Source organism: Bufo bufo, chromosome 6 (genome assembly GCF_905171765.1).
Source record: "Bufo bufo chromosome 6, aBufBuf1.1, whole genome shotgun sequence".
Classification (NCBI taxonomy): Eukaryota; Metazoa; Chordata; class Amphibia; order Anura; family Bufonidae; genus Bufo; species Bufo bufo.
The window spans coordinates 368,587,862-368,731,934 of NC_053394.1; the positions used below are offsets into that span (position 1 = coordinate 368,587,862).

Here is a 144,073-nt window from a genome sequence, read left to right on the forward strand (position 1 = left end):
TGCTTCTCCTTGTCCGTGTCTCAGTGGTTTTGTCGTTTGTGTTGTGTGCTGGCTGCATTCCTGTGGTATACTGGCTGTGTGCTGATTTGGGAATGCTTGCTCGCAACAACCTTGTGTGAACTGGGTCTGAGGTGGACTCAGTGTTCACTGCGGTCTCTCTGAACTGTATGGTGGCTGGCTGCCTGGTTTCTAGGTGGTTCTGGGGGTTGGCAGCAGTCTTTTAGAGACTTTCTTGCACTGACGCTGATTCTGTTATTTTCCCCACCCCCCTGCTCTGTTGTTTTTTGGGTGTTCTGTTTGGTTCCTTTTTTTTTTTGTGTTGGGGGGCTTTGAGGGGTGGGAGTGTCACGGCCTATGGTGTACACTGTGACACTGTTGCCACACTTGCGGTTGCCCACGGCATCGTGTTGCTGTGAGAGCATGCGGTGGCAGTGTCTTGGCCTTCCTGGTGATTGCCGTGACATGGTTGCCACGCATGCTGTTGCCGGTGGTAATGTGTGGTTTGGCATGCTTGTGTGAGCACTTCCCCTTTAAGTGGCTTCCTTCCTCTGTCTGGTGTTGGAAGGGTTAACTCCCTTCCTAGTGTTTTGCGGACACTGGGTTTGGGTGTGTGTGGGTGTGGCTGCTTGGGCTATTTTGCCTCTGCTGGATGCCTGAAGCTGGGGGTTTCCTTCAGCCTTAGTGTATGCTGGTGGTTCTCTGTTCCTGGCTTTTACCATCTGTCCAGTGAGGGCCACCCTTATGGTCATCAATGTTATCCCGGTGTCTCCTTCCCTTCCTGTCCCTATTTGTATGGAGTAGGTTAAGTTCAGGGTGTTTGAATGATTAGTTTGGTGTTACATGTCTGGTGGTGTTTGGTGTCATGTTTGCTAGACATTCCCCTGTCTTATGTTTATTGCAGCTATGGGTGTCCTGGGTCCCTGTGTGGTTTGTGGTGTGTGTGCTGTGTCCTTTAATGTTGGTGTGGACACCAGCACTTGTGCACGGGTTCCAGTCAGTTTGTATGTGGCAGGTAAGTGTGTTATGGTTTTCGCTTACCTGCCATCTCCATATGCTGTATGTGTTCCCCTCTCCTTGCAGCCTGGCAGCAGATAGAGACTCCTGTTCCTCCATGACTGGGAAGAACAGGTCGTCTCTTCCCTGATCCTTGTTGAGGGATTACCAGGGCGACTAAGGGTCTCTAGGAATGCTGAGTATGAGTCGACCTACCATCGGGGTCCGCTCATACGGTGAGGAGTCAGGGAGAGGATTAGGGATGCTGTAGGAGGTGACCTGCTCCCTTATTACTCCTTTTGGACAGGCTGATCCCCTTTTACCCTTTGACACCACACGGTGTGGGGTTTCCCTTACTCCCCGCCATGACAAATACTCAGTGCACCAATCAGTAGTATCTACTATTGGGAGGGGGGGGCGGGCTGCGGAGGAAAAAATATATAAAAAATAAATAAATAAAAAATTGTATCAATGTAGTTCTTATTCGCATACACGAATATTTAGCAACACTCAATCTACATATAAATAAATTAGACGTACAGTCGTGGCCAAAAGTTTTGAGAATGACACAAATATTAGTTTTCACAAAGTTTGCTGCTAAACCGCTTTTAGATCTTTGTTTCAGTTGTTTCTGTGATGTAGTGAAATATAATTACACGCACTTCATACATTTCAAAGGCTTTTATCGACAATTACATGACATTTAAGCAAAGAGTCAGTATTTGCAGTGTTGGCCCTTCTTTTTCAGGACCTCTGCAATTCGACTGGGCATGCTCTCAATCAACTTCTGGGCCAATTCCTGACTGATAGCAACCCATTCTTTCATAATCACTTCTTGGAGTTTGTCAGAATTAGTGGGTTTTTGTTTGTCCACCCGCCTCTTGAGGATTGACCACAAGTTCTCAATTGGATTAAGATCTGGAGAGTTTCCAGGCCATGGACCCAAAATGTCAACGTTTTGGTCCCCGAGCCACTTAGTTATCACTTTTGCCTTATGGCACGGTGCTCCATCGTGCTGGAAAATGCATTGTTCTTCACCAAACTGTTGTTGGATTGTTGGAAGAAGTTGCTGTTGGAGGGTGTTTTGGTACCATTCTTTATTCATGGCTGTGTTTTTGGGCAAAATTGTGAGTGAGCCCACTCCCTTGAATGAGAAGCAACCCCACACATGAATGGTCTCAGGATGCTTTACTGTTGGCATGACACAGGACTGATGGTAGTGCTCACCTTTTCTTCTCCAGACAAGCCTTTTTCCAGATGCCCCAAACAATCGGAAAGAGGCTTCATTGGAGAATATGACTTTGCCCCAGTCCTCAGCAGTCCATTCACCATACTTTCTGCAGAAGATCAATCTGTTCCTGATGTTTTTTTTGGAGAGAAGTGGCTTCTTTGCTGGCCTTCTTGACACCAGGCCATCTTCCAAAAGTCTTCGCCTCACTGTGCGTGCAGAAGCGCTCACACCTGCCTGCTGCCATTCCTGAGCAAGCTCTGCACTGGTGGCACTCCGATCCCGCAGTTGAATCCTCTTTAGGAGACGATCCTGGTGCTTGCTGGACTTTCTTGGATGCCCTGAAGCCTTCTTAACGAGAATTGAACCTCTTTCCTTGAAGTTCTTGATGATCCTATAAATTGTTGATTGAGGTGCAATCTTAGTAGCCACAATATCCTTGCCTGTGAAGCCATTTTTATGCAACGCAATGATGGCTGCACGCGTTTCTTTGCAGGTCACCATGGTTAACAATGGAAGAACAATGATTTCAAGCATCACCCTCCTTTTAACATGTCAAGTCTGCCATTTAACCCAATCAGCCTGACATAATGATCTCCAGCCTTGTGCTCGTCAACATTCTCACCTGAGTTAACAAGATGATTACTGAAATGATCTCAGCAGGTCCTTTAATGACAGCAATGAAATGCAGTGGAAAGGTTTTTTTGTGATTAAGTTCATTTTCATGGCAAAGAAGGACTATGCAATTCATCTGATCACTCTTCATAACATTCTGGAGTATATGCAAATTGCTATTATAAAAACTTAAGCAGCAACTTTTCCAATTTCCAATATTTATGTAATTCTCAAAACTTTTGGCCACGACTGTAGATCGAGTGTTGCTAAATATTGTTCTGCCATGCATGCAATATGAAATAAAATACAGTGCTGTAATACAATATTACTTACAGTGAGAATAACTTCTTCTTTTTCTTCTTCTTTTTCTTCTTTTTCTTCTTCTTTTTCTTCCTCGATCACCGAAAGAACTCCACTGGTAGCAAAACCGAAACCAGGGCACGTGACACGATTACGTCACTCATAAGCTCGCTTCCTCACGCGATCATTCATAACATTCCCTATTTTCGGCTAAAAATCGGGAATTCGAAAAAAATTATGTAGAATCGATCAATTTAGCTAATATAGTGGTATAATCTTATTTGTCTAATAGTTGTAACTTTTTTTCTCTTCTGAACTTCAGATTTAAAAAAAAATTAAGACTCTTAAAAAAAGATTATAGCACTATATTAGCTAAATTGCTCTGTTTGTATTTTACGAATATTCGCTAAATTGGTATATATTCTTGTTTTAGAATATGTCAAATATTCTAAAAAACAAATATAGCAATATAGCAAATATATTCGTTATTTAGAATATTCGTCAATTTTTTTTTATATATGAAAAAAATATTCCTTGCAGCTTAATTTGCTTGTTGGCTTGTTGGCCAAAGACTCATTGGCCCACAAGCAAGAAACAGTGAGGGATCATGTTTTCAGATGTTCAAAATTCACGAATATTCACGCTCAACTCTAGACTTGAAGAGGCTCAGACATATAGAGCTGAGAGGTCTCTGTGTTGAGAGTCAGAACAGTGTTGTTAGTAGGAGGTACAGGAGATAACTCTGTATCTTTGCAGATGTTATGCCTTAGAACTTATTCACTGGTGCATTCAGCTGGATCTTCCAGTTCTGCTTGGATAAGGCAGTCTGAATTAGTATTTTGTCCCTTTACTTGTTCAAGGACTTTCAGTTTTGCTAGGGAAGCTGCTTCCTCCCCTTCCATTTGCAGAATCTTTATTTTTGAATCTGCCTCTGCTTGGAGAGCTTTGCTTTGAGCTTCCATCTTGGCTTGATGGGCTGCCATCTCTGCTTGTTGAGCTGCCCTTTGAGCTTCCATCTCTGCTTGTTGAGCTGCCCTTTGAGCTTCCATCTCTGCTTGTTGAGCTGCCCTTTGAGCTTCCATCTCTGCTTGATGAGCTGCCCTTTGAGCTTCCATCTTTGCTTGATGAGCTGCCATCTCTGCTTATTGAGCTGCCCTTTAAACTTCCATCTCTGCTTGCTTTCTGGTAAAAGAGCTTTGCGCCTTTTTTGATTCGACTTCAGCGCAGGCCTCTATTAACTTGTTGCTTAATGTTGATCTTCTGGAACGAGAGGATCTGGAAGAAAGTGCAGTGCGCTTGGCTGTTGGTGGATCTGTGAGATCTGGTCTCCTGCAGTTGAGTAATGCGGAGTTCTGCCTTAAACTTAGCATTTTGCACTGCGAGATCCCTTTTTTGCTTCAGTGCATCAGTCCTGGTCAGTTCTGCTGAGGAATCCTCTATATTAGAGTCCTGCAAGAAGGCTGAGTATTTAGCAGAAAGCTGCTGGTAGTGTACATACACAGCAAATAGGTGATTTATAGAGTCTCTTATTTCAGCTGGTTGATCATTAGAGTGTGACAAAACTGACATGCAGTGTGAGGTTCTGTCCCAGAGGTGTGACAGATTACTGAAGAACTCATCTTTAATGGCTTGATAGCTTTCTCTGAGTTTCTGTGTTGGTTTTATTGTACGTTTGGGTCTTACACTCTGTTCGGTAATATCCGCATAATCTGCTCCCTGTACGTCTGCTGGTTCAGAGGCATGATGTATCTGCGTTGGTTCAGCCATAAGAGTGTTCAGAGCCTTGTTCAGACATTTTTTACAGTTTTGAAAAAAATGATACTGTCTCTTTAAGAAGACGAACAGAAGCTTAGACAGGTGAGGTAACACTGCAAAGTAGAGAAACAGTTTTCAACATTCACTTGAAGTGCAGTAAGCTTGTGCGACCATGTGCTTTCACAAGATGGCAGATGGCACTGAGCTTGATTGCAGATTAGGCACACACATATACACAGCAGGCTGTAGGAATTCTATGCATCTTTTGACTATTCTGACTCTGATTGTTGTAAAAGCGATTTGTCCCTAGTGAAACCTCTATGCCTGGCCTGTATAAGCAGATATAATCACTGTGGACAATCCTTATCAGATAGCTTGAACTCACCAACACCGAGTTTATCCATGTAAGTTGCTTTGTTCTGTAAGCCAGATAACAGAGTACAGTCGAACAGATGGATTCCGGTATTGTGTGGTCAAAAGATGATGCTTTAGTAAGCGTACATGAGAATACATGTGTACCTGAACATATGGCTGGAGCAGTTAAAAGATACAGGAAGTGAAGTACACAGAAGAAGGGGTGGAGCAATGAAAGGAAATGAATCACAGATATCAAAGAACAAAAATAAAGTGCATTACCAAAAACGGCCACTAGATGGGAGCCTATAACCAAATATAGAATATCATATGAATGGTTCAACTAATTAATCTATATAAATTTAACTGCGTAGCAGCACAATAGGCATCCATTTGTTTTTGTTAAGCCTCCTGGGTTGTTTGGTTGGTAATTTGTTGGATCAATTTGAGGCGTCTCAGTTGCTCTTTTCCCCAGTCAGTTTGTGATAAGGGGTTGTAATCATTTTCAGTTGGCACATTAAGCAGTATGTTGGCTGGCAACCAACTTTTGTGTCCAGGCATAAATGTATTGGGTGCTTGTTTGGTTGAACAGTGCAGTGTATGGTTATATGGTCAGAATCTTTTCTCGTGGTCTGTGGACCTCAATAAACCTCTTTTAAAACACATCAACAGTGGTTTGTGCTGATAAGTCTTTTACTGTTATCACCATGGCATACTTGCTATAATGGTCAATGATTGTTAGAGCATACACATACCCATCTCAGTTGGCTCTTAATTTAATATGGTCCAATGTAACAAGGTCACATGGCCTATGATTCTCAATTGGGTGCAGTGGTACTTTTTTCTGGACTGGTCATCCCTATTGATGGCACAGATAGGACACTCGCAACACCATTTTTCTATGTTGTCTTGCATTCCAACCCAAAAAAACTCTGTCAGAGTAGTATCTCTGATTTTTTGCACCCAAAACATCCTGACTGATTGTCATATGCATTTGTAACATCCCAGAGTATGTCACTAAACTCTTTTCCCCCTGCTACAACATGTTAGGTGTTTATGTATTGTCATCAGGTGTGATTTAACTGCATTTTCATCATATGTACTTTCCAGGCCTGTATTATGTATTTGCTGTAATTTCCCTGTCCGCCAGCAGGTGGCAGCAATATGTAGCAGATCAGAGCCAGTTTAGTAGATCTAGTTTGGAATAGTTCATTCCTATCTAGCCCCCCCTCTTTGAGGAGGTGTGGAATGTTCCCACATCCTGCCTCATAGGGAGGGAAGAAACCAGTTAGATCCAGTGTGTACCAGCCCCCTCCTAGGGGAAGGCTGTGTTAGCAGGAGCTCTCAGAAACAGGGATCCCAACCTTGGATCCAAGCCTCGGCTGAGGCTCAAGATCACTCTTCCCAGCCTGAGCTATCAGCCTCAGCTGGTTGACAAAGAAAGCAGCCATATACAGCACTAAAGATCTCCAGGACGACAACACCATACCCTGCGAGCAGTCCTGTAAGTACAGATCCAAAGACAAAGAGAAGATAAGTACCTCATCAGCTAGTCAGACCCAAACCAAGCAGACCAAAGACAGAGCAGAAGATAGATACCTGCCAGATTCTACTAGGCGTATGTACAAGAAGCAGAATAGATATAAATTCCTGCCACATATTGCCACTACCTGCTGGGACCCTAGATTATTGCTGTACTTGTATGGATCAAAGCTGCATACCATTAAGTAAAGACAAGTTGGACCCTATTATCTGTGTGGATTTCCATCATTCCTCAATTACTCCTACTAACAACACTCAATTTATTGCATGTGAGCCAGGATACAGGAGTCCAGCCGTACCAAGGTAGGAGACACTGTTGACACTACCATATCTGCTATACGGAGACATTATCCCCCTCTGGCATTCCTCACCTGGTATGTGAGCTTATTACATCTTAAAGGGCCCTTCCACAGTACCTGCGCATGCTGCAATTGGCGTCACAAACTATCACACATATAAACTGACCCACTGCATAGCATCCCCACTGACCCGGTGTCCTGCTCATTGCACATTCAGGATAAGATGGGCATCCTGTTTTGGCAATACAATCTTTTTAACACAGTCATGCAACATTTGAGCTGACCCTTCTCATAAAACAAGTGTTTCCTCTGTCTCAACAGTTTGAGTACCTCAGTTTGTCGCACAGTCCTTAGTTCTTGTAGCACTCTGTTTTCACCTTGTAATTGGGTCCAGTCAATTCTGGTTGCTTGTGGATGGACAAGGTTTTATTGACTGGCCTCTCGGGCAGTGATGATATTCTGCTTGGGCCCCAAGACGAAAAATGCTGGCAATTTAACTTCCTCCCAGTAGTCATCAGGTAGGTTGGCTAGTATACCTATAATAGTTGCAGGTGCTTATATGTTGCTGATTCACCTCAATACGGGCTGGGGTGTTCCTGTACTCACCACTGGCTGTCTTGATCCACTGGGGCTGGATCCACGATTACTTGCTCTGCTGGCACTGAACAGGATCCTGTTTGTGACACCAAATTGCAGTGGCCAGGTTTGGGGTGGCCCCAACATTACACTGGGTCCCCTGGACACCATCCAGTTGTCACCACATGTTGCTGGTCTCCGGAAGGGATGGTAAGGCGTGGTGCACCCCAGTGGGAAATAAGTCCAGAGAGTCAGGGTCTGCCATAAACCAGTGTGTTTCCTTACTGGAGGAATTCAGGTGCAAAACAATATATGAGGTATTGGGTGGCTTCTCCAGTCTCCTCTCTGGCAGAAGAAGGGTTTGATGCTGAGGAAAGGCATGAGCTAGCTCTCCCTCTCTCTCTCAGTTGCAGAGTATCCCCGTCTTAGAGTCTGCTTTTGGTCACTCACGTAGTCTGGTAGAGTCTCCTCTTCTAAATCCTGTTCCCTATCTGCATAACACTAGGGGCTCTGACTGCTCTCCTTATATATACAGTTTTTGGCTAAATTAGAACCTTCTAGTGGGAGCGGTGTAGTGTAGAAACTCAGCACAAACAAATACAATGTTGCAACTCCCGTCTCTCAAAGATTTGCATTAGAGCTTCAATGATACTCAATGGAAATGACACAGCAGTTTTTCCAGACAAAAACAAGTCTTCAGACATAGCAACAGAGCTAAAACCAGACATTCAAAAGGTCAGTCTGTCTGGTTTTGATGATTAAAAAAGTCTGTCTTTTTCCCTCCAAAACATGCTCTTCTATAAACCCTATAGTAGCTATGGAAAATTACCAGCTTCTCATTATTAGCTCTCAATAAAAGTCCCAAAACTCTCTCAGTATTCATCAACCCTTTTCACAAGTAATTAATTTGTACATATGGACCATGCACAGTACCACTTCTCTTGTATGCAGTGTGCCGCAGGGGCATGCATGAGTGCAGATCTGGCCAGATAGGTGTAGTAGTAGTTACACTCATGGTTCTGAAGCTCCTTGGGCTCATGCAGTTGCAGGAAGGGTTCACTGGTTCTTCCCTTCGGGACACACTACAGCATTCTTTGTACAGATTGCTAATCCACTCTTCCACCTTGGGATGATCACACTGTTCAGGTGATCAGACTGTTCAGGTGTGGATCCAGTCACCAGAGGCCTCACCTGGACACAGGAGACATAAAGCCCATCAGTAGGGTTGAGCGAACCCGAACTCTAGGATTTTTGGACCCCGGACCCGAACCCGAACTTTTCAGTAAAAGTTGGGGTTCGGTGTTCGGCGAGTTAATGGTGCTTTTTGAAAGGCTGCAGAGCAGCCAATCAACAAGCGTTTAACTCTGCCGCATTAGTCAGTGTGCAATTTAAGCTAGAAATACAGCTATAATTGTCTGGGTTTAAAAAAAACAACCATTTTGGGCAACATACTTAATGTGCGGCCTTGTCTGCATCTGTACGTGTGAAATTCAAGCAATATATACTGCTGTCATATTCTGTTATTTAAAAAACACCCTTTTTGGGCAAAGTACTTTATATTGCAGCCTTTGCTGCATCTGTTATCGTTAAAACAAGCTTAAAATACTTTAATAATTTTCTGGGTTTTAAAAAACAACCATTTTTTGCAATACCCTTCATCTGGGGCCTCTGCCGCATTAGTCATTGCGCAATGTAAGCTAGAAATACAGCTATAATTGTCTGGGTTTAAAAAAACAACCATTTTGGGCAAAATACTTAATGTGCGGCCTTGTCTGCATCTGTCACTGTGAGATACACGCTTTAGATACTGATGTGCTATTCCGATATGACTCTGCTAGCAGGGTTTCCCAGGGCCATCCACCTAGCCCTGCCCCAGAAGTGGAAGAGACTGAGTGCACCGATGCGCAACCACTTATGTTTCAAGATCAGTACATGGGAGGACCATCGAAGCACGTCTCGGATGATGACTAAACACAGGTGCCAACTGCTGTGGCTTTCGAAAGTGTGCAGACCGACAAGGAGGGCAGGGTGGAAGATGATGTGGAGGACGATGGACCCCACATGGAATCAAGGTCATGTGAGTGACCTGTGAAGTTCGGAGGAAGAGGCGGTGTTCGCACAGAGCCACCAGCACAGCAGAAGAAGGAGCAGGGTGCAGAAGCGGAGCGGCCATCCCCTAGACAGTATGCCTGATACTGCCCACCGCAGCAAGGGACCGAGCACACCAAAGCCAGCTCCAAGGAGTTCCCTGGCATGGCAGTTCTTCAGACAATGTGCTGACGACAAGACACGAGTGGTTTGCACGCTGTGCAATCAGAGCCTGGAACGAGGCATAAACGTTCTCAACCTGAGCACAACCTGCATCACCAAGCATCTAAGTGCAAAGCACGAGTTGCAGTGAAGTAGACACCTCAAAAACAAAGAAAGGTCTCTGGCTCCTCCCGCTTCCTCTTCTGCTGCAGTCTCGGCCTCTTCATCCACCTCTGGAGTGACAGTGGCACCTGCCACCCCGCAAACAGAGGATCTGCCAGCAACACCACCACCTGGGTCACCAAGCATCTCCACAATGTCCCACAAAAGCGTTCAGCTCTCCATCTCCCAAACACTGGAGTGGAAGAGGAAGTACCCCCCTACCCACCCGCGATCCCTGGCCCTGAATGCCAGCATTTCAAAATTACTGGCCTTTAAAATGCTGTCATTCCGTCTGGTGGAGACGAAGAGTTTTAAAAGCCTTATGGCGGTTGCTGTCCCACAGTGCGTCGTGCCCTGCCGCCACTACTTTTCCAGACGTGCCATCCCTTCCCTGCACAACCAAGTGGGGGAAAAAAAATCAGGTGTGCACTGCGAAACGCCATCTGTGGCAAGGTACACCTAACTACGTATACGTGGACCATATTTCCCTAACAGCACACTGGGTAAATGCAGTGGTGGGTGGGCCTGAGGCAGATAGCAGTTTGGCGCATGTCCTTCCACCACCGAGGATTGCAGGGAGCTTTAGTTTGCCTCCTGTTGCTTCCTCCTCCTAATCCGCTTTCTCATCCTCTACCGCCTCTTCATCCGGTCAGCATAACACCTTCACCACATCCAGGGGGTAAACGACAGCAGGCAGTTTTAAAACTTATTTGTTTGGGGGACAAACCCCACACCGTGCAAAAGCTGTGGATGGGCCTTGAACAACAGACCGATGAGTGGTTGGTGCCAGTAAACCTCAAGCCCGGCCTGGTGGTGTGCGATAATTGGAGAAATCTCATAGCAGCTCTGGTACTAGCCAGTTTGACGCACATCCCTTGCCTGGCGCATGTGCTGAATTTGGTGGTACAAAGGTTCCTTAAAAATTACCCCGATATGTCAGAGCTGCTACATAAAGTGCGGGCCGTCTGTGCACGCTTTCGGCGTTCTCACCCTGCTGCTGCTCGCCTGTCAGCGCTGCAGTGTAACTTCGGCCTTCCCGCTCACCGCCTTATATGCGACGTGCCCACAAGGTGGAACTCCACCTTGCACATGCTGGCCAGACTGTGCGAGCAGCAGCAGGCGATAGTGGAGTTTCAGCTGCAGCACGCACGGGTGAGTTGCTCTGCGGAACAGCACCACTTCACCACCAATGTTGCGCTGTTTTTAGTACTCCACCAACATGGCCAGCGCCGATAACGCCGTTCTCAGCTTAACTATCCCACTACTATGCCTCCTTAAAAAAAACGCTGCTGGCGATGATGGAAGAGGATGTGGCACAGGAGGAGGAGGAAGAGGGATAATTTCATAGGGTTTTCGGCCAGTCATTCACAAGTGGCTCCGAGGGTGGGTTCCTGCACCCACAAACGCCAAATACACAATTGTCCAGCCAGGGCACAGTTCTGGAGGATGACTAGGTGGAGGATGAGGAGGAGGAGATGGAGGAGGAACCATGTTCTCAGCAGGGTGGCACCCAGACCAGCTCATGGCCATCCCTGGTGCGTGGCTGGGGGGATTCAGAGTACACAGACAATACACCTTCCACAGAGGACAGCACATGAGCGATTACATGCTGCAGTGTCTCCGCAATGACCGCCAAGTTGCCCACCTTCTAACTTGTTCTGATACCGTCCTTAATTCCCTCACTGGAGCGTGATCGTAAGATGCGCGAGTACAAGCGCACGTTGGTAGACACGCTGCTGGTGGCATTCCCACCTGACAGCATGGGCACAGTGGAAGCACAAGGCGAAGGCAGAGGAGGAGGAAGAGGTCGCCAACGCAGCTGGGGCACCGCCAGCACCTCAGAAGGCAGGGTTAGCATGGCCGAAATGTGGAAAGCTTTGTCAGCACGCCATAACAACCAGCACCACCAGCTGATATGGAACGTCTTAGGAGGAAGCAGAATTTCAGCAACATGGTGGAGCAGTATGTGTGCACACACCTACATGTACTGAATGACGGGTCTGCCCCCTTCAACTTCTGGGTCTCCAAATTGGGCACATGGCCTGAGCTTGCCCTTTACGCCTTGGAGGTTTTGGCCTGCCCTGCAGCCAGTGTATTATCTGAACGTGTGTTTAGTAGAGATGTCGCGAACATAACATTTTCCGTTTGCGGACGGCGAACGCGAGATCCTGCAAATGTTTGCGAACGGGAGAACCGCCATAGACTTCAATAGGCAGGCGAATTTTAAAACCCACAGGGAATCTTTCTGGCCACAATAGTGATGGAAAAGTTGTTTCAAGGGGACTAACACCTGGACTGTGGCATGCCGGAGGGGGATCCATGGCAAAACTCCCATGGAAAATTACATAGTTGACGCAGAGTCTGGTTTTAATCCATAAAGGGCATAAATCACCTAACATTCCTAAATTGTTTGGAATAACGTGCTTTAAAACATCAGGTATGATGTTGTATCGATCTGGTAGTGTAAGGGTTACGCCCGCTTCACAGTGACAGACCAAACTCCACGTTTAACGCACCGCAAACAACCGCAAACAGTCCATTTGCACAACCGCAAACTCCCCATTTGCACAAGGTTGGATACCAAGCTAGCCATGTCCCGTTCCTTGTCCTCACTGATGTCATTGAAGGTCTCTTCCTCCACCCAGCCACGTACAACACCAAGGGTCCCTGAAAGGTGATAACAAGCCCCCTGGGACGCCTGCTGTGGTTGGTCTTCCACCTCATCAAAGCCACCTTCCTCCTCTGACTCCTCTTCTTCAGACTCCTCTCTCTGCGTTGCCTCTCTCTGCGTTATTATAAGGTGTGTTAAGTAGTACTATTCCTATCAGGGGACGTGTATATGGCATCGATTTTAGGAACCGGGAGATGGAAAAAGATGCTTGGTCGGTCCTCCTACTTCAAATTTGGGGCACTGCGCATGTAATCTAATGTGCCACCAGATAGGAGTGGTGTGTTAAGTAGTTCTATTCTTATCAGTTTAATCCCTGTTACGTCCCCTATGGCATCGATTTTAGGAACCAGGAGATGGAAAAAGATGCTTGATCTGTCCTCCTACTTCAAATTTGGGGCACTGCGCGTGCAATCTAATGTGCCACCAGATAGGAGTGGTGTGTTAAGTAGTTCTATTCTTATCAGTTTAATCCCTGTTACGTCCCCTATCAGGGGACGTGTATGGAATAGATTTTAGACAACCGTCAAGAGTTGTCAATAGTTGACACACTCATGACATAAATTTTATACCTCTATGCGTCATTTTTGGTGTAGTTATGACTGTGCTCGTGCGCACGTTTGAGAGATTGCAGGCGATGGGGGTTTTACAAACCTATGGTCGTGCTGAGGTAGTTCAGTGACAGTTAAGTGACCCAGAATGATTCTGCAGTGTGGGCCCATTGTTGGCCTAGTAGGCTTTAATGATCACCTTAGATGATCACAAAGAAAATTAATGTTTTTTCTATGCAAAATTATCCAGCCGATCGCTTTTGGTCTGTTCACAATGAAGCAACGACCTTATCATATGGGGTGTGCCAACATTGCCATTGCCAACACACTCATAGAGGTGGTCGCTTCATTGTGATACGCAAGCCCCTTCACCACAACAAGGTAACGATCACGAAGGGGAATTGACACATGTATGTGCCTTTTTTTTTTTGGGGTTTTTGAAGCCACAGTGCAGCACCAGAGGCCAGAAAAATTAGGATTGTACACATGCCAGAAAAATTTGGTATTGTTGCAGCCGCTGCTGTATCAGCGGCCAGAAAAACTGATGTTTGTTTCCCAGGCAGAAAGTGCCCTAAAACACTGCGGCTTGAACCCTAGTTGGTGGCGGATAAGTCACGCAAGTCATCCGGCATTCAGAGATAAAATACAGCGGCGTGTGGACCATTTTTAGCCCAAGGCAGCTCATCTCATCAGGCCTTTTTTAGTCGGATGTATCGCCCACTGTCAGTCCCTTCGGGATCCATCCCTCATTCATCTTAATAAAGGTGAGGTAATATAGACTTTTTTGACCTAGGCGACTTCTCTTCTCAGTGACAATACCTCCTGCTGCGCTGAAGGTTCTTTCTGACAGGACACTTGAAGCGGGGAAGGCCAGAAGTTCTATCGCAAATTGGGATAGCTCAGGCCACAGGTCAAGTCTGCACACCCAGTAGTCAAGGGGTTCATCTCTCCTCAGTGTCGATATCTGCAGTTAAGGCGAGGTAGTCTGCTACCTGTCGGTCGAGTCGTTCTCTGAGGGTGGACCCCGAAGGGCTGTGGCGATGCGTAGGACTTAAAAAGCTCCGCATGTCCTCCATCAACAACACGTCTGTAAAGCATCCTGTCCTTGCCGGCGTGGTCGTGGGAGGAGGAGGATTACTTTCACCTCTTCCCCTGTTAGATTCCCGTTGTGCTGTGACATCACCCTTATACGCTGTGTAAAGCATACTTTTTAATTTATTTTGGAACTGCTGCATCCTTTCCGACGTGCGGTAATTCGGTAACATTTCAGGCACTTACTGCTTATACCGAGGGTCTAGTAGCGTGGACAGCCAGTACAGGTCGTTCTCCTTCAGCCTTTTTATACGAGGGTCCCTCAACAGGCACGACAGCATGAAAGACCCCATTTGCACAAGGTTGGATGCGAGCTACTCATGTCCCGTTCCTTGTCCTCAGTGATCTCACTAAAGGTATGTTCATCCCCCCAGCCACGTACAACACCACGGGTACCAGATAGGTGACAACGAGCACCCTGGGATGCCTGTTGTGGTTGGTCTTCCTCCTCCTCCAAGCCACATTCCTCCTCTGACTCCTCTTCCTCACAATCCTCTTCCAGCGTTGCCGCAGGTCCAGCAAGCGATGCTGATAAGGCTGTTTCTGGTGGTGATGGTGACCACAACTCTTCCTCTTCACGCTCATCTACGGCCTGATCCAGCACTCTTCGCAGGGCACGCTCCAGGAAGAAAACAAATGGGATGATGTCGCTGATGTTGCCTTCGGTGCGACTAACTAGGTTTGTCACCTCCTCAAAAGGACGCATGAGCCTACAGGCATTGCGCATGAGCGTCCAGTAACGTGGCAAAAAAATTCCCAGCTCCGCAGAGGCTGTCCTAGCACCCCCGTCATACAAATACTCGTTAATGGCTTTTTCTTGTTGGAGCAGGCGGTTGAACATTAGGAGTGTTGCATTTCAACGTGTCGGGCTGTCGCAAATCAAGCGCCTCACTGGCATGTTGTTTCGCTGCTGGATATCTGAAAAGTGCGCCATGGCCATGTAGGAACGCCTGAAATGGCCACACACCTTCCTTGCCTGCTTCAGGACGTCCTGTAAGCCTGAGTACTTATGCACAAAGCGTTGTACGATCAGATTACACACATGTGCCATGCACGGCACATGTGTCAACTTGCCCAAATTCAATGCCGCCAACAAATTGCTTCCATTGTCACACACCACTTTGCCGATCTCCAGTTGGTGCGGAGTCAGCCACTGATCCACCTGTGCGTTCAGGGCGGACAGGAGTGCTGGTCCGGTGTGACTCTCTGCTTTCAGGCAAGTCAACCCCAAGACGGCGTGACACTGCCGTATCCGAGATGTGGAATAGCCCGTGGGGAGCTGGGGGGGTGCCGTTGATGTGGAGCAAGATGCAGCAGCAGAAGAGGACTCACCCGAGGAGGTTATGGAGTAGGAGGAGTAGAGGAGGTTGCCGCAGGCCTGCCTGCAAGTCGTGGCGGTGTAACCAACTCCTCTGCAGAGCCACGCATTCCATGCTTGGCAGCCGTCAGCAGGTTTACCCAATGCGCAGTGTAGGTGATATACCTGCCCTGACCATGCTTTGCAGACCAGGTATCAGTGGTCAGATAGACCCTTGCCCCAACACTGTGTGCCAGACATGCCATTACTTCCTTTTGCACAATCGAGTACAGGTTGGGGATTGCCTTTTGTGCAAAGAAATTTCGGCCGCGTACCTTCCACTGCAGTGTCCCAATAGCTACAAATTTTTGGAACACCTCAGACTCCACCAGCTTGTATGGTAAAAGCTGGCGGGCTAAGAGTTCAGACAAGCCAGCTGTCAGACGCCGGGCAAGGGGGTGACTTTGTGACATTGGCTTCTTACGCTCAAACATGTCCTTGACAGACACCTGACTGTGGGCAGATGAGCAGGAACTGCTCAAGGCGAGAGACGGAGTGGCGGATGGTTGAGAGGGGGCAAGGAGGACAGCAGTGGTTGACGTGGCTGAAGATGCTGGACCAGGAGGAGGATTGCGGCTTTGAGTTTGTGTGTTGCTTGTACTCATGTGTTGATCCTATAGGCGTTTGTGATGTGCGATCATGTGCCTTCGCAAAGTAGTTGTACCTAGGTGGGTGTTGGACTTCACACGACTCAGTTTCTTTTGGCACAGGTTGCAAATGGCATCGCTGTTGTCAGAGGCAGACACACAAAAAAAATGCCACACTGCTGAGCTCTGCAATGACTGCATTCTGGTGGTGGCAACAGCATGCGTTGATTGGCGTGCTGTCTGGCTGACCCCGGGTGCCGATGCATGCTGTCTGACTGTGCCACTAGCTCCTTGCGACGACCTCCCCCTGCTTCCAACTCGTCTCCTCCTCCTCTCTGTCTCCCCATCTGAACTTTCCCCCTGTTCTTCTTCTCTTCTAGCGGGCACCCACGTGACATCCACGGACAAATTGTCATCATCAACCGCTTCACTTGTATCTGACAACTCAGCAAAGGAAGCAGCAGCAGGAACAACATCATCATCATCATCATCATCATCATCACACCGTACGTCCATGTGTGTAATGCTGCCTGCCTGAGACATATCCCTGTTATCTACATCCTTTGGCAATAATGGTTGCGCATCACTCATTTCTTCCAACTGATGTGTAAATAACTCCTCTGACAGATCAAGTGAAGCGGCTGTGGTGCTAGTGTTGGTGGTGGCAGCAGGTGGGCGAGTGGTAACTTGAGAGGTGCCCGAAGCTAAGCTGGAGGAGGATGGTGCGTCAAGGTTCAGAGTGGAAGCTGTATAAGATTGGGTGTCCTGTGTTAGCCAGTCAACTATGTCCTCAGAACTTTTCGAGTTCAGGGTACGTGGCCTCTGAACACTGGGCATTATTCTAGGGCCAAAGGGAATCACAGCACCACGACCACGACGGCCCCTGCGGGGTGGCCTGCCTATGCCTGTCATTTTTTTTTTAGATTAGTTAAGTTGTACTATGCGTGCAAGCTACTGTGACGCCAGATATGAGTGGCACTGTGCACTGGCAGAAGTTGGCAGAGTAGACGCTGTAGGCCTGACACACACGCTTGCAGACAACTAACTGCTATTCAATCTATTACAGTCAAAATGATATATATTTTTTTAAATGTACACTACTGTTACACCAGATATGAGTTGCACTGGTGTGACACTGTGCCCTGGCAGGCCCTGAAACGCACACGTGTGAAGGAAACTGACTGCTATTATTTCACAGTCAAAAAAGTATATATATTTTTTAATGTACACCACTGTTACACCAGATATGAGTTGCATTGGTGTGACACTGTGCCCTGGCAGGCCTTGAAACGCACACGCGTGCAGGCAACTGACTGCTATTATATTACAGTCAAAAAAGTTGATATTTTTTTTAAATGCAAGCTATTGTGACACCAAATATGAGTGGTGGCACTGGGCAAGTGGGCACAGTATACGCTGTGAGCCTGACACACACGCTGGCAGCCGCAGGCAACTGCAATTAGATTACACAGGAAAAAAAAAGCAGACTGATGTTCTAGCCCTAAAAAGGGCTTTTTGGGGTGCTGTCCTTACAGCAGAGATCAGATGAGTCCTTTAGGACTCTAGTGGACACTGAATACACTGGCCTAGCTATCGATTTCCCTATTAAATCAGCAGCAGCTACACTGTCCCTCCTCTCAGTAAGAATGCAGCTTCCGAATGAATCTAAAATGGATGCTGTCCAGGAGGTGGGAGGGTCTGGGAGGGAGGGTTTGCTGCTGATTGGCTGGAATGTGTCTGTGAGGTACAGGGTCAAAGTTTACTCAATGATGACGAATAGGCGGCCGACCGAACATTGCATATATTCGCCCGCCGCGGCGAACAAGCTATGTTCGCCGGGAACTATTCGGGACATCTCTAGTGTTTAGCACGGCAGGGGTCGTTATCACAGACAAGCGCAGCCGCCTGTCCACAGCCAATGTGGACAAGCTCACGTTCATTAAAATGAACCAGACATGGATCCCACAGGAGTTGTCAGTACCTTGTGCAGAATAGACATGTGTACCGGCCTTAACCAGCCATTGTTATACTACAGCGCAATTGCTCATTCTTGTATTTTGGATATTTCACACTCTTTTGGAGTGTACCCTAATTAAAAAATTAAAAAATTAAAAAAATAAAAACAAAAAAACTGTGTTGGCTACCTCGAACCTCCTCCACCGCCGCTTCCACCTACACGCTACATCCACCACCTCCTCAAACTCCTACTCCATATGGACCTCCACCTCATAAATCAATTTTTTTATTTGTACGTATTTTATTTTATGTAATTTCACTAATTTGTCTGTTACATTTTCGGGTGAAATTCACCAATTTTTGGGTGTGATATACCACTGCTATACCTAGTAGACAGGTAAACAAATTTCACTAATTTGTCTGTTACATTTTCGGGTGACATTCACCATTTTTTGGCTGTGATATACCCCTGCTCTACCTAGTTGACAGCTTAACCTCTTAGGGACCCATGACGTATTGGTACGTCATGTGGTGTTCCGATCACCGCAGCCCGGCGGGCGGTGATCGGAACAAGGTGCCTGCTCAAATAATTGAGCAGGCACCTCGGCTAAATGCGCTTGGGAAGTCCCGTGACCCCCTCATGTCGGCGATCGCCGCAAACCGCAGGTCAATTCAGACCTGCGGTTTGCGGCTTTTCAAAGTTGCGGTGGCGGTGGTGCCATCGTGTCCCCATGCGGTTGTAGGGGGGACCCGATGGCATGGAAGGCAGCGCGATGTCTAAGGAAGGCATTGCGCTGCCTTCCGGTGAAGAGCCTGTGAGATCCAGCCCCCTGGATCTCACAGGCCGGAAGCTGTATGAGTAATACACACAGTATTACTCATACAGCCAATGCATTCCAATACAGAAGTATTGGAATGCATTGTAAAGGAATATACCCCCCAAAGTCCAAAGTGGGACAAAAAATGAAGTGAAAAAAAAAGTTGAAAAAATAAAGTTTTCAACCCCAAAAAATGAAAGTTTCAAGTAAAAATAAACAAAAACTTAATTTTCCCCAAATAAAGTAAAAAAAATTGGTAAAAAATAGGGGAAAATAAAAAGTATACATATTAGGTCCAAAAAATAAAAAAACTGGCTCAGAATATGGAGACACTAAAACATCATTGTTTTTGTTTTAAAAAGCTGTTATTGTGTAAAACTTACATAAATAAAAAAAAGTATACATATTTGGTATCGCTGCATTCGTATCGACTGGCTCTATAAAAATATCACATGACCTAACCCCTCAGATGAACACCATAAAAAATAAAAACTGTGCTAAATAAACAATTTTTTGTCACCTTACATCACAAAAAGTGTAATAGCAAGCGATCAAAAAGTCATTTGCACCCCAAAATAGTGCCAATGAAACAGTCATCTCATCCCGCAAAAAATGAGACCCTACCTAAGATAATCGCCCAAAAACTGCAAAAACTATAGCTCTCAGAATATGGAGACACTAAAACATGATGGTGTTTTTTTGTTTCAAAAATGAAATTGTGTAAAACTTACATAAATGAAAAAAAAGTATACATATTAGGTATCGCCGCGTCCATATCGACTAGCTCTATAAAAATATCACATGATCTAACCCCTCAAATGAACACCGCAATTTTTTTTGAATAAAAACTGTGCTAAATAAACCAATTTTTGTCACCTTACATCGCAAAAAGTGTAATAGCAAGCGATCAAAAAGTCACACGCACCCCAAAATAGTGCCAATAAAACCGTCATCTCATCCCGCAAAAATCATACCCTACCCAAGGTAATCGCCCAAAAACTGAAAAAATTATGGCTCTCAGACTATGGAAACACTAAAACATGATTTTTTTTTGCTTCAAAAATGACATTGTGTAAAACTTACATAAATAAAAAAAAAGTATACATTTTAGGTATCGCCGCGTCCGTATCGACCGGCTCTATAAAAATATCACATGACCTAACCCCTCAGGTGAACACCGTAAAAAATTAAAAATAAAAACTGTGCTAAATAAACCAATTTTTGTCACCTTACATCAAAAAAGGTGTAATAGCAAGCGATCAAAAAGTCACACGCACCCCAAAATAGTGCCAATAAAACCGTCATCTCATCCCGCAAAAATCATACCCTACCCAAGGTAATCGCCCAAAAACTTCAAAAATTATGGCTCTCAGACTATGGAAACACTAACACATGATTTTTTTTGTTTCAAAAAAGAAATCATTGTGTGAAGCTTACATAAATTTAAAAAAAGTATACATATTAGGTATCGCTGCATCCGTGACTACCTGGTCTATAAAAATATCACATGATCTAACCTGTCAGATGAATGTTGTAAATAACAAAAAATAAAAACGGTGCCAAAACCGCTATTTCTTGTTACCTTGCCTCACAAAATGTGTAATATAGAGCAACCAAAAATCATATGTATCCTAAACTAGTACCAACAAAACTGCCACCCTATCCCGTAGTTTCTAAAATGGGGTCACTTTTTTGGAGTTTCTACTCTAGGGGTGCATCAGGGGGGCTTCAAATGGGACATGGTGTAAAAAAAAACAGTCCAGCAAAATCTGCCTTCCAAAAACCGTTTGGCATTCCTTTCCTTCTGCGCCCTGCCGTGTGCCTGTACAGCAGTTTACGACCACATATGGGGTGTTTCTGTAAACTACAGAATCAGGGCCATAAATCTAGAGTTTTGTTTGGCTGTTAACCCTTGCTTTGTTACTGGGAAAAATGGATTAAAATGGAAAATTTGCCCAAAATTTTTATTCTGAAATTTCATCCCCATTTGCCAATAACTCTTTTGGAACACCTAAAGAGTTAACGTTGTTTGTAAAATCAGTTTTGAATACCTTGAGGGGTGTAGTTTCTTAGATGGGGTCATTTTTGGGTGGTTTCTATTATGTAAGCCTCGCAAAGTGACTTCAGACCTGAACTGATCCCTAAAAATTGGTTTTTTGAAAATTTCTGAAAAATTTCAAGATTTGCTTCTAAACTTCTAAGCCTTGTAACATCCCCAAAAAATAAAATATCATTCTCAAAATGATGCAAACATGAAGTAGACATATGGGGAATGTAAAGTAATAACTATTTTTTGAGGTATTACTATGTATTATAGAAGTAGAGAAATTGAAACTTGGAAATTTGCAATTTTTTACAAATTTTGGGTAAATTTGGTATTTTTTTATAAATAAAAATGAATTTTTTTAACTTCATTTTACCAGTGTCATGAAATACAATATGTGACGAAAAAACAATCTCAGAATGGCCTGGATAAGTCAAAGCGTTTTAAAGTTATGAGCACTTAAAGTGACACTGGTTAGATTTGCAAAAAATGGCCAAGTCCTTAAGGTGAAATAGGGCTGAGTCCTTAAGGTGTTAATAAATTTCAATAATTTTTCTGTTACATTTTCGGGTGACATTCAACAATTTTTGGCTGTGATAGATCCCTGCTCTACCTAGTAGACAGGTTAATAAATTTCACAAATTTTTCTGTTACATTCTTGGGTGACATTTTACAATTTTTGCACTGAATAAACTCCTGCTCTGCATAGGGGACAGGGACCGAAATTTTTAAAAATAATCTGTTCCATTGGTGGGTGACATTAACTCATTTCTGTGATGAAAAACCCCTGCTCTGTATAGGTGACAGGGACATAAATTTCTAAAATTCGTCTTTAATTGGCTCTTTTATTCGATCCTTCTGCTTTAATAACTTGACCCTCATTTCCGCTCCATCCCATTGCAGCCATTGACCTCCCTTGGATGAGGTCTCCCTTTCTCACACTCCCTCTCTGGCATGGAACCCTGATTCACCGATAACCGTGATCAACATGGTAGGCTCAGAAAAGAACATCGAAAGTTGATAGAGAAAATATCCAAATGGATCGTTGACATCACAGGGACGTGGGATCAGGCAGAAGTTATCTAGAGTCAACAAAGCGTCAGCAGGGCCTCTCCTAGCTAACGTTTCCAAATCCTAAATACCCCAGTGACATTCCCTATAATTTTTTTATTAATCATTCCAATAACAGGGCATCTTAAGAGTCCTGTATTGTTATTTATCGTCATTACCTCCCCGAGTCGGGAGTGGGTAATTTCTGCGCGCCCCCTCCTTAACTTAGTAGCTTTTGCTTCAATACTTTGTCCCACATTTCCGCTAGATCACATTGAATTTCATCCATTGATCTCCCTTGGATGTGCTATCCCTTTCTCACGCTCCCTCTCCGGCGTGGAAGCCTGATTCGCCGATAACCATGATCAACATGGTAGGCGCAGAAAAGAACATCGAAAGTTGATAGAGCAGATATCCAATTGGATTGTGAACATCACAGGGACGTACGACATGGTGGGGCAGTATGTGTGCACACGCCTACACGAACTGACTGATGGGTCTGCCCCCTGCAACTTATGGGTCTCACAATGAGCACATGGCCTGAGCTTGCCCTTTACGCCTTGGAGGTGCTAGCCTGCCCTGCAGCCAGTGAATTGTCTGAACGTGTGTTTAGCACGACTGGAGGGGGTTATTACAGGTTATATTTCCCAATGTTTTGGGGTGTACCCTAATTTAAACAAAAATCTAATCAAATAAATTAAAACCAAAAACCAGTGTTGGCAACCTCCTCTTCCTCCATCGCCGCTTCCACCTACACCGCCACATCCACTGCCTCCTCAACCTCCTACTCCACATGGACTTCGTCCTCCTAGATCAAGATTATTATTTTTAATTTTTACGTATTTTATGTTATTTTAAGTCATTTCCCTATCCACATTTGTTTGCAGAGGACTTGCCAGAGTCTTACCACATTTTGCTGCCATTTGCAGCCCTCTAGCCCTTTCCATTATATTTTTAGACCCATTTTAGTGCTCCAAAGTTCGGGTCCCCATTGACTTCAATGGGGTTCGGGGTCAAGTTCGGGTCTCGAACTCTACCTTTTTTGTGAAGTTCGGCCGAACCCGTCGAACCTGAACACCCAGCTGTCCGCTCAACTCTACCAATCAGTCCTTTTCAGACAGTTATCTCCACTGGACTTTCACTACATCTGGCTGGATTTCTGTAGATGTTGTGACTCTATCCTGGGTGGATCCAAGTCCAGGATGAGCTAAAGTGTTGGTTTCTACATTTTGCATGTGCCCTGATTGCTGGCTAGACACTGACTAGACTGATTCCTAAATAGACTGGGATAGACTGATTCTAGAATATTCTGTCCTCTCTTATATAGCGGGTGCCACCAGCCCCATCTAGTGGTGGGTATAATATGGCCTGTGTTTACCTTGTGCAATTACATATACAGTATATGCAGGTATTATGTATTAAAGCATATACATTTTGTCAACTCTCTGCAGTTTGCAGTATAATGCGACTCTTGGAGCAGGATGCTACATGTATACTGGGTGTGCCATGGATGGGGGCCACTCTGTCATTTAATCCGGGTCATGGATGTCATTGGTTGATCTATTTCACACACTTAATCTTGCATGCTCCTACATGCAAGCCACAGATTGAACATAAATTACACCCCAACACGCTCTTTCATGTACCTCAACATGCTGCCACTATCTATGATATTTAAATCAATATACAAATCAATTAGCAGCTACAGCTCCACAAGCAGGTATACTGTACCACTAGCCACACTTATAGCAGACACATGGTAACACAAACTGCACTTAAAATGGAGCTTAATGGGCTTGTTCAGACAACAAGGCAAACCATTAAAGATGTAGCTTTAATGTAATAAAAATATACAGTACTTAGAGTACATGAAATGAAAACATATAACAGACATACATAGACATGCAGAACCAGTTATAAAAACAAAGGGGCACATTTATTAAGACCAGCGTTTTAGACTCCGGTCTTAATAAGACCTATAGTTGGCGGTGGATCGCCAAAGTTATGTAGAGGCGGGGAAGAAGTCGCAGATTCTGCCGCACCATGGCATGTGACAGAATCTGAGCCAGATGTACGCCACTTTTGTGAGCCCCAAAACACAAAAAAGTCTTTATACTTAGCGAATAGTTTGATAAGAGTCCTTTTGTGGTCGTGGGGATAGGGGAAATATGGAACACAAGGGCATCAAGAGCATTGTATTATATTGTATTGGTGCGATCTGGGGCTGTGGTCTTTAAAAATAGTCACAGTGTATGTTTGTAAAATAATTTGCGCAGTCCAAGATTTTGGTTCTTTAGTCCAGGATTTTTACAATAAATAGTTTTTCAACCCTGGACTGCATATTTTGGGGTCTGAGGTCTGTATTTACTCAGGACTTTGTGTCTGAACACATTTTGGGCTCTGGTCTGGGGTCCATATTCACTTTGGGGTGTGAAAAGTCATATGCGTTACTTGTGCATGAGTTAGTGAGGTTTGGAGGACATATGTAAATGATTGGCATATGGTAAAAATTTCTGTGTTTTATCTAACATACGTTCTGTGCATGGGAATCTCCCTGGTGAAAAATAATTAATGGTGGTGTTTGTGTGTATATGTTATGTAGGTGTGTTTTAAATGCTGTGTGTATGTGCTATAGTGGCATGCAAAAGTTTAGGCACACCTGGTAAAGATTACTGTTACTGTGAACAGTTAAGCAAGTTGAAGATTAAATTATCTCCAAAGGGCATACATTTGCTTAATCTTTGGAAAAGTGTTCTTTTCATGAAATTCTGTACCCTTTTTTCTCCAATCACACCTTTTCTCATTGTGGGCAAAGAGTTGTAATTCAACCTAATTGGTCCTCAGGGCTTGTTTCCAAAATGCATCAGGCTTGTTTAAATGTTGATTTGCAAACTTCTGATGCTGAATTTTTTGGTGAAGACACAGAAGAGGTTTTCTTATGATCACTCTTCCATGCAGGCCATATCTATGCAGGTGTTGCTGAACAGTAGAACAATGTACCACAACTCCAGAGACGGCTAAATCTTCCCAAAGGTCTTTTGCAGTCAAGCAGAGGTTCTGATGTGCCTTTCTAGCAATCCTACAAGCAGCTGTCTCTAAAATTTGTCTGTCTTCCAGACCTTCTCTTGACCTTCACTTTTCTTGTTAACTGCAATTTCTTAACTACATTTCAAACCAAGAAAAATGGAAACCTGAAACTACGTCAAAAAGTGCATGCTGAAGGTTTTACCGTGGCCCTCTCAGTCCTCTGATCGGAACATCATTGAAAATCTGTGGATGGACTTTAAAAGAGCAGTGCATGCAAGATGGCCCAGAAATCTCACAAAACTGGAAGACTTTTGCAAAGAAGAATAGATGAAAATCCCTTGAATAAAAATTGAAGGATTTTGGCTGGCTACAAAAAGCATTTACAATTTGTGACACTTGCCAAAGAGGGTGCTACTAGGTACTAACGATGCAGGGTGACCAAATGTTTGCTTCAAGTGCTTTTCCTTTTTTGTTATTTTGAAAAAGATGAAATTTTTTTTTTGTTTTTGATGAAAATACAAAGCAAAACCTTTAGGCCTTTTGGACATTATCACCAAACTTTTGCATACTACTGTATGTGTTTATGCTATATGTATGTTTGTATATGTATGTTTGTATATATGCTGTGTATGTGCGTGGTGTATATCTGAGTGTATATGCTCTATACAATATTTGTGTAAATATGCTGTGTGTATGTTTGTATATGCTGTATATTTGTGTGTATATATGCTGTGTCTGTGTCTACTTGTTAGAAATGTAATTTTGTCCCTTGCTTCCCCTCTGAGTGTAAATAATGGCCATATACATTAGTCTAAAGTTGATCAAAATGGACCATTTCAACCAATATGAACAATAGTTTTAGAAAACCAATGACATAACATTATCGTTTTAAGACATTGTCAGCCATGTTCTTTGAAAGAATGTTCTCAGAAAGATCTTTAATCCATCACCCAGTTTCATTGAACATGTTTTGCAATTTGAACAACTGAAATAGCCAATATACAGGGTGGGCCATTTATATGGATACACCTTAATAAAATGGGAATGGTTGGTGATATTAACTTCCTGTTTGTGGCACATTAGTATATGTGAGGGGGGAAACTTCTCAAGATGGGTGGTGACCATGGCGGCCATTTTGAAGTCGGCCATTTTGAATCCAACTTTTGTTTTTTCAATAGAAAGAGGGTCATGTGACACATCAAACTTATTGGGAATCTCACAAGAAAAACAATGGTGTGCTTGGTTGTAACGTAACTTTATTCTTTCATGAGTTATTTACAAGTTTCTGACCACTTATAAAATGTGTTCAATGTGCTGCCCATTTTGTTGGATTGTCAATGCAACCCTCTTCTCCCCCTCTTCACACACTGATAGCAACACCGCAGGAAAAATGCTAGCACAGGCTTCCAGTATCCGTAGTTTCAGGTGCTGCACATCTCGTATCTTCACAGCATAGACAATTGCCTTCAGATGACCCCAAAGATAAAAGTCTAAGGGGGTCAGATCGGGAGACCTTGGGGGCCATTCAACTGTCCCACGATGACCAATCCACTTTCCAGGAAACTGTTCATCTAGGAATGCTCGGACCTGACACCCATAATGTGGTGGTGCACCATCTTGCTGGAAAAACTCAGGGAACGTGCCAGCTAGATGAACAGTTTCCTGGAAAGTGGATTGGTCATCGTGGGCCAGTTGAATGGCCCCCAAGGTCTCCCGATCTGACCCCCTTAGACTTTTATCTTTGGGGTCATCTGAAGGCAATTGTCTATGCTGTGAAGATACGAGATGTGCAGCACCTGAAACTACGGATACTGGAAGCCTGTGCTAGCATTTCTCCTGCGGTGTTGCTATCAGTGTGTGAAGAGTGGGAGAAGAGGGTTGCATTGACAATCCAACACAATGGGCAGCACATTGAACACATTTTATAAGTGGTCAGAAACTTGTAAATAACTCATGAAAGAATAAAGTTACGTTAAAACCAAGCATACCATTGTTTTTCTTGTGAAATTCCCAATAAGTATGATGTGTCACATGACCCTCTTCCTATTGAAAAAACAAAAGTTGGATTCAAAATGGCCGACTTCAAAATGGCCACCATGGTCACCACACATCTTGAAAAGTTTCCCCCCTCACATATACTAATGTGCCACAAACAGGAAGTTAATATCACCAACCATTCCCATTTTATTAAGGTGTATCCATATAAATGGCCCACCCTGTAGACTAATATGTGTATGGACGTGTCTGTCAAAGGAACATTCACCAGATATTTGTTCAACTGCTGTTCAACCATCAACCAACTTCTATGTAATGTGTATGGTCACCTCCAGTGACCCCACACCTATTCCTGCTTGTCTGGCAGGATTCCTAGTGTCACGGACGTTCCCGCGACAGGTGGCAGGAGATCGTGAGACTGGCAACACGTGGTTTGATCTGACAGGTTTTCCCTGTGGATCAATAGGCGTCTGTGTTGTTTCTGGTAGGGCCACACCCCTTGCCTCAGGTGTTGCTAATGTGGTCATTTAACCTTCCTTATTTATAGTTGCTTCTCCCACTATTCTGTGTGGTTTATAGCTTCAGTTTCAGTTTTAGATTGCTGGTGTGTGGATCTCGACGGAGTTCCTGGTGCTTCCTTAGCTCCTTTGAAGTTAAGTCTTCCCTTTCCCTTCTTGTATTTTGTTTGGGTTCTGTGAGTTGCTTTTCCCTATTGTTTGTATTAGGCCTGAATGAGACTCCTGCTCGTCCTTCCATTTGGAGGAACAGGTAGTCTCGTCTCTGTCATTAGTACCAGGGTCCTATAGGGTTAGATAGGACTCCTGTGTATTCCTGTTCCTACCTCTGGGGTCTGTTCATACTGGTAGTCAGTCAGGATCTTGGCTATGGTTTTACTAGGAGGTGTCCTTCTTCTTTCCCTAGTTCTCAGGCCTGATTCCGTTTCCCCCTTCCCTCTTATGCTCGGTGTGGTAAATCCCTCCCACACCGAAGCATGACACCTAGTTGTGGACCAAGAATTGGAGCAGGAGAAAGGGCTGGAGCCTGAAGAAGTGAGTAAACACCAGTCACCAGGTACTTTACTCATAAGGGCTCATGCACACAAGCATAATGGCTCACTGACCGTGTGCCCTCAGTTTATGGATGTGGACTCATTGACTTGAATAGTTCCACAATCCGCAACATACAGCCAAGGATAGAAAATGTTCTATCTTTTTGCATTGCGGAGCCACGGACCCGAAAGCCCATGGAAGCTCTTCATAGTGCTTCCATGGGCTTCCGATCTGTACCTCTGGTCCGCAAAAGATAGGTAAAATCTTATCTTTGGTTGTAGCTTGCGGACCCATTCAATTCAATGGGTCTGCATTCGCACCATGGAGTGCACATGGTCAGTGCCTGTATACTGCATACCGGCCGTTTACTGAGCCAGTACTATCATGTGCATGAATCCTAAGAGTAAGGTAAGAGTTAAGTAATGGTGTCTGGTATTTATTGTAAATATGTGAAACAATGTGATGTGGTGATTCCTGCACTAGCTTGTTGTTTACCCCTGAGGGAAGGTAAGCACCTGATGACTTGAAGTATATATATAACCCTTTTGCCAGCCAAACTATATAGAAGATACTGCATCCTCTTGATGCTCTTGTGATTGCAGGCGCAATGGAGATGAGCTTTAAAGGACATCGAGCTGTAGTGACTGGCGCTGGGAAGGGTACGTAAGCCAGCTGAACACATTGACATAATTAGCACCAAGTAACCTTCAGTTCAGTTTTGCTCACTATTTAACCATAAGGACCAAAGATCATCCCTAAACCAAGTTTTACCAACAAATATTATAGAAGAATAGTTGGGAAACTCTGACTAGTCATTAAACTTTTAGCTAAAACTGTATCATGTCCGGACAGTTTGTATAGCTGCAGCTTTTTTTCTTGCAGGGATAGGCCGTGAAACGGTGAAGGCTCTGTGGGCATTAGGAGCTGAAGTGGTCGCGCTGAGCCGTACAGCAGAGGACCTGGACAGCCTGGCACAAGAGGTAATCTTACCCATAGCATGACATTTAGACAATGAGGAGCCTTTTTATATAGAAGAATGTGTAATACTCCGCAGGTATTATATGATTGTTATAAGGTGTATCTCAAAAATTATCTTAGCAATAATTTATGCAGTAAATAAGTGTAGAAATATAAATAGATTCATCCGATTGCCCTCCTTCCTCTCCCCCTTCTAATACAGTTTATGCATATTATTGGTTTGCTCCAAATCCTCCAAAAGCACAAGAATTAGTAGAGAAGGTTCATACCTTAGTGCAACTAGAGAGATTTGTATATCAGAAAAGAGGCAATATTAAGAAGTTTGAGAAGATATGGACCACATAGTTGCAACATTACAATGTCACATTATAGTCTTTTCTCTGTACAATAGACTAGGTGGAAACAGGGAATAGATTATGTATATGATATAGTAGATTGAAGACAAGTACTGTGATAGGTACGTGTAATAGTAAGGATGAAGCTGTAAAGGGAAAGATGTAAGCTAGATATTATCTGATAAGGAATAATGATGATTGGGGACTGACATTTCAGCTTGGGCATTGCTATAGTAGTGTGCATGGGAATGTGTGATGGGTATGAATGTCTGAGATACAGCAGACCTACGAAAGAATTAGAAGATTAATCGCACAGAGTCATGTGACAAGTTACAACATCAAACTTTATTTGGACAATAACAACAGTGATTCCAATAGTGCCCATTATGCCCTCTTCACATTAGCAATGCCCATTGTAACCCCTCCAGAGTAGAAATGCCCATTGTGCCCCTTCCAGAGTAGAAATGCCCATTGTGCCCCCTCCAGGGTAGAAATGTCCACTGTGCCTCCTCCACATTTGCAATGCCCATTGTGCCCCCTCCATAGTAGAAATGCCCATTGTGCCCCCTCTGTTAAAAAAACAAACCAAAAAAAATAAAAAAAAACAGTAACTACTCACCTTGTCCCGTTCCTGAAGCTCATAATCTTCTCTCCCCTGCAGACACAGAGGGCATTGCTAATGTGAAGGGGGCACAATAGGCATTTCTACTATGGGCAGGGCACAATGGGAATTTCTACTATGGAGGGGGCACAGTGCAGAGAGGGCATTACTACTCTGAAGAGGGCACAGTGCACAGAGGGCATTACTACTATGAAGGCGGCACAGAGGGCATTATTACTGTGAAGGGGGCACAATGGAGATTTCTGCTATGGAGGGGGCACTATTACTGTGAAGGGGGCACAATGGGCACTATTACTGTGAAGGGGGCACAATGGGCACTATTACTGTGAAGGGGGCACAATGGGAATTACTACTATTAAGGGGGCACAATGGGCATTACTACTATTAAGAGGACACAATGGGCATTATTACTGTTAAGGGGGTACAATGGTCTTTACTACTATTAAGGGGCATTATTAATGTGAAGGAGGCACAATGGGGATTATTACTATGAATGGGGCACAAAAAGGGCATTACAACTGTGAAGGGGCACAGATAGGGCATAACTACTGTGAAGGGGCACAGATAGGGCATAACTACTGTGAAGGGGCACAATGAGGGCATAACTACTGTGAAGGGATCACAATGAAGGGATAAGTATTTTAAGGGGACACAATGTGGGCATAACTACTGTTAGGCGGCACACATCTGTACAAAACTACTGTGAAGGTTGTACAATGAGGACAATACTACCGTGAGGGGGTACGATGGTGGTACGATGATGCCAAACAACCTAGGCACGCCACTGCTCCACCCTTCCCCTGCCACGCAAAACAACCTCATAGCAAGGAACAAGACCAAAAACCTAAATTTAAAACACCCTCCAAAACCTAAAGGGATGCTAACTTGTAGCAATAGACTGCAGAGAACAAACAGCCCAACCACCCAACTATATGTCTTCCCCGCTTACCAAATAAAGACAGAGTCAACTGGTTGTCAATATATTGTGATAGATTAGCTGTTTAGTTTAAGAACCTAATCCCCGATATAATGGGGCATCCTGGAGGGTTTACTATATCCTTATGTATCTTCGGCAGGCAATAAAAGATCGTCAGTCTGCCCGGTGTTCCCATAATATATTTATGTTCTTGTTCAGTCAAAATACTCTGCTGGAGGCCTTTATCACAATATTTTGCTAAGACCAACTTAACCACTTACCGTCACGCTAACGCCGAAAGGCGTCATTTCTGCGGCGCTCCCAGGTCACACTAACGCCAATAGGCGTCATCTCGCGTGATCCGAGATTTCCTGTGAACGCGCGCACACAGGCGCGCGCGCTCACAGGAACGGAAGGTAAGAGAGTTGATCTCCAGCCTGCCAGCGGCGATCGTTCGCTGGCCTGCTGGAGATGTGTTTTTTTTAACCCCTAACAGGTATATTAGACGCTGTTTTGATAACAGCGTCTAATATACCTGCTACCTGGTCCTCTGGTGGTCCCCTTTGTTTGGATCGACCACCAGAGGACACAGGTAGCTCAGTAAAGTAGCACCAAGCACCACTACACTACACTACACCCCCCCCCCCGTCACTTATTAACCCCTTATTAGCCCCTGATCACCCCATATAGACTCCCTGATCACCCCCCTGTCATTGATTACCCCCCTGTCATTGATTACCCCCCTGTAAAGCTCCATTCAGACGTCCGCATGATTTTTACGGATCCACTGATAGATGGATCGGATCCGCAAAACGCATCCGGACGTCTGAATGAAGCCTTACAGGGGCGTGATCAATGACTGTGGTGATCACCCCATATAGACTCCCTGATCACCCCCCTGTCATTGATTACCCCCCTGTAAAGCTCCATTCAGATGTCCGCATGATTTTTACGGATCCACTGATAGATGGATCGGATCCGCAAAACGCATCCGGACGTCTGAATGAAGCCTTACAGGGGCGTGATCAATGACTGTGGTGATCACCCCATATAGACTCCCTGATCACCCCCCTGTCATTGATTACCCCCCTGTCATTGATCAACCCCCTGTAAAGCTCCATTCAGATGTCCGCATGATTTTTACGGATCCACTGATAGATGGATCGGATCCGCAAAACGCATCCGGACGTCTGAATGAAGCCTTACAGGGGCATGATCAATGACTGTGGTGATCACCCCATATAGACTCCCTGATCACCCCCCTGTAAAGCTCCATTCAGATGTCCGCATGATTTTTACGGATGCACTGATAGATGGATCGGATCCGCAAAACGCATCCGGACGTCTGAATGAAGCCTTACAGGGGCGTGATCAATGACTGTGGTGATCACCCCATATAGACTCCCTGATCACCCCCCTGTCATTGATCACCCCCCTGTAAGGCTGCATTCAGATGTCCATATGATTTTTACGGATGCACTGATAGATGGATCGGATCCGCAAAACGCATCCGGACGTCTGAATGAAGCCTTACAGGGGCGTGATCAATGACTGTGGTGATCACCCCATATAGACTCCCTGATCACCCCCCTGTCATTGATTACCCCCCTGTAAAGCTCCATTCAGACGTCCGCATGATTTTTACGGATCCACTGATAGATGGATCGGATCCGCAAAACGCATCCGGACGTCTGAATGAAGCCTTACAGGGGCGTGATCAATGACTGTGGTGATCACCCCATATAGACTCCCTGATCACCCCCCTGTCATTGATTACCCCCCTGTAAAGCTCCATTCAGACGTCCGCATGATTTTTACGGATCCACTGATAGATGGATCGGATCCGCAAAACGCATCCGGACGTCTGAATGAAGCCTTACAGGGGCATGATCAATGACTGTGGTGATCACCCCATATAGACTCCCTGATCACCCCCCTGTCATTGATTACCCCCCTGTAAAGCTCCATTCAGATGTCCGCATGATTTTTACGGATGCACTGATAGATGGATCGGATCCGCAAAACGCATCCGGACGTCTGAATGAAGCCTTACAGGGGCATGATCAATGACTGTGGTGATCACCCCATATAGACTCCCTGATCACCCCCCTGTCATTGATCACCCCCCCTGTCATTGATCACCCCCCTGTCATTGATCACCCCCCTGTAAGGCTCCATTCAGACATTTTTTTGGCCCAAGTTAGCGGAATTATTATTTTTTTTTTCTTACAAAGTCTCATATTCCACTAACTTGTGTCAAAAAATAAAATCTCACATGAACTCACCATACCCCTCACGGAAACCAAAGGCGTAAAAATTTTTAGACATTTATATTCCAGACTTCTTCTCACGCTTTAGGGCCCCTAGAATGCCAGGGCAGTATAAATACCCCACATGTGACCCCATTTCGGAAAGAAGACACCCCCAGGTATTCCGTGAGGGGCATATTGAGTCCATGAAAGATTGAAATTTTTGTCCCAAGTTAGCGGAACGGGAGACTTTGTGAGAAAAAAAATAAAAATATCAATTTCCGCTAACTTGTGCCAAAAAAAAATCATTTCTATGAACTCGCCATGCCCCTCATTGAATACCTTGGGGTGTCTTCTTTCCAAAATGGGGTCACATGTCGGGTATTTATACTGCCCTGGCATTCTAGGGGCCCCAAAGCGTGAGAAGAAGTCTGGTATCCATATGTCTAAAAATGCCCTCCTAAAAGGAATTTGGGCACCTTTGCGCATCTAGGCTTCAAAAAAGTGTCACACATCTGGTATCGCCGTACTCAGGAGAAGTTGGGGAATGTGTTTTGGGGTGTCATTTTACATATACCCATGCTGGGTGAGAGAAATATCTTGGTCAAATGCCAACTTTGTATAAAAAAATGGGAAAAGTTGTCTTTTGCCAAGATATTTCTCTCACCCAGCAAGGGTATATGTAAAATGACACCCCAAAACACATTCCCCAACTTCTCCTGAATACGGCGATACCACATGTGTGACACTTTTTTGCAGCCTAGGTGGGCAAAGGGGCCCATATTCCAAAGAGCACCTTTAGGATTTCACAGGTCATTTACCTACTTACCACACATTAGGGCCCCTGGAAAATGCCAGGGCAGTATAACTACCCCACAAGTGACCCCATTTTGGAAAGAAGACACCCTAAGGTATTCCGTGAGGGGCATGGCGAGTTCCTAGAATTTTTTATTTTTTGTCCCAAGTTAGTGGAAAATGCTGATTTTTTTTTTTTCATACAAAGTCTCATATTCCACTAACTTGTGACAAAAAATAAAACCTTCCATGAACTCACTATGCCCATCAACGAATACCTTGGGGTCTCTTCTTTCCAAAATGGGGTCACTTGTGGGGTAGTTATACTGCCCTGGCATTCTAGGGGCCCAAATGTGTGGTAAGGAGTTTGAAATCAAATTCTGTAAAAAATGACCTGTGAAATCCGAAAGGTGCTCTTTGGAATATGGGCCCCTTTGCCCACCTAGGCTGCAAAAAAGTGTCACACATCTGGTATCCCCGTACTCAGGAGAAGGTGGGGAATGTGTTTTGGGGTGTCATTTTACATATACCCCTGCTGGGTGAGAGAAATATCTTGGCAAAAGACAACTTTTCCCATTTTTTTATACAAAGTTGGCATTTGACCAAGATATTTATCTCACCCAGCATGGGTATATGTAAAAAGACACCCCAAAACACATTCCTCAACTTCTCCTGAGTACGGCGATACCAGATGTGTGACACTTTTTTGCAGCCTAGGTGGGCAAAGAGGCCCATATTCCAAAGAGCACCTTTCGGATTTCACAGGTCATTTTTTACAGAATTTGATTTCAAACTCCTTACCACACATTCGGGCCCCTAGAATGCCAGGGCAGTATAACTACCCCACAAGTGACCCCATTTTGGAAAGAAGAGACCCCAAGGTATTCGCTGATGGGCATAGTGAGTTCATGGAAGTTTTTATTTTTTGTCACAAGTTAGTGGAATATGAGACTTTGTATGAAAAAAATAAAAAATAAAATAATCATTATTTTCCACTAACTTGTGACAAAAAATAAAAAATTCTAGGAACTTGCCATGCCCCTCACGAAATACCTTGGGGTCTCTTCTTTCCAAAATGGGGTCACTTGTGGGGTAGTTATACTGCCCTGGCATTCTAGGGGCCCGAATGTGTGGTAAGGAGTTTGAAATCAAATTCTGTAAAAAATGACCTGTGAAATCCGAAAGGTGCTCTTTGGAATATGGGCCCCTTTGCCCACCTAGGCTGCAAAAAAGTGTCACACATCTGGTATCGCCGTACTCAGGAGAAGTTGGGGAATGTGTTTTGGGGTGTCATTTTACATATACCCATGCTGGGTGAGAGAAATATCTTGGCAAAAGACAACTTTTCCCATTTTTTTTATACAAAGTTGGCATTTGACCAAGATATTTATCTCATCCAGCATGGGTATATGTAAAAAGACACCCCAAAACACATTCCCCAACTTCTCCTGAATACAGAGATACCAGATGTGTGACACTTTTTGCAGGCTAGGTGGGCAAAGGGGCCCATATTCCAAAGAGCACCTTTCGGATTTCACAGTTCATTTTTTACAGAATTTGATTTCAAACTCCTTACCACACATTTGGGCCCCTAGAATGCCAGGGCAGTATAACTACCCCACAAGTGACCCTATTTTGGAAAGAAGAGACCCCAAGGTATTTCGTGATGGGCATAGTGAGTTCATAGAAGTTTTTATTTTTTGTCACAAGTTAGTGGAATATGAGACTTTGTAAGAAAAAAAAAAAAAATCATCATTTTCCGCTAACTTGTGACAAAAAATAAAAAGTTCTATGAACTCACTATGCCCATCAGCGAATACCTTAGGGTGTGTACTTTCCGAAATGGGGTCATTTGTGGGGTGTTTGTACTGTCTGGGCATTGTAGAACCTCAGGAAACATGACAGGTGCTCAGAAAGTCAGAGCTGCTTCAAAAAGCGGAAATTCACATTTTTGTACCATAGTTTGTAAACGCTATAACTTTTACCCAAACCATTTTTTTTTTACCCAAACATTTTTTTTTTATCAAAGACATGTAGAACTATAAATTTAGAACAAAATTTCTATATGGATCTCGTTTTTTTTGCAAAATTTTACAACTGAAAGTGAAAAATGTCATTTTTTTGCAAAAAAATCGTTAAATTTCGATTAATAACAAAAAAAGTAAAAATGTCAGCAGCAATGAAATACCACCAAATGAAAGCTCTATTAGTGAGAAGAAAAGGAGGTAAAATTCATTTGGGTGGTAAGTTGCATGACCGAGCAATAAACGGTGAAAGTAGTGTAGTGCAGAATTGTAAAAAAGGGCCTGGTCTTTAGGGGGGTATAAACCTGTGGTCCTTAAGTGGTTAAACTCGATTGTAGGGTCTTTTTTTAATTAATTTATATGTAGATTGGTCAGACAGCTGTGTTTTCCCCAAATGACAATGGCGCCCCCCTTATCGGCTGGACGAATCACAATATTCTGTTCTTCCTGTAATTCTCTTATGGCCTTGATCTCAGCGCTAGTTAGATTGTTTCTATTAAATCTTTTTGGCTTGATCTTATTCAGACCTATTTCAATGTTTTTTTGAAAGGCAGAAATTTCTGGACTAATTTCAGCCCTCGGAAATTTTTTAGATTTGTTCCTCAAGTGAGTGTGTATAAAGAAAGGAATCTTCTTTCTCCGTGTTTATACTGACCGGATTTTTCAAAAAATATTTTTTTAAACACAACTTTCGAATACATTTTTGAAAAACCAGCCGAGCATAAGGGAAGATAAGCCCACGAGTGAGGGTTATTGGTTTTGACTTTGACTTACACCCTGTGAAATAATACCAGCACTGATCTTGCCAATGCGATTGTTTCGACTTTTTTATGTGGATTTTTTCCAACGAAAACCTACACGAAAGTTTATGCGAAATTTTGTGAATATTCTTATGAGAACCAATTATAGAGCATTTGGGAAGCACATGGACTGCATTGATAAGTAGTGGTATCTACCTGTGTGCCGTCGGTTCGCTGCTGAGACATAATAGATATCTGCAATTGGGTGTATTTCTATTTCAACCATTGTGATATGCATCAACCAGACACAGAAATAACACGTCTGTTAAGATAGTAGCCATAATGTATGTGCAATAATAGCCGCCTGCATACCAGCAGAGTAGGCTATATTAAAGAAACACCCAGGGCATTTGCAATCTTTTGTGGACACCTGTTTACGTCAGTATCCACAATAAGAAAACCCGAGTAACATTGGGAGCAACTGAATCTATTGTTTAATCCATTTTTTATGTTTATATTTTATCATATGTGCATTTTTATTGTATTTTAACTATACACAGTTATAATAAATTGTTTAGATTCCGTGTGGCTCCGTATGTATGAGTGTGCCAATTTTCTATTGACAGTTACTTAATTTGAAGGGTGAATTGTCACGACTATGGTCATGGTCGTGACTCTTAGAGCCGCATGCAGTTGCCAGCGGCCAGGTTTGGTTGTTTACCGCAGGTGAGGGCTGTTAGTTTGTAGCCTCACGTGTGCTTGCCGCTGGCAACATGATGTTGTTGGCAGTGTAGCAGCCTGAGCTTGTTGCTAGGCGGCTCGCTGTCAATGCATGAGGTTGCCTCTGGCAACGTGTGCTTGTATGTGTGCACTTTCTCCGTTTGGTGTGCACGGGGTTAAGTTGTGTGTGTTAGGAGTGGTGGGTGTGACCTCAGGCCTTCTTATATGTTGGTGTGGTGTCTGTTTCCTGTACCCTTCCTCTTTGGTTTTGTTGTACGTCTAGTGTGGTGTGCCATGTCTGGTATTTGTGGTGTTGTTACCAGCATGGCTGCTTGACGTGTCACTTTTGGTGTGTGTATGTTGCACTGGAAGGGTTTCAGCAATATGCAAGACTGTGTGCTTCCCAGCCTGGAACCTCCATGCTTCTTGTAGTCGCAGGGAGGTCCGGGTTGTCGTTGGTGCCGTCCTTCCATCTCGGCTGCGGCAGGTAAGAGTTTATAGCATTTGTGGTGTTGCTGTGCTATTTACCTGCCGTACTGTTTATAGTCTTGCACCCTGCCAGCTACTGGGCCTCTGGAGACGCCTGTCATCCGTGTCCTGGATGAACAGGTGTTCACTGCCCTGTCACCAGCTGTAGGGCAATGCAGGGATACTTAGACTTCTAGGCACGTGGGTATGAGTCCCCTTACCTTTGAAGGGCGCTCATACAGCTAGGAGACTAGGGCCTGTTGAGGGAAGTTTAGGAGGTGACCAGCTCCCTTTTCCCTGCATTGCAGCCCGGTAGCAAAGGACATTGCGCGATGGGGGGGATTCCCCCACTCCTTGTCGTGACATGAATTCATCAGATTGTGCACCTTCCGTGAGTGTGTGGCCAGTGAGCTATTTCCCAAAAAAATTTCTAAGTCTGTACTCCTTTTTCACCAAAGTGGAAATTTAGCTCCTTCCCCCACAACCATGGACATATGGAATCACATGGAAAACAAGAGACAAAAAGCTGAATCTTTTATATTTGATGTTATTGATGATGACACTATGAAACCAGATGGTGAGATATCTGTCTCCGACACATTCAGGGAACTAGAAAATTTAATGCAGAAACAGCTGAGACAGTTCTGGGAGATATGCTCCTTGAAACAGTATCTAGCATTTAATAAGATCCCAAAAGGCCTTCAGCTAACCAAACTACCAGCTCAGGATTTAATGGGAGAAGCATTCAATAAAGAGTGGGAGGAATTTTTGCTCACGCAATCACATGTATTAGTTGAATTAATTATTAAACGTAGATCGGAGATCTTGGGTAACTTGTCTGAACAGATTACAAAACTGAAAAGTAAAGTAGACCAGTTTCCAAGAGATCAGATCTATGAAATTTGGCAGGAAAGACTCTGCAAAAGTTTAGACAAAACTGAACAGGAATTAATTACAAAAAAATGAAAACCATAGTAGATATGGCATACCAACACAAAACAGACTTGAGACTTTAGAGCAGCATTCTTTTTTAGACCAAACCCATCACCCTCATCACCCACCAAGAATTCGACACAGACAATCACAATCACCAATCCCTTACAGACCACCATACAATCTGAGGCACAGAACTCCGCCACAAGAACAGAGGAAATCAATATATCAGAGGACATACTCTGAGAAACACGACTCACGTTCATACAATGCACAGGACAACCATGGACAAATGGACAACTAGAGACACTATCACACTATCCCCTAAAATTAGGAAAACACGAAGAGGGAAAAAGAAAATTAGAACACAAGAGACACTATTAGACATAGACCAAAGCATTATAGTAAACCTTAGTCAAGTAAATCTCACACCTGCACAGATCACCTTATTAAACAAGGGATTAAAATTTGCCCCAACAAAGAAGTTAAACAAATTTGATACCTATATAGGTATTCAAAAATGTATTCGAAAGTTGTGTTTAAAAAAATATTTTTTGAAAAATCCGGTCACTATAAACACGGAGAAAGAAGATTCCTTTATACACACTCACTTGAGCAACAAATCTAAAAAATTTCCGAGGGCTGAAAGTGGTCCAGAATTTTCTGCCTTTCAAAAAAACATTGAAATAGGTCTAAATAAGATCAAGCCAAAAAGATTTAATAGAAACAATCTAACTAGCACTGAGATCAAGGCCATAAGAGAATTACAGGAAGAACAGAATATTGTGATTCGTCCGGCCGATAAGGGGGGCGCCATTGTCATTTGGGGAAAAGATCAGTACAATGGGGAGTGTCTGTCACAGCTGTCTGACCAATCTACATATAAATTAATAAAAAAAGACCCTACAAACGAGTTTAAGTTGGTCTTAGCAAAATATTGTGATAAAGGCCTCCAGCAAAGTATTTTGACTGAACAAGAACATAAATATATTATGGGAACACCGGGCAGACTTTTTATTGCCTTCCAAAGATACATAAGGATATAGTAAACCCTCCAGGACGCCCCATTATATCGGGGATAGGTTCTTTAACAGCTAACCTATCACAATATATTGACATCCTGCTGCGGCCATTGGTAAAAACTACCCAGTCCTATATAAAGGACACAACCCAAATTATTGGGGTGTTGGAGGGACTGGACGTCCGACCAGAGTGGATCATTAACACACTGGATGTGCAGTCCCTCTACACTGTAATAGATCACATACAGGGAATCTCAGCCTTGAGAAAACAACTTAATGCCAGTGGTACTCTGCAGCAGGAACAAATAGAATTCATAGTGGAGGGTGTAGATCACATTCTTCACCATAATTATTTTTTCTTCAATGAGGAATATTATTTACAGTTGAGGGGCACCGCCATGGGTACCAGGTTCGCCCCCAGCTATGCCAACTTATTTTTGGCCCAGTGGGAACACAAACACATAGATCCCAAGCTTGGGGGCGACCTGGTCCTATGGCGGCGCTACATCAACGATGTTATTTTCATTTGGAGAAATGGTGAAGATGGACTACAACAATTTATGGATGAACCTAATAAGAACCTATATAACTTACATTTCACGGCAGGCACAAATAGAGAGAAGGTAGACTTCCTGGATATACAAATAACAAAAAATGAAAATAAATACTTGTGCAATACCTATCACAAACCAACATCCAAAAACGGGTTTATCCACTTCTCTAGCTGTCATCTGCCAAAATGGCTCATAAATGTCCCCTTCGGACAGTTCCGCCGTATTAGGCGAAACTGCACCGAAAATATAAATTTTGAGGAGGAGGCCACAAAAATGAGTTTACAGTTTAGAGAAAAACATTACCCAGTGAAAATACTCGAAGAAGCGTTGGGAAAGGTGAGACAGCTGGACAGAAAATCCTTTTTTGAAACTAAACCCCCACAGGACTCTGGTAAGAATTCTGAGTTCAGACTAATTTTGCCTTATAATGCCCAATCGAGACAAATATCGCAGTTGATCAAACGGCATTGGCATCATGTTCTACATGATAAAACCATTGGTCCGATACTACCGGCCCAACCACTCATCACATACAATAAGACCCCAAATCTGGGTATACAGATAGCCCCCTCAATAAAAGACAAAGGGAAAAAAACAAATGCACAAAGCTGGCTGAACCCCCATGGTTTCTTTAGATGCGGAATATGTATAGGATGCAGAAAAACTAAATTTCCTAAAAAGACAACAGAGATTTCCTCAACTCAGAACGCCTTCTCGATGACTGTAAAACAATCTCTCACATGTAACTCCTCCAGCATGGTCTATCTAATCCAGTGCCCTTGTTCCAAGCAGTATATTGGTCGAACTAAAAGACAGTTAAAAATTTGAATATCAGAACATCTCAATAACATCACAAAAGGATGTGAAAACAACCCACTATCCAAACATTTTAAAGAGATGCATAATAAAAGCTGTGCAGGCCTATCATTTATGGCGCTGGAGAAGATAGACACACACTGGAGGGGGGGGGGGGGAAATCACATAGAGAAGATGTCAAGAGCCGAATCCAGGCATGTCTATGATTTTCGGAGTTTGATGCCAATGGGGCTGAACTTAGAACTGGAGATTTTCGGCTTTCTGTAGATGTAGGGTCGTCCACCCATGTATTCACAGAGGATCGCATGTCGGGCTGTTTATCAGCACTGCGATCCTCTCTGGATTGTGGGTGTATGTCGCCTGACTCTTCCCTGAATGTGTCAGATTCATAACTATGTGGCCAAGTTATGGTCCAATTTTGAAGATAGCCATTCTGGAAGATAGATATTTGAACATTAGAATCACCATAAATATAGAATGTCTGGAACAATTTGTTCAGAACTGGAATTAGGGACGTTATTCCAAGAAAATATTACATACAGTGGATTCAGCATTGATAAATGCAAAAAATATTGAAAAAACGCATCACAAGAGAAAACGCACAATAATCGCATAAAAAAACCTGCATGTATAAAAATATTCAAAAAACAGCAAAATCGCATTGAGTATGGACTTATAAATAAATATGGGTAGTCACAGCAGCAAGAAATACCCTTAAAATCGACAGAACAATCGCATATGTTAAAAAATCCACATTGAAGGAATCCATATCCTTTTTTCCATGAGACCATTGAAGGGTATAAAAACCCACAATTCACTTGCAAGGGGTGTTGCCATTGAGGAAGGGGAGAGCCATCCCCGAAACGCGTCTGGTAAAAGCTTCACCCCACAAAGATTGGAACCTCAGTTAAGCAGTGCACTGTTATTTACAAAGACCTCGAGGATTTGAAATTAGACGCTTCACATAACCTACCTTAAGCCAGCTGGAAACTATCACTGGGAACACAACCCATGTGAGACACAGATTATCGAGACTCCGACATAGCAGAAGCCGGGACGCCGGCCAGCAGCCGGATTTAACAACAACTCGAAAATCCAGCCGAGCATAAGGGAAGGTAAGCCCACGAGTGTGGGTTATTGGTTATGACTTTGACTTACACCCTGTGAAATAATACCAGCACTGATCTTGCCAATGCGATTGTTTTATACGACTTTTTTATGTGGATTTTTTCGAACGAAAACCTACACGAAAGTTTATGCAAAATTTTGTGAACATTCTTATGAGAACCAATTATAGAGCATTTGGGAAGCACATGGACTGCATTGATAAGTAGTGGTATATACCTGTGTGCCGTCGGTTCGCTGCTGAGACATAATAGATATCTGCAATTGGGTGTATTTCTATTTCAACCATTGTGATATGCATCAACCAGACACAGAAATAACACGTCTGTTAAGATAGTAGCCATAATTTATGTGCAATAATAGCCGCCTGCATACCAGCAGAGAAGGCTATATTAAAGAAACACCCAGGGCATTTGCAATCTTTTGTGGACACCTGTATACGTCAGTATCCACAATAAGAAAACCCGAGTAACATTGGGAGCAACTGAATCTATTGTTTAATCCATTTTTTATGTTTATATTTTATTATATGTGCATTTTTATTGTATTTTAACTATACACAGTTATAATAAATTGTTTAGATTCCGTGTGGCTCCGTATGTATGAGTGTGCCAATGTTCTATTGACAAAAATAGTTATTACTTTACATTTCCCATATGTCTACTTCATGTTTGGATCATTTTGGGAATGACATTTTATTTTTTGGGGATGTTACAAGGCTTAGAAGTTTAGAAGCAAATCTTGAAATTTTTCAGAAATTTATAAAAACCCACTTTTCAAGGAGCAGTTCAGGTCTGAAGTCACTTTGTGAGGCTTACATAATAGAAACCATCCCAAAATGACCCCATTCAAGAAACTAAACTACACCCCTCAAGGTATTCAAAACTGATTTTAAAAACTTTGTTAACCCTTTAGGTCTTCCACAAGAATTAATGGAAAATAGAGATACAATTTCAAAATTTCACTTTTTTGGCAGATTTTCCATTTTAATATTTTTTTTCCAGTTACAAAGCAAGGGTTAACAGCCAAACAAAATTCAATATTTATGGCTCTGATTCTGTAGTTTACATAAACACCCAATATGTGGTCGTAAACAGCTGTACGGGCACACGGCAGGGCGCAGAAGGAAGGGAATGCCATACGGTTTTTGGAAGGCAGATTTTGCTAGACTGGTTTTTTGACACCATGTCCCATTTGAAGCCCCCCTGATGCACCCCTACAGTAGAAACTCAAAAAAGTGGCCACATTTTGAAAACTAGGGATAAGATGCCAGTCTTATTGGTACTATTTTGGGGTACATATGATTTTTTATTGCTCTATATTATGTTTTTTGTGAGGCAAGGTAACAAAAAGATTTATGTTTTGGCACCTTTTTTATTTTTTATTTTTACAGCATTTACCTGAGGGATTAGGTCATGTGACTTATTTATAGAGCAGATCGTATTGCACGTGGCAATACCTAATATGTCTACTTTTTCTAATTTATTTAAGTTTTACACACTATTAGCATTTTTGAAACCGAAATAATGATATTTTAGTGTCTCATAGTCTGAGAGCCATAGCTTTTTTTATTTTTTGATCGATTCTCTCAGGTAGGGTCTCTTTTTTTGCGGGATGAGGTGATGGTCTGACTGGTACTATTTTGGGGGGCATACGCCTTTTTGATCACATGCTGCTGCAATTTTTGTGATGTAATGAGACAAAAATAGCTTTTTTTTACACTTTTTTTTTTTTTACGGTGTTCATCTGAGTGGTTAGGTCATGTGATATTTTTATAGAGCTGTTTGTTATGGACGTGTCGATACCTAATATGTATACTTTTTTATTTTTTTCACTTTAGCACAATAATAGCAGTTTTGAAGTAAAAAAAATAATCATATTTTAGTGTCTCCATAGTCTGAGAACCATAGTTTTTGTATTTTTTGACTGATTCTCTTAGGTCGGGTTTCATTTTTTGCGGGATGAGGTGACGGTTTGATTGGTACTATTTTGGGGGGCAAAGGCCTTTATGATCACTTGCTGTTGCAATTTTTGTGATGTAATGTGACAAAAATGGCTTTTTTTTTTACACATTTTTTCAAAAATTTTTTTTACGGTGTTCACCTGAGTGGTTAGGTCATGTAATATTTTTATAGAGCTGTTTGTTACGGACGTGGCGAAACCTAATATGTATATTTTTTTATTTATTTCACTTAGTTTTAATATGTATACTTTTTTATTTTTTTCACTTTAGCACAATAATAGCAGTTTTAAAACAAAAAAATGATGTTTTAGTGTTTCCATGTTCTGAGAGCTATAGTTTTTTTTTTTTTTTGGGCGATTGTCTTAGGTAGGGGCTAATTTTTTGTGGGATGAGGTGACGGTCTGACTGGTACTATTTTAGGGGGCATACGCCTTTTTGATCGCTTGGTGTTGCACTTTTTGTGATGAAAGGTGACAAAAATTGCTTTTTTTTACACAGTTTTTATTTTTATTTTTTTATGGTGTTCATCAGACAGGGTGGATCATGTGATATATTTAAAGAGCCGGTCATTACGGACACGGCGATACCTAATATGTGTGGGTTTTTTTTTTTTTTTCTGTTTTTTATTATAAAATAAGGGGAAAGGGCGTTTTTTTTTCTTTTTTACTTTATTAATTTTATTACTTTATTAATTTTATTAAAAACCCATTTTTTTTTTTACTTTTTTAACTTTATTTATGACATTCACTTTTGGGTGTCTGATCCCCTCTGCAATGCATTACAATACATCTGTATTGTAATGCATTGCCTGTTAGTGTATGACACTGAGTCATACACAAATAGGTTGCCTAGGAGTCCCAGCCTGAGGCTGGATCTCCTCGGCTCCCGTAGAAGGCAGTTCCCGATGCGGGGACTCGATGCGATCGTTCACCTGACACAAACCTCTTCTATGTCGTGGTCAGCGCGGACCGCGGCATAGAAGGGGTTAATCCGCTGGCATTGGCTTTTACAGCGATGCCGGCGGATACAGCAGGGGCCCGGCTACCACGGACTGTTGGGCCCCTGCAGTGATCGCTGGGGCCTGCGCGATCATTATGACGTACTATTATGTCAAATTGCGGGAACTCAGAATGGGAATAATAAGAAAGTTACGGCAGGAAAGATTAGAATTTCCATTCTCCCCATGTATTAAGCCATTTATCCTCAGCATTTCTTTGTTTATATAAGATTTTTCATACCTTTTGATCTTATTAACAACATTTAACCATGTATCTATATTTGGAGCATTAGATGAAAACCAAGCCCGTGCAATCAAAAGCCTTGCCAAAAACATTATTTTAAGCAAAATAATCCTTTTGTATTAATGGCACCCAACCCTGGAAAGATCACCCAAAATCCAAAACTCTACCATAAATGGAATCGTCACTTTAAATTTTTGAGTAAGGGTACTTTCACACTTGCGGCAGAGGATTCCAGAAAGCAGTTCCATCGCTGGAACTGCCTGCCGGATCCGGCAAAACGTATGCAAACTGATGGCATTTGTCAGACGGATCCGGATGCGGATCCGGATCCGTCTGATAAATGCATTGAAATGCCGGATCCGTCTCTCCTGTGTCATCCAGAAAAACGGATCCGGTATAAAAAAAATTCCCCTTTTTTTTTCGGTCTGCGCATGTGTAGACCGGAATGCCATATCCGTTTTGCCGGAACACTTAATGACGGATATGGCACTAATACAATTCAATGTAAATTAATGCCGGGTCCGTAATTCCGGCAAGTGTAGAGTCTTTTTGGCCGGAGAGAAAACTGCAGCATGCTGCGGTATTTTCCCCGTCCTGAAATAGCAAAAAGACTGAACTGAAAACATCCTGATGCCTCCTGAACGGATCGCTCTCCATTCAGAATGCATTAGGATTAAACTGATCAGTTCTTTTCTGGTATAGAGCCCCTAGGACAGAACTCAATGCCGGAAAAGAATAACGCTAGCGTGAAAGTACCCTAATATAATTGTGTATTGCCCCCCAATATTCTTTTACTTCTGTAGAAGTTCAAAACATATGTAAATAATTGGTCTCTGGCATATCACACACCGTGGAAAATTAGGCCCCTTTCACACGAGCGAGAATTCCGCGTGGGTGCAATGCGTGACGTGAACGCATTGCACCTGCACTGAATCCGGACCCATTCATTTCAATGGGGCTGTATACATGAGCGATGTTTTTCACGCATCATTTCTGCGTTGTGTGAAAATCGCAGCATGTTATATACTCTGCTTTTTTCACGCAACGCAGGCCCCATAGAAGTGAATGGGGCTGCGTGAAAATCGCATAGCATCTGCAAGCAAGTGCGGATGCCATGCGATTTTCACGGATGGTTGCTAAGAGATGATGTGGAGGTTTATTCACTTTATTATTTTTCATTATAACATGGTTATAATGGAAAATAATAGCATTCTTTAACCACCTCCCGACCGCCTAACGCAGGGATGCGTCCTGCAGGCGGCCGGGTTATTTCTCCTTGACGCATCGGCGCGTCATCTCGCGAGACGCAAGATTTCCTGTGAACGCGCGCACACAGGAGCGCGCGTTCACAGGATCGCAAGGTAAACAAGTTGATCTACAGCCTGCCAGCAGCGATCATTCGCTGGCAGGCTGTAGATGCTATTTTTTTAACCCCAGAAAGGTATATCAGACGCTGTTTTGTTAACAGCGTTTGATTTACCTGCTACCTGGTCCTCTGGTGGTCCCTTTTGCTTGGATCGACCACCAGAGGACACAGGCAGCTCTGTAAGTAGCACCAAGCACCACACTACACTACACCCCCCCTGTCACTTATTAACCCCTTATTAACCCCTGATCACCCCATATAGACTCCCTGATCACCCCCCTGTCATTGATCACCCCCCTGTAAGGCTCCATTCAGATGTCCGTATGTGGATCCGCAAAACACGGACATCGGCAATATGCTTTCTGCATTTTGCGGATCCGCACATTGCCAGAACTATATAGAAAATGCATTTTCTTGTCCGCAATTGCGGACAAGAATAGGACATGTTCTATATTTTTGCGGAACGGAAGTGCGGACCCGGAAGTGCAGATCAGCAATTCCGGATCCGAGCGGGACAAAGTCTGTCCCCATAGAATTGAATAGGTCCGCAATTCCGTTCCACAAAATGCGGAACAGAATTGCGGACGTGTGAATGGGGCCTAAGGGTCCCTTATCACCGCCAGTTAGTTAGCCAATTGTTAGGTAGTTAGCGCCCAGCCCACCGCACTGCAGTCACTGATTAGTCGCTGATTAGCGTCATCGCTGTCGCTAATCAGCCCTAGTACTATATAGTATCTGTAAGTGATCAAGACTGATCGCAATCAGATCTATATCATTACATTAGGGTCACCTTGGGCTCTACAAACAACGCAGTGTTAGCCCGATCAGGCCTGATCTTGTGCGCACACTTGCGTTCAGTCCGCCCCACCGCAGTGACAGAAATTTATTTTTTCTGACCATGGCAAAACACCGTAAAATCGCTGCGGCGCTATAAAGATCACTTTTGAGCTTTTTGGATCTTTATTAGCGATCGCATTTTTTTTTTTTTTGCACATTTTTTGGCAGAGATTTTTTCATCCACATTGATCGATGCGAATGAAAAAATCTGTGCCGTTCATTTTTTCTTTCAGCCCAGAGGCTGAACGAAAAAAAAAAATCTCATTACACGTATGCTCAATATAAAGCCTCATGCCCACGACCGTGCCGTTTTTTGCGGTCCGCAAACCGCGGATGCGCAAAAAACGGAAGGCGCCCGTGTTGACTTCCGCAATTTGCAGAACGGAATGGGCGCCGGCAATATAAATGCCTATTCTTGTCCGCACAGCCCGGACAAGAATAGGACATGTTATATTTTTTTAGCAGGGCCGTGGAACGGAGCCACGGATGCGGACAGCACACGGAGTGCTGTCCGCATATTTTGCGGCCCCATTAAAATGAATGGGTCCACATGCGGATGCGGACCCAAACAACGGTCGTGTGCATGAGGCCTAAGGAGAATAGCAGAAACTCCTAATGCTGGCCATACATGTAATGATTGCGGAGACCCTCAAATGCCAGGGCAGTACAAACACCCCACAAATTACCCCATTTTGGAAAGAAGACACCCCAAGGTATTTGCTGAGGGGCATATTGAGTCCATGAAAGATTGAACTTTTTGTCACAAGTTAGCGGAAAGGGAGACTTTGTGAGAAAAAACAAAAAAAAAATCTATTTGCGCTAACTTGTGCCAAAAAAAAAAAATCTTCTATGAACTCGCCATGCCCCTCACGGAATACCTTGGGGTGTCTTATTTCCAAAATGGGTCACATGTGGGGTATTTATACTGCCCTGGCATTTTAGGGGCCCTAAAGCGTGAGAAGAAGTCTGGAATCCAAATGCCTAAAAATGCCCTCCTAACAGGTACTCGTAGGACTTTTGGCCCCTTTGCGCATCTTGGCTGCAAAAAAGTGGCACACATGTGGTATCGCCGTACTCAGGAGAAGTAGGGCAATGTGTTTTGGGGTGTCTTTTTACATATACCCATGCTGGGTGAGAGAAATATCTCTGTAAATTGACAATTTTGTATAAAAAAAATGGGAAAAGTTGTCATTTACAGAGATATTTCTCTCACCCAGCATGGGTATATGTAAAAATACACCCCAAAACACATTGCCCTACTTCTTCTGAGTACGGCGATACCACATGTGTGACACTTTTTTGCAGCCTAGGTGCGCAAAGGGGCCCAAATTCCAATGAGTACTTTTAGGATTTCACAGGGCATTTTTTAACGCATTTGGATTCCAAACTACTCACGCTTTAGGGCCCCTAAAATACCAGGGCAGTATAAATACCCCACAAGTGACCCTATTTTGGAAAGAAGACACCCCAAGGTATTTTGTGAGTGGCATGGCGAGTTCATGTAAAATTTTATTTTTTGTCACAAGTTAGTGGAATATGAGACTTTGTAAGAGGAAAAAATAACTAAAATCATTTTCCGCTAACTTGTGCAAAAAAAAAATATTCTAGGAACTTGCCATGCCCCTCACGGAATACCTTGGGGTGTCTTCTTTCCAAAATGAGGTCACTTGTGGGGTATTGGTATATGTAAAAATACACCCCAAAACACATTGCCCTACTTCTCCTGAGTACGGCGATACCACATGTGTCACACTTTTTTGCAGCCTAGTGTCATTTTCCGCTAACTTGTGAATTTTTTTTTAATCATACATGAACTCACCATGCCCCTCCGCGAATACTTTGGGGTGTCTTCTTTCTAAAATGGGGTCATTTGGGGGGTATTTATACTATCCTGGCATTCTAGCACCTCAAGAAACATGACAGGTGCTCAGAAAGTCAGAGCTGCTTCAAAATGCAGAAATTCACATTTTTGTACCATAGTTTGTAAATGCTATAACTTTTGCGCAAACAATAAATGTACACTTATTGGATTTTTTTTATCAAAGACATGTAGCACAATAAATTCTGACACAAACTTGTATAGAAATGTAATTATATTTGAACAATTTAACCTGAGAAAGTTAAAAATACACTTTTTTTGAGAAAATTGCGGCCTATTTGGATTAATATCGGAAAAACGAAAAATCTTAGCAGCAATCAAATACCACCAAAAGAAAGCTGTATTTGTGAGAAGAAAAGAAGGTAAAATTCATTTGGGTGGTAAGTTGTAGGACCGAGCAATAAACCTTGAAAGTAGTGTAGTGCAGAATTGTAAAAAGTGGTCTTGTCATTAAGGGGGTTTAAGCTAGGGGGGCTGAGGTGGTTAATACAAAATGCTAAGCAAAATGTCCCTTGAAGGTTAAAAAATAATAAAAAAATTACTCACCTCATCCACTTGATTGCGCAGCCGTTATCGTCTCCTATCTTCTATCTTCATTCAGCAGGACCTGCGCTGACGTCACCACGCTCACCAGGTGGTGAGCGCGATGACGTTAGCGCAGGTCCTTTTGCAGGTCCTGCAGGAAGAAGAAAGAAGACTATAACGGCTGCGCGATCAAGTGGCTGAGGTGAGTAATTTTTTTATTATTGTTCAACCCTCAAGGGACATATAGCATTCTGTATTAAAGAATGCTATTATTTTCAATTATAACCATGTTATTATGGAAAATAATAAAATCTACAGAACATCGAACCCAAACCCGAACTTCAGTGAAGAAGTCCGGGTTTGGGTCTGGGTACCACATTCAGTTTTTTATCACGCACGTACAAAACTCATTAAAACGCTTTGCACTCACGCCGAAAAAACGGAACAACGCAATCGCAAACAAAACTGGCTGAAATTGCGTGCGCACTCGCGCGGGTTTCCCGCGATGCACCCGCAACGCATCCGGACAAAATATGAGCCATAAAAGTGTAATATAAATTCTGTGTAAAATATTAAATTGAAGCAATATGTGATTAAAATTGTGAGAAACTAATCCCAAATTCCCCTTATATATTCTCCCAATCATCCAGTTGGATCATCAGGCAATCTCTTCTCCAGGCCTTTTGCCCAGGGAAGTGTAAATTAACAAATCATGCTTTAAGTAAATATTTGTAAGGGCTCATGCACACGAACGTATTTTCTTTCCGCTTCAGTTCTGTTTTTTTTGCGAACTGTATCCGGAACCATTCACTTCAATGGGGCTGTAGAAAATACAGAAGTTACTCCGTGTGAATTCCGTTTTCATTTGACCGCATGGGCGTTCCGCAAAAAAGAAGTGCACGTCCTATTATTGTCCGCAAATCAAGGTCCGAGGCCCGATTCAAGTCAATGGGTCTGCAAAAAAAATGGAACGCACAAGGAACACATCCCTATGTCATCCGTATTTTTCAGATCCATACTGTAGAAATGCTATGCCCAGCCCATATTGCTCATGTGTTTGGTGATTAATAAGTTACTCTTTCTGTATACGATCCGCAAAAAATACGGAAACCATATGGATATGTTTTGTGCAATAACAAAACGGAAGATGACTTAATCAGAGGAAGAAATACCTCAGATACTGAACAACGGATCTGTGAAAAACGGACCGCAAAACAACAACGGTCCTGCGAATGAGCACTAACTCTGATAAATCTTGACCCTCTGTGCTGGCTTTACTATCAAATCATGCAAAAATGTAGAAGTATCTATATCAAAAAACTATTTTTCTTTTATACTAGAAAGTGCCGAGCATAACTGAAAGTGCCAAAACCAAGATAAATTTGATATATTTATAACTCCAAAAAAGAAAGAATATGACCATTTCCAACCACCTGTGTAAGATAACAAATATTATTCTTTTGCCAATACTGATCCCTAACCAATTCATCTAAAACTTGTAAATAATAATTATTCCAAAGAGGCATACAACAAAGGGATCCTTTTATTCCCAGCCAATCTCTGATAGTACTCCAGGACTTGATAAGTAGCTTTGCAGCAGCTCTATAATCCTGTTAGAGGTTAAAGGGGTTGGCCACCCTAAGTATCAAAAATCCAAAGTGCCCCAGACAATAGCCAAAACTATGAAGTATTAATATCTAAAGCTAAATGTACTGGCTATATATAATTTTTCTAACCTGTTCACCATGACACACTTCCCTGGAGGAGCTCCTCAGACCAGATGTGTGGGAGGAGCAGCTATAAAGTGAAAGTAAGAATCCCAGCATGCACTGCAGCAAGCATCAGAGGAGCAGTCCCATGACATCCCCATAGAGACAAGAGCCCCTCAGACATTATCAAAAACTGCTGTACACTGCGTGCAGAATTATTAGGCAAATGAGTATTTTGACCACATCATCCTCTTTATGCATGTTGTCTTACTCCAAGCTGTATAGGCTCAAAAGCCTACTACCAATTAGGCATATTAGGTGATGTGCATCTCTGTAATGAGAAGGGGTGTGGTCTAATGACATCAACACCCTATATTAGGTGTGCATAATTATTAGGCAACTTCCTTTCCTTTGGCAAAATGGGTCAAAAGAAGGACTTGACAGGCTCAGAAAAGTCAAAAATAGTGAGATATCTTGCAGAGGGATGCAGCACTCTTAAAATTGCAAAGCTTCTGAAGCGTGATCATCGAACAATCAAGCGTTTCATTCAAAATAGTCAACAGGGTCGCAAGAAGCGTGTGGAAAAACCAAGGCGCAAAATAACTGCCCATGAACTGAGAAAAGTCAAGCGTGCAGCTGCCAAGATGCCACTTGCCACCAGTTTGGCCATATTTCAGAGCTGAAACATCACTGGAGTGCCCAAAGCACAAGGTGTGCAATACTCAGAGACATGGCCAAGGTAAGAAAGGCTGAAAGACGACCACCACTGAACAAGACACACAAGCTGAAACGTCAAGACTGGGCCAAGAAATATCTCAAGACTGATTTTTCTAAGGTTTTATGGACTGATGAAATGAGAGTGAGTCTTGATGGGCCAGATGGATGGGCCCGTGGCTGGATTGGTAAAGGGCAGAGAGCTCCAGTCCGACTCAGACACCAGCAAGGTGGAGGTGGAGTACTGGTTTGGGCTGGTATCATCAAAGATGAGCTTGTGTGCCTTTTCGGGTTGAGGATGGAGTCAAGCTCAACTCCCAGTCCTACTGCCAGTTTCTGGAAGACACCTTCTTCAAGCAGTGGTACAGGAAGAAGTCTGCATCCTTCAAGAAAAACATGATTTTCATGCAGGACAATGCTCCATCACACGCGTCCAAGTACTCCACAGCGTGGCTGGCAAGAAAGGGTATAAAAGAAGAAAATCTAATGACATGGCCTCCTTGTTCACCTGATCTGAACCCCATTGAGAACCTGTGGTCCATCATCAAATGTGAGATTTACAAGGAGGGAAAACAGTACACCTCTCTGAACAGTGTCTGGGAGGCTGTGGTTGCTGCTGCACGCAATGTTGATGGTGAACAGATCAAAACACTGACAGAATCCATGGATGGCAGGCTTTTGAGTGTCCTTGCAAAGAAAGGTGGCTATATTGGTCACTGATTTGTTTTTGTTTTGTTTTTGAATGTCAGAAATGTATATTTGTGAATGTTGAGATGTTATATTGGTTTCACTGGTAAAAATAAATAATTGAAATGGGTATATATTGTTTTTGTTAAGTTGCCTAATAATTATGCACAGTAATAGTCACCTGCACACACAGATATCCCCCTAAAATAGCTAAAACTAAAAACAAACTAAAAACTACTTCCAAAAATATTCAGCTTTGATATTAATGAGTTTTTTGGGTTCATTGAGAACATGGTTGTTGTTCAATAATAAAATTTATCCTCAAAAATACAACTTGCCTAATAATTCTGCACTCCCTGTATAGACATAGTAATAGAAGGAACGCCCCAGTCCCAGCAGTAAGCTGTACAGAAGTAGTAACTGAAGGAATGCCCCAGTCCCAGCAGTAAGCTGTACAGAAGTAGTAACATAAGGAATGCCCCAGTCCCAGCAGTAAGCTGTACAGAAGTAGTAACAGAAGGAATGCCCCAGTCCCAGCAGTAAGCTGTACAGACATAGTAACAGAAGGAACGCCCCAGTGCTAGCAGTGAGCTGTACAGAAGTAGTAACTAAAGGAATGCCCCAGTCCCAGCAGTAAGCTGTACAGACATAGTAACAGAAGGAACGCCCCAGTCCCAGCACTGAGCTGTACAGACATAGCAATAGAAAGAATGCCCCAGTGCCAGCTGTAAGCTGTACAGACATAGTAATAGAAGGAACACCCCAGTCCCAGCAGTAAGCTGTACAGACATAGTAATAGAAGGAACGCCCCAGTCTCAGCAGTAAGCTGTACAGACATAGTAATAGAAGGAACACCCCAGTCTCAGCAGTAAGCTGTATAGACATAGTAATAGAAGGAACGCCCCAGTCTCAGCAGTAAGCTGTACAGACATAGCAATAGAAGGAGTGCCCCAGTCCCAGCAGTAAGCTGTACAGACATGGTAATAGAAGGAACGCCCCAGTCCCAGCAGTAAAGAGAGTTTACTACCCGTCCCACACATACCATTTTTCGCCCTATAAGACGCACCGGCCCATAAGACGCACCTAGGTTTTTGAGGAGGAAAATAAGAAAAAATATATTTTTAACCAAAAGGTGTGCTTTTGGTGGGTTTGAACTAATGGCGGTCTGTGCATGACACTATTATGGGAGATCTGTGGATGATGCACTGTTATGGGGTGGGGGATCTGTGGATGGCACTGTTATGGGGGGAGCTGTGGATGGCATTATGATGGGGGGGTCTGTGGATGGCATTATGATGGTGGGGGGGATCTGTGGATGGCATTATGATGGGGGGGATCTGTGGATGGCACTGTTATGGGGTGGTGGATCTGTGGATGACACTGCTATATGTGTCATCCACAGATCCCCCCATAACAGTCCCATCCACAGATCCCTCCATAATAATGCCATCCACAGACCCCCCCCCATAATTATCTCATTCACAGATTCCTAGGGAGGGACTGTAGTAGGCGGGGAGAGCGGTGGGGCAGTGCAGGCACTGTACTCTGGCCCCCCAGCTCAGTATGTACTGTATTATACGTAGTGTTAATCATCATATCTAAACTGAATAATGATGCTCTTCCCCTGCTCCCCATGTGTACCGTACTTACCGGTACACACATCACGCTCCTGTAGTAAGCACTAGCAGCTAGCAGGCGGAGCAGGCACGTGACCTCAGTGAGTTACGGCCGCCTGCAGCCCGGCCTGCCTTCTAGCTGCTAGTGCTTACTACAGGAGCTTGACATGTACCGGTAAGTACGGTACACATGGGGAGCAGGGGGAGAGCATCATTATTCAGTTCAGATATGATGATCAACACTACATATAATACAGTACATACTGAGCGGCGGGGCCAGAGTACAGTGCCTGCACTGCCCCACCGCTCTCCCCGCCTACTACAGTCCCTCCTCCCTCCTCACTGAAAAGTGATGTTAAAAACTTGCAAACTATGGGCCAGATTTATCATGAGATTTATCAGCTCACTCCACTTTAACATATGGCTAAAGTCAGTTTTAGCCAAGTCAGATTTATGATCGGCCCTTTAAGACTGTAATAAATGTGGTTTGACGGTAGCAGTTTATCCGTCAGTAAGCAGCTTTACAAAAGTCGCACATCTTTACGAAAAAGTCGCACGTTTTTATGAAAAAGTCGCATGTTCTATTAAAAAGTTTCATAAGATAAGCATGGTCCTCACTGGAGTGAAATTGCGACTTTTTTGCGACTTTTTAAATAGTCCCAATAGTAAATCTGTCTAGAGATTCATTTACATAAGAAAACACGTCCACTTTCAGAAAACTGGCGAGCATAGTGCAGAGCAGAAAAAAAGTCACAAATTTGTGTGCAGTTTTAGTGTTTGAGACTTTTTTTGGGACTTTTTCACTCCATTATTCTGACCTGAGCTAATGATAAATCTGGCCCTATGTGTTTGCAACTTTTTAACTGCGCCTTAAAAAAAAAAAAGGGAGTGACAATGGCAAGGAGGGGGCATGACCAGTCACCCCAACAAATTTATGGTTCTTCTCGCCAGCTTTCTGACTCAAATGAAGCCAGGAATCTATGGCAGCTCTTAGCTATCAGAGATTTTTGTTTAGGTGCACGGACTGCCGGAGGAGAGGGATCTTTTGAGTGGGGGGGGGGGGCAGCCCTTCGTTGCACAAGAACTCTGATGAATAAATTTGTACAAATCGATCTGCTCACATAGCGAGGAGCCTCCTGTCTCTCATCACACAACTTACTCCCAGCTGACAGCCTAGAAATCATCTATAAAAATAGGACTGCCCTTCACCTGGGGAAAAAGGTGGAACAAGTGTAGTCAAACATCTCTATATACAATGTACAGGGGATCACGCATCTGTATATACAGTGTACAGGGGGTCACGGATCTCTATATACACTGGTGGGGGGGTCACACATCAGTATATACAGTATACAGTGGTGGGGGTCACACATCAGTGTACACAGTGTGCAGTGGTGGGGGGTCACATATCACTATATACAGTGTGCAGGAAGGAGAGGGCACACATTTACAGATGAGCCCAGTGACTGCTGCTGTCACTGACCTCAGCCATACTGGCAGCACAGAAGGGGTTAAAGCTCCTGAACTGTTGGTCTGGCTGTAATAAACATGTGTGTGATAGGAACACAGAGCAGAGGGGCCATAACCAGGACATACACTTGGATTCCTCACAATGTGTGGTCCACAGCACCATCCTGGCTCTGCTACATCCTCACACACAGCAGGATCCTCTCAGTACAGGAGAGTCAGAGGGGGCAGAGTCTGCAGTCAGTGAGCTCTTCATCTGCCATCACAGCTTCTCCTCACAGTTTCCCGTCCTCCTGCAAAAGTTTCTTTATTTCAGCTTTTAACAAGTGTCCCTGCTAAGCCCCTGCCAGCCCTGCACAGCCAGGAGTGCCAGTCACAGAAGGAAAGCACCTCTGATATAAGAAGGGTAATTTAGGACCCAGACAGCAGCACTCTCCTTCAGGCATGGACGAGGTAGCTCCTCCATGCCAGGTGCAGGGATGGAGGAGAGGCAGCTGTGAGAGCAGGACAGGAGGGGGCATGGCTGCCAATAGCAGGAAAACCAGGCAGATCTGCTTAAGAAGATATATTAGTAAGGCTACTTTCACACTAGTGTTTTTCTTTTCCGGCATAGAGTTCCATCACAGGGGCTCTATTCCAGAAAATAACTGATCAGGCATATCCCCATGCATTCTGAATGGAAAGTAATCCGCTCAGGATGCGTCAAGATGTCTTCAGTTCAGTCTTTTTGACTGATCAGGCAAAAGATAAAACCGTAGCATGCTACGGTTTTATCTCCGGCAAAAAAACCTGAAGACTTGCCTGAATGCCAGATCCGGCATTTTTCCCCATAGGTATGTATTAGTGTCGGATCCGGCATTTAAAATACCGGAATGCCGGATCCATCCTTCCGGCCTGCGCATGCGCAGACCGGTAAAAATGTGACAAAAAAATACAAGACGGATCCGTCTGTCCGCATGACAAGCAGAGAGACGGATCCGTTCTTGCAAATGCTTTCAGTCACTTCCAAATTGGCAGATCCAAGTGTGAAAGTAGCCTAAGTGTAATATCTCCCTACTTTCTTTCCAGTTTTAATAAGTGCTAACATAGTGGCCAGCCCCTTTAATTAATTGGCCAGATTCCAATAGTAAATATACTATCGTGTGGAGAAATCTTCACCAGAATTCTACAAAGTGGGCTTTTCTCCCATTCAATATAGCTATTAGTGTTGGGCGCGAATATTCGAATTGCGAATTTTAATCGTGAAGATTTAGAATATAGTGCTATATATTCGTATTCGCAAATATTCGTTTCAACTGAACCCATGATCCCTCCCTTTTGGGCCAAATTTTCTGCAGTTTGTTGCAGTTCTGAGAGAGAGAGAGCAGTGACATTGCTTTGCTCTGTGCTTTGCTGAGTCATCTGAATCCATATTCAATTAAATTAGTGCTGCCGTTGCTTTTTTGTTTTATATTTTTATAAATATATATATATATATATATATATATATATATACACATAATACAGATAGTTAGTGGGAGATAGTCAGTGTAGGTTAGATAGTGATATAGTGTAGCTGATAGGTTCCAGTGCAGGGTGTTAGGTAGTGTGATAGGAATTACTGTTTCTCTGCTGTCCATACATACCGTACATGCTACAGACATAGTGCTGTGATGTCACAAGTTCACAACAATATTTAGTTCACCAATCAGTAATATATAGTCAGACCTGCTAAAATACGCGCATCATTAATTGCCGATTTGCACAATATATTGGAGCACTCTATCTGCATATAAAGCTATTGTAATGTTCTGCCATGCCAACCATTTTCTCCAGTCTCAGTAAACTTTTAGCAGCTTGAAAAATGTAGCAAAAGTGACCCACGCCTGTATTGCGCGTACAATATGAGCATATTACATTGCCGATTTTTGCAATCAAGGAAATAATGGCGAATTTGCGAATTTATTCGCACAATTATTTGAGAAATATTGCGAATTCGAATATTGCCCCTGCCGCTCATCACTAATAGCCATAACTGTGATGCTATAAAATAGTCCTTGAAACAGGGAAGATTTAATCCTCCCTGTTCCATTGGCTTGTAAAATTGCTCCATTTCAAGCCTTACTCGCTTTCTCCCCCAAAGTAAATCATTAATGATTCTCTCAATCAGTTTAAAAAACTTATCTTCAATCCATACTGGGGAGTTCCTGAAGATATACACTAATTGGGGCAAGATCACCATCTTCACCAGGGATATTCTGTCGGCTCTAGATAGTGGGAGTCAAAGCCATATCTTTATTTTAGATCTCAATTTAGTTATCAATTGGATCAGATTAAGCTGTAAGAAATCCTCAATCCTAGGAGAAATAGTGATACCCAAATATTCAAGTGAATCAGAGATCCTCAAATTGCTAGACAGGTCCTCAGTAAGAGCTTCTAATCTATCCAAAGGCATAAGAATAGTTTTAGACCAATTAATATCAAGACCCGAAACTTCACCAAAGGAGTTAACAACTCGAATAACCCTCAAAAGTGTAAACTTTGTATATTGTATATAAAATAAAACATCATCGGCATATAAGGAAATGCGATCTTCTATTCCCAGTGTCCCAAACCCTTCAATCATAGGATCCTGCCTGACCCTAATAGCAAAGGGCTCAAAATAAATATCAAAAAGTAATGGGGATAATGGACATCCTTGATGGGTACCTCTCCCCAGAGAAATACACATTGTAAGCATCTTATTAATATTCAACCTCACCATAGGGGATTTATACAAAAGCTTAACCATATTGGTAAACTTAATTCCAAATCCTATCTTTTCTAACACCCTCCAGAGGAATCTCCACTCCACCCTGTCAAAGACCTTAGAGGCAGCCAAGAACAGGATACAGCGAGAGACGCTCCGGGGGGACTGAATATTGGCAAAAAGGCGGTGCAAATAATAATGAGTACCCTTATTAGGAATAAACCCATTTTGTTCAGGATGTATATTGAGAGAAGCTTCACGTCTGTGTTTAGTAAAGAAATTGGCCTAAAAGAACCCATATCTAAGGGATCTTTACCTTTCTTCAATAATAGTACTATTACAGCCTTTGTCATTGATTCCGGAAGACTACCGTCCTCTATTGCCTCAATAAATACCTTCAGAAGACGGGGAAGAACAACCTCCCTATATTTACAATAAAATTCAAATGGGAGTCCATCAGATCCTGAAGAGGAGTTTCCCGTACAAACTTTCAAAGCAGCCTCTAACTCTGGCAAGGAGAGGTCCGCGTCAAGGGATTGTCTTTGGATATCTGTAAGGACTGGAGGAGAGATAGAATACAGATATGAATCGATCGCTTTATCTGAAACACTATTTTCTGATTTTATATAATTCCAGAAAGTGTTTCACAAATGCCTCTATAATGGATTCCTGATCTTGAATAATTATACCTTCAGGAGAGTGAATGCTAACTATCTCTTTTTTGGGATCCAGATTAGATATCACCCTAGCCATTATTTTCCCTGGGTGACTAGATTCAGAAAAATATTTTTGTCCCTTAAAAAATATAGAGATATTACTAATGAACACCGCCTCATAAAGGCTTTAAATGCATCCCATACCAAATGGGTCCTTGCAGAGTTAGAATTTTTTGGGGATAGTAATTATATCTCCTGTTTAATCAATTCATGGTTATCCGTTATAAAAATCCAATAAGGGTTTAGTCTAAATGGAGGCCTAGCACTATATTTATCATCCATCGTACATAACTCAATAGAGAGAGGTAGGTGATCAGATAAAGACCTAGCTTCATATTTCATACGTTTTATATATTTCAAATCGTTTTTATTTATCAGGGCTAGATCTATCCTAGACATCGATTTCCCAAATTTACTACCACAAGAATATACTCGTTTCCCCTTTCCTAGATATCCCCATATATCCACAAAGCCAGATTCCTGTCAAAAACGGCACAAAGGAGACCCTTTACGGGCTATATACATATCTCTCTCCATAGAGACACTATCCTTTTCTGGATGGATCAATAACACAATTAAAATCCCCCATCACAATGACAGGGCATTCAGGCCACTGATCCAAAAAGGTTAATAAACAGTTAAGTACATAGAGAGAAAAAGGGGGAGAAATATAAATGAAAGCCAAAATACATAATTTCCCAAATAAATTCCCATAAAGAAAAAAATATCTCCCTTATTTATCGATGGAGGAGACCCGGCAGACAAAATCAATCCCTTTATGAATTAATACTGTTACTCTTCTTGAATAGCTGGTGAATGTGGAGTGATAGTTCTGCACGGCTCATCCCCCACTGAGTCGAGGGATCTCCCCCTCAGTAAAGTGGGTCTCCACTAAGCTGACAATCGCTGGAAGGTGTCTCCGAACCTGATCACAAACTGTCTGTCTTTTAAATTTATTATCAAGCCCCCGAACATTCCAGGTTAGGATTCTAACCGACACCAATCAACCAAAAAAAAGAGAAAACAAACAAAACCTGGGAGACGCATCGCAACCCACCCTACAAACTACATACCCCCCCACCCCCACCCCACCAACTCTTGATCTGCCACCATCTTAGGACAAATCTCTCAACTGAGACCACCTCTCCTTATTCCCCCCTCCCCCCACTCGCCACAATTTAAAAAAAGATCAGATATTATTCTGATCTAAACAGAGTCAGGACTGTCAAAAAAATAAGTCTTACTGTTGAAAATTATCCACAGTTTAGCTGGATAAGCAAATAAAAATTTGATGTTCTTTTCACGAAGTCGTCTCTTAACCTCGGTATAACTGCGTCCCTTATCTTGAATGTCCTTAGAAAAATCTGGAAAAAAAGACAGTCTATTTCCATTGTATAAAATAGGAGGGCACTTTCTTGCCCTCCCCAAGATCGTGTCCCTGTCTCATGAAACAAGTATCTTCACAAGAAGCATCCACAGGTACCTTCCAGGAGTTGGTTTACCCCCTGGAACTTGATGGGCCCTTTCAACAAAAAATTATAGAGAAAAATGCTCCATTCCAAACTTCTCCAGAATTAAATTCTGTACCTTATCACCAGGATAGTCCCCTTCCATACCTTCTGGTAGGCTCATAATTTTCACATTACATCACCTAGACCTGTCTTCCAGATCCACCATTTATTTTTTACGGGTATTACCCTCAGATCTCACGATGGGGATTTCCGTTTTAAACATTTTAACTTCCTTCTCCAGGACCTCCACAGATTTTTCTATGGTAGTAACTCTGTCCCGTATTTTGGAAACATCATCTGTTATCAAAACCACATCGGTCTGAATTACCCCAAGTTGAGTGGAGATGTCTTTAATTAACTCTCCATTTTTTTTTACCGCACCCAAGATTTTATTCAGTGGGGAGGATTCGTCTTTAGACAAGATAATAATATCATCTCTCTCCGCTCTAATCTCCTGAATGTAATGTTCAGAAGCTTCTTCCATTCTAAATCCATCTTTTTTTTACTACATCCAAATCGTGTGACCCTTTATGTCCTGCTCTTGTAGTTACAACCTTTGGAGATTTTAAAAAGTGCTAAATTTTAGGTGATTCTGTCAATTTCTTCTTTTCCTTCCTTCCTCCTTTCCTCTCCCTCTTCTTCCTTCCTCTTTCCTTTCCTTCTTTACATTCCTTATTTTCTCCCCTCCTTTTTCTCATACTTTTTTTTTCTTTCTTTTTCTCCTTTTCTTCTCTCCCTCCCCTGTTTACCCCTTTATATTAATTACCAGGAGGGAAACGCGTCTCTTCAAACCTCAATCCAAGGACCATCAGAGATCAGAGTACTAGAAAGCAGAGGAAGAAGGAGCCAAGCGGTAGAAGGTAGCAGGCGAGGACCAGAGACAGGAACCCTCCACAGAACGGCAGCTGGCAATAGGCAGTCACGGAGACAGGCATAGATGTTAAAGAAGTCCAGCGATGTAACAGGGCTGGGAGCGGTAAAGCCCTTAGGTCACTCAGGGTAGAGCAGAGTTAGACGGCATGGCAAGGTGGAGAGAGGGGGAGGGAGGCGCAACGTCATCATGTTATCTCCACACTTTGTTGTCAGGAATATATTTAATTAAAGTAGAACTCCCGCCCAAAAATTTATTCTCTGACCTGCTAGAAAGGTGCATGATGTAATCTGGATTGAATGTAATGTTCTCATCAGCGACTGTATTTGTGAGCTATAACCTCCCATCTGATCCTCAGCTGTGTCATGTGAGCAACTCTCTGATCGCCAACTGACACAGGACAGGAAGTCAAATACTTCTCTATTCATTCCTATGAGACGGACATTGATAATCCCATAGGAATACATAGAGAAATTGTCTTCCTGTCCACACATAAGATGCTGTGTCATTTGGAGAGTCTGAATGCTGGTCACATGACACAGCTGAGAAGCAGAAGAGAGGGGATAACTCACAAATACAGACACTAGTAAGAAGATTACAATCACTACAGATTACATCATGTACCTTTCTAGCAGGTTAGAGAATTTAAATTTTTGCAGGAGTTCTTTAAGAATATATTTAATTAGTGTCCTTTATTCAATGAAAAAAGGTTAAACACATATCAAAACAGGGTTATAAAAACCTTAGTCCATTTTGCTTGCACTGCCTCACTGTGGGTTCTTTCCAATGTGCCAGCTTCTTCATGCATTCATCCATGCACTCAGTCATTATCTCTTTTTCCGAAGTTCATTGAAGACAGGGAGCAGTAGCGTAGCACTATATATTTGGGTACATGGTGGCTATTGTTTTTTTTCAAGCATGGTTTCAGTGTTTACCTTTGTGCCACAAACAACGGACACCAAAAAATAGGACAGCGCCATTTTTAATGGACTTTTTTTCAGAAAGGAAATCGGTGAAAAAATGGCAGTTAGAAATGGTTTTAACGGACGTTTCATTTTTTTTCTGTTGTGTGACTGTAGCCTAAGTCAAGGGGCATACTGTTTCTGTGTACTTAGCCTGGCATACCGTATACAGCGAGAAAACTTGCTACCATATACTGTAATATTTCCATAGGACCCGATTTACCAGATGGAGAACAAAAGAGTGCCCATATGGCTTTTGTCTGACTTGAAAACATCCTCATACTGTTAATTTCAACTATAAACTATAGGAAAGTTCAGCAGACTGTGCGTTCCTATACAGAAGACCACCACAAAAAAAAAATTACCATTTGGGAGATTTATCAAAACTGGTATAAAAAAAAACTGGTATAGTTGCCCATAGCAACCAATCAGATTCCACCTTTTACTTTGGAAAGTGCAAGGTGGTGTCACGGCGGAAAGGATATAAGATACATAGAAAAATACACAAACAAGTTTCTAGGCGAGAAGCTGGGGATCAAGGTCACCTCCTGACAAATCCCTACCAGCTTTCCCTATACTGCTATGCCCACGTTCAGACCCTTAAGGTGGGAATAACGTGTCCTCGTGCCTGGGCTGAAAATACCCTAAAATCCCTAAGATGGTGAAAGGGGAATAGAGGCAGCCTGCTCCCTCAGAACCTGAAGGGGCAGGCGTCTCTATAACAGCCTAGACAGCAAACCACAAGAGATCAAAAACCAACTTATCTTTTTGAGCAGGAACAGCCAATCCTTCCTTCCTTGCATACACAGAGCCAGACAGAAGCTATAACCCGCACGAAACACTGGGAGTGGGTGTGATTTAAACTGAAACCAATGACCCCACCCAGTGCACCTGAAGGGAGGCGGATCTAGCTCGACTCCAAAACAAAACAAAAAGGCTAGACACGTGCTGCTAATCTGGCAGACCTCCGCACATAGCCTGAGCAGGGCATGACAGGTGGGATCTTATTGGTTGCTATGGGCAACTTTGCCAGTTTCCCTTTACACCAGTTTTAATGAATCTCCCCCAATTGTTCTTTAATAATGGGCCCCTATGGCTGATGAATGTTGTATGTGTAGTACCCTAGATTTGGGGGTACTACAATTTGTGCATAGTTTGCATTGTTGTGTATAAATTATTTTACTATTTACTTCTGGCCATAGTTCCCAGAAGGGAACGTGTTGTCCACCACTTTTGGCAGAAGTGGGCTGAACCTGCTCTCTTCCAAGATGGAGCTCCTGTCCAAAGAGGAGAGGAAGTAGAAGGAGTGGATCAGCACTCGCTCGTTGATGGTAATAAATCTTCACTTTATTGCCATAAACAGAATACAGGCAAACTTTTTCCAACAAGCATGTCACATTATGCAGCATAGTACATATATATATAGCAAAATAAGCCCCAGCTGTCATTCAAGATAGAGAGGAAGAACACTGCAGAGCTCCTGCTCCTGATTCAGATTCTCCAGAGAGAAACAAACCAATTTCTCCCAAGTAAAGCCTTGAGATTCCAGACACCTGTGTGAACTGCTACCATCAGCATTGAAGACACGGCTGCTAGTCGTGGGATTACAGTTAAGCCACTCAACACCAAACGACCTATTGGCCGGTATTATCTTATCGCTAAATTGATACCAACCAACCTGCCTCCATATCCCTTTTACTGCACTTAAAGCTTTCTGCTGTATGTATTTAAAGTTCTATGTTGCACTTAGTGAAAAAGATTTAATTACATTTAATTGTGACCTCATTCTTCAGTACTATATTTCCAATCCCAAGGGAAAAACGGGCTGAGGGAGTAGACCATGACACAACACTTCATCACGGCCACTACCACTCCTATCCTCTATACCGGCTCCTCAGGGGTGTCGCTGCATATGGCATATGTCATTAGCTTCCTTTGACATATACTGTACATCTTGAGCAGTTATGATAGTTAGAGATGTCGCAAACATAAAATTTTCCGTTCGCGAACGTCGTACGCGTATTTCTGCAAATGTTCGCGAACGGGCGAACCGGGAGAACTGCCATAGACTTCAATAGGCGAATTTTAACCTCTTAAGGACTCAGCCCTATTTCACCTTAAGGACTTGGCCATTTTTTGCAAATCTGACCAGTGTCACTTTAAGTGCTGATAACTTTAAAACACTTTGACTTATCTAGGCCATTCTGAGATTGTTTTTTCGTGACATATTGTACTTCATGACACTGGTAAAATGAAGTAAAAACAAAAAAATTTTTTTGCATAAAAAAATACCAAATTTACCAAAAATTTTGAAAAATTTGCAAATTTCTAAGTTTCAGTTTCTCTACTTCTGTAATACATAGTAATACCCCCAAAAATTGTGATGACTTTACATTCCCCATATGTCTACTTCATGTTTGAATTATTTTGGGAATGATATTTTATTTTTTGGGGATGTTACAAGGCTTAGAAGTTTAAAGCAAATCTTGAAATTTTTCAGAAATTTACAAAAACCCAATTTTTAGGGACCACTACGGGTCTGAAGTCACTTTGTAAGGCTTACATGATAGAAACCGCCCAAAAATGACCACATTCTATAAACTACACCCCTCAAGGTATTCAAAACGGATTTTACAAACTTCGTTAACCCTTTAGGTGTTGCACAAGAGTTATTGGCAAATGGGGATGAAATTTAAGAATTTCATTTTTTTGCCTAATTTTCCATTTTAACCCATTTTTTCCACTAACAAAGCAAGGGTTAACAGCCAAACAAGACTGTATCTTTATTGCCCTGACTCTGTCGTTTACAGAAACATCCCATATGTGGCCGTAAACTACTGTACGGGCACACAGTAAGGCGTAGAGCGAAAGGTGCGCCGTATGGTTTTTGGAAGCCAGATTTTGCTGGACTGTTTTTTTGACACCATGTCCCATTTGAAGCCCCCCTGATGCACCCCTAGAGTAGAAACTCCATAAAAGTGACCCCATCTAAGAAACTACACCCCTCAAGGTATTCAAAACTGATTTTACAAACTTTGTTAACCCTTTAGGTGTTGCACAAGATTTAATGGAAAATAGAGATACAATTTCAAAATTTCCCTTTTTTGGCAGATTTTCCATTTTAATATTTTTTTTCCAGTTACAAAGCAAGGGTTAACAGCCAAACAAAACTCATTATTTATGGCCCTGATTCTGTAGTTTACAGAAACACCCCATATGTGGTCGTAAACTGCTGTACGGGCACACGGCAGGGCGCAGAAAGAAAGGAATACCATACGGTTTTTGGAAGGCAGATTTTGCTGGACTGTTTTTTTTTACACCATGTCCCATTTGAAGCCCCCCTGATGCACCTCTAGAGTAGAAACTCCAAAAAAGTTACCCCATTTTAGAAACTACGGGATAGGGTAGCAGTTTTTTTGGTACTAGTTTAGGGTACATATGATTTTTGGTTTCTCTATATTACACTTTTTGTGCGGCAAGGTAACAAGAAATAGCTTTTTTGGCACGTTTTTTTTTTTTTGTTATTTACAACATTTATCTGACAGGTTAGATCATGTGGTAATTTTATAGAGCAGGTTGTCACTGACGCGGTGATACCTAATATGTATACTTTTTTTATTTATGTAAGTTTTACACAATGATTTAATTGTCTAAACAGATCTATGCCTTTAGCCCAGATCTGTTCAGCACCATGGACAGCAGGATGCCAGAGAAGGCGTCCTGTTGCCATGGGAACCTTCCCCGTCTGCTCAGTTGTAGCCACAACTGCGCAGACGGGGAAGGGTAAGGACGGGGCTGTCTGGGGGCTCTCTCCCTCTCCATCGGGGGCTGCAAAGGCACAGCAGCCCCCTGATGGGAGAGGGAGGGTGCTCCCTGAGCTGTTAACCTTTTCCATACTGCGGTCCGTACGGACCGCGGTATGGAAAGGGTTAAACGGCTGACATCACATCACCGATGTCAGCCGTTTATACCAGGGTGTCAGCAATGTGCTGACACCCTGGTATACCACTGCACGTGGTTTGCTGCGATCGCCGATACGGGGGGGTCACAGGATGCCGTTGTGACAGGATGCCGGCTCAATGATTTCAGCCGGCATCCCACTCGGATTAACCCCCGCAGCGCCGCAATCTCATTTTAAACTCATGACGTACCGGTACGTCATGGGTCCTTAAGGACTCGGGAAACATGCCGTACCGGTACATCATGCGTCCCTAAGGGGTTAAAACCCACAGGTACTCTTTCTAGCCACAGTAGTGATGGAAAAGTTGTTTCAAGGGGACTAACTTCTGGACTGTGGCATGCCGGAGGGGGATCCATGGCAAAACTCCCATGGAAAATTACATAGTTGACGCAGAGTTGGATTTTAATCCATAAAGGGCATAAATCATCTAACAATCCAATTTTTTTTTTAACAACGTGGTTTAAAACATCCTGTGTGTGTATATGATCAGGTATGATGTTGTATCGATCAGGTAGTGTAAGGGTTACGCCCGCTTCACAGATATTGACAGACCAAACTCCCCTTTTAATGCACCGCAAACAGTCCATTTGCCCAACTGCAAACTTCCCATTTGCACAAGGTTGGATATCAAGCTAGCCATGTCCCGTTGATGTCATTGAAGGTTTCTTCCTCCACCCAGCCACGTACAACACCAAGGGTCCCCGAAAGGTGAATTTAATAGATTTTTCGAACGGGGAGATGGTTAAAAAAACGCTGGCTCCCTCCCCTTTGTTTGAATCCACACCACGGTCACTGCGTCAGCGCCGTGCAATTTACTGTCACACCCGTGAGTGGTATTTTCTGTAGTACTATTCTCATCAGTTTAATCGCTGTATTGTCCCCAATCTGGGATCCATTTATTAAATTGATTTTTTGAACGGGGAGATGGTTAAAAAAAACGCTGGCTCCCTCCCCTTTGTTTGAATCCACGCCACGGTCACTGCGTCTGCGCCGTGCAATTCACTCTCACACCCGATATGAGGGGTATTTTCTGTAGTTCTCTCTTCTCATCAGTTTAATCCCTGTTAGGTCCCCAATCTGGGGTCCATTTATTAAATAGATTTTTCGAACGGGGAGATGGTTAAAAAAACGCTGGCTCCCTCCCCTTTGTTTGAATACACGCCACGGTCACTGCGTCTGCGCCGTGCAATTTACTGTCACACCCGTGAGTGGTATTTTCTGTAGTACTATTCTCATCAGTTTAATCCCTGTATGGTCCCCAATCTGGGATTCATTTATTAAATTGATTTTTCGAACGGGAAGATGGTTAAAAAAACGCTGGCTCCCTCCCCTTTGTTTGAATCCATGCCACGGTCACTGCGTCTGCGCCGTGCAATTTACGGTCACACCCGATATGAGTGGTATTTTCTGTAGTTCTCTCTTCTCATCAGTTTAATCCCTGTTACGTCCCCAATCTGGGGTCCATTTATTAAATTGATTTTTCGAACGGGGAGATGGTTAAAAAAACGCTGGCTCCCTCCCCTTTGTTTGAATCCACGCCACGGTCACTGCGTCTGCGCCGTGCAATTTACTGTCACAGCCGATATGAGTGGTAGTTTCTGCAGTACTATTCTCATCAGTTTAATCCCTGATACGTCCCATATCAGGGTGGGATTGCCTTTTGTAAAAAAAAATTTAGGCCGGGTACCTTCGACTGCCTTCACAGTGACAGACCAAACTCTGATACACCAAACTGAATTGATTTTAGGAACCGGGAGATGGAAAAAGCAGCTTGGTCGGTCCTCTTACTCCCAAGTTGGGGTACTGCGCTTGCACGGAGCAATGTGCTGTGAGACCCTATATGAGTGGTGTCTTAACTAGTACTATTCCTATCATTTTAATCCCTGTTACGTCCTCTATCCGGGGACGTGTGTCGAATTGATTAACCATTGTCGAATTAACGAACCATTACGACATCCTGGAATAATTTAGTTCTGAGCTTTGTACTTGCTTTGTATTGGAATTGATGGGGATTTTTTTAATTGTCTGCATTATTTCTAATAAACTATTAAGAGACTTTATTATGATTTTTTTATTTTATGTATTAAAAACCCACCCATACAACTTAAAAAAATAAATTAAAATTTTTTAGTTTTTTCTATGAAAAATTATCCAGCCGATCGCTTTTGGTCTGATCATAATGAAGCAATGGCCTTATCATCTGGGGTGTGGCAACATTGCCAACACACTCATAGAGGTGATGATCGCTTCATTGTGATACGCAAGCCCCTTCACCACAACAAGGTAACGATCACAAAGGGGAATTGACACTTGTATGTGCCTTTTTGTTTTGTTTTGTTTTTGCAGCCACAGTGCAGCAACAGAGGCCAGAAAAATTAGGCATGTACACATGCCTGAAAAATAATGTTATTGTTGCAGCCGCTGTTGTAGCAGCGGCCAGAAAAATGTATGTTTTCAAGGCAGAAAGGTGACTAAAACATTGCGGCTTGAACCCTAGTTGGTGGCGGAGAATTCACGAAAGTCATCCGGTATGCAGACATTAAATACAGCAGCGTGGGGAACATTTTGAGGCCAAGGCATGTCATCAGGCCTTTTGTCAGTCAAACGTATCCCCCACTGTCAGTCCCTTCGGGATACATGCCTCATTCATCTTAATAAAGGTGAGGTAATCAACACTTTTTTGACCGAGGCGACTTCTTTTGTCAGTGACAATGCCTCCTGCTGCACTGAAGGTCCTTTCTGACAGGGCACTTGAAGCAGGGCAGGCCAGAAGTTCTATCGCAAACTGGGATAGCTCAGGCCACAGGTCAAGCCTGCACACCCAGTAGTCAAGGGGTTCATCGCTCCTCAGAGTGTCGATATCTGCAGTTAAGGCGAGGTAGTCTGCTACCTGTCGGTCGAGTCGTTCTCTAAGGCTGGATCCCGAAGGGCTGTGGCGATGTGTAGGACTGAAAAAGCTCTGCATGTCCTCCAATAACAACACATCTGTAAAGCATCCTGTCCTTGCCGCCGTGGTCGTGGTAGGAGGAGGATTACTTTCACCTCTTCCCCTGTTAGATTCCCGTTGTGCTGTGACATCCCCCTTATAAGCTGTAGCATATTTTTTTGTTTTGTTTTGAACTGCTGCATCCTTTCTGACTTTCGGTAATTTGGTAACATTTCCGCCACTTTCTGCTTATACCGGGGGTCTAGTAGCGTGGCCACCCAGTACAGGTCGTTCTCCTTCATCCTTTTTATACGAGGGTCCCTCAACAGACATGACAGCATGAAAGACCCCATTTGCACAAGGTTGGATGCCGAGCTACTCTTTTCCCGTTCCTCGTCCTCACTGATGTCATTGACGGTCTGTTCTTCACCCCAGCCACGTACAACACCACGGGTCCCAGATAGCTGACAACAACGAGCACCCTGGGATGCCTGCTGTGGTTGGTCTTCCTCCTCCTCAAAGCCACATTCCTCCTCTGACTCCTCTTCCTCATACTCCTCTTGCAGCGTTGCCGCAGGTCCGGCAAGCAATGATGACAAGGCTGTTTCTGGTGGGGATGGTGACCACAACTCTTCCTCTTCCTCTTCACGCTCATCTACAGCCTGATCCATCACTCTTCGCAGGGCATGCTCCAGGAAGAAAACAAATGGGATGAGGTCGCTGATGGTACCTTCGGTGCGACTGACTAGGTTTGTCACCTCCTCAAAAGGACGCATGAGCCTACAGGCATTGCGCATGAACGTCCAGTAACGTGGCAAAAATAAATTCCCAGCTCCGCAGAGGCTGTCCTAGCACCCCGGTCATACAAATACTCGTTGACGGCTTTTTCTTGTTGGAGCAGGCGGTCGAACATTAGGAGTGTTGAATTCCAACGTGTCGGGCTGTCGCAAATCAAGCGCCTCACTGGCATGTTGTTTTGGCGCTGAATGTCTGAAAAGTGCGCCATGGCCGTGTAGGAACGCCTGAAATGGCCACACACCTTCCTGGCCTGCTTGAGGACGTCCTGTAAGCCTGGGTACTTAGACACAAAGCGTTGTACGATGAGATTCAACACATGTGCCATGCACGACACATGTGACTACTTGCCCAAATTGAATGCCGCCAACAAATTGCTTCCATTGTCACACACCACTTTGCCGATCTCCAGTTGGTGCGGGGTCAGCCACTGATCCACCTGTGCGTTCAGGGCGGACAGGAGTGCTGGTCCGGTGTGGCTCTCTGCTTTTAGGCAAGTCAACCCCAAGACAGCGTGACACTGTCGTATCCGGAATGTGGAATAACCCCTGGGGAGCTGGGGGGATTCAGTTGATGTGCAGCCAGACGCCGCAGCAGAAGAGGACTCAGCCGAGGAGGTTATGGAAGAGGATGGAGTAGGAGGAGTAGAGGAGGTGGCAGTAGGCCTGCCTGCAAGTCGTGGCAGTGTCACCAACTCCGCTGCAGAGCCACGCATTCCATGCTTGGCAGCCGTCAGCAGGTTGACCCAATACGCAGTGTAGGTGATATACCTGCCCTGACCGTGCTTTGCAGACCAGGTATCAGTGGTGAGATGGACCCTTGCCCCAACACTGTATGCCAGAGATGCCATGACTTCCTTTTCAATCACTGAGTAGAGGTTTAGGATTGCCTTTTTTGAAAAAAAATTTTGTCCGGGTACCTTCCACTGTGGTGTCCCAAAAGCGACAATTTTTTTGAAGGCCTCAGACTCCACCAGCTGGTATGGTAAAAGCTGGCGGGCTAAGAGTTCCGTCAAGCCAGCTGTCAGACGCCGGGCAAGAGGGTGACTCTGTGACATTGGCTTCCTACGCTCAAACATTTCCTTTACAGACACCTGACTGTGGGCAGATGAGATGGAACTGCTGAAGGTGAGAGGCAGAGTGGCGGGTGGTTGAGAGGGGGCAAGAAGGACAGCAGTGGTTGACGTGGCTGAAGATGCTGGACCAGGAGGAGGATGGTGGCTTTGAGCTTGTGTGCTGCTTCTACTCGTCTTCATGTGTTGATCCCATAGGCGTTTGTGATGTGCGATCATGTGCCTTCGCAAAGCAGTTGTACCTAGGTGGGTGTTGAACTTCCCACGACTCAGTTTCTTTTGGCACAGGTTGCAAATGGCATCGCTGTTGTCAGAGGCAGACACACAAAAAAAATGCCACACTGCTGAGCTTTGCAATGACGGCATTCTGGTGGTGGCAACAGCATGCATTGATTGGCGTGCTGTCTGGCTGACCCTGGGTGCCGATACATGCTGTCTGACTGTGCCACTAGCTCCTTGCGACGACCTCCCCCTGCTTCCAACTCGTCTCCTCCTTCTCTCTGTCTCCCCTTCTGAACTTTCCCCCTCTTCTTCTTCTCTTCGAGCAGGCACCCACGTGGCATCCACGGACACATCGTCATCATCAACCACTTCACTTGTATCTGACACCTCAGCAAAGGAAGCAGCAGCGGGTACAACATCATCATCATCATCACACTGTACGTCCATGTGTGTAATGCTGCCTGACTGAGACATATCCCTGTTATCTCCATCCTCTGGCAATAATGGTTGCGCATCACTAATTTCATCCAACTGATGTGTAAATAACTCCGCTGAGGGATCAAGTGAAGCGGCTGTGGTGGCTGTGGTGGGAGAGTGGTAACTTGAGAGCAGGTGACCAAAGCTGAGCTGGAGGAGGATGGTGCGTCAAGGTTCTTAGCGGAAGCTGTTGAAGATTGGGTGTCCTATGTAAGCCAGTCAACAATTTTCTCCGAATTTTTGGAGTTCAGGGTACATGGCCTCTGAACACTGGGCATTATTCCAGGGCCAGTGGAAATCACAACACCACGACCACGGCGGCCCCTGCGGGGTGGCCGGCCTCTGCCTGTCATTTTTTATTAGATAAGTGTTACTATGCGTGCAAGGTACTGTGCCACCCTATATAAGTGGTGGGCAGTGGGCACAGTACAGTCTGTGTGGGCCTGACACACACTGACTTGCAACTGTGATTATATCACAGAAAAAGATTAAATAGAATTTTTTTTATCTGCGAGGTATTTGTGAGTGAGTGACACCCTGTAATGGTATAAGTGGAGGCCTAGCCACTAGCCAGTGGCCACAATACAGTCTGTGTGGGCCTGACACACACGGGCTTGCAAATGTGATTATATCACAGAAAAATATTAAATATAATTTTTTTTATCTGAAACGTATTTGTGTGAGTGACACCCTGTAACGGTATAAGTGGAGGCCTAGCCACTAGCCAGTGGCCACAATACAGTCTGTGTGGGCCTGACACACACGGCCTTGCAAATGTGATTATATCACAGAAAAATATAAAATATAATTTTTTTTTATCTGCAAGGTATTTGTGAGTGAGTGACACCCTGTAACGGTATAAGTGGAGGCCTAGCCACTAGCCAGTGGCCACAATACAGTCTGTGTGGGCCTGACACACACGGGCTTGCAAATGTGATTATATCACAGAAAAATATTAAATATAATTTATTTTATCTGAATGGTATTTGAGTGAGTGACACCCTGTAACGGTATAAGTGGAGGCCTAGCCAGTGGTCACAATACAGTCTGTGTGTAATTATATCACAGAAAAAGATTAAATATAATTTTTTTTTATCTGTGAGGTATTTTCTGTCACACCCTGTATGAATGGTGTGCACACAGTACTGTCTGTGACTGAGCCTGCAGCCTCTCACACACGGGCAGGCAACTGCAATATATATATATATAAAAATAAAAAAAAGCAGACTGATGTACCAGCCCTGAAAAGGGCTTTTTGGGGTGCTGTCAGGACGCTGTCCTTACAGCAGATGAGTCTGTGGGCACAGAACACTGCCCTAGCTAATGCTTTCCCTATTGAATCAGCAGCAGCACTGTCCCTCCTCTCACTGAGAATGCAGATTCCGAATGAATCTAAAATGGATGCTGTCCAGGAGATGGGAGGGTCTGGGAGGGAGGGTCTGCTGCTGATTGGCTGGAATGTGTCTGCTGACTGTGAGGTACAGGGTCAAAGTTTACTCAATGATGATGTATAGGGGGCAGACCGGACATCGCATATGTTTGCCCGCCGTGGCGAACGCGAACAAGCGATGTTCGCTGGGAACTATTCGCCGGCGAACTATTCGGGCCATCTCTAATGATAATGTAAAATGGTGTGTGAACAGAGATATAGTCTTATGAACAGGTAGGCTTAACATCAGTTCCTCAACACTTTCAAGAACTCCTGGTTATTCTGAACATTTATTGAATTGTTAGAACGACAAAAAATTTACTCTTCAGACATTAGGAGAATGAAAGATGTTGGTAAAATGCTTTTCTTGCTTTGTCACAGGTACACTAGTGCAGTAGGTCTCTTGCTGGCAGGGTCACGGTAGTTGGCACTGTAAGTGACACAATGGTAGCACAGGCTGTATTGATTATGGTGGGTCTGTGAGGTCACTCTAAAAGAGGTACATGAAAAATTTGCTACAATGTGTGCCAGCAGGCAGTTAAAGAGAGGGAGAGTGTAAGGAATCAGGCTATTTGTCTTGTGGGTAACCTATAATGAATTGTTTGTGGGTGCAATACACCAGCTTTGCACCCCTGACACAGAAATATAAAGATAAATCTGGCTGTTAATTCTGTGGGTGACATATAGTGATTTTTTTGTGGGTGCAATGCGCCATTTTTGTACCCCTGACACAAAAATATAATAGTTAATCCGTCTGTTAGTTCTGCCAGTAACATATACCCATTTTTGGTGTAAGATACACGTGCACTGCATATGTGACAGGGAAATTAATATAGTTAATCTGTCTGTTAGTTCAGTGGGTGACATATCCCCATTTTTAGTGTGAAATACACGTGCACTTTATACGTGACAGGGAAATTAATATAGTTAATCGGTCTGTTAGTTCGGCCGGTAACATATACCCATTTTTGATGTGAGATACACGTGCACTGCATATGTGACAGGGAAATTAATATAGTTAATCCGTCTGTTAGTTTGATGGGTGACACTCCCATTTTTGGTGTGAGGTACACCTGCACTGCATACGTGATAGGGAAATTAATATAATAATGCCATAGTAAAAGAAAATTCTGGTGCTAATGCTACCCTTATTTTGTAAATTTGAGATTCTTGGCAAATACGTTTTGTAAAAAATTATTTGGGCCCGCCTGCCACAAGTCAAGGCGATCTCTGTAAGACCTGTGGACCCAGCATGCATGTGGAACCTGCTGCACTCCCTGAATTTTATGGTGGCCTTTATGGCACATAACAGGTAGCATTTAGTGTTAGGTTCCCGTCTTACAGAGATCGCCTTGACGTGTGGCAGACGGGCCCAAATGTATTTGCCAAGAATCTTAAATTTTCTAAATAAGCGTAGCATTAGCACCAGAATATTTTCTATTACTATGGCATTATTGTACTTTATTTGGTTTGCAGAGTGCTGTTGCATTGTGTTTTTTCCGCGCGCACCTGCGCATTGGTATGTGCTGACTAACCCCCTTTTTCTTTGCAGGGAAATTAATATAGTTAACCCGTCTGTTAGTTCAGTGGGTTACATATTCCCTTTTTTCTTGTGAGGTACACCTGCACTGCATACGTGACTGGGAAATTAATATAGTTAATCTGTCTGTTAGTTCGGTGGGTGACCTCAAAGAAAGAGGAGAGCATCAAATAAGGGACGTGGCCCTGGTTGTGGTGCTGCTGGTGGAGCTCCTGTTGCAGGGAGAGGATGTGGTCAATCTCTGCCAGCTACACGTCCAAATGAAACACCTTCCTCAGGTGCACGTAGGTGACAGGACATTCAGCATCCTTTTGTAGGCCCGAATACCGATGTAGGAAAGGTGAAGCCAGAACAAGTAGAGGCGGTAGTAGATTGGATGGCTGACAGTGCCTCCAGTTCCTTCACATTGTCTCCCACAGCAGAGTTGGCACCTGCAGCCCATGGGCATCTGTATTTTACCTCACCTGCTTGCAAATCAGCCAAGCAGTCTGAGCCCCAAGTCATGCAGCAGCCTCTTATGCTTTTTGATGACTCTGCTGGTGGGGTTTCCGTGGGCCATCCACCTAGCCCTACCACAGAAGTTGAAGATATTGAGTGCACTGATGCGCAACCACTTATGTTTCAGGATGTGGACATGGCAGGACCACCGCTGCACGTCTCTGATGATGATGACGAAACACAGGTGCCAACTGCTGCGGCTTTCTGCCGTGTGCAGACCGGCAAGGAGGGCAGGGGTGAAGAGTGGGTGGAAGATGAGGTCCTAGACCCCACATGGAATCAAGGTCATGCGAGTGACGTGTGCAGTTCGGAGGAAGAGGTGGTGGTCACACAGCGCCAGCCGCACAGCAAAAGAGGGAGCAGGGTGCAAAAGCAGAGTGCCCATCCCCTAGCCAGTATGCCTGCTGCTGCCCACCGCACCCAGGGACTGATAACACCAAAGCCAGCTCCAAGGAGTTCCCTGGCGTAGCAGTTCTTCAGACAATGTGCTGATGACAAGACGTGAGTGGTTTGCACGCTGTGCAATGAGAATCTGAAGCGAGGCATAAATGTTCTAAACCTGAGCACCACCTGCATGGCCAAGCATCTAAATGCAAAGCACGTACTGCAGTGGAGTACACACCTAAAAAAACACAAAAGATCTCAGGCTCCCTCTTCTGCTATGGTCTCGACCTCTTCCTCCCCCTCTGGAGTGACAGTGGCACCTGCCACCCCGCAAACAGAGGATGTGGCAGCAACACCACCACCTCCACCACCCTCACCCAGCATGTCCACACTGTTCAATGGAAGCGTTCAGCTGTCCATCCCCCAAACACTGGAAAGAAAGAGAAATACCCCGTACCCACCCATGATCCCTGGCCCTGAATGCCAGCATTTCAAAATTCCTGGCCTTTGAAATGCTGTCAATCCATCTGGTAGAGACAGAGACTTTTAAAAACCTTATGGTGGTGGCTGTCGCACAGAACGTGGTTCCCAGCCACCACTTTTCCTGGCGAGCCATCCCTTCCCTGCACAACCAATTGGCGGACAAAATCAGGTGTGCACTGCGCAACGCCATCTGTGGCTGGGTCCACATAACTACCGATACATGGACCAGTAAGCACGGGCAGGGTCGTTATATCTCCCTAACTGCACACTGGATAAATGCAGTGGCAGCTGGGCCTGAGGTGGATAGTAGTTTGGCGCATGTCCTACCGCCACAATGGATTGTAGGACATTTCTCATTACCTCCTGTTGCCTCCTCCTCTTACTCCGCTTCCTCCTCTAGCGCCTTCTCATCCAGTCAACGTAACACCTGCACCACCAACTTCAGCACAGCGAGGGGGAAATGACAGCAGGCTGTTTTGAAACTCATCAGGAGTTGTGGACGGGCATGGAACAACAGACCAATGAGTGGTTGGTGCCGCTGAGCCTCAAGCCTGGCCTGGTGGTGTGCGATAACGGGGGCGACATCTCGTAGCAGCTCTGGGGCTAGCTGTTTTGACGAACATCCCTTGCCTGGCGCATGTGCTGAATTTAGTTGTGCAGAAAGTCCTGAAAAATTACCCCAATATGTCAGAGCTGCTGCAGAAAGTGTGGGCCATCTGTGCGCCCTTTCGGTGTTCTCACCTTGCTGCTGCTCGCCTGTCTGCGCTGCAGCATAACCTCGGCCTTCCCGCTCACCGCCTCATATGCAACGTACCCACAAGGCAGAACTCCACCTTGCACATGCTGGAGAGACTGTGCGAGCAGCAGCAGGCGATAGTGGAGTTTCAGCTGTAGCACGCATGGGTGAGTCGCTCTGTGGAACAGCACCACTTCACCACCAACGAATGGGCCTCCATGCAGGTCGTGTGTGCCGTGTTGCGCTGTTTCGAGTACTCCACCAACATGGCCAGTGCCGATGACGCTGTCCTTAGCATTACTATCCCACTTCTAGGTCTCCTTGAAAAAACACTTTGAGAGATGATGGAAGAGGATGTGGCACAGGAGGAAGAGGGATCATTTCCACGGTTATCAGGCCAGTCATTCACAAGTGGCTCAAAGGGTGGGTTCCAGCACCAACAGAGGCCAAGGACAGAACTGTTCAGCCAGGACACAGTTCTGTAGGATGAGGAGGAGGAACTGTGTTCACAGCAGGGTGGCACCCAAAGCAGCTCATGGGCATCACTGGAGCGTGGCTGGGGGTATACAGAGGACACAGACGATACACCTCCCACAGAGGACAGCTTGTCGTTGCCTCTGGGCAGCATGGCACACATGAGCGACTACATGCTGCAGTGCCTGTGCAATGACCGCCGAGTTGCCCACATTCTAACCAGTGCTGATTACTGGGTGGCCACCCTGCTGGATCCCCACTACAAGGACAACGTGCCGTCCTTAATTTCGTCACTGGAGCATGATCGGAAGATGCTTGAGTACAAGCGCATGCTGGTAGACGCGCTGCTGATGGCATTCCCACCTGACAACTGGGGCTCAGTGGAAGCACAAGGCAAAGGCAGAGGAGTAGGAAGAAGTAGCCAACGCAGCTGGGGCACTGCCAGCACCTCAGAAGGGAGGGTTAGCATGGCCGAAATCAAGACACAACAACCAGCACCACCAGCTGATACGGAACGTCTTAGCAGGAGTCAGCATTTCAGCAACATGATGGAACAGTACGTGTGCACACGCCTACACGTACTGACTGATGGGTCTGCCCCATTCAACTTCTGGGTCTCCAAATTGGGCAAATAAAAAATAAAAAAACAATCTTGGCTATCTCCTCCTCCTCCACCGCCACTTCCACCTACACCACCATGTCTACTGCCTCCTCAACCCCCTACTCCACTTTGACCTACGTCTCTTAGCTCAAGATTATTATTTTTTCATTTTTTTCTATTCTATGTTATTTGAAGTTAATTTCCTATCCACATTTGTTTGCAGGACAATTGTCCTGCTCTTACCTCCATTTTGCTTCCTTTTGCAGTCCTCTAGCCCTTACTATGACTATTTTACAGCCATTTTAGTTCGGGTCTCCATTGACTTCAATGGGGTTCGGGTTCAAGTTCGGGTCCCGAACCCGAACTTTGACCCGAAGTTCGGCCGAACCCTGCGATCCCGAACATCCACGGGTCCGTTCATCCCTAGTGGTTACCATTTTTGTTATACTTTTATTGAGTTGTACCTTGTGAAATATCAGGAACCAAGATGGATCCACCCCCTTGTGATAAGGCAAAGCACAAAAAATTACTATGCATGGTGCCGGGCATACTACATACATTTATTGCACTGATTTGTTGGTTGCCCCACCAGAAATATCACTTGCCCCAGTCTGAGAGTCTAAAGATACTCACATCAAAACTTGAGCAGGATGTTATAAATCTAACCATTTGTAGCCCAACTCAAGTTTCAGCTTTACGTCTTCTTCCAGGTGAAACTTGAGTTGGGCTACATGTGCTTATACTGGTGGTCACCAGTCAGACTTTGGATCATGTTTTACTATTTGGCCAGCACTGGTGTACAAGCAGATTGTGCCCTTCATTCAACCACAGCTTCAGCTGATAACTTATTCTTTAGTGCCCTGGTGTGCAGACTGAGTGTGTGGACCTGGTGGACTGGCCTGCAACAGAAGCTGCCCTGAGATCAATTGGACCTGTGGACCTTTTAGTGAACAATGCTGGAATTGTAGAAGAGCAGTCCTTTCTTGAGATGACACAAGATTTATTTGACAGGTACATCTCATACAATCTGGTCATTTTTTTGAACATCTTGATGGGTATCTATGCAGTTCAGAATCAAGCAGGCCAGCCCTAGATACCCCTGCAATAATGTCGATTTACTGGATGATAAAAAAGCTTATACAGTTTATGCCACTGTATATCAGTAAAACCTTTAATAAAAGTTGTATTTGAAAAGTGGCATCTTAGGCCTCATTCTGTACAATAGTTCAGATGATTACTCCCGAGATTTTGAGCACCACAACTGTTGCACTCACATGCTGTGGATTTGGTTGCCAAAATTCATGTGACAGAAAATCAGTTCCATTTATTTGAAATACGGTAGCATGCACCTGGATTTCTGTATGCCCTATTTAGGTGAATAGAACTGCTTTTCAGTTGCAGAAATTTCTGCTACAAAATCCACAGCGTGTGAGTGCACCCTTACCCTCCTGCTTATGATCACACTTCGTTAGCACTAATGGCACAATCCCAGTTATTGGCTCATTCAATGACCTGATGGTCGAATGACCTGGTTATTTCTGGTGGTCTGGTAAGGAATAGGGAGTACTGGTCCCATTGGCTGCTGAGTCAAATACAGCACCCCTCATATGCTTTTCTTATGGGTATCTATTTTCATTTTTGGCATAGCATACTTATCAACTGAGCATCTGAGTCCCAGATGCTTCACTGGAGGTTAAAAAGTCCTATTTCTATTGTTAGTATAATTTTATGGTTTGTTTTTTTCTCATTGTCAACTAACATCATGTTATCCTGTCTTGACTTCCTAGGCATATTGCTGTTAATACAAGGGCAATAATCCCGGTATCACAGGTAAGAAGCATAATGTAGAACAGAAATCCCAATACCAGTGGTCCCTCAAGATACATAGGCCTCTTCAACTTACAATGGTCTTTTCTGGGCCATCATAAGATGGAACTAGAGTCATACCCTGCTTCACACTCACATCCAACCAATCAACATGGCCATTTCTCTGGTAAGACACATGTATTGGTGTCTAGTATCTCCTCTTTACAGTACAGTGTGGTCCTACATATCCTGTACTGCCCTCCGTCTGCACCAGGTTGAGCTGCTCCTATGTATACCAGTTTTCCATAGAGTTATGGACTCAAGTTACAATGGTTTCAACATACAGTAGTTATCCCAGAACCAATTAATATTGTAACTTGAGGGACCACTGCATTATGTTGCATGGATGACAAAAGACAGTTCTAGTAATCATATTGTCTACCCCACATATGTCAAATTTGTGGCTTTCCAGCTGTTGCAAAACTACAACTTCCATCATGTCCAGACAGCCTTCAGCTATGAGGACATGCTGGCAGTTGTAGTTTTCCAACAGCTGGAGGGCCATGAGTTTGACATCCCTGGTTTACCCCATCAGATTGTGGCCCGTCAGATCATTGCACGTGGAGGGTCCGGTTCAATCGTCAATGTGTCCAGCCAAGCATCTCAATCATCACTTAAGAATTTAGGCGCCTACTGTAAGTACTGCTGTGTAACCTCCATATACTCACATGGATTCCTCATGAGATGTGACTCGACTGATGTGATTCACATTGGAGACCAGAATTTTCAGGTGCTTATACACCTGCAATAGCTGCCTGTTCACACTCGGTTCAGTCAATTATGTGTTTTTAATGCGGAGAGAGGAGAAAGCTGCCGGCTAACATATCTGATGACTTACTTCCTGGAAAAACAAAAGGATCCGACATTGAAATTCAACGCTCCCAATCCTTCTTTCCCCTATCTGCATGAGTTACATGTGGATTTTACTGAGGCATTGCTGCGGACTTCACTGCAGATCAATTTAAAGCTACAGTACATGTAGATGACATTTCTTCAAAATCTCATCCACTTTGTTGGTACTGTACAACACTTCGGATTTACTGCAAGCAATCCGCTGTGGCAAATCTGTAGCGTTTACGCCATGAGTTAATATACCCTAATGTGTATCAGGGCCATTATGCTCTGTTCATATCTGTGCTGACACCTTCATCGCATCTAAACAAGTTGGTGCAGCATTTGGCACATTTTGTTTTCTGTAAAATGACAGACATTATGACAGATCCCACTACAGTCGATGGGGTGCCATTGGTGTCCGTCATGTTATGGATCCACGACTGAAATTAATTTAGTTTTTTTGTTCCTATAGCAGAAAAGTGGAAATATGAATGCAGATGTGAACATAGCCTTCCCCTCCTATAGCTCTCCAGGTATTGTGCAACTATAATTCTCTGCATTCCCAGTTATGCTGGGAGACACAGGTTAGTGAGGATAAGAGTGGTGGTCCTGATAGGGATAATGGTACTCACAGTTCACAGTGGCAATCTTCCCTCCAGTAAGTGGAGGGTGCACCCCTTCTTCCCTCTTCACACTCCCTAACTTTCTGGGGGCTCCTGCCTAGTGGTAGTTGGGGTGCCCTTGATGTTGGGTGTCTGCCAGGGTGCAAAACAGGAGTCTTTCTTTACTCAGTAGATGATGAGAGTTGCAGCACAGATATTAGCAATTGGTACAGTACTGAGGTATATCACAGAGCTTACTTGGCTGTGTATAGCCAGTGGCAGTGATGATGACAGCTCTCCCCGAGTCTAACTCTAAATTAATTTTCCGATCTTCCAAAATAACCATAGACGTGCAATTCTGTTCTCATTAACTCTTTCTTCAGTGCCCAGTGCAGATCTTAGATCCGAATGGTCTATCTTTAGGTGTGGGGAGTACTGGAGGCACCTTGCTTTCCACAAGCAGTAAAGTCTGTATGCCATAAACGAGCAGTACCTTACTGCCTGAATCCAGTGCATGGTTTGGAATGCAGTTCTAGACCTTGGATACATGTCAGTTTTCTTTCCCTCAGCTGTAGTCTCAGAGATAAAAGCTTCTCTGCATTTGAGCATAGTTTTCATGGAGCTTGCACATGTACTTTTAAGCTCCAGGCTTGCTCAGATTAGACTCTCTAACCAGTAAGAGGGATTAGCCCATCAGCAGCAACCTAACCAAGTCTGCCAGGGTTAACTATGTATTGCCAATACATGACCATTTGAGAGACATAGGGAGTCCTTTATGACCAGATATATGCCACTTTTGCTATGGTACGGCAAAATCTTTGACTTATTCCCCACTCACGCCAGGTCAAAAATATTGGGCGTGGAATGGGATGGACCAGAAGGCCCGTCTCATTCATCATTTTCTGCGCCTGGTTGAGGCGTACAAAATGGTCTAAATCTAAGACCGCTAGGAAGCAGTCTTACATTTAGAAGCGGCGGTGGATACACTGAAGTTATGTAGAGGCCGGCACCTGTACATAACTTTGGCGATCCACCGCCAGCCATAGGGCTTATTATGACCAGCGTCTAAAACGTCGGTCTTAATAAATGTGCCCCATAATACATAAAGAAATAAGTGAACTAACAACAAACCACAACATTTGACTCTTGGTACACAATTAAATCTTTTGCATGAAATTGATCCTTTTAGCAGTGTACCTCTGGGTCACTACACTTGCATTTTAACTGCAGTTTGATGGAGTAGAAGTGGATCCAGGAGAAAAGAGAAGTGTAAATCCTTATTTTATGTTTCCAACCCACTGCATGTGTGATTCCAGCCTAAGAGCTCATGCACATGACTATATGTTTTTTTGCGGTCCACAAAAAACGGATCCGCAAAACATACAGATGACATCCTTGTGCATTCTGTATTTCGCAGAACAGCTGGCCCCTAATAGAACAGTACTATCCTTGTCTATAATGCGGAAAATAATAGGACATATTCTATTTTTTGGCGGAACTGAAATACGGACATACGGAAACAGAATGCATGCAGAGTAACTTCAGATTTTTAAGCAGACCAATTGAAATGAATGGTTCCGCATATGGTCCACCAAAAAAACGGAATGAAAGAAAATACATTCGTGTGCATGAGCTCTTATAGAGCCAGCCATTATCATTAATATATGTGATTTTTGGGTTTACAGGTGCCAGTAAAGCAGCAATGGACATGCTAACTAAAGTTATGGCGCTTGAACTGGGACCCCAAAAGGTGACACTGCAGATTGTTACTTGCTGTTTAAATAATTAGAGGGGTTCTCCCACCATTACGTATCATATTTATTATACAGATCATAAGAAATGAACAATAGTTGCCATCTTTTTCCTGTTAAAAATGATCTAGTAAAGAGATATGACATCTACTTAAATGGTATGGCGCCACCTGACACCACCTGGTGGTCAAAGTGCACATTCACCCAATAAGCTGAGTATTGGTAGACAGGCATGCTCAGTCACTCTTCCAAAAGCCTGGTCTCTTTAAAGATTGGGCTATTGCTGGTATGGGGTTTGGTTGGTTAGGTGGGGGCACAATATGCAAATTATTGCTGTTCTGTCCTGCAATCTCCTGCAGGTTATTTGACAGTAAACACAGAACATTAATCAGCTCTGGCATGCCCACTTCTCCAACCCCAGCGCTCTCCTGCCCTACAGGTGGGACCCCTTCTTCTGCCTTCTGCTTTTCCTCCTTTTCCACATAATCTAATATCAATAAGAATATGTCATCAGGAACATCCAGCTCCTTCCCTCTACATCTTGGTGAGTTTTCTAGGACATGGAGACTTTGAAGGATGAATTGAAAGAAGTTAAGCCAGCAAAAGATGAGAATGGTCATCATTAAGACCTGGCCCTCCTAAAGGGTTCAGACTGGATAGTGGTTGGCACGCTGTCACCGGAATAATAAAGGCTTTAATCTTATTGGTATTGAATTACGTTTATGGCTGATGTAGGAATAAGTAAATGTAGGAATAAATAAATAAAACTGACACAGCATAAGTCTCCCTGCACTGTCACTGTGTTGGGGCAAAAACCTCTTCTCTATAATTGTCGGAGTCCCAATTGAGGTATTCTTATGAGCGCTCAGAGAGCTGACTAGACACACTGCTGAATCAAATTCTCGCTCCTTTATTTCATACTAGCATACATCTTTATAAGGGTCCATTCACACGTTCGCAAAATGGGTCCGCATTTGTTCCGCAATTTTGCGGAACAGGTGCGGACCCATTTATTTTCAATGGGGCCAGAATGTGCTGTCCGCATCCGCATTTGCGGATCCGCACATCCGGATCTGCACTTCCGTTCCGCAAAAAAATAGAATATGTCCTTTTCTTGTCCACAATTGCGAACAAAAAAGCCATTTTCTATGAGAGTGCCGGCGATGTGTGGTTACACATTGCCGGTGTCCGTGTTTTGCGGATCCGCAAAAAAAATACGGACGTGTGAATGGACCCTAATAGGGTTGAGCGAACCCGAACTGTAAAGTTCGGGTTCGTACCAAACTTTAGGATTTTTGGACCCCGGACCCGAACCCGAACATTTCAGTAAAAGTTTGTGTTCGGTGTTCAGCGCTTTCTTGGCGCTTTTTAAAAGGCTGCAGAGCAGCCAATCAACAAGCGGTTAACTGTCTGACCTTAGAAGCCATCAAAGCCATGCCTACTAATGGCATGGCTGTGATTGGCCAGTGCAGCATGTGACCCAGCCTCTATATAAGCTGGATTCACGTAGCGCTGAACGTCACTCTGCTGTGCTTAGTGTAGGGAGATGATGCTGCTGGTGATTTCAGGGAGAGAAAAGGAGAGACTCTTTGCTCAAATCTGAATCTAACTCAGCGATCTACATACATTGTGTTTTGTGGGTGCAGGGCACAATCTTTTATCCTGCCCTGAGCCCAGTGACCGAAAAAAAATAACTTTAATAAGTCAGTTAGGTGGGTGGCGGCGGCCGCCATTTTATGCAAGCTCAGTGCACCAGCACTGCATCTGAGCTTTTGGGACATTGAAAATTCAACATCTGGATTAGTCAGTGTGCAATTTAAGCTAGAAATACAGCCATCATTTTCTGGGGTTTTAAAAACACACTTTTTTGCTAAAAAACAGTATTTTCCTTATCTGCAAGTTTTAAATTCAAGTTTAATATATACAGCTTTCATATTCTGTTACCCAAAAAAAAAATTTGGGGTAATATACAACATCTGGATTAGTCAGTGTGCAATTTAAGCTAGAAATACAGCCATCATTTTCTGGGGTTTTAAAAACACACTTATTTGCCCAAAACCACTATTTTCCTGATCTGCAAGTGTTAAATTCAAGTTTAACCACCTCCCGTCTCGCTAACGCCGAAAGGCGTCATCAGTACAGACCAAAAGTTTGGACACACCTTCTCATTCAAAGAGTTTTCTTTATTTTCATGACTATGAAAATTGTAGATTCACACTGAAGGCATCAAAACTATGAATTAACACGTGGAATTATATACATAACAAACAAGTGTGAAACAACTGAAAATATGTCATATTCTAGGTTCTTCAAAGTAGCCACCTTTTGCTTTGATTACTGCTTTGCACACTCTTGGCATTCTCTTGATGAGCTTCAAGAGGTAGTCCCCTGAAATGGTTTTCACTTCATAGGTGTGCCCTGTCAGGTTTAATAAGTGGGATTTCTTGCCTTATAAATGGGGTTGGGACCATCAGTGGCGTTGCAGAGAAGTCCGTTGGATACACAGCTGATAGTCCTACTGAATAGACTGTTAGAATTTGTATTATGGCAAGAAAAAAGCAGCTAAGTAAAGAAAAACGAGTGGCCATCATTACTTTAAGAAATGGAGGTCAGTCAGTCAGCCGAAAAATTGGGAAAACTTTGAAAGTAAGGGCTATTTGACCATGAAGGAGAGTGATCGGGTGCTGCGCCAGATGACCTGGCCTCCACAGTCACCGGACCTGAACCCAATCGAGATGGTTTGGGGTGAGCTGGACCGCAGAGTGAAGGCAAAAGGGCCAACAAGTGCTAAGCATCTCTGGGAACTCCTTCAAGACTGTTGGAAGACCATTTCAGGGGACTACCTCTTGAAGCTCATCAAGAGAATGCCAAGAGTGTGCAAAGCAGTAATCAAAGCAAAAGGTGGCTACTTTGAAGAACTTAGAATATGACATATTTTCAGTTGTTTCACACTTGTTTGTTATGTATATAATTCCACATGTGTTAATTCATAGCTTTGATGCCTTCATAGTCATGAAAATAAAGAAAACTCTTTGAATGAAAAGGTGTGTCCCAACTTTTGGTCTGTACTGTAATTACACATGTATGTATTAATTCATAGTTTTGATGCCTTCAGTGTGAATCTACAATTTTCATAGTCATGAAAATAAAGAAAACTCTTTGAATGAGAAGGTGTGTCCAAACTTTTGGTCTGTACTGTATATAAGTACATTAGGGTCACCTTAGGCTCTACAAAAAACGCAGTGTTCGCCCGATCAGGCCTGATCTTGTGTGCACACTTGCGTTCAGTCCGCCCCACCGCAGTGACAGAAATTTTTTTTTTCTGACCATGGCAAAAACACTGTAAAATCGCTGCAGCGCTATAAAGATCACTTTTGAGCTTTTTGGATCTTTATTAGCGATCGCAGCTTTACTTCGCAAGCACTCCTTTTTACTAGGTAGGTTTGCTCTTTTTCCTGGGTAGTCTCAGAGGAATACCCCCTAAATTTAGTGAGCCCAAAATGTCAAACAAGGGGTATTCCACTGAAGAGGCCTACAGGATTCTGGCCGTGATGGATGAAAGCGATGGGGACGCCTCACCCGCTGAATCCAGTGGTTCAGAATATGAACCTGTAGACAGCAGTGGCACTCTAACCGCTAGCGAAGATGACGAGGTTGAGGTCCCTGCTACGGTCAGGCGTACCCGATCCCATGTCAGGGTTCTGCATACCCTGCATGATGAGCCTAATTTGCAGTGGTGCTAGCGCTGATCTTGTTTATGGTGCGGCATACACCAGCAGCGCAGCACATTCTGGACCTTCTACCAGCACTGCCGTATTCCATGGTGAAGTGGCGAACACCAGAAGGGCAGTTCAAGCTGGTACGGTGGCACGTGCAGTAACTCCCCCGTTGCAGCCACCGCGTTCACAGGCCCGTAGAACCCTTAGTCTTCCAGAGGTGCTGGCAAATCCTAATTGGCACTCCCCTGCTTCCGCCGCACCCGTATTGCCCCCTTTCACCGCCCAGTCTGGAGTTTGCGTGGAGACAGCTCATTTAGGATTGGCCCTTCAGTTTTTTGCGCTGTTCTTCACCGCGGATCTCTATGACCTAGTTGTGGCAGAAGCCAACCGCTACACCACACCGTTTATTACCGCCAATACGGAAAGCTTCTATGCCCAGCCTTACCAGTGGAAACCAGTCACAGTTTCCGAGTTAAAAAATTTTTTGGGCCTTATCCTCAGCATGGGTCTAACAAAAAAAAATGTATTGCGGTCATATTGGTCTAAAGACCCAATACATTACATGCCCATGTTCTCTGCTGCAATGTCCAGGGCACGTTTTGAGGTCATCATGTGCTTTATGCATTTCGCTGACAATAACACCTGTCATCCAAGAGGCCACCATGCTTATGACCGGCTCCACAAAATTCGGCCCCTCATAGACCATTTGTCATCCAGATTTGCAGATGCGTATACCCCTAATCAAAACATCTGCATAGACTAGTCCCTAGTACATTTTACCGGACGCCTTGGCATCAAACAGTACATCCCCAGCAAGCGCGCCCGGTATGGGGTCAAACTGTATAAGCTGTGTGAAAGGGCCACAGGCTATACATATCGTTTTAGGGTCTATGAGGGAAAAGACTCAAAACTGGAGCCGGTCGGATGTCCTGACTACCTGGGGAGCAGTGGCAAGATTGTCTGGGACTTGGTGTCACCCTTACTCCACAAGGGGTACCACTTATACGTGGACAATTTTTACTCAAACGTGGCCCTCTTTCGGCACTTACATCTAGTCGGAATTCAATGCTGTGGCACCGCACGACCTAGTCGCCGGGGCTTCCCCCAGCGGCTCGTTAGTACCCGACTTGCACAGGGGGAGAGGGCTGCCTTGTGTGACCAAGAACTGGAGGGACAAGAGGGACGTTTACCTTCTGTCCACCATGTACGCAGACACGACTGTCCAAATTGAAAGGGCAACTGGAGTCATTGTGAAACCCCTCTCTGTCCACGACTATAACCTTCACATGGGAGGGGTGGACTTCAATGACCAGATGTTGGCGCCCAATTTAGTTTCCCGCCGCACCAGACGCTGGTATAAGAAGGTGTCTGTATATTTAATTCAATTGGCTGTATATAATAGTTTTGTTCTCTACAGTAAGGCTGGGAGAACAGGATCCTTCCTAAAATTACAGGAAGAGATCATTTCGGAAATCCTGTATCCAGGAGGGTCCGTGCCCCAAGTCCCTGATGTAGTGAGCCGGCTACATGGCAGACACTTCCCGAGTGTCTATCCTGGTACCCCAACTCAATGTTCCCCAAGAAAAAGATGTCGTGTCTGTAGCAGGGGTGGAATAAGGCGTGACACCACTTTTTTTTGTCCTGACTGTCCTGACCAGCCTGCCCTATGCATAAGGGAGTGCTTCCGCAAGTTCCACACACAGGTACACTATTAGTATAGGGATTGCGTGACACAGGACAGGCACACAGGGGTCTTAGGGCCCTTTCACACATAGCTCTCCTTTCACCTGGGACAAAGTGCATAATGTACTTCGCCACATCTCTGTGCGATTTGCGCTTTGCACATTGTCCCATGGGGAAGGAGAGGTTTGTCCTCTAAAGGTAAAAAATTTTTTTTTTAAATCACAGGTAAGCAAAAAAGTTAATGTTCTGTTTCAAAAGTTCAATAAAGTTTATAAAAGTTAATGTTCTGTTCAAATGTTATATAAAGTTAACCACCTCCCGTCCGCCCATAGACTATAAACGTCCGGGAGGTGGTTCTCTATTTCTGAATGGACGTTCCAGAACGTCCGTTCAGAAAGTGCAGCTGCACGCTAATCGTGCAGCTGCTGATCGGGTTGCCCGCTGTCAGTGACAGCAGGGCAACCCAGAGAGAAGGCAGGGACAGTGCCCAGGTGTCCCTGCCTTCTAGATCGCTGCATACACAGCGCTCACCGCTGCAGAGCAGGAAGAGCTATGAGCTTCCTGTTCCGGCCCGGCGGTCATGTGACCGCCGTGACCGGAGAGTGCAGGAGCTGTGTGAGGTCTTTCAGAGACCTCGATCAGCCCTGCACTGAGGCTGTACAGTGCAGAATTATGCTGTACAGCCTCTCTGGAGGGTGTATTTCTCCTGTTACAGGAGAAATCAACAGTGAAAAAAAAAAGAAAAAGTGAAGTAAATGTCCCCCAGAGGTCTTGTATGACCTTATGGGGGACGAAAAGTGTAAAATAAAAAAAATAAAAATAAAGGGTTGAAAAAATAAAATAAAAAAAAGGTTTCACATGTAAAAAAAAAAATTCCCCAAGTAAGGAATAAAAAAAAAATATTTTTTAAATAGAAAAAATAAAATCAAATAGACATATTTGGTATTGCCGCGTCCGTAAAAACCAGCTCTATAAAAATATCACATGACCTAACCCTTCGGGTGAACATCTTAAGAAAAAAAAAAAAAAAACGGTGTCAAAACAAGCAATTTTTGTCACCTTACATCACAAAAGGTGCAACACCAAGTGATCAAAAACGCGTATGTCCCACAAAATGGTACCAATAAAACCGTCACCTCATCCCGCAAAAAATGAGCCTCTACATAAAAAAATCTCTCAAAAATAAAAAAAAATATAGCTCTTAGAACATGGAGACACTAAAACATCATTTTTTTGGTTTCAAAAATGCTATTATTGTGTTAAAGTGAAACAAATAAAAAAAAGTATACATATTGGGTATTGCAGCGTCCGTAAAAACCAGCTCTATAAAAATATCACATGACCTAACCCCTCGGGTGAACACCGTAAAAAAAAATAAACTGTGTCAAAACAAGCAATTTTTGTCACCTTACATCACAAAAGGTGCAACACCAAGTGATCAAAAACGCGTATGTCCCACAAAATGGTACCAATAAAACCGTCACCTCATCCCGCAAAAAATTAGCCTCTACATAAGAAAATCTCTCAAAAAATAAAAAAAACTATAGCTCTCTGAACATGGACACATTAAAACATAATTTTTTTGTTTCAAAAATGCTATTATTGTGTAAAACTTTAATAAATAAGAAAAAGTATACATATTAGGTATCGCCACGTCCGTAACAATCTGCTCTATACAAATTTCACTTGACTGAACCCCTCAGGTGAACGCTGTAAAAATAAATAAATTGGTTGCTAAAACAACCAATTTTTTGGTCACCTGCCCCATAAAGTGTTATAATGAATGATCAAAAAATCATATGTACCCAAAAATAGTAGCAATTAAACTGGCACCTTATCCCCTAGTTTCCAAAATGGGATCACTTTTTGGGAGTTTCTACTGTAAGGGTGCATCAGGTGGCTTCAAATGGGACATGGCATCTAAAAACCATGTGGAGTTCCTTTTCTTCTGTGCCCTGCCGTGTGCCCATACAGCAGTTTATGACCACATGTGGGGTGTTTCTGTAAACCGCAGAATCTGGGTAATAAATATTGAGTTTTGTTTGGCTGTTAACCATCGATGTGTTAAAGAAAAAAATTGATTAAAATGGAAAATCTGCCCAAAAAGTGAAATTTAAAAATTTGATCTCCATTTTCCTTTAATTCTTGTGGAACACCTAAAGGGTTAACAAAGTTTGTAAAATCGGGTTTGAATACCTTGAGGGGTGTAGTTTCTACAATGGGGTCATTTATGGGGGTATCCACTATGTAGGCCCCACAAAGTGACTTCAGACCTGAACTGGTCCTTAAAAAGTGGGTTTTGGCAATTTTCTTAAAAATGTGAAGAATTGCTTCTAAACTTCTAAGCCTTCTAACGTCCTAAAAAAATAAAATGACATTTCCAAAATGATGCCAACATAAAGTAGACATATGGGGAATGTTAAGTAATAAATATTTTATGAGGTATCACTTTCTGTTTTAAAAGCAGAGGAATTGAAATTTAGAAAATTGCGAATTTTTCAAAATTTTTGGTAAATTTGGGATTTTTTCATAAATAAAGGTGAAATATTTTGACTCAAATTTATGACTGTCATGAAGTACAATGTGTCACGAGAAAACAATCTCTGAATGACTTGGATAAGTAAAGGCGTTCCAAAGTTATTACCACATAAAGTGAGATATGTCAGTTTTGCAAAATTAGGCCTGGTCAGGAAGGGGGCAAATGGCCCAGATGGCAAGTGGTTAATGTTAATAAATTTATTGCGTTGCGGGCTGTTTTTTTTTATTTTTTTCGTTTTTTTTTTACCTTCTAGGTGGACCAAGCGATCAAGCAGCTGCAGCACTGATGTTGAGTTCATGTCAAATTTTATTTTTTGTCACAAGTTAGTGGAATATGAGACTTTGTAAGAAAGAAAAATCATTTTCCGCTAACTTGTGCCAAAAAAAAAAAATTCTAGGAACTCGCCATGCCCCTCACAGAATACCTTGGGGTGTCTTCTTTCTAAAATGGGGTCACTTGTGGGGTATTTATACTATCCTGGCATTCTAGCACCTCAAGAAACATGACGGGTGCTCAGAAAGTCAGAGCTGCTTCAAAATGCGGAAATTCACATTTTTGTACCATAGTTTGTAAACGCTATAACTTTTGCGCAAACCAATAAATATACACTTATTGGATTTTTTTTTTATCAAAGACATGTAGCACAATAAATCCTGACACAAACTTGTATAGAAATGTAATTATATTTGAACAATTTAACCAGATAAAGTTAAAAATACACTTTTTTTGAGAAAATTGCGGCCTATTTTGATTAATATCGGAAAAACGAAAAATCTTAGCAGCAATCAAATACCACAAAAAAAAGCTGTATTTGTGAGAAGAAAGGAGGTAAAATTCATTTGGGTGCCAAGTTGCATGACCGAGCAATAAACCGTTAAAGTTGTGAAGTGCCGATTTGTAAAAAAGGGCCTGGGCACTAGGGGGGTATAAACCTGTGGTCCATAAGTGGTTAATATAAACAGCTTTCATATTCTGTTACCCAAAAAACACTTTTTTGGCAAAATACAACATCTGGAGTAGTCAGTGTGCAATTTAAGCTAGAAATGCAGCCATCATTATCTGGGGTTTTAAAAACACACTTTTTTGCCCAAAACCACTATTTTCCTGATCTGCAAGTGTTAAATTCAAGTTTAATATATACAGCTTTCATATTCTGTTACCAAAAAACACTTTTTTAGCAATATACAACATCTGGATTAGTCAGTGTGCAATTTAAGCTAGAAATACAGCCATCATTTTCTGGGGTTTTAAAAACACACATTTTTTTGCCATTATACAGAAGAAATTCGGATATACGGTACTATTAGGAGTGAGGGGGACATGTTTAATAACTTTTAATTCAATAATACATTTTATATTTGTATGCGGCGGCGGCGGGGGGGGTGATCACACGGAATCTGTGGATGGCACAGTTAAGGGGTGGGGGTCTGTGGATGGCACTGTTATGGGCTGGGGGGGCACTGTGGATGGCACTGTTATGGGGTGGGGTGTCTGTGGATGGCACATATATAACAGTGCCATCCACAGATCCCCCCTGTAACAGTGCCAGCCGCCACAGATCCCCCCCTGTAACAGTGTCCGTCATCCACAGATCCCCCCATAAGTGTCCGTCATCCACAGATCCCCCCATAAGTGTCCGTCATCCACAGATCCCCACATAAGTGTCCGTCATCCACAGATCCCCCCATAAGTGTCCGTCATCCACAGATCCCCCCATAAGTGTCCGTCATCCACAGATCCCCCCCCATAAGTGTCCGTCATCCACAGATCCCCCCATAAGTGTCCGTCATCCACAGATCCCCCCATAACAGTGTCCGTCATCCACAGATCCCCCCATAACAGTGTCCGTCATCCACAGATCCCCCCATAACAGTGTCCGTCATCCACAGATCCCCCCATAACAGTGTCCGTCATCCACAGACCACCATTAGTTCCAAACCCACCAAAAGCACACCTTTTGGTTAAATTTTTTTTTTCTTATTTTCCTCCCCAAAAACCTAGGTGCGTCTTATAGGGCGAAAAATACGGTATACAGCTTTCATATTCTGTTACCCAAAAAACACTTTTTTGGCAATATACAACATCTGGATTAGTCGCTGTGCAATTTAAGCTAGAAATACAGCCATCATTTTCTGGGGTTTTAAAAACACTTTTTTTTGCCAAAAAACAGTATTTTCCTGATCTGCAAGTGTTAAATTCAAGTTTAATATATACAGCTTTCATATTCTGTTACCAAAAAAACATTTTTTTGGCAATATACAACATCTGGATTAGTCAGTGTGCAATTTAAGCTAGAAATACACCCATCATTTTCTGTGGTTTTAAAAACACACTTTTTTCGTGAAAAAACACTATTTTCAGGCCTTGCAGCATCAGCACGTGTGAAATTACAGGCTTATATACTGCTGTCAAATTTAGTTGTTAAACAAACACTTGTTTGGGGAAAAAAAAATTGTTGGCAGCCTATGATGCAGATATCATTGTGAGATACACCCTCAATACATTTTGGTTAGATTCAGAGATTTGAAATACTGCCATTTGGTGCTCCAATATTTAATCAGGCCTACAGTGGTTCAGGCCGTGTGAGATACACTCTTTACATACAGGGGTTTGATTCAGGCATTTGAAATACAGCCATTTTGGGCAAAGAAATCTTTAATTCACGCCTACAGTGGGTCAGGCTGTGTGAGATACACCCTGTATATACAGGGCTTATATTCTTTTATTAATAAAACGCCATTTTTGGGGCAAAATACACAAAATTTCAGGCCTTGCAGCATAAGCATGTTTGAAATTCCTGGGTTATATACTGCTGCCATATTGAGTTAAACACCCACCGTTTGGGCAAAAAAAAGTTTATTTGGCAGCCTTTGCTGCATATGTCATTGTGAGATACACCCTTAATACATTTGGGTTAGATTCAGAGATTTGAAATACCACCATTTGGAGCACCAATATTTAATTCAGGCCTACAGTGGTTCAGGCCATGTGAGATACACCCTTTACATACAGGGGTTTGATTCAGACATTTGAAAAACAGCCATTTTGTGCAAATAAATTTTTAATTGAGGCCTACAGTGGTTCAGGCCGTGTGAGATAAACCCTTCACACACAGGGGTTTGATTCAGGCATTTGAAATACAGCCATTTTGTGCAAATAAATCTTTAATTGAGGCCTACAGTGGGTCAGGCCGTGTGAGATACACCCTTTACATACAGGGGTTTGATTCAGGCATTTGAAAAACAGCCATTTTGGGCAAAGAAATCTTTAATTGAGGCCTACAGTGGGTCAGGCCGTGTGAGATACACCCTTTACATACAGGGGTTTGATTCAGGCATTTGAAATACAGCCATTTTGTGCAAAGAAATCTTTAATTGAGGCCTACAGTGGGTCAGGCCGTGTGAGATACACCCTTTACATACAGGGGTTTGATTCAGGCATTTGAAATACAGCCATTTTGGGCAAAGAAATCTTTAATTGAGGCCTAGTCTGGTTCAGGCCGTGTGAGATACACCCTTTACATACTGTCGTTCTATTCAACTATTAATTAAACACCCATTTAGGGCAAGATCCTAAATCCGAAAAATATGAGGAGAGCGTCAAATAAGGGACGTGGCCCAGGTCGTGGTGCTGCTGGTGGAGCTCCTGTTGCAGGGAGAGGACGTGGTTGATCTGTGCCAGCTACACGCACAAGTGAAACCCCTTCCTCAGGTGCGAGTAGGTGACAGAACCTGCAGCGGTATTTGGTCGGACTTAATGCGGCTGTACGAATGGTGAGGCCTGAACAAGTACAGGCGATAGTAGATTGGGTTGCTGACAGTAAATACAGTTCCTTCACATTGTCTCCCACCCATTCTCCTGCTGAAAGACCACAGTTTGCACCTGCAGCCGATGTCCATCAGTCTTTCACCTCACCCCCTTGAAAATCAGCCAAGCAGTCTGAGCCCCAAGTCATGCAGCAGTCTCTTCTGTTTTTGCATGACTCTGTTAGCAGGGTTTCCCAGGGCCATCCACCTAGCCCCGCCCCAGAAGTGGAAGATATTGAGTGCACCGATGCCCAACCACTTATTTTTGAAGATGAGTACATGGGAGGACCATCGCAGCATGTCTCAGATGATGACGAAACACAGGTGCCAACTGCTGGGGCTTTTGAAAGTGTGCAGACCGACAAGGAAGGCAGGGGTGAAGACTGGGTGGAAGATGATGTGGAGGACGATGAGGTCATCGACCCCACATGGAATCAAGGTCATGCGAGTCACCTATGTAGTTCGGAGGAAAAGGCGGTGGTCGCACAGAGCCACCAGCACAGCAGAAGAGGGAGCAGGGTGCAAAAGCGGAGCGGCCGTCCTCTAGACAGTACGCCTGCTACTGACCACCGCAGCAAGGGACCGAGCACACCATAGCCAGCTCCAAGGAGTTCCCTGCTGTGGCAGTTCTTCAGACAATGTGCTGACGACAAGACACGAGTGGTTTGCACGCTGTGCAATCAGAGCCTGAAGCAAGGCATAAACGTTCTCAACCTGAGCACAACCTGCATGACCAGGCATTTAAGTGCAAAGCACGAGCTGCAGTGGAGTAGACACCTCAAAAACCAAGAAAGGTCTCTGGCTCCTCCTGCTTCCACTTCTGCTGCAGTCTCGGCCTCTTCATCCACCTCTGGAGTGACAGTGCCACCTGCCACCCCGCAAACAGAGGATCTGCCAGCAACACCACCACCTGGGTCACCAATCATCTCCACAATGTCCCACGAAAGCGTTCAGCTCTCCATCTCCAAAACGCTGAAGAGGAAGAGGAAGTACCCCCCTACCCACCTGCGATCCCTAGCCCTAAATGCCAGCATTTCTAAATTACTGGCCTTTGAAATGCTGTCATTCTGTCTGGTGGAGACTGATAGTTTCACAGTATGTCGTGCCCAGCCGCCACTACTTTTCCAGGTGAGCCTTCCCTTCCCTGCACAACCAAGTAGGGGACAAAATCAGGTGTGCACTGCGCAACGCCATCTGTGGCAAGGTGCACCTGACTACGGATACGTGGACCAGTAAGCACGGTCAGAGACGTTATATCTCCATAGCAGCACACTGGGTAAATGCAGTGGCGGCTGGGCCTGAGACAGATAGCAGTTTGGCGCATGTCCTTCCACCACCGAGGATTGCAGGGTGCTTCAGTTTGCCTCCTGTTGCTTCCTCCTACTCTGCTTCCTCATCCTCCTACAGCTCCTCATCCAGTCAGCGTAACACCTTCACCACCAACTTCAGCACAGCCAGGGGCAAACGACAGCACGCAGTTTTAAAATGTATCTGTTTGGGGGACAAACCCCACACCACGCAGGAGCTGTGGACGGGCCTTGAACAACAGACCGATGAGTGGTTTGTGCCAGTCAGCCTCAAGCCTGGCCTGGTGGTGTGCGATAATGAGCGAAATCTCGTAGCAGCTCTGGGACTAGCCGGTTTGACGCACATCCCTTGCCTGGCACATGTGCTGAATTTGGTGGTGTGATATGTCAGAGCTGCTGCATAAAGTGGAGTTTCAGCTGCAGCACGCACGGGTGAGTCGCTCGGCGGAACAGCACCACTTCACCACCAATGACTGGGCCTCCATGCGAGACCTGTGTTCCTTGTTGCGCTGTTTCGAGTACTAAACCAACATGGCCAGTGCCGATAATGTCGTTCTCAGCGTTACTATCCCACTTCTATGCCTCCTTGAAAAAACGCTCCTGGCGATGATGGAAGAGGATGTGGCACAGGAGGAGGAGGACGAAGAGGGATCATTTCGTAGGGTTTCCGGCCACTCATTCCCAAGTGGCTCCCAGGGTGGGTTCCTGAACCCACAAACCCAAGGTACACAATTGTCCAGCCAGGGCACAGTTCTGGAGGATGACAAAGTGGAGGATGAGGAGGAGGAGATGGAGGAGGAGGAACCATGTTCACAGCAGGGTGGCACCCAGACCAGCTCATGGCCATCACTAGTGCGTGGATGGGGGAATACAGAGGACACAGACGATACACCTCCCACAGAGGACAGCTTTTCGTTGCCTCTGGGCAGCCTGCCACACATGAGCGATTACAGGCTGCAGTGTCTCCGCAATGACCGCCGAGTTGCCCACATTCTAACTTGTGCTGATTACTGGGTGGCCACGCTGCTGGATCCCCGTTACAAGGACAACGTACCGTCCTTAATTCCATCACTGGAGCGTGATCGTAAGATGCGCGAGTACAAGCGCACGCTGGTAGACGCACAGCTGGTGGCATTCCCACCTGACAAGGCAATGGCAGAGGAAGAGGTCGCCAATGCAGCTGGGGCATTGCCAGCACCTCAGAAGGCAGGGTTAGCATGGCCGAAATGTGGAAAAGCTTTGTTAGCATGCCACAACAACCAGAACCACCAGCTGATATGGAACGTCTTAGCAGGAGGCAGCATTTCACCAACATGGTGGAGCAGTATGTGTGCACACGACTACACGTACTGAATGACGGGTCTGCCCCCTTCAACTTCTGGGTCTCCAAATTGGGCACATGGCCTGAGCTTGCCCTTTACGCCTTGGAGGTGCTGGCCTGCCCTGCAGCCAGTGTATTATCTGAACGTGTGTTTAGCACGGCAGGGGGCAACATCACAGACAAGCACAGCCGCCTGTCCACAGCCAATGTGGACATGCTCACGTTCATTAAAATGAACCAGGCATGGATCCCTCATGACTTGTCAGTACCTTGTGCAGAATAGACATGTATACCGGCACTAACCAGCCATTGTTATACTGCAGCGCAATTGCTCATTCTTGTATTTTTGAAATTTGAGTGTACCCTAATTTTAAAAAGATAAAATAAAACCAAAATCCTGTGTTGGCTACCTCGTCCTCCTTCACCGCCGCTTCCACCTACACCGCTATGTCCACCGCCTCCGCAAACTCCTACTCCATATGGAACTCCACCTCATAAATCACTTTTTTTATTTTTATTTGTACGTATTTTATTTTATTTCATTTCACTACTTTGTCAGTTACATTTTCTGGTGAAATTCAGCAATTTTTGGGTGTATAGTACCACTGCTATACCTAGTAGGCCGGTTAAAAAAAAAGAAATTGTCATTTACATTTTCGGGTGAAATTCACCAATTTTTGGGTGTATAGTACCACTGCTATACCTAGTAGGCCGGTTTAAAAATAAAATAAAATTGTCAGTTACATTTTCAGTTGAAATTCAACTATTTTTGGGTGTGAAGTACCACTGCTATACCTAGTAGAGCGGTAAAAAAAAAAAATGGCAGTTACATTTTCTGGTGAAATTCAGTAATTTTTTGGTGTGATGTACCACTGATATACCTATTAGACAGGTAAAAAAAAAAAACATTTGTCAGTTACATTTTAGGGTCAAATTCACCAATTTTTGGTTGTAATATACCCCTCCTCTACCTAGTTGACAGCTTAATAAATTTCAATAATTTTTATTTTACATTTTCGGGTGACAATAAACAATTGTTTTCATAGAACCCTGCTCTACGAAGTAGACAGGTTAGTAAATTTCTGTAATTTTTCTGTTACATTCTTGGGTTGACATTATACAATTTTAGACATGAATAAACTCCTGCTCTGCATAGGTGACAGGGAGTAAAATTTCTGAAATGCTTCTTTAACCACTTCCCATCTGGGCCATTTGCCCCCTTCCTGACCAGGCCTAATTTTGCAAATCTGACATATCTCACTTTATGTGGTAATAACTTTGGAACACCTTTACTTATCCAAGTCATTCAGAGATTGTTTTCTCGTGACACATTGTACTTCATGATAGTCATAAATTTGAGTCAATATATTTCACCTTTATTTATGAAAAAATCCCAAATTTACCAAAAATTTCGAAAAATTCGCAATTTTCTAAATTTCTATTTCTCTGCTTTTAAAACAGAAAGTGATACTTCATAATATATTTATTACTAAACATTCCCCATATGTCTACTTTATGTTGGCGTTGTATATGTAGAAACCGCAGCACTCACTTGTCTTGAATTCTGTGGAATTTATTTCACCAGCAAAAAATGCGACGTTTTGACCGTAATGGTCTTTCTCAAGCAGGTTGCTTGAGAAAGACCATTACGGTCGACACGTCGCATTTTTTGCTGGTCAAATAAATTCCACAGAATTCAAGACAAGTGAGTGCTGCGGTTTCTACATATACGACACATCCAAGGGGGAACTCCAGACTGGCTCCCAACACGGCTGGCACCACCACAAGATAAGGCTTTAATTTTCCGCTGTGCTGCTATACACATTTTTTTCCTTACTTTATGTTGGCATCATTTTGGAAATGTCATTTTATTTTTTTAGGACGTTAGAAGGCTTAGAAGTTTAGAAGCAATTCTTAAAATTTTGAAGAAAATTGCCAAAACCCACTTTTGAAAGACCAGTTCAGGTCTGAAGTCACTTTGTGGGGCCTACATAGTGGATACCGCCATAAATGACCCCATTGTAGAAACTACACCCCTCAAGTTACTTAAAACCGATTTTACAAACTTTGTTAAGCCTTTAGGCGTTCCACAAGAATTAAAGGAAAATGGAGATCAAATTTTTAAATTTCACTTTTTTGGCAGATTTTCCATTTTAATCCAATTTTTTCTTTAACACATCGATGGTTAACAGCCAAACAAAACTCAATATTTATTACCCAGATTCTGAGGTTTACAGAAACACCTCACATGTGGTCATAAACTGCTGTATGGGCACACGGAAGGGTGCAGAAGAAAAGGAACTCCACATGGTTTTTAGATGCCATGTCCCATTTGAAGCCCCCCTGATGCACCCTTACAATAGAAACTCCCAAGAAGTGACCCCATTTTAGAAACTAGGGGATAAGGTTCCAGTTTTATTGCTACGATTTTTGGGTACATATGATTTTTTGATCATTCATTATAACACTTTATGGGGTAAGGTGACCAAAAAATTGGTTGTTTTAGCACAGTTTTTATTTATTTATTTTTACAGCGTTCACCTGAGGGGTTCGGTCAAGTGACATTTTTATAGAGCAGATCGTTACGGATGTGGCGATACCTAATATGTATACTTTTTCTTATTTATTTAAGTTTTACACAATAATAAAAAAAATGAAACAAAAAAATTATGTTTTAATGTGTCAATGTTCTGAGAGCTATAGTTTTTTTTTTTTTTTTGAGAGATTTTCTTATGTAGGGGCTCATTTTTTGCGGGATGAGGTGACGGTTTTATTGGTACCATTTTGTGGGACATACACCTTTTTGATCCCTTGGTGTTCCACTTTTTGTAATGTAAGGTGACAAAAATTGCTTGTTTTGATACAGTTTTTTTTAGATTTTTTTTTTTCGGTGTTCACCCGAGGGGTTAGATCATGTTATATTTTTATAGAGCTGGTTGTTACGGATGCGGCAATACCTAATATGTATACTTTTTTTTATTAATTTCACTTTAACACAATAATAGCATTTTTGAAACCAAAAAAAATATGTTTTCATGATAGTCTTTTTTATATTTTGAGAGATTTTCTTATGTAGGGGATAATTTTTTTGCGGGATGAGTTGATGGTTTTATTGGTACCATTTTGTGGGACATACGCCTTTTTGATCACTTGATGTTGCACTTTTTGTGATGTAAGGTAACAAAAATTGCTTTTATTGAAAGCTATTTATTTTATTTTTTTATGGTGTTTATAGGACTGGGTCAATCATGGAATATATTTATAGAGCCGACCGTCATGGACGTGGCAATACCAAATATGTCTATTTTATTTAATTTTTTCTATTTTTTTTTTACATGTGAAACCTTTTATTTAATTTAATTTTTTTAACACTTTATTTTTTTATTTTTTATTTTACACTTTTCGTCCCCCATAAGGTCATTGTTGATTTCTCCTGTAACTGGGGCTGACATAGTAGCCCCAGTTAAAGGAGAAATTCCCTCCCCCCCCCCCCAGAGAGGCTGTACAGCACAATACAGCACTGTACAGCCTCAGTGCAGGGCTGATCGAGGTCTCTGAAAGATGGGCGGACGGGAGGTGATTAATTGATGTGCGCCACCTCCTTTGATTCAATGCTTAAACTTAAACAAGTTGTACCACATTTGTACTTCAATAATTTGTCCCACATTTCCGCTATATTCTTTTGGCCAACATTTGCGCCTCAATAGCTTTTCCCTATTTGATGTTATTTTAAGTCATTTCCCTATCCACATTTTTTTGCAGAGCACTTGCCATGCTCTTAACCACATTTTGACGATATTTGCAGCCCTCTAGCCCTTTCCATGACATTTTTACAGCCATTTTAGTGCTCAAAAGTTCGGTTCCCCATTGACTTCAATGGGGTTCAGGGTCAAGTTCGGGTCCCGAACTCGAACTTTTTTCTGAAGTTCGGCCAAACCTGTCGAACCTGAACATCCACGTGTCCGCTCAACTCTAGACCCTAACACTACAGATAATCACAGACAAATCTGGCACCTCACCAAGGGGGTGGAAATTGAAACTAATGATTTGATTTGTTATTCATAAAAGGCAATACTTCCACACCATACTAACAGAATTCTAATAATTAAAAAGTTTCTGCAGCATCTTATCTGAAAGTTGTCATTCTTCAGCAGTACATCCCGAAACTCAAAAGGAACATAACTCTCTCTCATATGTCAAACTCTGATAAGAAAACGACGGAGCTGCTATCTTGAACTTGCAGCTAGGAACTTCTCATCTATATACACAGAAACTCCCTACATCCTTGCAGCTGGCTCATTATTTTTTTCCACATATGCACAAGATGGAGGACATGTTTATATAAAATGGATTTTTATCCCTCACAATTCCCCCATTTTGAGATATCTTGGAACTGACATCTTAACCAGGAGGTACTTCAGGTGGGATAGGTCCAACTGCCAGCCGGAGGCCAGATTCCCTCCCAGGTATCGACGCAGTTCCCAAAACCTCTCAATAATCCTGGTAGTTTCTCCTTTTGGTACAGAACCTGTTTGTGCATATAAACATTAGCTTAATTACAGCATATACTACTATTATAATCAACACTACTTGCATTATTGTTTGTCTTGCCACCAGGGAGCCTCCACCCACCCTGCTATGGGGAGAGGAACTTCAGTGGAATTATACTTTTCTCCTTTTGGTACAGAACCTGTTGGTGCATATAAACATTAGCTTAATTACAGCATATACTACTATTATAATCAACATTACTTGCATTATTGTTTGTCTTGCCACCAGGGAGCCTCCACCCACCCTGCTATGGGGAGAGGAACTTCTGTGGAATTATACTTTTGATCATCAGGCCCTGGTATTCTTTGAGAGACAAACTGCCAACAAGACATACGGATGGAGTAGAGTTAACACTGTTGTGTTATCTAATCTAAGCAAACACCCTCAATTGCTTTTCAATGGCTTTTGTCTCAAGATAACTCGATGAGTTAAGAAATTTGAGTTAAGAGCTGGAGTGCTAACCCTGCTACATCTGTATGAATAAATTCTTTAAAAGTCAAAGGGATTGCCAGATAAAACATAGTTATTGAACTCACATATCCAGCAGTCTTTAATTTTACTGTCAGTGTCATTGAGTCGTCTAAACAACACCTGGTGGTGTCGGATAAGTGCATTGTCCCAATTATCCTTCAGTTGTTGGTACATACAGTGCCGTTGTTCCCAGGATTGGGGCGGTCATCAGCAGGAGGATCCTCATCCTTGGGCGTCAGAACTTTTTTGCAGTGAGAAGCGTGTATCCAGTTAGGCTTTCCTCAACCTTTACTGCTGTATGAGTAGTCAACAGGACTTGGAAAGGACCATCAAATCTGGTATCCAGGCCTTTCCTCACATATTTTTTTTATCACCACCCAGTCTCCTGGTTGCAGGCTGTGTGTTCCTCCTACTGAATCTGGATGGGAAGCAAACACTTGTTTATGAGTGTGCTCAAGCTTCTTTGTGAGGGCCTGCATGTAGCTTGTTAGGCTATCATAGGTCATTTGCAACTGTTTTGGAAAATACAATCCTAATCTGGGGGCGCTTCTAAACAGAATCTCGAATAGGGATAATCCTGTCTTTTTGTTTGGATTGGTTCTGACTGAGTATAAGGCCAAAGGCAAACACTCTGGCCAAGGCCGCTGAGTTTTCTGCTTGGCCTTCAGAATTTTCAATTTGAGCGTGCCATTTAGGCACTCGACGCAGCCGCTGCTTTAGGGATGGTATGCTGTATGGAAAGCTTGGGTGACCCCTAAAGCCTGCATCACTTCCCTCATTACTTCTCCTGTGAAGTGGGAACCCCTATCTGATTCAATAACTTCAGGGACACCATACCTGCACACCATTTCACTGACCAGCTTCTTTGCTGTGTTCTTTGCATTTGCCTATGCTACTGGGAAGGCTTCTGGCCACCCTGAAAAGATATCAACACACACAAGGACAAATTCATATACTTATACCTTAGGCAGTTGTATATAATCTATCTGCAGTCCCCGGAATGGGTAAAGTGGCCTGGGTCTGTGCTTGCTTGGAGTCTTCACCACTTTACCAAAATTGTTCAATGCACAGACCATACATCCTTGTACAAACTGAGTGGCTACTGTAGAAAATCCTGGAGCAATCCATCCTGCAATAACCACACTTACTATGGCACCTTTTGTTAGGTGAGTGGGCCCATGGGCCTCCTGAGCCATAGCTGAGTATAGAGGGCACGGTAGATGAATTTTGTCCTTGTTTCTACAAATTCCATGTTCATCAGGTTTGGCTCCTTGTTTTGCCCAAAGTTCTTTTTCTTCAGGTGGGGCTTGTTCGAGCATTCTTTGAAATGTACTAACTGAAATTTCCTCAGGTCTCAAGGCTTTCACCGGGGTGGCGTCAACATTTAGTGGCTGGAGTGCAGCTTGTTTGGCTGCCTTGTCTGCTCGATCATTGCCTTTTGCTTCCACCGTGGTATATCTTGTATGAGCCTTTACCTTAATAATAGCAACCTCCTCTGGTAGTAACAGAGAGTTCATAAGTTCAAGTACAGAGTCTTTATTTTTAATTGGCTGGCCTGCTGATGTTAGAAAGTCTCTAGCCTGCCATATGGGTCCATAGTCATGTGCAATACCAAAATCGTACCTTGAGTCCATGTAGATGTTCACCTTCATCCCCTTGGCCAATTTACATGCCTCAGTGAGTGCCTTCAGCTACGCCTCTTGGGCTGAAATGTGAGGTGGGAGTGGTTCAGTTATCCCTACCTCATGCTGTGTGACCACTGCATATGTAGTGTGGAACCGGCCATCCTCTCCCAACCTCACAAGATACTTTTATCCATATATCAACCACTTCTTCACATCCATGATCCTTTATCCAACCACAATGTGTTCTTCTGAATCTTTCCCAGCCTAGCTTCCTTGGAGCTTCCTCCCTAAAGCAGCGTGCCACCATACTAGTACTCCTAGGGTTAAGATTCCCATACTTCATCCCTGCCTTCTCCAACACTCTGTCCACATTTTTCAGACCATCATTACCTCCTCTTTCCTTCACCAATGTTTTGGCTGTCTTATAACCTTCGGGTATACTAAAATTATTCCCCATTGCTTACTGTACCAGAACAACTATAGAAAGTAACAAAATTCAGATGTCTGTTTCCCCTCAGTTTCCTCAGAGCTTCCTTACTATATCACCTAGTGTACTCTGTTACTGAGCCTTATTTTCCTCAGAACATCCTCACTATATCACTTAGTGTACTCTGTTACTGAAACTTCATTTTCTATAATGTTCTGCAATTTTCCAAACACAGTAAATAACAAACAAAACATATACCGTGACTCCTAAAGCCATGACCAAAAACATCCCAATCAAAGTTACTTATTATCAGAAACTAAGCCCAACAATCATAGGTATTTTAAACTTTCAAGGTTCTTTATCAATATGGACTTGACTGTAAAAGGACTTTATACGTATGCTCCTTCAACAATCCATCGAACCAGACAACCAGTCAGGGAGGCACAGATATAATTTAAGATAAAGTCTCTTACCTTGCAGCGCTGTATTTTATATCTGTCCATCCCAGTCCGGATTATCCAAGTTGTCGGGAGATCAATGTAGTATCCTTTAGTCGAGCCCCACGTTGGGTGCCAAGTTTTGTTGGGGGAAAAAACCCTTCTTTATAATTGTTGGGGTCCTAATTAAGGTGTTCTTATGAGCGCTGAGAGAGCTGACACAGACACACTGCTGAATAAAATGCTCTCTCCTTTATTCCATACTAGCACACATCTTTATAACACTACAGATAATCACAAAAAAATCTGGCACCTCACCAAGGGGGTGGAAATCGAAACTAATGATTTTATTCGTTACTCATAAAAGGCAATACTTCCACACCATACTAACAGAATTCTAATAATTAAAAGTTTCTGCAGCATCTTATCTGAAAGATGACATTCTTCAGCAGTACAGTCGTGGCTAAAAGTTTTGAGAATTAGATAAATATTGGAAATTGGAAAAGTTGCTGCTTAAGTTTTTATAATAACAATTTGCATATACTCCAGAATGTTACGAAGAGTGATCAGATGAATTGCATAGTCCTTCTTTGCCATGAAAATTTACTTAATCCCAAAAAAACCTTTCCACTGCATTTCATTGCTGTCATTAAAGGACCTGCTCAGATCATTTCAGTAATCGTCTTGTTAACTCAGGTGAGAATGTTGACGAGCAAAAGGCTGGAGATCATTATGTCAGGCTGATTGGGTTAAAATTGCAGACTTGACATGTTTAAAGGAGGGTGATGCTTGAAATCATTGTTCTTCCATTGTTAACCATGGTGACCTGCAAAGAAACGCGTGCAGCCATCATTGCGTTGCATAAAAATGGCTTCACAGGCAAGGATATTGTGGCTACTAAGATTGCACCTCAATCAACAATTTATAGGATCATCAAGAACTTCAAGTAAAGAGGTTCAATTCTTGTTAAGAAGGCTTCAGGGTGTCCAAGAAAGTCCAGCAAGCGCCAGGATTGTCTCCTAAAGTGGATTCAGCTGCGGGATCGGAGTGCCACCAGTGCAGAGCTTGCTCAGGAATGGCAGCAGGCAGGTGTGAGCGCAACTGCACGCACAGTGAGACTTTTGGAAGATGGCCTGGTGTCAAGAAGGGCAGCAAAGAAGCCACTTCTCTCCAAAAAAAACATCAGGGACAGATTGATCTTCTGCAGGAAGTTTGGTGAATGGACTGCTGAGGACTGGGGCAAAGTCATATTCTCCGATGAAGCCTCTTTCCGATTGTTTGGGGTTTCTGGAAAAAGGCTCACTCACAATTTTGCCCAAAAACACAGCCATGAATAAAGAATGGTACCAAAACACCCTCCAACAGCAACTTCTTCCAACAATCCAACAACAGTTTAGTGAAGAATAATGCATTTTCCAGCACGATGGAACACCGTGCCATAAGGCAAAAGTGATAACTAAGTGGCTTAGGGACCAAAACGTTGACATTTTGGGTCCATGGCCTGGAAACTCCCCAGATCTTAATCCCATTGAGAACTTGTGGTCAATCCTCAAGAGGCGGGTGGACAAACAAAAACCCACTAATTCTGACAAACTCCAAAAAGTGATTATGAAAGAATGGGTTGCTATCAGTCAGGAATTGGCCCAGAAGTTGATTGAGAGCATGCCCAGTCGAATTGCAGAGGTCCTGAAAAAGAAGGGCCAACACTGCAAATACTGACTCTTTGCATAAATGTCATGTAATTGTCGATAAAAGCCTTTGAAACGTATGAAGTGCGTGTAATTATATTTCACTAGATCACATAAACAACTGAAACAAAGATCTAAAAGCAGTTTAGCAGCAAACTTTGTGAAAACTAATATTTGTGTCATTCTCAAAACTTTTGGCCACGACTGTACGTCTCGAAACTCAGAAGGAACATAACTCTCTCTTATATGTCAAACTCGGATATGAAAACGAGGGAGCTGCTATCTTGACCTTACATCTAGGAACGTCTCTTCTATATACACAGAAACTCCCTACATCCTTCCAGCTGGCTCATTAAATTTTTCCACATATGCACAAGATGGAGGACATGTTTATACAAAATTTATTCTCATCCCTCACACCTGCAGTCTCCCTACACTGTCCCTGCAGTCTCCCTGCACTCTCCTTGCAGTCTCCCTACACTCTCCCTCTCCAATGTTCTTATATTAATTATTTTCAGCGACACTATCCCTAGCACATGAGCGCTTGTCATGTCTCTCCCTAGGCTCAGCTCACAGGACAATGGAGGAGACCGTGTGGAATGAAGGTTTTATAGGACTGTTACATCACAGGAGATGGCTATCTGTGGATTGGCTGGCTGCACAGCATTATGGGCAATCTTGCGTTCCTGGGCTTCTTACTTTGTAGCACGTGCAGCCACCATTTTAGAAAAAAACTGATTTGTCACCGATTTGTTACGAAGCACAAGGAAATTCAGACTTGTGAATCGAAGATTTCCAAAACTTCGGACCGAATTCCGCTTTGAATGCTTCACTTTGCCTAACACTAGCTGAGAAAACTACTTTTACAGTAGGGAAGTAGGAGGTTGACAGAGAGGGAAGGAGACAAATTCTGAGCCCTCACCCAGTAGGAAAAATTAGCAGCATCATCATGGGGGAAACATGAAAGCAAAATATAATGAAAATGGTTATTGTTTATGCCAGAAATACTGCTAATTACTTTAAACTATTGTGAATCATCGGACAATTCCTTTAAGCAGATCATGTAATTTAAAGGCATTAATACCTATCCAGAAGATAGGTGATATATACAGTTGCAAGAAAGAGTATGTAAACCCTTTGGAATGATATGGATTTCTGCACAAATTGGTCATAAAATGTGATCTGATCTTCATCTAAGTCACAGTCTGCTTAAACTAATAACACACAAAGAATTAAATGTTACCATGTTTTTTATTGAACACACCATGTAAACATTCACAGTGCAGGTGGAAAAAGTATGTGAACCCCTAGACTAATGACATCTCCAAGAGCTAATTGGAGTCCAATCATTGAGATGAGATTGGAGGTGTTGGTTACAGCTGCCCTATAAAAACACACACCAGTTCTAGGTTTGCTTTTCACAAAAAGCATTGCCTGATGTGAATAATGCCTCACACAAAAGAGCTCTCAGAAGACCTACGATTAAGAATTATTGATTTGCATAAAGCTGGAAAGGGTTATAAAACTATCTCCAAAAGCCTTGCTGTTCATCAGTCCACAGTAAGACAAATTGTCTATAAAAGGAGAAAGTTCAGCACTGCTGCTACTCTGCTGGGAGTGGCCATCCTGTAAAGATAACTGCAAGAGCACAGCGCAGACTGCTCAATGAGGTGAAGAAGAATCCTAGAGTGTCAGCTAAAGACTAACAAAAGTCTCTGGCATATGCTAACATCCCTGTTAGCAAACCTACGATACGTAAAACACTAAACAAGAATGGATTTCATGGGAGGATACCACAGAGGAAGCCACTGCTGTCCAAAAAAAACATTGCTGCACATTTACAGTTTGCACAAGAGCACCTGGATGTTCCACAGCAGTACTGGCAAAATATTCTGTGGACAGATGAAACCAAAGTTGAGTTGTTTGGAAGAAACACACAACACTATGTGTGGAGAAAAAGAGGCACAGCATACCAACATCAAAACCTCATCCCAACTGTGAAGTATGATGGTGGGGGCATCATGGTTTGGGGCTGCTTTGCTGCGTCAGGGCCTGGACGGATTGCTATCATCGATGGAAAAATGAATTCCCAAGTTTATCAAGACATTTTGCAGGAGAACTTAATGCCATCTGTTCACCAGCTGTAGCTCAGCAGAAGATGGGTGTTGCAACAGGACAACGACCCAAAGCATAGAAGTAAATCAACAACAGGATGGCTTAAACAGAAGAAAGTATGCCTTCTGGAGTGGCCCAGTCAGAGTCCTGACCTTAACCCGATTGAGATGATGTGGCATGACCTCAAGAAACCGATTCACACCAGACATCCCAAGAATATTGCTGAACTGAAACAGTTCTGTAAAGAGGAATGGTCAAGAATTACTCCTGACCGTTGTGCACGTCTGATCTGCAACTACAGGAAACGTTTGGTTGAAGTTATTGCTGCCAAAGGAGGTTCAACCAGTTATTAAATCCAAGGGTTCATATACTTTTTCCACCTGCACTGTGAATGTTTACATGGTGTGTTCAATAAAAACATGGTAACATTTAATTCTATGTGTGTTATTAGTTTAAGCAGACTGTGATTGTCTATTGTTGTGACTTAGATGAAGATCAGATCACATTTTATGACCAATTTGTGCAGAAATCCATATCATTACAAAATGGGTTTACATACTTTTTCTTGCAACTGTATCTAATTGCTGGGGCTCTGATTGCTGGAGCTCCTGTTGATTACTAGAACGAGGGTTTGAATGCAATAGTGATGTGTAAAAGGAGCGGTGGTCCCACATGTGCACTACCACTTCATTCACAAAGGGGACCCCTGTTCTAGTGATCGGTAGGGTTCCCGGTGGTCAGATCCACAGTGATAAAACATTTAGCACATATCCTGAGCATAGGTGATAAATGTTGTTAATAAGAAAATACTTTTAATGATATATAGACCCCATGGCCATATGCCACCTGGAAATTGAGGGAGCAATCTTTTGCCTGATGCAGGTATTTTGTGGTATTGCTAATAATTATAGAAAGTAATGACATAATCAGCGGCATTCATTCATGCCGGAGCTCAAGTTGACATTTTGTCAAATCATGTTTTCCAGATCCGTGTTAACTCTGTCAACCCCACACTGGTGATGACTAGAATGGGACAGGAACTCTTTAGTGACCCTGAGAAGGTTACTGCATTTATAAGTCGTATTGTTTTGGGGCGCTTAGCAGGTGAGTATGCCCACTTTTTGCCATGCCTTAGCTCTTCTGACTAATTTCTGACAATGGAAGACATTAGCCACCAGCTATGTATTCTGTGTGCAGTCCATCATCTCTATCACAGCAGAGTATGACATGCAACATGCTGCCCCCCCAGGGCTGATCGTGTCCCAGGTTTATCGGAACGCATAGTGGTGTGGCCTTAATAGTTTTTAGTGTGTGTCACGGTGCTCCTACCTGGATACCGTTGCTCCCCATAGCTTGGCTCCGAAGCAATAAAGATTATGAGTAATGGTGGAGGTGGAGAATAAGTCAAGTCCAGATTTTATAAAGTTCAACAGCTTTACTTGAGTAAACTTGCATCCAGACAATATTCAGGCTTTCTCTTAGTTCTAGCAGGTTTTGGCATAAACTGGCAGGCAAACTAATGTACTCTGCTTAACTCAGGTCTATTCTGGCAGCTGGACTTTCAGTCTGTTCTCTATCAGTGGAGTGGGGTGCCTTTAGCTGTTGACCCCCGTGTGACATTCTGTAGGTAAATCTGCAAGGAGTCAGTGTGCTCTATGAGCTACTTCCCTCTGGAGAGACTCCTTGCTGCAGATACCAAGATAAAGTGGACACTATGAAAAAGGTCTGGAAGGAACCAAAACGTCTGGATTGACGTGTTGCCTCTCATAAATTTCACAGTGCAAATATAGGCGGTCATTTACTATCCTGGTTACTTGCGCTGCAATCTGCGACATTTCCCTGCTCACGCCTGGTCTAAAAAAGAGGACGTGGCGTGGGCGGGGAAGGTCTGTCCAATTCTTCATTTTCTGCACCAGTTTTAGCTGTACAAAATAGTATATATTTAAGCCAGCAAGCAAGCTGGCGTAGATTTCGACCGGCTTAAATGCGCCAAGTTATGTAGAGGTCAGCGCAATGTTCATGATTTTTGTATTTGAACTCTCGAGTGTGTGTGGAACATATCTATATAGTATTTTAATAGGACCTCAACACCCCTATACCTACTGCACCTCACATAATTTTGCTGGGGTGCTCAGTCTTTTGTGATTTAACTTTTCATACAACAGTGCATAAATCAATAGTACAATCAACTACAAGAAACTTTGTAATATGCCTTATCAGTGAAAAATGTCTAGCTCTCAGCTTTTTAAACTCCTCCCTCCCTTGCTAATCACTTTTCACTTTGAAAAATGCTGAAGTATCATACTGCACATATCAATACAAGTCTATGAAGGGGAAGGTGGGGGGAGTAAGCAGCAGTCTTATTCGGCCAGTTTCTTATTCGCGGCTGAAGTTGGTTTCTTATTTATCTGTCTTTTTCACATTATTTGTATGTTTAAAAAAAAAAAAAGAATTTTGAGGAGACCTTATCGTCAATAATAAAAAAAAGTTGCAGTGAGCTGTCCTAATGGGAAATCAGTTGAAATCGGCATTAAAACAGAAGTGACTGGAACACAAATGGGCATGAAAGTGGGCACAAATTTAAAGTGTCTGTGCACTCTGATACAACTGGGTGTATTTAGTTTATATATGTATCTCCATCCATTATTGCTTCTGGGGTGAAAGTGTGGTCTGGCATGCTGCATGGGTGAAGAAAGCATGCTCCTCGGGCTTAAAAAAAAAAAAGAAGATACTACAGATGATCACACCATAAAGGATGAGAACAGATGACCCGAAAAGGGTTAGCCACCCTTTGCTCAAGCAGACCATTTCTCTACACACTTTTAGGGTGGTCAAATTCTTTTACACTTAATTCGATGCCTCAATCAGTAGTTCCAGAGTTGGTGTGAAATAGTGGCCTGATACTACACACTTTAGGGTCACTTCACACTTCAGTTATTTGGTCAGTTATGGCTATAATTTTTTGTGAGTCAAAACAAGTAGTGAAGCATACTCAGAGATAAGGTGTAATGGAAAGATCTGTACCTGTTCTGTGTTTTTGACCCAAACCTGGTTTGATACTATAGATTTTAGGGTGTTCAAATTCATTTACACTTAATTCCATGCATCAATCAGTAGTTCAGGAGTTGGTGTGAAACTGTGGCCTGATACTACACATTTTAGGGTGTTCAAATTCTTTTACACTTAATTTGATCCGTCAATCAGTAGTTGCGGAGGTTTGTGCGAAATTGCAGCCTGATACTATTGCTCTTTTACCCTTGCAGTACAGTACAGTATATCCGACAGACAGGTGAGGAGGAGAGATCCGCTGCTTCCTCCAGTAGGTGGGCAAGTATCGACGATGAGAGTCGCGTGTGAGCTGGTGTTACGAGCGGTCAGGCACGTGGCCCTGAGGGTGACATCAGTGATGTGCAGACAGTAGTGGATGACGATATAGCCAATCACACGTGGGAGCCGGTTGAAGAGGGGGACTTCATCATCATCATCAGGAGAAGAGGGAGGGTGGCAGCTTGCGCGTGAGGCAGCGGCTAAGCCACCAGGGTGGTAGCATGGCCATGAGTCAGCAGGGTAGCAGCAGTGTCAGATCTGTAGCCAAACGTGCCCGGGGTACACCGCCTGCTACGCAGGAGCCTACCTGTCTGGAAAGAAGTAGCAGTGCACGGGTTCAAGGAGGCAGCAGTAACAGGCAGTCAGCACAGAGTGGTGGGGGTAAAATAACATACTCAGCGGTGTGGGAATTTTTCATCAAGCCGCCGGAGGATGTCAGAATGGCCCACTTTGTGACTGGGCCATTGTGTTGAGGACTCATTCGAATCCTCATGCGATTTCCACCCTCGCCACTCTGTGACTGGGCCACTGTGTTGACTCTTCATGCGATTCCCATTCTCACCACTCTGTGACTGGGCCACTGTGCTGACTCCTCATGCTGTTGCCATCTCCCCACTATGTCACTGGGCCACTGTGTTGACTCCTCATGCAGTTAAAACCCTCCCCATAATGTAACTGTTCCACTGTGTTGACTCCTCATGCGATTTCTCATACGATTCCCACCTTCACCACTCTGTGACTGACCACTGTGACTCTTCATGCTGTTGCCACCTCCCCACTCTGACACTGGGCCACTGTGTTGACTCCTCATGCGGTTGCCACCCTCCCCATAATGTAACTGGGCTACTGTGTTGACTCCTCATGCGGTTTCCACTCTCCCGACTCATTGTCTATGTCCCCACTCTATGTACTATTGTTCCTGTTTGGCCTTGTTGACATCACCATTTAATTTACCCTTCTGATCTCTCAGAAGGACGGAAAAATGAAAAACACAACGGATTCTGTCTTTGGAGCATCCGTAAGGCCTGTATCATACGGTCCTTATTTTGCATCAGGATACGCCCATGAATTGGGTGCCAAAAGCAAGAGTGGGTACAAAACACAGAAGACATGCAAACTTTATGATCACGTGTCATCTCTGTAAACAGTGACATCAACACAAACTTACTGCTGACATCCTCTGCACTCTGTAGGCAAATGTTGGATACGAGCTGCAGGTTTTGTTTTTTGTAACTGAAAGTAGGGTTTCTACCCCGATCAATTAATAGAATAAACTCCAGTGACATAAATAGAAGTTCTTGCTTAGTGATTTTTATTCAATAAGCCGCTTAAGTGTGACGTTTCGGCCATTTATGGCCTTTATCAAACTGGTGCGGCTATGTGGTGAAGAAAAAAGATGGCAGAAAAGGATGTGTGCAAAGACAAAAAAAAATAATAATAATTGAAAAATTACAAATAAAACCCTACAAAAACAGTGTTGGCTACTACTGCCTCTTCCACCTACACCACCACATCCACCGCCTACTCACCCTCCTACTCCAGTTGGAGATTATTATTTTTTATTTTCTTCTATTCTATGTTACTTTAAGTCATTTCCCTATCCACATTTGTTTGCAGGGCAATATTACTGCTCTTACTCCGATTTGATTACTAATGCAGCCCTCTAGCCCTTTCTATGACTAATTTACAGCCATTTTACAGCACCAAAGATCGGGTCACCATTGACTTCCATGGGGTTCAGGTTAGAGGTCAAGTTTGGGTACCCTAAATGAACTTTGAACCAAAATTCAGCTAAACCTGTCGAACCCGAACATCCACAGGTTCACTCAACCCTAGTCATTATTAATAAAATCTCGGAAAACCCCTTTAACTGCATGCGAGTCACCACCCTCTGTATGTTGGCAGTGCAAGATCACAGACCCGAATTAATTTAACCCTTTAAATCACACTTTTTGTCTATACTTTGCCATTTCTGTTTTAATGCCACTTTCAACTCATTTCCCTTTAGGACAGCTCACTGCAACTTTTTTTTAATTACTGGTGATAAAGTCTCCTCAAAATTCATAAAAAAAGAAAAATACAAATGACGTGAATAAGAAACTGATGAATAAGAAACCAACTTCAGCTCTGAAAAAAAAACTGGTTGAAAGAGAAATCATCTTTAGCCTCGTCTGCGCAGCTACATAGAAAGTTTCTATCTCACCACAAGTGCAAAATTCACAAACATATAGGTCAGCTTTTCTCTGTAATGTCCTCCATGATATTGAGACTGGTTCTGAATGAGTAAGAGAATGTTAGGAAGCAGATTCTCCTCTACTTTCTGTGTGCAGTATGTACACCCACTGTTTTTGTTGAAAAGTTGGTGAAACATTAATCATCAATTCGTCACAGTCATGCAGTGTGGAACAATAGGGTGCTCTGGATGTTGCCCTTTATATTCTAGCCCTGACCTCTGGCGTATGCGCAGTGCACCAATGGAGCTGAGGGGTGTGCCCTAGGTTGAGATGATATATATGTGCACCAGAGACATCAAACAATCCTGTATGGGTGTTTTTAGTGAAGGCAATGGTGACCTAAACTGTACTGACAAGTTCGCTTCAAAGGAGGAGTTCACCTCCACCTGGGAACATAGTATTGTGAAGAGTCTGAAACCTCCAGCAATTCTAAAAACCAATGGGCCATGACTGTATGTAGATTCCAAGTTAGGGCTCAAGGACTATTGTTATTTATATGGGGCCATGCACACAAAGTCTATTTTGTTGGGTTTGTTTTTTTATTCTACCACAAGTTATAGCACATGCCCTATTCTTGACTGTATAGCAGAAGAAAATTGTACTTTCTATTGATGGAGGTAAGAAAAATGTAGAATGCACACAGAAGGCATTTGTATTTTGAGGATCCATTTTTTTGCGGACCAAAATACAGACACGGCCATGTGCATAAGGCCTTATAGACATCTGCAAAAAGCACAGAAGGCGTTTGTGAGTATTGAACCACGCTCCTGAACTGTATCAATAACCTATTTAAATTTTAAATGTTCCTTTAACCCCTTCCTGATGCAGGGATTTTCCATTTTTGCAGTTTTGATTTTCGGTCCGTGCTTTTCCGGAGCCATACGTTTTTTATTTTTCCATTCACATAGCCGTATGAAGGCTTGTTTTTTGTGGGACAAGTTGTACTTTCTAATGCCATCATTTAATAAGGCATACGATGTACAGGGAAGCTGAAAAAAAATCCTAATGTGGTGGAATTGGAAAGAAAATGCAATTCCTCCACCATGGGTTTTGTTTTTATGGTGTTCACTGTGTGGTAAAACTGACCTGTGCTCTTCATCCTCCAGGTCAGTACGGTGATACCACACTTGTTTCGTTATTCTTGATAGTTTTAATGCGAAAAAAAAAAACTTTTGAAATTTTTTTTTTTTTCATTGTCATTGCCGTATTCTGACCCTGATAACAGTGTTATGGATACTGTATACGAGGAGTGAGAGCTCATTTTGAGATGTGTATGACTTTGATCCTCTTTTATTCCTTTTTTTGTTAACTAAAGGTGACTTTACTTTTTTATGTCCCCTGGTGAACTCCACTTGGCCAAATCAGAGTGCCATATGATAGAATCATAGATTTTGCTCCATTAGTCTATATAGAACTGGCCTGATATGTAATAGTAAGGAGTGGGGTAGCGTGGGGACGCTGAAAAAAGAGAGAACCACAAGGAGGCGCCAATATCCCTAGTATCTAGGCTTGTGGGGGTATGTAACCCAAAAGATAGCAGTTATAAATAAAACAAATAGTAAACAAATGGTAAAAGCAATGGTAAATTGCAAGTATAAAATTGGTATTTAAAATCAAAATTTTATCAAAATTTTAGTGATTCACTTCACCCAGGAGGGTAATGTGGGATAAAGCTCAAGACACCCACATCACACCTCCTGCGCCTAGATTGCCAGTAGAGTCTTTAGAGATGAACAAAGATCACTCTCGAGTCCTTGTTCTTTCTTTTATTCTTTTATTCCAAAAGCCAGGGTTGGGGGAGTGAGCAGCTCAACGCTTTTCGGGGCCTCTTGGTGGGTCCCCTTCATCAGGAGCATATACATACCCACCAAGAGGCCCCGAAACGCGTTGAGCTGCTCACTCCCCCAACCCTGGCTTTTGGAATAAAAGAAAGAACAAGGAATCGAGAGTGATCTTTGTTCATCTCTAAAGACTCTACTGGCGATCCAGGCGCAGGAGGTGTGATGTGGTGTGAGCTTTATCCCACATTACCCTCCTGGGTGAAGTGAGTCACTAAAATTTTGATAAAATTTTGATTTTAAATACCAATTTTATACTTGCAATTTACCATTGCTTTTACCATTTGTTTACTATTTGTTTTATTTATAACTGCTATCTTTTGGGTTACATACCCCCACAAGCCTAGATACTAGGGATATTGGCGCCTCCCTGTGGTTCTCTCTTTTTTCAGCGTCCCCACGCTACCCCACTCCTTACTCTCCAATCACCCACCTTGAGGCTCTCAAGGTGGGTTGAGACCATTTTGGCAGCCTGCCCTCATCCTTTTCCACTATCTTCATTCCACACATTTTTTCCCCTAATATTCAGGTGAAATCAAAAGGACACTTATTCTGCCCCAACTTTTGGCGCCCTGCGAAGTTACCCCTGGACCATCGTTCTGACGGCCCAGTGACTAACCCTCTTTTTTTCCTTTTCCTGTCTCTGACTGATATGTAATATACAGGTAATGAGCCTGGAAGCCTATTACAGGCTCCAGCTCATTACATGAATAGAACAATTTCCCCGATCTCCGCTCTTTTATCCCTCCCAGGTGACGTGGTCACAATTTACCATGGCATCTGAGGGGTTGGATGTCCGCAGTTGGCATTACCACCAATTGCAGACATTAGATGCGGGAGTCTGCTGTATGAAACAGCAGGCACCTGGTGGCTATGGTGCTCGCTGTGCTCCAGAGCGAGTGCCATCTTTAAAGACCTGACATCTGCCGTAAATGTATGACAAATGTTGGGAAGGGGTTAAAGGAGTATTTCATTATATTTTTTTTTTATTAGTTTATATAACAGGAAATCATACAATTTTCCAATATACATGTATGCAAAATTATGCTTCCATACATTTCTTATATCAGGCAGTTGACCTCTATAAGCAAAGGAATGGTATAACCCATGGATGAGTCCTATGTGATGCATCCATGGCTTAACTGAACCAGGGCATTAGTCTCTTCACATCATACAATCCCTGACTTTGAGTAAGCAGCAGTATTATATGACATACATATGTTGGGTCAGCACACAGGACACATCCATGTGATAAATAGGACTTGTGGTGGAATAATAATTTTTATTGGGATTATTACAGTAACTACATCACTGCATGTAGTTGCATGGCTGTCCCTAGGTGATTTGTAAAATGGCTGCCTGTCTCTAGGTGATGTTATGTTGTTAATAAAGTTTCATGTAAAAAAAACACAAAGACATCTGCTTCTACACAGATACTGACAGACATCATGAGATGCTACTGTCACGCTTCAGTGTGGTAGGGAAACACCACACCAAGTATAAGAGGCAAAATACAAAAAGGGAAAGGAAAGACTTAACTTCAAAGGGGCTATGAAAGCACCAGGAACTCCGCCGAGATCCACACACCAGCAATCCACAACTGAAACTGAAGCTATAAACCGCACAGCATTGTGGGAGAAGCAACAATAAATAAGGAAGGTTAAATGACCACATGAGGCAAGGGGTGTGGCCATTACCAGAAACAACACAGACGCCTATTGATCCACAAGGAAAACCTGTCAGATCAAACCACGTGTTGCCAGTCTCACCGATCTCCTGCCACCTGTCACTGGAACGTCCGTGACAGCTACAGGTAATACAGTTGCAAGAAAAAGTATGTGAACCCTTTGGAATGATATGGATTTCTGCACAAATTGGTCATAAAATGTGATCTGATCTTCATCTAAGTCACAACAGCAGACAATCACAGTCTGCTTAAACTAATAACACACAAAGAATTTAATGTTACCATGTTTTTATTGAACACACCGTGTAAACATTCACAGTGCAGGTGGAAAAAATATGTGAACCCCTAGACTAATGACATCTCCAAGAGCTAATTGGAGTGAGGTGTCAGCCAACTGGAGTTCAATCAATGAGATGAGATTGGAGGTGTTGGTTACAGCTGCCCTGCCCTATAAAAAACACACACCAGTACTGGGTTTGTTTTTCACAAGAAACATTGCCTGATGTGAATGATGCCTCACACAAAAGAGCTCTCAGAAGGCCTACGATTAAGAATTGTTGACTTGCATAAAGCTGGAAAGGGTTATAAAACTATCTCCAAAAGCCTTGCTGTTCATCAGTCCATGGTAAGACAAATTGTCTATAAATGGAGAAAGTTCACCACTGCTGCTACTCTCCCTAGGAGTGGCCGTCCTGTAAAGATGACTGCAAGAGCACAGCGCAGACTGCTCAATGAGGTGAAGAAGAATCCTAGAGTGTCAGCTAAAGACTCACAAAAGTCTCTGGCATATGCTAACATCCCTGTTAGTGAATCTACGATATGTAAAACACTAAACAAGAATGGATTTCATGGGGGGATACCACAGAGGAAGCCACTGCTGTCAAAAAAAAACATTGCTGCATGTTTACAGTTTGCACAAGAGCACCTGGATGTTCCACAGCAGTACTGGCAAAATATTCTGTGGACAGATGAAACCAAAGTTGAGTTGTTTGGAAGAAACACACAACACCATGTGTGGAGAAAAAGAGGCACAGCACACCAACATCAAAACCTCACCCCAACTGTGAAGTATGAATGATGGTGGGGGCATTATGGTTTGGGGCTGCTTTGCTGCGTCAGGGCCTGGACGGATTGCTATCATCGAAGGTAAAATTAATTCCCAAGTTTATTAAGATATTTTGCAGGAGAACTTAATGCCATCTGTTCACCAGCTGAAGCTCAACAGAAGATAGGTGTTGCAACAGGACAACGACCCAAAGCATAGAAGTAAATCAACAACAGAATGGCTTAAACAGAAGAAATACGCCTTCTGGAGTGGCCCAGTCAGAGTCCTGACCTCAACCCGATTAAGATGCTGTGGCATGACCTCAAAAAAGCAATTCACACCAGACATACCAAGAATATTGCTGAACTGAAACAGTTCTATAAAGAGGAATGGTCAAGAATTACTCCTGACCGTTGTGCACGTCTGATCTGCAACTACAGGAAATGTTTGGTTGAAGTTATTGCTGCCAAAAGAGGTTCAACCATTATTAAATCCAAAGGGTTCACATACTTTTTACACCTGCACTGTGAATATTTACATGGTGTGTTCAATAAAAACATGGTAACATTTAATTCTTTGTGTGTTATTAGTTAAAGCAGACTGTGATTGTCTATTGTTGTGACTTAGATGAAGATCAGATCACATTTTATGACCAATTTGTGAAGAAATCCATATCATTCCAAAGGGTTCACATACTTTGTATTGCATCTGTATAACTGTATATACTGCATATGTTCTGCTTCTCAGTACACTACTATAGATGCCTAGGCAGTTAACAGAAAGCTAGGTCACATTATACTGGGGAAGGTCACATGACCAATACCTTGTTTAGTCCTATTCAGTTCTACTATGGATGCATTTTACTGGACTAAAATGGGTCATAGCATTTATTTATTTTCTTTAGTGAGACATTACTGTGCAGATATATTAAAGTCTGGGAACAAAACAGATGTATATTAGAAAATTATTTAATGTCCTATTCTCTAAATAAATAAATAAATGTAATTAATAATACTGTAATACCTCTATAATTATTAAACTGTATCTACTGGATCTTTTCAGTACTTGCCTCTACCTCTTACAATATATGTTTTTTCCCCAGAGGTTAATGATGTCACTAATTCCATTCTGTTCCTGCTCAGTGACAAGAGCGCCATGATCACCGGATCCCACCTTAACGTGGATGGAGGCTACTTACTCTCATAGGCTCCAGACAGAAAAGACATTGTGTGTTCAGAGCATTGTACTGATTGATGCGTGTCATTCTTTGTAGTTAGGCTCTGTTTACATCCACGTTGCCAGTTTTTATTGTACCTGAAAGAATGAATAAATAAAATAAATTCCCAAACTCTGCTATGGACATCTTTAGTTCTGTAAGATGTCTGGAAAAGATATACTGTTGTTGCAGCAGCCTGTATATTGGATATAAAGACTGAATACCAGATATCCTCAGGGTCTCAATCTGAGGAAAGAACCCCTCTGCCTTTTTGACACTGTCAACCACTTCCTTCTGTTATAAACTCTCTCATCTCTTGGTATCACTGACCTGGCCCTCTCCTGGTTCACATCATACCTCACAGACCGGACGTTTAGCATCCCCCACTCTCACACTGTGAGGGATAGGAGATCTTTTCATGTCCTTTGTCAGCCATCTTAACCCCTTAGGGACCGGGCTCATTTTCACCTTAAGGACCAGGCCATTTTTTGCAAATCTGACCAGTGTCACTTTAAGTGGTGATTAGAGTTGAGCGAACACCTGGATGTTCGGGTTCGAGAAGTTCGGCAGAACTTCCCGGAAATGTTCGGGTTCGGGATCCGAACCCGACCCGAACTTCGTCCCGAACCCGAACCCCATTGAAGTCAATGGGGACCCGAACTTTTCGGCACTAAAAAGGCTGTAAAACAGCCCAGGAAAGAGCTAGAGGGCTGCAAAAGGCAGCAACATGTAGGTAAATCCCCTGCAAACAAATGTGGATAGGGAAATTAATAAAAATAAAAATAAAATAGATAAAATTAACCAATATCAATTGGAGAGAGGTCCCAAAGCAGAGAATCTGGCTTCACGTCAGCAGAGAAATCAGTCTGCTTCATGCCATAGCAGAATCTGGCTTCACGTCACCCACCACTGTAACAGTCCATTGTCATATATTTAGGCCCCGGCACCCAGGCAGAGGAGAGAGGTCCCGTAACAGAGAATCTGGCTTCATGTCAGCAGAGAATCAGTCTGCATGTCATAGCAGAGAATCATGCTTTGCGTCACCTAACACTGGAACAGTCCATTGTCAGATATTTAGGCCCAGGCACCCAGGCAGAGGAGAGAGGTCCCGTAACAGAGAATCTGGCTTCTTGTCAGCAAAGAATCAGTCTTCATGTCATAGCAGAGAATCAGGCTTCACGTCACCCACCACTGGAACAGGCCACTGTCAGATATTTTTAGGCCCCGGCACCCAGACAGAGGAGAGAGGTCCCATAACAGAGATTCAGGCTTCATGTCAGCAGAGAATCAGTCTGCATGTCATAGCAGAGAATCATGCTTTACGTCACCCAACAGTGGAACAGTCCATTGTCAGATATTTAGGCCCAGGCAGAGGAGAGAGGTCCCGTAAACGAGAATCTGGCTTCATGTCAGCAGAGAATCAGTCTGCATGTCCTAGCAGAGAATCATGCTTTACGTCACCCAACACTGGAACAGTCCATTGTCAGATATTTAGGCCCAGGCACCCAGGCAGAGGAGAGAGGTCCCGCAACAGAGAATCTGGCTTCATGTCAGCAGAGAATCAGTCTTCATGTCATAGCAGAGAATCAGGCTTCACGTCACCCACCACTGGAACAGGCCAAAGTCAGATATTTTTAGGCCCCGGCACCCAGACAGAGGAGAGAGGTCCCATAACAGAGATTCAGGCTTCATGTCAGCAGAGAATCAGTCTGCATGTCATAGCAGAGAATCATGCTTACGTCACCCAACACTGGAACAGTCCATTGTCAGATATTTAGGCCCAGGCACCCAGGCAGAGGAGAGAGATCCCGTAACAGAGAATCTGGCTTCATGTCAGCAAAGAATCAGTCTTCATGTCATAGCAGAGAATCAGGCTTCACGTCACCCACCACTGGAACAGGCCACTGTCAGATATTTAGGCCCCGGCACCCAGACAGAGAGAGAGGGTCCCATAACAGAGATTCAGACTTCATGTCAGCAGAGAATCAGTCTGCATGTCATAGCAGAGAATCATGCTTTACGTCACCCACCACTGGAACAGGCCAAAGTCAGATATTTTTAGGCCCCGGCACCCAGACAGAGGAGAGAGGTCCCATAACAGAGATTCAGGCTTCATGTCAGCAGAGAATCAGTCTGCATGTCATAGCAGAGAATCATGCTTTACGTCACCCAACACTGGAACAGTCCATTGTCAGATATTTAGGCCCAGGCACCCAGGCAGAGGAGAGAGATCCCGTAACAGAGAATCTGGCTTCATGTCAGCAAAGAATCAGTCTTCATGTCATAGCAGAGAATCAGGCTTCACGTCACCCACCACTGGAACAGGCCACTGTCAGATATTTTTAGGCCCCGGCACCCAGACAGAGGAGAGAGGTCCCATAACAGAGATTCAGACTTCATGTCAGCAGAGAATCAGTCTGCATGTCATAGCAGAGAATCATGCTTTACGTCACCCACCACTGGAACAGGCCAAAGTCAGATATTTTTAGGCCCCGGCACCCAGACAGAGGAGAGAGGTCCCATAACAGAGAATTCAGGCTTCATGTCAGCAGAGAATCAGTCTTCATGTCATAGCAGAGAATCAGGCTTCATGTCACCCACCACTGGAACAGGCCACTGTCAGATATTTTTAGGCCCCGGCACCCAGACAGAGGAGAGGTTCATTCAACTTTGGGTTGCCCCGCAATATAATGGTAAAATGAAAATAAAAATAGGATTGAATGAGGAAGTGTCCTGGAGTACAATAATATATTGTTAAGGGGAGGTAGTTAATGTCTAATCTGCACAAGGGATGGACAGGTCCTGTGAGATCCATGCCTGGTTCATTTTTATGAACGTCAGCTTGTCCACATTGGCTGTAGACAGGCGGCTGCGTTTGTCTGTAATGACGTCCCCTGCCGTGTTGAATACACGTTCAGACAAAACGCTGGCCGCCGGGCAGGCCAGCACCTCCAAGGCATAAAAGGCTAGCTCTGGCCACGTGGACAATTTGGAGACCCAGAAGTTGAATGGGGCCGAACCATCAGTCAGTACGTGGAGGGGTGTGCACAGGTACTGTTCCACCATGTTATTGAAATGTTGCCTCCTGCTAACACGTACCGTATCAGGTGGTGGTGCAGTTAGCTGTGGTGTGGTGACAAAACTTTTCCACATCTCTGCCATGCTAACCCTGCCCTCAGAGGAGCTGGCCGTGACACAGCTGCGTTAGCGACCTCTTGCTCCTCCTCTGCCTTTGCCTTGGGCTTCCACTTGTTCCCCTGTGACATTTGGGAATGCTCTCAGTAGCGCGTCTACCAACGTGCGCTTGTACTCGCGCATCTCAGCATCTTACTATCACGCTCCAGTGCATGAAGTAAGGTGGGCACATTATCTTTGTACCGTGGATCCAGCAGGGTGGCAACCCAGTAGTCCGCACACGTTAAAATGTGGGCAACTCTGCTGTCGTTGCGCAGGCACTGCAGCATGTAGTCGCTCATGTGTGCCAGGCTGCCCAGAGGTAAGGACAAGCTGTCCTCTGTGGGAGGCGTATCGTAATCGTCCTGCGTTTCCCCAAAGCCACGCACCAGTGATGGGCCCGAGCTGCGTTGGGTGCCAGCCCGCTGTGAACCTGCTTCCTCCTCATCCTCCTCCACCTCCTCCTCATCCTCGTCCTCCTCGTCCTCCAGTAGTGGGCCCTGTCTGGCCACATTTGTACCTGGCCTCTGCTGTTGCAAAAAACCTCCCTCTGAGTCACTTCGAAGAGACTGGCCTGAAAGTGCTAAAAATGACCCCTCTTCCTCCTCCTCCTCCTCCTCCTGGGCCACCTCCTCTTCCATCATCGCCCTAAGTGTTTTCTCAAGGAGACATAGAAGTGGTATTGTAACGCTGATAACGGCGTCATCGCCACTGGCCATGTTGGTGGAGTACTCGAAACAGTGCAACAGGGCACACAGGTCTCGCATGGAGGCCCAGTCATTGGTGGTGAAGTGGTGCTGTTCCGCAGTGCGACTGACCCGTGCGTGCTGCAGCTGAAACTTCACTATGGCCTGCTGCTGCTTGCACAGTCTGTCCAGCATGTGCAAGGTGGAGTTCCACCTGGTGGGCACGTCGCATATGAGGCGGTGAGCGGGAAGGCCGAAGTTACGCTGTAGCGCAGACAGGCGAGCAGCGGCAGGATGTGAACGCCGGAAGCGCGAACAGACGGCCTGCACTTTATGCAGCAGCTCTGACACGTCGGGGTAGTTGTGAATGAACTTCTGCACCACCAAATTCAGCACATGCGCCAGGCAAGGGATGTGCGTCAAACCGGCTAGTCCCAGAGCTGCAACGAGATTTCGCCCATTATCGCACACCACCAGGCCGGGCTTGAGGCTCACCGGCAGCAACCACTCGTCGGTCTGTTGTTCTATACCCCCCCCCACAACTCCTGTGCGGTGTGGGGCCTGTCCCCCAAACATATGAGTTTCAGAACGGCCTGCTGACGTTTACCCCCGGGCTGGCTGAAGTTGGTGGTGAAGGTGTATGGCTGACTGGATGAGCAGGTGGAAGAAGAGGAGGAGGAAGCTGAGTAGGAGGAGGAGGAGACAGGAGGCAAAGAATGTTGCCCTGCGATCCTTGGCGGCGGAAGGACGTGCGCCAAACAGCTCTCCGTCTGGGGCCCAGCCACCACTACATTTACCCAGTCTGCAGTTAGGAAGATATAGCGTCCCTGGCCGTGCTTACTGGTCCACGTATCTGTGGTTAGGTGGACCTTGCCACAGATGGCGTTGCGCAGTGCACACTTGATTTTATCGGATACTTGGTTGTGCAGGGAAGGCACGGCTCTCTTGGAGAAGTAGTGCGGCTGGGAACAACATACTGTGGGACAGCAAGCGACATGAGCTGTTTGAAGCTGTCTGTGTCCACCAGCCTAAATGACAGCATTTCATAGGCCAGTAGTTAGAAATGCTGGCATTCAGGGCCAGGGATCGAGGGTGGCTAGGTAGGGAAATTTACGCTTTCTCTCAAATGTTTGTGAGATGGAGAGCTGAACGCTGCCGTGTGACATGGTTGAGATGCTTGGTGACGCAGGTGGTGGTGTTGGTGGTACATCCCATGTTTGCTGGGCGGCAGGTGCCAACGTTCCTCCAGAGGCGGAGGAAGAGGCCGAGGGCGGCGGCAGCAGCAGAAGAGGCCGAGGCGGCAGCAGCAGAAGAGTAGCAGGGGGAGCCTGAGTGACTTCCTTGTTTTTAAGGTGTTTACCTCCACTGCAGTTCATGCTTTGCATGCAGGTGCCTGGTCATGCAGGTTGTGCTAAGGTTCAGAACGTTAATGCTCGCTTCAGGCTCTGATGGCACAGCGTGCAAACCACTCGGGCTTGTCGTCAGCACATTGTTTGAAGAAGTGCCATGCCAGGGAACTCCTTGAAGCTGCCTTTGGGGGCTCGGTCCCAGATGGCGGCGGTCAAAAGCAGGCGGAGTCTCTTGGCGGCGGGTGTTCTGGCTTTTCCCACTGCTCCCTCTTTGTCTTTTGCTACGCTGTTGGCTCGGTCTCACCACTGCCTCTTCCTCCGAACTGTTAAAGTCAGTGGCACGACCTTCATTCCATGTGGGGTCTAGGACCTCATCGTCCGCTGAATCGTCTTCCACCCAGTCTTGATCCCTGACCTCCTGTTCAGTCTGCACACTGCAGAAAGACGCAGCAGTTGGCACCTGTGTTTCGTCATCATCAGAGACGTGCTGAGGTGGTATTCCCATGTCCTCATCATCAGGAAACATAAGTGGTTGTGCGTTAGTGCATTCTATCTCTTCCACACCTGGGGAAGGGCTAGGTGGATGCCCTTGGGAAACCCTGCCAGCAGAGTCTTCAAACAGCATAAGAGACAGCTGCATAACTTGAGGCTCAGACAGTTTCCCTGATATGCATGGGGGTGATGTGACAGACTGATGGGCTTGGTTTTCATGCGCCATCTGTGCGCTTTCTGCAGAAGACTGGGTGGGAGATAATGTGAACGTGCTGGATGCACTGTCGGCCACCCATTGACTAATGCCTGTACCTGCTCAGGCCTTACCATCCTTAGAACGGCATTGGGCCCCACCAAATATTCCTGTAAATTCTGGGGGCTACTGGGACCTGAGGTAGTTGGTACACTAGGAGGTGTGGCTGTGGCAGAACGGCCACGTCCTCTCCCAGCACCAGAGGGTCCACTAACACCACCACGACCATGTCCGCGTCCCTTACTAGATGTTTTCCTCATTGTTACCGTTCACCACAATAAGAAAAATATTATTCGGGCCAATGTATTGAATTCAAATTCAGGACTTTTTTTTACAGACACCTAACACTATCTGGCTATCTATTTAGGTACCGTATTACACTAATACAGGCACACCAGTAATGACAGATTTAGCTGAATATAAATGTGAGGCCTATTTTTTAGGCGCTGGGTGACAGGTATACGTTTAATCACAGAATTAGACTTGGATCTGCACTGTAGCGTGTGTGTGAAGTTCTTGAGAATTACCCTATCAGCACCTTGAATCTAATATACCCTTTTAGGGATAGATTTAAAGTAGGCCTGATACAGCAGAACCACTAATTTTGAGAATTGCAAATTTGGGAATTGTTTTTCAACCCAGAACAAAAACTGTGCTTTGACGGACACTAAAAATAACTTGACCAGCTAAAACAGTACAGATTTGGATGAATATAAATGTGAGGCCTATTTTTTAGGCGCTGGGTGACTTGTACACGTTTAATCACAGAATTAGACTTGGATCTGCACTGTAGCGTGTGTGTGAAGTTTTTGAGAATTACCCTATCAGCACCTTGAATCTAATATACCCTTTTAGGGATAGATTTAAAGTAGGCCTGATACAGCAGAAACCACTAATTTTGAGGAATTGCAATATTTGGGAATTGGTTTTTCAACCCAGAACAAAAACTGTGCTGTGACGGACACTAAATAACTTGACCAGCTAAAGCAGTAATGACAGATTTGGATTAATATAAATGTGAGGCCTATTTTTTAGGCGCTGGTGACAGGCTCAACTTGCCCCTGATGAGTAGATGGCCAAAAAATAAGCACACTATTGATGGTTAAATGCACTTGATGAAAGCTTTGACCCTATGTAGGATATAGCAAAAAATAACCACACTATTGATGGTTAATGCACTTGGGTGACATGGTCAGCTTGCCCTTATTTGTATAGGCCAAAAAATAACCACACTATTGATGGTTAAATGCACTTGATGAAAGCTTGACCTGATGTAGGATATAGCAAAAAATAACCACACTATTGATGGTAAATGTACTTGGTGGCAGCTTGTGCTGGCGCACAGCAAGCCACAAAATGGCCACCGATCACCCCAGAAAAAAATGACTGAAAAACGCTCTGGGCACCCTAAAAACACTGAGCAATTGAATAGCAGCAGTTCAATGATCCACAGCTGTAGATCGATCACTGAATGAAGTCTTTGGAGAAGTAATCACTGCCTAATCTCGCCCTAAACGTCGCAGCTGCACACCTCTCCCTACACTTGTATCAGCAGAGTGACGTGCAGCGCTACGTGACCCAAGCTTATATAGAGGCTGGGTCACATGCTGCACTGGCCATCACAAGCATGCCAATAGTAGGCAAGGCTGTGATGGCCCTCTTGGGGCAAGTAGTATGATGCTTGTTGATTGGCTGCTTGGCAGCCTTTCAAAAAGCGCAAGAAAGCGCCGAACACCGAACTCGAACCCGACTTTTATGAAAATGTTCGGGTTCGGGTCCGTGTCCACGGACACCCCAAAATTCGGTACGAACCCGAACTATACAGTTCGGGTTCGCTGATCCCTAGTGGTGATAACTTTAAAACGCTTTGACTTATCCAGGCCATTCTGAGATTTAACTTAATTTTTTGGGGATGTTACAAGGCTTAGAAGTTTAGAAGCAAATCTTGAAATTTTTCAGAAATTTTCAAAAACCCACTTTTCAAGGACCAGTTCAGGTCTGAAGTCACTTTGCGAGGCTTACATAATAGAAACCACCCAGAAAATGACCCCATTCTAAAAACTACACCCCTCAAGGTATTCAAAACTGATTTTTACAACTTTTGTTAACCCTTTAGGCTGTTCCACAAGAATTAATTGAGAATAGAGATACAATTTCAAAATTTCACTTTTTGGCAGATTTCCATTTTAATAATTTTTTTCCAGTTACAAAGCAAGAGTTAACAAGCCAAACAAAACTAACATTTATGCTCTGATTCTGTAGGTTTACAGAAACACCCCATATGTGGTCGTAAACCGCTGTAACGGGCAAAAAGGCAGGGCGCAGAAGGAAAGGAATGCCACACGTTTTTGAAAGGCAAATTTTTCTGGACTGGTTTTTGACACCATTGTCTCATTAAAGCCCCCCTGATGCACCCCTAGAGTAGAAACTCCAAAAAAGTGACCCTATTCTAGAAACTACACCCCTCAAGGTATTCAAAACTGATTTTGCAAACTTTGTTAACCCTTTAGGTGTTCTACAAAAATTAATGGAAAATATTGATACAATTTCAAAATGTAACTTTTTGGCAGATTTCCCATTTTAATAATTTTTTCCAGTTACAAAGCAAGGGTTAACAGCCAAACAAAACTCAATATTTATGGCTCTGATTCTGTAGTTTATAGAAACACCCCATATGTGGTCGTAAAACCGCTGTACGGGCACACGGCAGGGCACAGAAGGAAAGGAATGCCTCACGGTTTTTGGAAGGCATATTTTGCTGGACTGGTTTTTTGACACCATGTCCCATTTGAAGCCCCCCTGATGCACCCCTAGAGTAGAAACTCTAAAAAAAGTGACCCCATTCTAGAAACTACACCCCTCGAGGTATTAAAAACTGACTTTACAAACTTTGTTAAGCCTTTAGGTGTTCCACAAGAATTAATGGAAAATAGAGATACAATTTCAAAATTTCACTTTTTTGGCAGATTTTCCATTTTAATATTTTTTTTTCCAGTTACAACGCAAGTGTTAACAGCCAAACAAAACTCTATATTTATGGCTCTGATTCTGTAGTTTACAGAAACACCCCATATGTGGTCGTAAACCGCTGTACAGGCACACGGCAGGGTGCAGAAGGAAAGGAATGCCATACGGTTTTTGGAATGCAAATTTAGCTGGACTGGTTTATTGACACCATGTCCCATTTGAAGCCCCCCTGATGCACCCCTAGAGTAGAAACTCCAAAAAATTGACCCCATTTTAGAAACTATGGGATAGGGTGGCAGTTTTGTTGGTACTATTTTAGGGTACATATGATTTTTGGTTGCTCTATATTACACTTTTTATGAGGCAAGGTAACAAGAAATAGCTGTTTTTGGCACCGTTTTTATTTTTTGTTATTTACAACATTCATCTGACAGGTTAGATCATGTGGTATTTTTATAGACCAGGTTGTCACGGACGCCGCGATACCCAATATGTATACTTTTTTTATTTATGTAAGTTTTACACAATGATTCATGTTTTAGTGTTTCCATAGGTCTGAGAGCCATAGTTTTTTCAGTTTTTTGGGCAATTATCTTGTAGGGTATGATTTTTGCGGCATGAGATGACGGTTGATTGACACTAATTTGGGTGTGCGTGTGACTTTTTGATCGCTTGCTATTGCACTTTTTGAGATGTAGGTGATAAAAAATTGCTTTTTTTACACTGTTTTAAATTTATATTTTTTTAACGGTATTCATCTGAGGGGTTTAGGTCATGTGATATTTTTATAGATCAAGTTATTACGGATGATGGCGATACCTAATATGTATACTTTTTTTATTTATGTAAGTTTTACCACAATGATTTCATTTTTGAAACAAAAAAAATCATTGGTTTTAGTGTCTCCATATTCTGAGAGCCATAGTTTTTGCAGTTTTTGGGCGATTATCTTAGCTAGGGTCTCATTTTTTGTGGGATGAGATGACGGTTTGATTGACACTATTTTGGGGTGCATATGACTTTTTGATCGCTTGCTATTACATTTTTTGTGATGTAAGGTGACAAAAAATTGTTTATTTAGCACAGTTTTTATTTTTTATTTTTTACGGTGTTCATCTGAGGGGTTAGGTCATGTGATATTTTTATAGAGCCGGTCGATACGGACGCGGCGATACCTAATATGTATACTTTTTTTTATTTATGCAAGTTTTACACAATAACAGCTTTTTTAAAACAAAAAAATTATGTTTTAGTGTCTCCAGATTCTGAGCCATTTTTTTCAGTTTTTGGGCGAATATCTTAGCTAGGGTTTAATTTTTTTGCGGGATGAGATTACGGTTTGATTGGTACTATTTTGGTGGGCATAGGCCTTTTTGAGCGCTTGCTGTTTCACTTTTTATGATGTAAAGTGACAAAAAAAATGGTTTATTTAGCACAGTTTTTATTTTTTATTTTTTACGGTGTTCATCTGAGGGGTTAGGTCACGTGATATGTTTATAGAGTCGGTCGATACGGACGCGGCGATACCTAATATGTCTCCCCCCCCCTTATTTTTTACCAATTTTTTTTTACTTTATTTGTGGAAAATGACGTTTTTATTTATTTTTACTTGAAACTTTAAATTTTTGGGGGGAAAACTTAATTTTTTTAACTTTGTTTTTCACTTTCTTTTTTGTCCCACCTTGGAACTTCAACTTTTTTGGGGGTCTAATCCTTTACAATGCATTCCAATACTTCTGTATTGGAATGCATTGACTGTATGAGTAATACTGTGTGTATTAGGCCGGGTTCACACGAACGTGTGTGACCCGTGCCTGTGAAGCGGCCCGCAAATAGCGGGCCGCAATGCTCGATCGCCGGCCGTAGGTCTGCCGCATCGGATCGCGGACCCATTCACTTTAATGGGTCCGCGATCCGGCCGTTCCGCTAAAAGATAGGACTTGTTCTATCTTTTAGCGGAACGGAAGTACGGGACGTAACCCCACGGAGGTACTCCGTAGTTCTTCCGAGGGGTCCCGTCCCATGCAGCCGTTCCACAATTCCAGATTAGCGGACCCATTGAAGTGAATGGGTTCGCATCCGTGATGCGGAATTCACACAGAACTGTGGCCGTGTATTGCGGCCCGCAATTTGTGGGCCGCAATACAGCCACAGATCACACACGTTCGTGTGAACTTAGCCTAACTCATACAGCTTCCGGCCTGTGAGATCCAGGGGGCTGGATCTCACAGGCTCGTCACCGGAAGGCAGTGCAATGCCTTCCTTAGGCATTGCGCTGCCTTCCATGCCATCGGGTCCGCCCTACAGCCCCACGGGGACCCGATGGCACCTGCGCCCGCCGCTGCACCATTGAAAAGCCGCAAACTGCAGCTCAACGATTTTAGCAGGCACCTTGTTCCGATCACCGCCCGCCGGGTGGCGGTGATCGGAAATACACATGACGTACACATGAGTATAATGCTGCTCACTAACCTACCATCGCAGCCAGGACTTTAGTAGCGTCCTGGCTGCCATGGTAACCGATCGGAGCCCCAGCATTACACTGCTGGGACTCCAATCGGAACTGCCCACTGGCACTAATGATGGGGGGGAGGAGGGGGACCCTGTGGCCACTGCCACCAATGATTAATACTGGGGAGGGAGGGGGGATGGGTTTGAGTTACCAGAGGGGGCGGATCAGAGGCTGGGGGAGCAGATCAGAGGCTGGGGGAGCAGATCAGAGGCTGGGGGGGGCAGATCAGATGCTGGGGGGCAGATCAGAGGCTGGGGGAGCAGATTAGAAGCTGGGGGAGCAGATCAGAGGCTGGGGGGGGCAGATCAGAGGCGGGGGGAGCAGATCAGAGGCTGGGGGCAGATCAGAGGCTGGGGGGGGCACATGAGAGTCTGGGGGGGCACATGAGAGGCTGGCTGCCATGGTCAGCTCCCTGCTGTTGCGTGCACAAAGCACAGGGCAACAGGGAGAGTGTAAAGTCCTATTCACCCTAATAGAGCTCTATTATTGTGAATATGACAAGGGTTCTAGCCCTTAAGGAGGCTAATAGTTATTAAATAAAAAGTTAAAAAAAAAAAAATTTAAACACCCCCCCAATATAGAAAACAATATATCGCAATATATATCGCATATCGCACATGCTTAAAATTATATCGCAATATAGATTTTAGGCCATATCGCCCACCCCTACCGGTACGTCATGTGTCCTAAAGAGGTTAAAAGGCTGATGACAAGAGATCTTTTCTTGTCTCATGTCAGCCATCTTAAAAGGTTGAAGTACTTGTGATTATTTTAAAATAATGGTTACAAATTTCACATACTTCCTCTTCTGTCTTTTCCTTTTTTAAATCTCATGGCAGCTTTTGGCTGTTTGCACCTGGTATCGTTTCCTCTTATAATTTTCCAAGAACCTAGTTTCCTAATTTGTGGTTAAGCTGATCTCTGCAATTGTGGTTGTGTATTATTTTCTGCTCTGTAAGCAAATGTGATCATGACTTTTATGAGACGTGTGTGGGTGGTTATCTTCCTCCCCCCAAAAAACAGTATAAGATTATGCACACTTTGCTTTGAATAAACAGAGACATGTTTGATCACTGAGTGTCGGTCAGTCAATGCTCCAGATGGGTACCCATTCTAATCTATGGGCAATGATGATTTGGAACTCAGCATAAATTAGAGTAAGGGGTCTTTGCCATCACAATTTCTTTGGCGTCCAAATGTGGGGTTTGACAAGTGAACTCTGACCTTACAGTTGTTAGACCAGCAGTCCGTGCCGATGCCGCTGCCCCTAACCGCAGGCACAGGCGGCGGGATCCCCCTTTTTCCTCCTGTTGTCCCGTTGACAAACATGGGCAGCAACTTGCTTAACTCTGCTACATATGTTCCATGCCAGAGTTTCCTTCCTGCTGGAGACTTGCATTAGTGTTGAAGCTTGCATGGATGTATCTCTCTTCACCTAAGAGGCAACACACACACGCCCTCTGTCTCAGCAGCCTATGGCTGGATTGCAGCAGGTATTTAAAGGCACTTCCTACTACAGGAAGTTGCCTGAGCAACCTCAGTGTCTAGCCTGTCTAGTCCCTGTGCAAAGGTGTTTATCTTGTCTGCCTTCCTGTATACCGAATCCTGCTATTGTACTCCTGGACTTTGCTTTCTGCCGCCTGCCTCTGACCTCGGACTTTGTTTATAGACTTTGCCTATTTTCCACCTGTCCTGACCCATACCTCCAGGCCTCGTACGTCCCCTTGGTGCTTGCACCAAGCACTCTGACCCCCTGGTCAGCTGCCACTGACTTGGGGACTACTCTGGAGTGGCACCTGGCAGCTTCAGTGATTACTATTTATACTTACCCTACCTTATCTTGATATTCAGTGACTTTGTTAGCTACCCTACGGCCCAAGCCTATCCCCATTATCAGGGGCTTTAGTGAATAGCAGGTAGCTGCTTAGTTACAGCCCTCCGAAGTAAACCAAGTAAATGGCGCAGTGGGTCCACACCCGCTTGCATAACAGTTTGCTCAGGCCATGGACCCCACTGATCCGAACCCTTCAAGTACCACCGAGTTACACCAGGAGTTGGCTCAGCAGCGCAAGCGTCAGGATCAAATATTATCCTACCTACGCAATGTGAATATGCGTCTAAATAACCTGACATCTGCTAACCCAGTGTCATCAAGCTTCTCTAGCGCGGTTAATGCAACTTCTGCTCCACCCTCTTCCTACGTACCAGGATCTGGACCTCATCTCTCAGCTCTTACACGTTGCAATGGTGACCCCAAGCAGTGCTGTGGGTTCATAAACCAATGTACCCTTCATTTTGAACTTTTGCCTCGGACCAAGCCGAAGTGGCTTTTTTTATGTCACACCTCACAGGGGAGGCACTGGCCTGGATCAATCCCCTCTGGGAAAGGAACGACCCAGTCATAATGGATCTTCGGGTCTTCCTAGAGACCTTCCGCAAGGTGTTTGATGAGCCCGGATGCACCACTTCTGTAACATCCTGCCTACTGCAGTTGCGTCAAAGGAACCAATCCGTGGGCCAGTATGCAGTCCAGTTCCGTGCGCTAGCCTCTGAACTCGGCTGGAATAATGAGGCACTGGTGGCCATTTTTGGGGAAGGCCTCTGTGGGAGAAATAAAGATGAGCTGGCTGGATGGGATGTTCCTTCCACTCTGGATGACCTAATCTCCCTGGCTGCTCGAATTGACTTACTGTTCCAGGAATGTGCCAGAGAAGTGGCACTTGAGGGGAAGCCTTGTCATCTGGCATCTTCTCTTCAGCAAGCTCCTAACCCTCTGCCTTCCATGTTATCTGCAGTTCCTGAACCCATGCAGGTCGACTGAGTTAGGCTGTCTGAACAGGAACGTGATCACCGCCTTGCCAAAGGACTTTGTTTCTAGTGTGGTGGTTCTGATCATGTGCTCCGTGCTTGTCCATGAAGCCGGGAATACTCCCGAGCCTAGGGTCCATTGGAGAGGTGGCTCTAGGTGAAGATAATTCCTCTCCACCCCTGACTCTGCTGGATCGGCAGTAAACTTCCTCCAGCAAGCCATAGTGGATCAATATCGTATTCCAGTCCGAAGTCTGCAGAGACCATTGATGGTGTCATCCGTCGCTGGAAGGGCTCTATCTGAGTCCGTACAATTTTGTACTGAACCTGTAAGACTACAGGTTGGAGCTCTTCATACAGAAGAGATTTCGTTCCTGATTCTTCAAAGTCTTTCTCATACTCTCCTTTTGGGGCTTCCATGGCTCCGTACCCATGAACCTGTTCTTGATTGGAAGTCTGGAGAGGTGCTTCGTTGGGGACAGTACTGCCTTTGAAAGTGTCTTTCTCCTGTTCGACCTGCTCGATTACCCCGGGTACCACCAAATCTTGAAAAACTGCCTGCAGCATACCATGCCTATGCCGACGTCTCTGATAAGAAGAAGGCTGAGACGTTACCTCCACACAGGCCCTATGATTGTCCTATTGACTTGGTTCCTGATTTCTCACCTCCCCGTGGTCGCATTTATCCTCTGTCACCTGCAGAGACTAAAGCCATGTCTGATTATATTAAAGAAAATCTTGACAGAGGATTTTTCCAGAAATCATCTTCTCTGGCTGGCGCTGGCTTCTTCTTTGTCAAGAAAAAAGACGGCTCTCTCCGGCCATGTATCGATTACAGGGGCCTCAATAAAATCACAGTCAAGAATAAATATCTGTCACAGCCAGACAGCTGAGAAGCGCTCACAGGAGCTTCTCAGATCCTCCTCCTTGAATTTCTTTGTTTTGGTTTAGTTTCTCATCTCGTTAGTCTATCTCAGCTGTCATGCAGTTGGACTAATTGCTACCCTTTAAGTTCCTCCCCATAATGCAGTAGTGTGCGGCTGATACAACTTCCTGGAGTGTGTGTGCATGCTGTTCCCAGTTCCCAGTCCTCAGTCGTCGGTTGTCTGCAAGATAAGTGCTGTTTATGTATTTATGATTTTGTCTTTTCTGGATCCAGGTGACCCTGACTCCCTCCGTGTCAGTGTAGGGAGCCGGTGGTCGTGTCCCTTCACTATTGTAGGGTCTTCAGGTAATAGATAGCTGAGGAACGTGGATATGCGGCCATCCACCTTTGGGGTGTTCGCATAGGCTGAGCAGTGAGGGAGAGCGGCAGGTCTATTGCAGGGGTCTCCCTTTGTTCCTTAGTTGTGGATCCAGAGAGACATTGTTTATATGGTATTGTCTTGTTTCCTGTACACCATCCCTGACATTATCCTCTTCCCCTTATCCCAGAGTTGTTTGATCGCCTCAGAGGAGCTAAGATCTTCTACAAACTGGATCTGCGTGGGGCCTACAACTTGATTCGAATTCATCAAGGGGACCGCCTTCAACACTCGTGACGGTCACTACGAATATCTGGTGATGCCCTTTGGACTAAGCAATGCCCCTGCAGTGTTCCAAGAATTTGTGAATGACATCTTTTAGAGACTTGCTATATTCTTGTGTTCTGGTGTATCTAGATTATTTTTTCTCCAGATTTGGCTACTCATCGAAAGCAGGTTCATCTGGTTCTTCAAAGACTAAGACAAAATCGTCTATACGCCAAGTTCGAGAAATGTACCTTTTGAGAAGTCCTCCTTTCCATTCCTATGATACATAATATCCGATACTGGCCTGCAGATGGATCCCGAGAAACTGACAGCAATTTTAAATTTTTTTTTAAAGTGGCCTCGTCCTTCAGGTTTAAAAGCAATCCAACGGTTCCTGGGATTCGCCAATTACTATCGCCAGTTCGTGGCGCACTTCTCGTCCTTGACTGCTCTGATCTCTGCCTTGACCCATAAGGGACCAAATCCTAAGAATTGGACAGCTGAGGCTGAATCGGCCTTTCAAGCCTTGAAGCAAGCCTTTTCTACTGCTCCGGCTCTCCATCGCTCTGATGCTAACAAGCAATTCTACCTGGAGGTGGATGCATCGTCTCTTGGAGTAGGGGCGGTGCGTTCACAAAAAGCTCCTTCCGGTAAGATGGTAACCTGTGGTTTCTTCTCCAGGGCCTTCTCTGCTCCTGAGCGCAACTATTCTATAGGGGACAGGGAGCTATTGGCCATCAAAATGCCACTGGAAGAAGCGTTACCTTCTAGAGGGAGCATCTCATCCTGTGGTGATTTACACCAACCACAAAAATCTAACCTATTTGCAGTCCGCACAAAGACTGAATCCTCGTCAAGCCAGATGGTCCTTATTCTTTGCTCGTTTTGATTTTGTTCTTCATTTCCGTGCCGCAGAGAAGAATATCAAAGCAGATGCTCTCTCTCGAGGTCCTTTGAGGCTACTGATCCAGAGGAGGAGCCTCAACACATTATTGCTCCCACAAAAATTGCTGTTTGTCCTGTTCAGTTGTCTGAGATTCCGCCCGGAAAGACTTTTGTGGCACAGAACCTCAGGAACAAGTTCTAGTCTGGGGTCATTCCTCTAAAATTGCATGCCAGACAACGAAAGACTTTCAAATTCATTGCTCAACGGTACTGGTGGCCATCCATGCGGCAAGACATTCAAGAGTTTGTCGCTGCCTGTCCGTCATGCGCACAGTATAAAACCTCCAAGCAACGTCCTGTGGGTCTCTTGCTTCCTCTACCTGTTTGTGAGGCTCCTTGGCAACAGATTGCCATGGACTTTATCACTGATCTACCCTTGTCCTCTGGGAGTTCTGTGATCTGGGTAGTGGTGGATCGTTTTTCCAAAATAACTCACTTTGTCCCTCTGCCTGGTCTTCCTTCTGCTCCTCAGCTGGCAAAAAAAATTATTGAACACATTTTTCGCCTCCATGATTTTCCCCTCTGTGTTGTGTCCGATAGGGGTATACAGTTCACGTCAAAATTCTGGAGAGCTCTCTGCAAGCTATTAAATGTATCTCTGGACTTCTCATCAGTGTATCACCCTCAGTCTAACGGTAAGGTGGAACGTGTTAACCAAATTCTGACTAACCTTTTGCGCCACTTCACTAACAGTCATCACGACAACTGGGCCGAACTATTGCCTTGGGCTGAGTTTTCATACAACAATCATGTCAGTGAGTCCTCCAAGAAATCGCCATTTTTTATTGTTTTTGGCCAACAGCCGAATATCCCACTCCCGGTGTGTTCTTCTTCCGGTATCCCTGCTGCAGATGCTACCTCAATAGAATTCTCAAAAATCTGGGATGGGACCAGGGGAGCTCTGAAAGAGGCTTCTGTGCGCATGAAGGAGTCCGCGGATAAAAAACTTCCGTTCCGTCCTGGTGATAAAGTGTGGCTCGCCTCCAAATACATACGGCTCAAAATACTCTCGTACAAATTGGGTCCACGCACATTGGTCCATTTGAGATCTCAAACAAATCAATGATGTTTCCTACAAACTTAAGATGCCAGCCTCCCTCCGGTTACCGAATTCCTTCCATGTCACCCTGCTGAAGCCCGTCGTCCTGAATTGTTTTTTTAAGAAACCTGTCTCTGCTTCTGTTGCGGTCAGTGATGAAAACGTCTACGAGGTAAAGGCCATTCTGGGGATGAAGAAGAGTAGAGGGAAGACCCTGTTTCTGGTGGATTGGAAGGGGTTTGGTCCTGAGGAGAGATCTTGGGAACCCAGAGACAACATCAATGCCCCTCTCCTTCTGAAAAATTTCTTGTCCAGAACCAGCCCTGAGGAGAGGGGGCGTAAGGAGGGGTACTGTTAGGCCAGCAGTCCGTGCCAGCGCCGCTGCCCCTAACCACAGGCAGGGGCGGCGGGCTCCCTCTTTTTCCTCCTGTCGACAAACATAGGCAGCAACTTGCTTAAATCTGCTACATATGTTCCATGCCAGAGTTTCCTTCCTGCTGGAGACTTGCATTAGGCCTCTTTCACACTTGCGTTGTCCAGATCCGGCGTGCACTCCACTTGCCGGAATTACACGCCGGATCCGGAAAAACGCAAGTGTACTGAAAGCATTTGAAGACGGAACCGTCTTCCAAATGCGTTCAGTGTTACTATGGCACCCAGGACGCTATTAAAGTCCGGTTGCCATAGTAGGAGCGGGGAGCGGGGGAGCGGTATACTTACAGTCCGTGCGGCTCCCGGGCGCTCCAGAATGACGTCAGAAGCGCCCCATGCGCATGGATGACGTGATCCATGTGATCACATGATCCATGCGCTTGGGGCGCCCTGACTCACTCTGGAGCGCCCGGGAGCCGCACGGACGGTAAGTATACTGCTCCCCCGCTCCCACTGCACTTTTACCATGGCTGCCAGGACTTTAGCGTCTTGGCAGCCATGGTAACCATTCAGAAAAAGCTAAATGTCGGCTCCGGCAATGCGCCGAAACGACGTTTAGCTTAAGGCCGGATCCGGATCAATGCCTTTCAATGGGCATTAATTCCGGATCCGGCCTTGCGGCAAGTGTTCCGGATTTTTGGCCGGAGCAAAAAGCGCAGCATGCTGCGGTATTTTCTCCGGCCAAAAAACGTTCCGTTCCGGAACTGAAGACATCCTGATGCATCCTGAACGGATTTCTCTCCATTCAGAATGCATTAGGATAATCCTGATCAGGATTCTTCCGGCATAGAGCCCCGACGACGGAACTCTATGCCGGAAGACAAGAACGCAAGTGTGAAAGAGCCCTTAGTGTTGAAGCTTGCATGGGTGTGTCTCTCTTCACCTAAGAGGCAACACACACACGCCCTCTGTCTCAGCAGCCTATGGCTAGATTGCAGCAGGTATTTAAAGGCACTACAGGAAGTTGCCTGAGCAACCTCAGTGTCTAGCCTGTCTAGTCCCTGTGCAAAGGTGTTTATCTTGTCTGCCTTCCTGTGTACCGAATCCTGCTATTGTACTCCTGGACTTTGCTTTCTGCCACCTGCCTCTGACCTCGGACTTCGTTTATGGACTTTGCCTGTTTGCCACCTGCCCCTGTCCTCTGATCTTGTTTTCTGACTTCACTTGATTGCCGCCTGTCCTGACCCGTACCTCCAGGCCTCGTACGTCCCCTTGGTGCTTGCACCGAGCACTCTGACCCCCTGGTCAGCTGCCACTGACTTGGGGACTACTCTGGAGTAGCACCTGGCAGATGCCCTACGGCCCAAGCCTATCACCACCATCAGGGGCTCTAGTAAATACCAGGTAGCTGCTTAGTTACGCCCCTCCGGAGTATACCCGTTCGCAACAGGAGGAGACCCGGACTCACAGATACTACAAACAGCGCTGTAAGGTAAGAAGCCTATTTTTACAAAAATATATCTGTGTTTCCTGTGTCTTCACCTGGGTCCGGGACAGTGGGTCTATTGAAGTTTCTCGGTCAAGCCTTTTAAAATGGTAAGAACCTATTTATTCTGAGATATGGAATTTGATTGGTCTTGGTCTTGGAAAACGTTTGGTTATTGGTGTTGTGATTTAAGTACTGGTTGTTGTTTGAATTTTGTATCGTATCACAGAAAATGCCCGTAGAGGAAATAGTGAACCGTGGGGTCCTCTGAGAAAGTGTTAAGACAATATAAAGTTTTTCTATCTGTAATATAGTTGATATATTAACAGGAGATTAATGGGGAAGTCACTATAAGGAAGCAGATTAGATGGTTGTACAGTAATAACTGTAGATATTTCAGACGTCTAGTAGAGAAATTCTTAACACATAGACATGGGCAATACGTAGAGTATACCTGAGGGGTACAAATTAGCCAAACAGATAGTTGAAGATTCAGAAGGGAAGCAAGGAAAAGAAAAAGACACAGAAGGCGGGTATGAAACATGGCAACTTAGATTCTGAAGTTTGAGAAAGGTTCAAAAGAACACATAGTGGTTGGATGAAGGATCAGAAATGTGAGGAGGTTGTGGAATGTTGGTGTCGGACAGCAGAGAAAGTGAAGAATAAGAAATGGCCAAATGTAACTGCAGTATCCCAGGGGGTCAGTAGAGGCTTTAGGTATACGGGGAGTCGTAGTGCAGGGCAACCCACTAACCTGGGATTCACTGTCGTCTTCAATCCGGGTCAATGCTGGAACAGGCGGTTAATAGTTGTCATGACGCCAGTGTCAATTGAACGGTGACACACCGTGTAGTGATAGGTGGAATAATAGAGTAGTCCGGATATGTATGTAACAGGTCAACTTTACTGCATGAATTTGTAGTAGGATGAACAGCCAGTGAATACAGTTCCAGAGTTATTCCACACTTTACCATACAGTTAACAGTAGTGGTTCAGGCTTTTACTTACAACAAGGCTAACTTCGAGACAGGCCTCCTAGGTTCAGGGATTTCCTCTTATGCTACTTGCAGCAATACCCTCAAGGTCCAGACACCTAAATCCTGGTGATAACCGTTGAGCAAAGACTTGGTAGAGGTCTTCTTCCCTCCTGATGGCAGGCTCTATCTTTGGAGTTCTTCAGGTGTAATTAACTTGGAAAGCTGGGTGGGAATGACCCTCCACACCAGTAGTGCAATCTCTGCACTCTTGACTGAGCCCTGAATCTCTCAGCACTCACTCCAGAAACTTCTAACTACTTCCTAGGCTAGGCCCTAGCCTATTCATACTGAACTGGGAGCTCCCTCTGCTGGCTGGAATAAGGATTGCCTGAAACAGGCCTAACTCTCTTAAAGGGAAATACATGTTATGATATAGCAGTGTCGGGTAACCTACCCGTATGCTGCACACCCCCAGACTTTAACGTGAGTAAGGCCTCGTACTCACACACACCTTCCTGAACCGGCATAAAATGGTACATAACTTAAACATTACATTATAAATATGATAAATAATCATTTCACACAGAAAACATAACATTTGTAACTTAATGAACAAATGACGCAAGGGAAAGGGGCGTCTTCTTGCTTCTTAGGCACGGCCGCTGACCTGGCACAGCGGACTTAAGGTGAACCAGGTTAGTATCACGGTCGGCGTGACTATCACATACGTGACACAGAGGGAGGAAACAAGGAAGGCCCTGCCCAAGTTAGAGGGAAGGTGGTGACCCCTGACTCACCTAGCGGCTGGCACCTGGCTGCCCTGACGTCCCTAGACGGGTTCCTCACCCGTACGCCGATCACGTGCCTAAAGCCCTGGCTTTCCCTAAGCTGAGCCCTAGATAGTGAACAGGGCGGTGGGAACACTAGTCCGCACCACTAGCTCTAAAGGAAAACACCAAGGGAAGGACAGACAATACAAACTCAACATATAATCCCAGGTGGGCGACAACAGGAGACAACAAGAAGCCCAACAGGGATCCGGAGGGAAGCACTCTGGAACGACAACCAGGATTCACAACTCCAGTGGGTCAGTATAGATGTCCAGGCAGGAAGCTCTATAACTGCAACTAGAGAAGAGTGAGGGGAGAATATAAGGAGGTTGGGAGTGCAGACAAGAAACAGCTGAGGAGGAGAAGCTACGGATCCCTGATTGATGACAAAAAGGATAGCAAGGCAAACACAGAAAACAATCACTAAGAAACAACGTGATCTTTATATAGAGCGCGCAGCCACCCCGCTGCGACCGTCCTGAGCCCCGGGTATAACGGAGTCAGACGTGGCTCTTGATACCCTCGGACAGTTAGTCCATTCTCTTAGGCTGAGTAGAATAAAGGACTACACAGGGGTTCCTGTGGGTGTATAACAGGCAAGGGCTCACGTGGAGGAGTCCATTCTTGCGCACAAACGTCAAGCAAGCTTATTTCCAGTAGCACTGCTCGGGAGGAGACACCACCAGCATAGTCAAAGTCCCCTAAACGGACTGGCGGACGTCCCCTGTTCATCCGGGTGGACCTTCTCAACACAGGGGTCTCCTCTTCCCTTAGCATCGAGGTAGAAGAGAGAGGAGCAACAGGAGGGTCTCCATCAGTAAAACCCTGGTCAGGAACAACAGGATCCTCTATAACGGGAACTGGATCCAGGGCAGCTTGAACCGGCTCTTCTGGAGGTGAAGATACAGTAGGTGCCGGAGCGGGCACCAACAAGTTCAGCCATGGTGTCAGAAGCCAATGCATGGGATCAGCGTCATACCTTAGATTACTGACAGCCTGCATAGGATCCTCGGGCTGTATTGATGACTCTGACACAGGGGATTCAGATCTAGAACTCTCGGCACTGGGTTCTGGTGTCAGGCAGAGCTTTAACCAGTTTCGGTGCACAATTTGGGATCCCCTGCCTTCCCGGGTGATCTCATAAGTGTGAGTCCCAACATTTGGGATTGCAGTGACAACATAGGGATTTTGCTCCCATTTACTGTCCAGTTTGCTTGTACGGCGGTTATTTTTTAACCATACCACAGCCCCTATTGTCAAGGGTTCTGCATGGGCTGCTTGATCATAGTCTCTCTGCTGTCGGTCTCTAGCATAGTCCATACGTTCCTGAACAATGGCTTTGGCTGTATTCAATCGCCTTTGATGCTCAGCAACCCAGTCGGTGTTAGGTAATGGGTTAATGCAATCAGGTACGTGTATGTCCAATGAATGATCAGCAGGCAATGTCCCTTGGCGCCCAAACATCAAATAAAAAGGGGTATACCCAGTGGAACAATGGATGGTATGATTGTACGTGAACATGAGCTGTGGCAACAGACTAGGCCAATCTCCTCTGGTTTCAGGAGGCACGGCCCTCAGCATCTCTATCAAGGTCTGATTCATTTTTTCACATAATCCATTACCTTGAG

At 43.9% G+C, this 144,073-nt stretch overlaps 1 protein-coding gene and 1 long non-coding RNA gene across 2 annotated transcripts; one reads left to right on the plus strand and one right to left on the minus strand.

Moving 5' to 3' along the window:
* Positions 1–28,810: 28,810 nt before the first annotated feature.
* Positions 28,811–121,143, plus strand: LOC121003692 (L-xylulose reductase-like). The gene is made up of 8 exons (XM_040435561.1): positions 28,811–28,927; positions 29,151–29,248; positions 79,812–79,966; positions 80,743–80,785; positions 81,357–81,456; positions 83,943–84,007; positions 110,684–110,801; positions 120,931–121,143. The coding sequence occupies exons 1-8, from the start codon at positions 28,876–28,878 to the stop codon at positions 121,032–121,034; spliced, it is 735 nt and encodes a 244-aa protein (XP_040291495.1). The 5' UTR covers positions 28,811–28,875; the 3' UTR covers positions 121,035–121,143.
* LOC121003695 lies at positions 55,744–81,183 on the minus strand. Its single transcript, XR_005779582.1, has 3 exons — positions 81,173–81,183; positions 67,014–67,017; positions 55,744–55,957 (listed from the first exon to the last, which is right to left on the minus strand). It is a non-coding gene; the product is annotated as an uncharacterized LOC121003695 (long non-coding RNA).
* Positions 121,144–144,073: the final 22,930 nt, after the last annotated feature.

Coding starts and splice junctions, on each gene's coding strand:
- LOC121003692 (XM_040435561.1), top strand. CDS start 28,876: ATGGAGATGAGCTTTAAAGGACATCGAGCTGTAGTGACTGGCGCTGGG. Junction 80,786..81,356: donor CAATAATCCCGGTATCACAG/GTAAGAAGCATA, acceptor TTACCCCATCAG/ATTGTGGCCCGTCAGATCAT. Junction 84,008..110,683: donor TTGAACTGGGACCCCAAAAG/GTGACACTGCAG, acceptor CATGTTTTCCAG/ATCCGTGTTAACTCTGTCAA.